Source organism: Patella vulgata, chromosome 3 (assembly GCF_932274485.2).
Source record: "Patella vulgata chromosome 3, xgPatVulg1.2, whole genome shotgun sequence".
NCBI classification, from domain to species: Eukaryota; Metazoa; Mollusca; class Gastropoda; family Patellidae; genus Patella; species Patella vulgata.
Window position 1 is genome coordinate 89,737,100 of NC_065881.2, and position 142,624 is coordinate 89,879,723.

General features: G+C 38.5%; 6 protein-coding genes and 3 long non-coding RNA genes across 10 annotated transcripts; 4 read left to right on the plus strand and 5 right to left on the minus strand.

Annotated features, from left to right (window-relative positions):
- Positions 1-7,066: 7,066 nt before the first annotated feature.
- Positions 7,067-8,612, plus strand: LOC126815446 (NADH dehydrogenase [ubiquinone] 1 alpha subcomplex subunit 10, mitochondrial). The gene has a single exon (XM_050541092.2). It carries the CDS (start codon positions 7,194-7,196, stop codon positions 8,397-8,399), a length of 1,206 nt encoding a protein of 401 aa, XP_050397049.1. The 5' UTR covers positions 7,067-7,193; the 3' UTR covers positions 8,400-8,612.
- Positions 8,613-15,858: 7,246 nt separating this feature from the next.
- On the minus strand, positions 15,859-19,118 carry LOC126815454 (uncharacterized). Its single transcript, XR_007677918.2, has 3 exons — positions 18,684-19,118; positions 17,732-18,057; positions 15,859-16,417 (listed from the first exon to the last, which is right to left on the minus strand). It is a non-coding gene; the product is annotated as an uncharacterized LOC126815454 (long non-coding RNA).
- Positions 19,119-22,902: 3,784 nt separating this feature from the next.
- On the plus strand, positions 22,903-27,930 carry LOC126815448 (uncharacterized). Its single transcript, XM_050541094.2, has 4 exons — positions 22,903-22,993; positions 24,630-24,826; positions 25,633-25,943; positions 26,750-27,930. The coding sequence occupies exons 2-4, from the start codon at positions 24,642-24,644 to the stop codon at positions 27,289-27,291; spliced, it is 1,038 nt and encodes a 345-aa protein (XP_050397051.1). The 5' UTR covers positions 22,903-22,993; positions 24,630-24,641; the 3' UTR covers positions 27,292-27,930.
- Positions 27,931-32,371: 4,441 nt separating this feature from the next.
- Positions 32,372-41,345, minus strand: LOC126815440 (gigaxonin). Its single transcript, XM_050541081.1, has 5 exons — positions 40,953-41,345; positions 38,395-38,721; positions 36,402-36,758; positions 35,759-35,898; positions 32,372-35,170 (listed from the first exon to the last, which is right to left on the minus strand). The coding sequence occupies exons 1-5, from the start codon at positions 41,138-41,140 to the stop codon at positions 34,335-34,337; spliced, it is 1,848 nt and encodes a 615-aa protein (XP_050397038.1). The 5' UTR covers positions 41,141-41,345; the 3' UTR covers positions 32,372-34,334.
- A 94-nt stretch (positions 41,346-41,439) lies between these two features.
- On the plus strand, positions 41,440-63,618 carry LOC126815441 (probable aminopeptidase NPEPL1). Of its 2 annotated transcripts, none has more exons than XM_050541083.2 (12): positions 41,440-41,562; positions 42,707-42,873; positions 50,088-50,270; positions 51,087-51,341; positions 52,411-52,492; positions 53,118-53,260; positions 54,275-54,453; positions 54,995-55,049; positions 55,727-55,808; positions 57,885-58,048; positions 59,296-59,406; positions 60,145-63,618. In XM_050541083.2, exons 2-12 carry the CDS (start codon positions 42,727-42,729, stop codon positions 60,298-60,300), a joined length of 1,557 nt encoding a protein of 518 aa, XP_050397040.1. In that variant the 5' UTR covers positions 41,440-41,562; positions 42,707-42,726; the 3' UTR covers positions 60,301-63,618. The 2 variants fall into 2 exon arrangements, with proteins under 2 accessions (XP_050397040.1, XP_050397039.1); XM_050541082.2 differs by having other exon boundaries at positions 41,446-41,609.
- Positions 63,619-64,598: 980 nt separating this feature from the next.
- Positions 64,599-81,861, minus strand: LOC126815452 (coactosin-like protein). Its single transcript, XM_050541099.1, has 4 exons — positions 81,440-81,861; positions 79,597-79,679; positions 70,015-70,172; positions 64,599-67,610 (listed from the first exon to the last, which is right to left on the minus strand). Exons 1-4 carry the CDS (start codon positions 81,511-81,513, stop codon positions 67,503-67,505), a joined length of 423 nt encoding a protein of 140 aa, XP_050397056.1. The 5' UTR covers positions 81,514-81,861; the 3' UTR covers positions 64,599-67,502.
- A 5,097-nt stretch (positions 81,862-86,958) lies between these two features.
- Positions 86,959-92,545, plus strand: LOC126815436 (pre-mRNA-splicing factor ATP-dependent RNA helicase PRP16). Its single transcript, XM_050541070.2, has one exon. The coding sequence runs from the start codon at positions 87,017-87,019 to the stop codon at positions 90,722-90,724; it is 3,708 nt and encodes a 1,235-aa protein (XP_050397027.1). The 5' UTR covers positions 86,959-87,016; the 3' UTR covers positions 90,725-92,545.
- Positions 92,546-100,403: 7,858 nt separating this feature from the next.
- LOC130012276 (uncharacterized) lies at positions 100,404-102,338 on the minus strand. The gene is made up of 4 exons (XR_008787672.1): positions 102,161-102,338; positions 101,792-101,910; positions 101,261-101,363; positions 100,404-100,614 (listed from the first exon to the last, which is right to left on the minus strand). It is a non-coding gene; the product is annotated as an uncharacterized LOC130012276 (long non-coding RNA).
- A 3,176-nt stretch (positions 102,339-105,514) lies between these two features.
- LOC126815453 (uncharacterized) lies at positions 105,515-112,984 on the minus strand. Its single transcript, XR_007677913.1, has 5 exons — positions 112,827-112,984; positions 107,851-108,004; positions 107,482-107,600; positions 106,951-107,053; positions 105,515-106,304 (listed from the first exon to the last, which is right to left on the minus strand). It is a non-coding gene; the product is annotated as an uncharacterized LOC126815453 (long non-coding RNA).
- Positions 112,985-142,624: the final 29,640 nt, after the last annotated feature.

The window sequence follows — 142,624 nt, forward strand, 5'->3', positions numbered from 1 at the left end:
GAGAGAGAGAGAGAGAGAGAGAGAGAGAGTCTACACAAATAATTTCACAAAGGGCGAGGGGGAGTGTGGGGGCGTGAATTCAATTTAAACCAGAAGATTGTTATCAACATCACGCGCCCCTGTTCATCAAAAACTAAGACAAATATGTTTCCATGGATACACACAATTGTTATATAATAGACGCGTGTACAAAGTTCCATAAAGACATTTTGACCGGGCGGTACCTATTAATACCCCTCTATAGCTTCGTTCAACACCGGATAAATACACAAACTGGAATAAAAAAAATCCATAGTTGTTATTTGAATTTTTTGGACAACGCCTTGAATGTCTGTTATTTTGGGGGTTTTTTTACGGCTTTATCTATATTGGGGATCACATGGCTAAGTGGGGAAGACGCTGGCTCGCTAGCCTGGAGGTCGGGTGTTCGATCCCTGCAATTGGCCGAGAAAGTTCATTCCGTTTTTCCGGTGTGGTTTCCCCTTGTCATTGATGCAGGACGGAGGGCCAATCTGAACGACAGACTCACCCTTCCTGCAGAGAAGTGACTCTGACACAGTGAATAGCCATGATATCCATATGACGTTATCTAAACGTCACAGGTCATGGGGTCACACCAACAAACAAATGTAAACACCATCATTATGATCATTATCAACATTACAAGACACAATGTTACATTGTAAACAATAGCCTTCTTGCAGCCTTAATAGGACTGTATAATCCGTACAGAACGTCTTATCGCTTCTTCCAATGATTTTCACAAAAATAACATCATCTACAACTCTAGATTTGACGTCGGCATATTGGCACTATTTTGTGCTTCGGTGTGTCTATTTCAGATATACACAATCAATTCTGTTAATGTTTTTAGCGTGGGGATTGACTAAAAGTTAATTTATTTCAGTTCTAAACGAAAATTTAAAACTTTAACGCAATTTTAAAAAAATAGCCAAATTCTGGCTGGGATTACTGAGCAAAATGGTCATTCACTGTATACGTGCGAAAAAAAAAGCCAGCAACCATTTAATTTTCGTACGTTAGTTACGTACGGACGGAGGGCCTGACAAGGACAGCTGTCTAGTCGTTCGGATGGGACGAAAAACCGAGGTCCCGTGTACACATTGGCGTGCACGTAAAAGATCCCCTGGCAGATGGAATTCGACACAAGAGTAGGCCGTAGCGCCGCTGCCCGGGCAAAATTTCCCTCATAGCACACTGTATGGCGTATGCCCGTCTGCATTAGCCCAGGTTAGGAGAGAACAGTAGGACGTTAAACCCCATTTCATTTCATTTCATGGCTTTATCTATTACGTAATATCTCAATCTGCCTATTGCAGTATCTTCTAAGGAGTGTTATATATGACTATATTTATAAACTAATTGCTTGATATAACTATGTATAATAAACCGGTGTATATTAGATATACCATACATACATTACATGAACACTGATATACGATATCTTATTCTGCATTGGGTCACCACCTCCGACTTTATGCTATAAACAGATTATAACAGGAAAACTTTTACACGATCTTTTATTTATATTGGGTTATCTATATTAACCCCTCTAAATAAAGCACACAAATTACTATCTTCCATATGACAGGCGAAATCGGGTCTAGAGTCCAACTGTTCTGCTCCGACTGGGCTATAATGAAGGCGGGCATACGCCAGTGTGCTTTGGGATCTTTTAGGTGAACGCCAATGTCTACCCGGGACCTCGGTTTTTCGTCCCATCCAAACGACTATACGTTGTCCATTACGGATTCCTCCCACTGCTAAAGACCCCTACACGCAAGTGAATCATTAAAATAAAAATTGAACCGTGTGTTAGTCCCGAAATTACATAGTTTGTGTCAAGTGGACTTTAAACTCTCTCTCACTCTCTTTCTTTCTATTTGTCTCGGGCCTCGGACAAACCCGGATTCGAACACGGAACCTCCACGTTAGCGAGCCACTGCGGATCCTGACAGGTGAGAGGTTTCCGTGTTGAATCTATTTCCTACCAGGTTAATAAAAAGACGCAGAAAATCTAATTGCAGGCAGCGACTTTTCCAAATGTCCAATCTGTACGTGCAGGCCTCAAGCGAGTATATATGTTTGTTCTATCTGAAGGTCACCATATGACCGGGAGTCACAGTGACTCAGCGAACAAGGGCTCGCTAACACAGGGGTCTGGGGTTCTATATTGGTTTTTCCTAAGAAAGTTGCCCGCTTGGTTTCCACAAGAAAATGGGTTGGTGCAGGACGGAGCGTTGCTAAGGAACAACGTCTGGTCACGTGTACAATTTGCGCGGCACATCAAAGAACCCATGACAGTTGGCCGTAGTGACATTCTTCTGGCAAAATGTCCTTCCTAGCACATTTGGTATTGAATGCCCGTTTTCATTATCCCGCGGGGTTGATGCAAAGAAGTAGGACCAGGGTCGTATTTAGCGGGGGTGCAGAAACTGCGCCCCCACCCCATCTAAAAAAAAAAAAAAAAAAAATTATTTGACAATCTTTCAATTATAAAATAATACACTTGATCATGATCACACAGTAATGCTCTTAAGGCACTGATCAATCGATCGGTTTTAAGGGCGCCCACACGGGTTCGTTTGCCCTGATCGAAACTTTCTTATATCACATACGTGGAGGCTATGGCGCCCCACCACTCTTCTACACCCCCACTTTTAAAATCCTACATACGGCCCTGCGCAGGACGTTAACTTCAAAATAGTACGCGGTGTTGCTGTTGTGGGTATCCCGATACAATCTATACAGCCTATATTCGCTGAATTATTTAGTGACAAATATAAACTGATTGCTGGATAAAAACTATTAGAAACAGTGCGTCAGGAGGCAGAATTCTGCGTCAAATCGGTTTTCTATAATGATTTATAAATGTCGAGGGAACAGGGTATAGTTTAGAACGTCAAAGACGTCAAGTTAGATTCCCCACGAGCCCAAGGATAACACTTTCTATGTGCCGTATTATAGTTGACACGATATTAAACCAACGCCTGAATCAATCTGTTTCACAGGAGTATTGCGAAAACGTCTAATACCTCTGTATAATATAGTAGGGTGAATTTGGACTCAATAGTAAATGTTTAATACGTCATGCTAATCCGCACAGTATTACATAATTCAGTCAATTATATTTGAATGGATCTTAATCCACCTTAATTACCACCCATTTATATCTACTTCATATTGTCTTATATATTTCATTAATCACCTGTCTCCAGTATTCTTTGTTTTAAACTTTAAATTGAGCTTATAAATTATAATTAACGTCTACGGGCTATAGCGTTTAGTTACCTGGGTATATTGTTTGTAGATTTATAGGATTAATACCCTGGGCGATGCATGGGGAATATAGACCCAAAATGACAGAATTTGGGAGAGCTGGCTACACACGTGTCTTGGGAGATCAACTTAGATCACATACCTAAGGACAGACCTTATTTACCTGTATTTGGAGACATAAGTTTATGTCAATTCCCATATCCACATTGGAGCTTATTTACTATTAAGCATTGGACCAATAATTGTTATATTAATTGTCTGTTGTGATATTTGTTGATTACTGTTTACCAAAGAATATAGAGAACTATTAACCACCATCAACAGTCTTGTCTTATTTTAATCAACAACAGAGATTCCAGAAAATACACGAAAAGTGCACTTGTACAATAAGATGATTGACCTTCAAATGCATACACGTGACATCATTTCATGCGGCGTCAATTATTGGCTTGAGGGCAAGTGCATTGTTTACATAACGTCAAGTGGTCCGGGTAAAATGATGTTTTTATTCATTTTATTTACACTAAATAGGACATTTTTTTTTAGCCAGAAATTCATGTAATTCAAACACCTTTATTTATTTTTCTAATATTTTTTTATAGAATATAATTTGCAGGTGGAAAACAGTTAATATTGCGAGCTAATTAACAAGCATCGATGTCATCGCTCTCAGTGCTTGTAGTGCGGCCTAGCCAATATTCACTGCTGACCAGTGTGCGCCTATAAAACAATGGTTAGATCTATTTGATGAGGCCAACTTCAAGTTTGGTCAAAGGTCGCGAGATGGCTAGCGCTAATCCCTAACCCTAATGCTTACCCTAACCCTAACCTACAATCTCGCCAACAATCACGTGCTCTAACCTTATTTACATCTCAGCGACCTTGACGTAAATTGAGTTGGCCTTAACAAATAGATTTAGCCCTAAATAATGTTATCAGAGTTCGAGGAAATCTTTCACTGTTATTAATGTTGTTCGTCAATTATCATTTGATTTGTAGTGGCGCGGAAACTATACTGTGAGTGAGTTGGGAGAATTTAAATTCTATATAGCGGGAGCGGTATTTGCGGTATCCTACGTGTAGAGTCATGTACCAGTATATATGCGGGAATATATACTGAGCGCCATGGAAAACGCATCACTTAGTTTTTCGTATAGCAAAATGATCCTGTAAACATATCTTACTTATTTTGCTTCTTATTGTGAACAATATTCAAATGGGAACACATCAATAACAACACATTTGTACACTTATGGATGTTTAATCTGTAATCAACGGTACAAAGTCAGAGGGGTCAAAACCAAAAGTACGACACAGATGTCAGTAGCGCGTGTGTCCTCCACGGGCTCTTACGCACGCAGGGAATTAACCAAAGTTTGAAAGAAGGCCTGGGGCATTAATTGTTCCATTCTTGGACAAGAGCAGCTTCTAAAGCAGCAATCGTGTGCATCTGTGGTCTCCGATACAGACGGCGTCCAATCTCATCCCAGACATGTTCTATCGGTGCCATGTCCGGATAAAGATGAAAGCGACTCTCATCACTGAAGAGCACACTTTGCCAGTCTACTCTTCTCCATGTCTGGTGTCCTTGAGCCCATATCAAACGCCGCTGACGGTGATGATCCCTGAGGATAGCTCCAACATAAGGTCGTCGTGCACGGAGTCCTACTTCTCTTAAACGACGTCTTACGGTGTTGGCACTTACTGGTCCTTGTCTTCCGACGACTGCTGCACCTGTTCGAGTCGCTGGGCGGAATCTGTCACGCAGATGAGTGACCCGGATGTAGCGGTCTTGAGCCTGGGTTGTAACGCGTTGTGGACCAGGACGTTGACGGTCACGTGTTGATCCAGTAACTCGAACACGTTCCACCAACCTTACAATAGTGAACTGATGACAATTGAAGTGTCTGGCAATAGCACGTGTAGACATGCCAGTCCTGGACATTCCCATGGCTTCATTCCGTTGATTTTCAGTAAGTCTCGGCATCTCTAGCTCGATTCCTTCACACGTCCAACAACAAATTACGACATATTGACGTTTCACAGTTCATGTACTGCACATTAAGTTGAAAACATGCTTTTAAAGGGCTCACACACAATGCTGCACGTTAATATTGGGGTTTTCATGTGCATCTCGTGCAATTTTTTTTGTGCACACGGGCCGATATTTTTTGCGTTTGGGAGCATTGTGTGAAACAATAGTTCATAGTATTGCATAATATTATACATACAAAACCACCTAGTAATAAAATATTTGGGAAAAAAAGTGATGAGTTTTCCATGGCGCTCAGCAGATCTACTGGATACCTGGTTAGATCTATTTGATAAGGCCAACTTCTAGTTTGGTCAAAGGTCACGAGATGGCTAGCGCTAATCCCAACCCTAACCCTAACCGGACCTAACCTACAATCTCGCCAACAATCACGTGCCCTAACCTTATTTACATCTCAGCGACCTTGACGAAAGTTTAGTTGACCTTAACAAATAGATTTAGCCCTGGATACCTAATCCTGTAAAGAAAGAGAAATGGGGTTTAGAGCCCACTCGACACAAGCTAGGTCATTTCGGGACTAACATATGGTTCAATTTTATTTCAATAATTCTTTAGCAGTGCGGGTAACCGGAGAAAACCCACGAGGTTGGACAAACGACCCTACTCCTTGTAACGTACAACCGGGGAATCGAAACCACGCCAGCTGACTCAATGGCAAACGTTATGATACAACGCGCACGCGCTAGCCATTGGGCCATCTAACCCCCACCTACTCCTATAAATGGCTGCAGGCCTACATGTTATAAGACTTGTCTGCGATATCACCTTTGGTGGAAGCGGACGTTAAACACTAAGAACAACAATGTTATATGGGTTCATTGTTCGAGACTACTCATATAGCTCTATTTTAAAGAATGCAAAATTACCTATCAACAAAAACTCAGAAAATGGAATTCATTTATAATACAGTACATTGTTTAAATTTGTTATCATTATCATCAGTTATCGTGATAAGTAATTTCCGCCGTTGGCAAACTTTCAAATGTGAGGTGGTGAATTTATAACCATGAGTGATTCGAAAATAAAATGAAATGGGGTTTAAGGTCCTACTGTTCTGCCCCGAACTGGGCTAATAAAGTGGGGCATATCATACAGTGTGCTATGAGGGAAATTTTGTCCAGACAGCGGTCTACTCTTATATCGAATTCCAACTGTTAAGCGATCTTTTACGTGCACGCCAATGTGTACACGGGTCCTCGTTTTCCGGGCCATTCGGACGACTAGGCAGCTGTCCTTGTCAGGCCCTCCGCTGCATCACTGACAAGGGGGGACAACGCTGGAAATCTTACCCACTTAGACACCGTGATCCTCTGGGTGATTCGAATGGGATATGTCAAAAAGATCGCTAGAAAAATGTGGGTTGGCAAAATATACCATTTTGCCGATCATCTGTAAAAACTGGCGGGAGAACGCCAACCCGGCCGACCGGGTTTCCGCGCTACTTTTGATGTCATAAACGTTTTATGTTTGTTTACGATGTCCGTGTATATTTGGTGTCTTGTCTAGCTGATGGGTTTTGTATCTGTTCAGGAGGACCCCGCCACAAAAAATTACACAAGTTTATTATTTATTTATTTTATTTTATGAAAATTTACAACTTAGTCAGAGTAATTTCGTTTCATAAAATATATTTACTTTTTATTTTTAGTGCAACCAGAACACTTCCTTTGCAGAAGTCTCCTTTAGCCAGTCCTTTACAACAAACAACATTTTATCACTGGTTAACCGAGTCTTCGAACTCAACTCCAGCAATGGTGGATTACTGACGTCTTTCCACTTGTTTCTTGTAATGTAGACAGAATTTTATCTTTAGGAACCCTAAAGAAGCTTGTGTGTCACCATGGCGCATATATTCCAAGGCCCCCTGAAGCGTTCAGCTGCCAAGTTCCTTCATCCTGCCCGATTTCAAGCCGTTGTGGGCATAACGCTCCCACAACAATCGGCGAACTTGACCTCCGTCAAAGGCATGCAGAGTGAAACATTGAAAAGTCGAGGGAAACCATGGAACTACGAAAAACATCCGTATAATCACTTTTATTTTTTTATCGATAATACACTAAAGAGATTTAACGATAATAGCAAGGTGATTGTCATTGATGGAAATATTGGTGTGGGCAAGACTGAATTCGGAAAAAAATTGGCTGAAGAATTTGACATGTACTTCTTCCCGGATATTGATTCCAATGATATTTTTAAAATAAAGAACCGTGACTTTGATGTTCGTATGGTTAATGATGTATTACCCGTTGACGTAAGATTCTGCGACATGCCAACATTTTATGAACAGAAGGTACCAAGACCACAGCTGTTGCGGTTCGGTTACACGCAATTGCAGATGTATAAAGCTCGCTACTTCAATTATCTAAAGGCTTTGGTGCATATTCTGAATACTGGACAGGGCGTCGTGGTTGAGAGGAGTGTTTTCTCTGACATGGTGTTTGTTGATGCTATGAGAAAATTCAAACATCTCACTCCCCCTGGTCATCGTCATCTCCACTATGCTAGAACAAATACGATCTGTGAGCTGTGGCGACCCCACCTGGTGGTATATTTAGATGCCCCTGTGTCACACGTAAGGGAGCAGATACAGAAACGAAACGTACCCTGGGAAGTCAAAAGCCCTGCTTTGACGGACGATTTCATTGCAGAAATAAGTAGTGTGTATAAAAACAAGTACCTCGAAGAAATGAAAACCAAGAGTGAAATTATCCAGTACAACGTCACTGACATGCCCGACTGGGAAATTATAGTCGAGGATTTTGAGGATGTCGATCTGGAGCCCCACCTGGATGCAGACCCCTTTAAGTTTGTCGATTGGATGTTAAGTGAGATTGCTGAAGAAGACTATTGTTCTTATAGATTCCACGTGTCTCAGACCGAAGAACACAACAGTCTTTTTTACTTTCACATACCTTTTGATGCCCCAGAAATGTTCTGGAATGGAGAGGATGCCCATCTGCTAAACAATTACATTGATCATGATCCTGCAGTAGAAACAGATCCAAACTACAGAGGATGGGGAGCTCTTTTCAAGTCACCATTTTAAGATTTAAGTTAGGATTATAAACTCTTCCCATAGTTTTAAATCACCATATTTGTGGGTATGGAAAATGGAAATGTTGACGACTATAATCTACTCCGATTGATCTTTGACTTTGTTCTAGTGCTTAATAACAGATTCTGTTGAAAGAAATACTATCTAATTTTGTTCAATGATAACTTAAGAAACTTTAAATTAATAAATGTGTGTGACATTAAAGCTATATTTTATATCAGGAGCTAAGTTGAGAAGACATACCTAGGTTGTATCATAGGTTTAATGCTTCCTGCACACAGAGAACTATAGGGAATAGATCTCTGCCCTTAATGCTTGCCGGTGGAGGGGGGATGGCCGAATGGTTAGCGTGTGCTCGTTGTATCATAACGTCAACTGACATGGTTACGATTCCCCGGTGGTAGGGTTGCCTGTCCAACCTCGTGGGTTTTCTCCGGTTTCCTCCCACTGCTAAAGAACCTATGCATAAGCAAATTATTAAAATAAAATTGAACCATATGTTAGTCCCAAAATGACCTAGTTTGTGTAAAGTGGATGTTAAACCCCATTTCTCTCTCTCTCTGTGTCTTTTAATGCACACCATATCCAAAATTTAGTATACTATTTGATAATGCGGTTTTACACCGTTTCACATCTGTTATACACACAAACATTAAATAAACCCTTTCCATTTTATTAAATGGAAGCGAATTAAATGCTTCTCAAAATTCAGGAAGTAAATGTATACTTATAGTATTGGTCAACAAGCTTATTTAGCGTCCATTCTCAAGCTGTTCTAATTGTAGACAGCATAGATTTAAAGTTAAAGTTTCTGAACCCCCTCTCAAATGAAAAAAAAAGTCTTGTGATTCTATGCGTTTTTCAGTCCTCTAATCATGTTGCTTAACAGTAGCTAGAAATCGACTTGAGGGTGTTCCACATAGTCAAACATTTCTACATCCCTCCCAACTCCCACACAACTGGACTCCTCTAATGATATCAATATATTTCCCACCCCCACTGCTGGACCATCTAACGATATAAATATTAGGATTTTGTGCTCAACAATCAGGAGGTACATGTACAGGGTTCGATCCTGGCTTGGGTTGGATTTGTTTCTGCACTGTCATAGTCGTTCGGATGGAATTAAGAACCAGGGCCCTGTTTCACGGAATTTTAGTACTTCAGTTTTGATTGGCTAAGCACTAAAATCAATCTAATATTATCCAATCAAATTACTAAAATTTGGATTGTATCTTCTTAGTTAAAATTTCGTGATACAGGGCCCAGTTTTACTGAAGATTTATAGGTGGTGCTTGTTTTGATTATATCCCGTTTGAATCGCCTGAAGGGGATGTCGTATATGCCCATCTTTGTTAGCCCAGTTGATACAGTAAAATGGGTGTAAACCCCAGTTCATGTCTGTAGTTTGCTGATATTTCTGGACTACCTGATAGATGTTAAAGGGAGACAACCACGCTTATTTGGATTCAGACTAGTAATTATCTTCCCAATTGCTTTAATACTAAATCTACATAATTTCTTGGCTTGTAACATTCTCTTAATTTAACCTTTATAACCACAAAGAACCAAACATGTGACAATCATCTGATGGGGATTGACCATCTCAATCGCCCGGTCAAATGAATATATACAGTGACAGTTCATGAGACTTCAGGACCCGAGTGACAAGATGACACTCTAAGAGGGGGGGTCCGGCCCTGAGAAAATTTTCGAGAGAGAGAGAGAGAAATGGGGTTTAACGTCCACTCGACACAAACTAGGTCATTTCGGGACTAACACATGGTTTAATTTTACTTCAATAATTCGCTTGCGCGTAGGGGTCTTTAGCAGTGGGAGGAAACCGGAGGACCCGGAGAAAACCGACGAGGTTGGACAGGCGACCCTATTCCTTGTCATGTACAACCGGGGATTCGAAACCACGCCAGTCGACTCAATGACAGACTTTATGATACAGCGCGCGCACGCTAACCATTCAGCCATCCAACCCCCCCGAATTTTCGACGTGAAATGGTGTTCTGTGAAGTATATCCCGGGCGGGAAGTACCCTACATCTAACCGCGGCTGTACGACAGTAAGTGTTACGTAGCTATACCCATACAATTGTAATTCGGCTACCAGTTTACTTATTAGAAAAACTTGCCGCTTTTAGAAAGAAGTTATCAAAATGGCGTTGTTCGAAGAGTCTGTAGAGGTTTCATTTCAAAGTTGTCCTTTGTTTAAAGTTACAATTTCATATTTTCTAAGAAAGTCAAAACATAATTATTTCTATGTCTTTTGCTCAATAGGTTGTCAACTCACTATTATACGATCATATGTTATCTTTCTCACACTTAAAAATCTTCACACCGGAAATAATAACACAATTACCTTGCAATTACCTCCCTTGTTTTCCTATCCCCCACCATGGAATAGCTATCTTCAACGTTTGAATTTGAAGTTGAAAATGATATTTTTGCCAATTTCTCAACTGGCAATAGTGAATTATAGAATAATAGGATTATTCTTTAACAAAGTAGGACTGTTTATAGATACCATCTATTTTAGGGCTTTATTTTAATACATTTTAAAAACAGTCTCAGACAATGAAAGCTTTGTATACAGTTCCTTGAGATAAAACACTCTGCTCAGGCGTCTTCATGATCGCCGCCATTTTTAATCTGGGAATTTGAAAGTGGTTCCAATGGCGGAATTCGTCATACAGCCGAGGCTAGATATAGAGTACTGGGATCCCCCAAGGTGTGCCGAATGATATAGTCGGTGACGGCGATTCCAGACTAATATTCCTCAAAATAATCATTGACTCAATGATAGAACTTTGATACAACGCACACGCGCTAACCATTCGCCCCCACCCCTCGTTCCCAATCTGTTCAGAAGAGTATGACGACATTAAATCTCATTTCATTTCGTTTAAGTAAATTGAATTTTTACGAGGTCTTTATCATTTCTCGGTAACGGACACAACATGATGGTGTTGACCAGACGTTAAATTACATTCGTCTCCTTTCTCGTGGAGGTGGCGACCCAGTTGAGGGAGTGGGGGATGGAGGGGGGGGGCGGAGGCTGTTGAGCATTAGATCTGTCATTGCCACGATTTCGATTCCAAGCTTGTGACCGACAAGGATACAGTGTGGCCTGTCAAACCTCGTGGGTTTTCTCCCGTTCCTAATAAAAACTACGCATTATCGAATTATTATATTAAAATTGTACCATATCTTACAATTACTTAGTATGCGTTGAGTGGGCGCTACCCCCACCCCCTCTCTCTTTGCTTCCAGACTAATATTCCTCAAAATAATCATGAATATTCAACAAGTCAACAAAAAGAGAGAATGGCTATAAATAGACGGGATACGATAGAAGATGAAGTAATAATATCTTAGTATTATGCCAGTCAGTAATACAGTTTGGGGCGTCACAAATAAAATATTTAGAGACCTTTATAGCTAACAAGGGGTATATATCTTTACCGCACTACTTTTCTTCACCAAACAGAATACGGCATACAGTGAGCTATGTGGGAAATTTTGAAGAAAGGCTAGACGCTTGTGCCTTGTCAGGCCCTCAGTCTTGCACAGTTGATAGGGGTAAAGCACACTTGATAATACCCGTGAACCTTCTCGGCTAACACCGGGATCGAACCCAAACCTTCTGGTTAGCGAGCCAACACCTTACTCAGTACTCACTGAACTGAGTCACCGCGGATCCCTATATAGCTGGTGTCCCTACGTCGTCTAAAGGAATATGCGAACTAATACGATTTCATCTGTACAGAATCTGTCTAAATAAAATCAAAGATGTCCGTGTCTACGTTCGTCCATCACGCTTCGTGGCTGTTACCTTACCTACCCCCCCCCCCCCCACACGTGATATCAACCAGTATGATCCCGTCAATGTTTTAGGTCATCGAATTTGGGCCCCGGGCGAATAACGCTTCGCCGGAGCTTTCTAACCCCACATTGAGGAAAGTTACCTGCCTTACATCGTGGATCGTCATCTGGGGGAATCGACCACTTCTTGTTTTTACCTGAAGTGGCTAGACAATGATTTGTTTTTAAATTTGATTTTTCCTTTATTGAACACTGTATATACTTCGGTTTTTTTTTTTAAAAAATATAAAGTTTCAACCGTTGTTTTATTGTGGGTTTTAGTCAGGGAGGAAACGACCACTGACTAGACAATTGTTGTTAAATTTGAAGATTTAAATGTGATTCTGATCGATACGGTATATTATGACATTGAAAAGTAAAACATATTTTGTGAACAATCGCTGATGAGAAAAATATAGTCTACTTGATTTTGAAAGGCCCGTTGTCCAAGTGCGTGTTTATGCGGCGTTTATGCGGCGTTTTCGCCGTAGAAATAGTCGATCTAACGCTAATGGAATGGGACTGTTTCCGTATAACCGGCACAAACGCGTACATAGAAAAGGGGCCTAATGGTTATTTCGGCCATCTAAAATTTCTGAACGGGATGTCACATTGAAAAGAGAGAAAAAAAAAGTTTAGAAATTTTGAAATTCGGCAAATATTTCCCTGAACCAGCCACAGTTCTCTGCTGTTTGATCGTATGTTTCTATAATGGTGGAGTCCGGCAGGAAACGCCCCTCCTTATCCTGGTAATTCAACATATTCTCAGCTATTTTCTCCGCCATTTCCTTGTAGGCTTTCTCTTTTGTTACGGCGGCAAATAACGCAGCGCCATACATGACCTGAAATAAAATATAAAGGGGTTTAACGACCTAATATTCTTTACCAGTCAGACTTGGGGGTGGGGCGAATGGTTAACGCGTGCGTGTTGTATCCGACGGTCTGTCATTAAGTCAAGTGGCGTGGTTTCGATTCTCCGCTAGTTTTGTGTCGAGTGGACGTTACCCCCCTCTCTCTCTCTCCCTCTCTCTCTCTCTCTCCAATCAGGCTTATGAAAATGGGCACACTTTATGCAATTTTGCCAGGGCAGCGGCTTTTCCGTTTACTCATAATCGAATTCCGATTGTCAAGGGATCTTTTACGTGCACGCCTACTTGTAAACGAGTTCTGGGATTTCCCTGCCCTTTATGAAGGGATTCTACGCTGGGGAATAATGAGAAACTTTCTCGGCCAACGACAGGGTTTAACCCCGGACCTCCAGATAGAATCAGCCCAGAGTGTGGCGGAGGAGGAGGAGGAGGAGGAGGGGGGGGGGACTAACAAATATAAATACAGATAAACCCCGACAGGGTTGAACCCCGGACCTCCAGATAGAATCAGCCCAGAGTGTGGCGGAGGAGGAGGAGGGGGGAGGGGAACTAACAAATATAAATACAGATAAACCCCGACAGGGTTGAACCCCGGACCTCCAGATAGAATCAGCTCAGAGTGTGGCGGAGGAGGGGAACTAACAAATATAAATACCAATAACATATCAATTCCGTAGACAGCTCCACCTCGTGCTCCCCGTCCAATAGGAATGTATAGGGACTTATCCTTCGTCAGTCACACATGTGAAATGAAATGGCGTTTAACACCCTATTGTTCTGTCCCGACTGGGCTAATGAAGACGGGGTCAAACAGGTGCTACACCTTAATAAGAGATGGTCGGGCATTCAACATCCCCAAGAAATTTTCACTGCTCATGCATGAATACAATCTGATAAGGCTAATAACAGATGTTTTTTTCAATTCGTATTTCGTTTTCTAACGTTTAATATTCCGTATTTTGTGTTTTACCAGACTCCATTTTACTTATAAAACTCTGACAAGTTCTATCATTGTGTTATGTTCTTGGTTGTGAACTATGAACAACCAATGAAAACGTTTTACTATCACCGATCTAATTATAGAGCATGGGTAGGCTAATACACAATCTGTTTGTCTACCACTCACATTCTCAATGACGTCACCCCCTTAGTAACCGCCCTTAAAATGTATAAACTACCTTGTGACTTTTATTATATGTGTAGACAGGAGCCCCACAAGAAACTGTGAATTCCAGGATAGTTCTAGCTGTAACCATATACTTCTCATCCCGTGTCGCGAGATACAACTTGACCAGAAACATAACTGGGTAACCAAGGTGATAGTACCGCTGATTCGGCGCATCTCTTTTACAAGTGAAGAAATCTCTCTTGTCATCCGGGATACCATCTATGAACAAATCTCCAGTGTCTCCGCGAATTTTTAAGAAAAACTCGTCGTCCATTCTCGGTTGAAGATCAACAACTTTCTTGATAAAGTTTCCACATTCTACAGCAGTTGATATGTCTGTCGATTAAATAAGTTAAATTACAAATGTTCAGGACATTTTAACAATAAAAAGTAGAATTTATTACAACTGCCGTTCAGGTGGGAAGACAAACCAACCCAAAGGCTATGAAATGGCTGTTGAGCATTAGATCTGTCATTGCCACGATTTCGATTCCAAGCTTGTGACCGACAAGGATACAGTGTGGCCTGTCAAACCTCGTGGGTTTTCTCCCGTTCCTAATAAAAACTACGCATTATCGAATTATTATATTAAAATTGTACCATATCTTACAATTACTTAGTATGCGTTGAGTGGGCGCTACCCCCACCCCCTCTCTCTTTGCTTCCAGACTAATATTCCTCAAAATAATCATGAATATTCAACAAGTCAACAAAAAGAGAGAATGGCTATAAATAGACGGGATACGATAGAAGATGAAGTAATAATATCTTAGTATTATGCCAGTCAGTAATACAGTTTGGGGCGTCACAAATAATATATTTAGAGACCTTTATAGCTAACAAGGGGTATATATCTTTACCGCACTACTTTTCTTCACCAAACAGAATACGGCATACAGTGAGCTATGTGGGAAATTTTGAAGAAAGGCTAGACGCTTGTGCCTTGTCAGGCCCTCAGTCTTGCACAGTTGATAGGGGTAAAGCACACTTGATAATACCCGTGAACCTTCTCGGCTAACACCGGGATCGAACCCAAACCTTCTGGTTAGCGAGCCAACACCTTACTCAGTACTCACTGAACTGAGTCACCGCGGATCCCTATATAACTGGTGTCCCTACGTCGTCTAAAGGAATATGCGAACTAATACGATTTCATCTGTACAGAATCTGTCTAAATAAAATCAAAGATGTCCGTGTTTACGTTCGTCCATCACGCTTCGTGGCTGTTACCTTACCTACCCCCCCCCCCCCCCACACACACGTGATATCAAATTAACCAGTATGATCCCGTCAATGTTTTAGGTCATCGAATTTGGGCCCCGGGCGAATAACGCTTCGCCGGAGCTTTCTAACCCCACATTGAGGAAAGTTACCTGCCTAACATCGTGGATCGTCATCTGGGGGAATCGACCACTTCTTGTTTTTACCTGAAGTGGCTAGACAATGATTTGTTTTTAAATTTGATTTTTCCTTTATTTAACACTGTACATACTTCGGTTTTTTTTTAAAAAAATATAAAGTTTCAACCGTTGTTTTATTGTGGGTTTTAGTCAGGGAGGAAACGACCACTGACTAGACAATTGTTGTTAAATTTGAAGATTTAAAGGGTGATTCTGATCGATACGGTATATTATGACATTGAAAAGTAAAACATATTTTGTGAACAATCGCTGATGAGAAAAATATAGTCTACTTGATTTTGAAAGGCCCGTTGTCCAAGTGCGTGTTTATGCGGCGTATTCGCCGTAGAAATAGTCGATCTAACGCTAATGTAATGGGACTGTTTCCGTATAACCGGCACAAACGCGTACATAGAAAAGGGGCCTAATGGTTATTTCGGCCATCTAAAATTTCTGAACGGGATGTCACATTGAAAAGAGAGAAAAAAAAAGTTTAGAAATTTTGAAATTCGGCAAATATTTCCCTGAACCAGCCACAGTTCTCTGCTGTTTGATCGTATGTTTCTATAATGGTGGAGTCCGGCAGGAAACGCCCCTCCTTATCCTGGTAATTCAACATATTCTCAGCTATTTTCTCCGCCATTTCCTTGTAGGCTTTCTCTTTTGTTACGGCGGCAAATAACGCAGCGCCATACATGACCTGAAATAAAATATAAAGGGGTTTAACGACCTAATATTCTTTACCAGTCAGACTTGGGGGTGGGGCGAATGGTTAACGCGTGCGTGTTGTATCCGACGGTCTGTCATTAAGTCAAGTGGCGTGGTTTCGATTCTCCGCTAGTTTTGTGTCGAGTGGACGTTACCCCCTCTCTCTCTCTCCCTCTCTCTCTCTCTCTCTCTCTCTCTCCAATCAGGCTTATGAAAATGGGCACACTTTATGCAATTTTGCCAGGGCAGCGGCTTTTCCGTTTACTCATAATCGAATTCCGATTGTCAAGGGATCTTTTACGTGCACGCCTACTTGTAAACGAGTTCTGGGATTCTCCGCTAGTTTTGTGTCGAGTGGACGTTACCCCCTCTCTCTCTCTCCCTCTCTCTCTCTCTCTCTCTCTCCAATCAGGCTTATGAAAATGGGCACACTTTATGCAATTTTGCCAGGGCAGCGGCTTTTCCGTTTACTCATAATCGAATTCCGATTGTCAAGGGATCTTTTACGTGCACGCCTACGTGTAAACGAGTTCTGGGATTTCCCTGCCCTTTATGAAGGGATTCTACGCTGGGGAATAATGAGAAACTTTCTCGGCCAACGACAGGGTTTAACCCCGGACCTCCAGATAGAATCAGCTCAGTCGAGTGTGGCGGAGGAGGGGGAGGGGAGGGGGGAACTAACAAATATAAATACAGATAAACCCCGACAGGGTTGAACCCCGGACCTCCAGATAGAATCAGCTCAGAGTGTGGCGGAGGAGGGGAACTAACAAATATAAATACCAATAACATATCAATTCCGTAGACAGCTCCACCTCGTGCTCCCCGTCCAATAGGAATGGATAGGGACTTATCCTTCGTCAGTCACACATGTGAAATGAAATGGCGTTTAACACCCTATTGTTCTGTCCCGACTGGGCTAATGAAGACGGGGTCAAACAGGTGCTACACCTTAATAAGAGATGGTCGCGCATTCAACATCCCCAAGAAATTTTCACTGCTCATGCATGAATACAATCTGATTAGGCTAATAACAGATGTTTTTTTCAATTCGTATTTCGTTTTCTAACGTTTAATATTCCGTATTTTGTGTTTTACCAGACTCCATTTTACTTATAAAACTCTGACAAGTTCTATCATTGTGTTATGTTCTTGGTTGTGTACTTTGAACAACCAATGAAAACGTTTTACTATCACCGATCTAATTATAGAGCATGGGTAGGCTAATACACAATCTGTTTGTCTACCACTCACATTCTCAATGACGTCACCCCCTTAGTAACCGCCCTTAAAATGTATAAACTACCTTGTGACTTTTATTATATGTGTAGACAGGAGCCCCACAAGAAACTGTGAATTCCAGGATAGTTCTAGCTGTAACCATATACTTCTCATCCCGTGTCGCGAGATACAACTTGACCAGAAACATAACTGGGTAACCAAGGTGATAGTACCGCTGATTCGGCGCATCTCTTTTACAAGTGAAGAAATCTCTCTTGTCACCCGGGATACCATCTATGAACAAATCTCCAGTGTCTCCGCGAATTTTTAAGAAAAACTCGTCGTCCATTCTCGGTTGAAGATCAACAACTTTCTTGATAAAGTTTCCACATTCTACAGCAGTTGATATGTCTGTCGATTAAATAAGTTAAATTACAAATGTTCAGGACATTTTAACAATAAAAAGTAGAATTTATTACAACTGCCGTTCAGGTGGGAAGACAAACCAACCCAAAGGCTATGAAATGGCCGACTACTCTGCTTAAATTATCGTGCTGTGTACGTAGTCAATAAAGTAGCCATTACACAATTGCAAGCAAATTTGACCGTGGATGGGTTTGTTCTAAATGATAAGGCCAGCTGAATTTTTCGTCATAGGTCACGAGATGTAAACAGGGCTAATGCTAACCCCAATGCTTACCTTAACCCTAATCTACAGTCTCGCCAACAATCACGTGTCCTAACCTTATTAACATCTCAGCGACCTTGACAAAAAATGAGTTGGCCTTAGCAAATAGATTTAACACCGTGGATGCCGGTTTGGACACTTTACCCCAAAACGCACGAATACGCCTTTAACCAAGAAAATGGAGACGATAACATTTTGTACTGACTCCTCCATTTCGCAATATGCCGGATTACTGGCTTTTCCTACAAGACGCTTGTCTCCGATATTACTCCGTGGAAGCGGACGAAAAGCCCCAGAAGACGAATAAGAAGAAGGATATGGCTGAAGAATTATAAATAAATTTGCTCACCACCAAAAAATAACATGATGAATCCAACATGGGCGGCGTAGAAAGAACAAAGAGTCTGTTCCAGGCCCTTTCCACCACCATCACTTCTATAAGGTTCATACCAGGTGAAGGCCTTCTGGACGGGATTGTAGAATGTTCTCATGTAATTTATGGCGGGAATGGCTATGTCATATCTTCCCGCTCTTTGTGCCGCCATGGCAATCCACCCATTAGTATAGCCCCATAAGTAAGATATGTGCCAATCGTCGGTTTTCCCTTTCCAGCCCTTAATTTCTGGATGAGACAAAAAGTCGCCATTGGGTTGTAGGAATCGTTCCTTAATAAAATCCAACATTCTCTTAGCTTCCCCGGCATAACCTTCAAACAGCAGCTGAGTGGGAACTTTATAAATGGCGCCCAAGTCATCCTTTATCCTGGGGTCTCGGAACTGACCGTTCGGTTGTATTTCCCCAGCCAGAAACTTGACAGCCCGTTTACTGGCTTCTCGGTACCGATCCAATGCCATGGTAACGCTCTAACACTGAAACAAACAAATGAAATGAAATAGGTTTTAACATCCTACTGTTCTGCTCCGATTGGGCTAATGAAGACGGACATACGTCATACAGTGTGCTACTCCTACATCGAATTCCAACTGTCAAGGGATCTTTTACGTGCACGCCAATATGTACACGGAACCTCGGTTTTTCGTCCCATTCGAATGACACGCGACCTCCAGATAACAAATGAAATGAAATGGTGTTTGATGTCCTACGTTTCTTCACAATCTGGAATCGTGAAGACGGCCATACGTCATGTATTACAACGAGGAATTTTGCCCGGGAGGCGCCGTTCAGCAGTCAATGGTTCTTTTAATGCCTACCGACCTGTATAGGCTACTGGTGTACCTCGCTGTTTTCTTCCCCTCCGAATAACTAGACATTGTTCCTTGTCCGTGTTTCACTCATTGATTTTATTCATTAGATTAATTATTTTTCTTTAAGACTCTCGGCCCTGAATATGAAACCTGAACCAACAAATAAATGAGAAATGGTACAACACAGTGTTTATTATAGAGATAATGAGCATACCCTAACCAGTGCACAACACCAACTACAACAAATATATGATTGATTCACATAACTAATGTCGGTTGTACCTGTTCTAGTTACGCCATATTTAGACATCTTACCTGGAAATTGTTGACAATAAAACTGACTTTATCTCAGATAAATGGAAAATATCTACCTGATTCAGGTTGTCACGTGATCATAAGAGGCGGATATAGTGAAGGAAACGGGGGAGCCGTCTCAGGGGAATCAAGGCAAAAATAAAATGGGATGTAAAGTCCTGCTGTTCTGCTCAAACTGGGCAAATGATGACGGGCATACGCCTTACAGTGTGCTATGAGGGAAATTTTGCCCGGGCAGCGGCTCTACGGCCTACTCTTATATCGAATTCCAACTGCCAAGGGATCTTAAACGTGCACGTAAATATGCACACGGGGCCTCTGTTTTCCGTCCCATCCAAACAACTATACGTTGTCCATTGTCAGACCCTCTGTCCTACACCAGTGACAAGTGGAAACCATGCGGGAAAATCGGAGATGGGGGAGAATCTAGCAGGGTGAAAAAGAAATGGGGTTTAACGAAGTTGGACATACACCATGTTGTGTGCTACTAGGAATATTTTTCCCGGACGGCGGCGTTTCGTCCCATCCAAACGACTAGACGCTGTTGACATAGTATCGGGTTATGGAATGACGAGGACAATTCGACAACTAGGTCATTTCGGGACTAACATATGGTTCAATTTTATTTCAATAATTCGCTTGCGCGTACAGATTGGGTCGGAGTGGGAGTAAACCGGATGACCCGGAGAAAACCCACGAGATTGACCAGGCGACCCTACTCATCGAAACCACGCCAATTGTCTCAATAACAGACCTCATGATCCAACCATTCGGTCAACCAGCCTCCCTCAAAAGAGCAGCGATGGCTTTCAGAGACCTGGATAGTGATGCTAGTTGTAAGATTCTGTGATGCGGTTGCTTGAAGGATCCGTTATAAGCGGCGTCTTGCCGAATTTTCTCGTGTCTCGTATGACACGGCCGAACTTAGTATACACCTTAGTCGAGGCCCCCACTAGATCTTGAGGCCCTGGGCAGGTAAATCGGACACTCGACGAAGTATACAGAATCTTAACAGGTTTCTATTTTTTATGCATACCACGTGAAGATGTTTGCTTATGTTTATAAGATCCGACCGATCATTCCTCGTAGCAAGAAACAAAATATAAATCTCAGTTTCATTTTATAGCTTTTGTTCTTCCTTTATAGTACAATTTAACACGGTAAAGTCAAAAAATAAGAGCCAACTGCAGGTTTCGTCAAGATCAGGGCCAGGACACGTGATTGTTGACGAGATCGTGGGTTTGGGTAAGGACTAGGGTTAGAGTTAGCCCTGTTTACATCTCGTGACATCTGAATAAATCTGCAGTTGGCCTTTTTAGACCCAATCCATAAGATACGTAGAATTTATGCTAACCCGTGTGGGGCGCCAAGTGTTATTAGCTCTGACACCACTGGGTGCAGACAACTCTTAACACTCAACTGAGAATAAAGTCGAGTAAACGTTGACCCCAATCTCATCTTTATTTCATAAAATAATATATCTTAAAGTCATTTATGATAAGATAAAGTACAAATATAAAAAAAAATGTTGAATCGACAGGTTTGATTTTGTGATAAATAATATTGATAACGGTTTGATAATCGTTGTATAATCACTTCATCACGTCTGTTATTCTCAGTGGTGTAGATAGGGGGTCGGACAAGGACAACTGTCTAGTTGTTCGGATGGGACAACAAACCGAGGTCCCATGTACACACATTGACTTGCACGTAAAAGAACCCTTGACATTTGGAATTGGAAATAAGAGTAGGCGGTAGCAAAATGTCCCTCAAAGCAGAATTCACGACGTACTTCATTAGCCCAATCGGTTCCGAGAGGGAGAGAGACAAATTGGGTTTAACGTCCACTTGACACAAACTAGGTCATTTTGGGACAAACATATGGTTTAATTTTTATTTCAATAATTCGCTTGCGCGTATGGTTCTTTAGCAGTGGGAGGAAACCGGAGGACCCGGAGAAAACCCACGAGGTTGGACAGGCGACCCTACTCCTTGCCACGTACAACCGGGGATTCGAAACCACGCCAGTCGACTCAATGACAGACTTTATGATACAGCGCGCGCACGCTAACCATTCAGCCATCCACCCCCCCCACCCGTGCTCCGATAGGAGTAATGAAGACGGGTTTATGTCATTCATTATGATATAAAGAACATTTTGCACTGGCAGCGGCGCTACGACCTACTCTTATATCGAATTACAACTGCTAAGGGATCTTTTACATGCACGCCAATGTGTACACGTTTTTTCGTCCCATCCGAACGACTAGACAGCTGTTCTTGTCAGGCCCTGCGTTTTGCACCACTAACAGGGAGGAAACCATGCCGGGAAATTCGCTTGTGCGTAGGGGTATTTAGGGGTCTTTAGCTGTAGGGGTCTTTAGCTGTAGGAAGAAACCGGAAGACTCGGAGAAAAGACAGGGTTGTACAGACGACCCTACTCCTTGTCACGTACAACCGGGCAATCGAAACTACGTCAGTTGACTCAATGATAGACCTTATGATACAACGCACACGCGCTAACCATTCGCCCCCCACCCCTCGTCCCCAATCGGTTCAGAAGAGTATGACGACGAGGTCTTTATCATTTCTAGGTAACGACACAGCATGATGGTGTTGACGAGACGTTAAATTGAGGGAGTGGGGGATGGAAGGGGGGGGGGCAAGATGAGGGGCGGAGGCTGTTGAGCATTAGATTTGTCATTGCCACGAGTTTGATCCCAAGCTTTGTGACCGACAAGGATGTCTAACCTCGTGGGTTTTCTCCAGGACCTCCGGTTTCCTCCAGCTCCTAAGAAAAACTACGCATTATCGAATTATTATATTAAAATTGTACCATATGTTAGTCTCGAAACTACTTAGTATGCGTTAAGTGGGCGTTACCCCCACCCCCTCTCTCTTTGCTTCACAGTATTCACACTCCTACCAGGAGGATTTGTAGCGTGAGAAACACGGGGCTAACGCGACCACTGCACAGTGTATAGGCCTATCCCCAGATCACATCTGGTGATTGAGGGCCTAGATATAAAATAAAGATCAGCTGACGATATGATAACAGATATACAAGGTCGATTGTTGATTAACTTTTTATCTTTTATACACAGGTAACCTCTACAGGTAGACATAGTCTTTTTAACAGGTATGACCATTTTTGTTCCTCTTTAGAAAATAAGATCGTGAACCGAGATCCACTCTTTTAACTGATTTGAGCAAAGTAATCGTCGGTTTCAGTTCTGTATCTAGGAAGGAGCCATAAGTCTTGTTTTCGGCCATGTAGGTTTTTGAGAACGTTCTGACAGGTATTGTCATTGGTGGGCACCCTCTTTTACATGTATCTTACAAGATGGTTCAAACGCACTGACAAATAGAGGCTAAATACATGCGAGGTGACACTCAGTATCTATATGCGATACTGAGCTGTACATAGCCAGGTAATTAATCTAGGTCACCTTCAAGGTAAATAGGGCCGGCCAGGAGTCTGATTTGTCATTAATTAAACATACATTATGCAAGATTTAAATGTACCTATTGCAGGTCTTTCTTTAGGCCTGAAATCTTATCTAAATTATTACTTATAGTTACAATTTCATATTTTCTAAGAAAGTCAAAACATAATTATTTTTATGTCTTTTGCTCAGTAGGCTGTTATACGATCATGGGATATCTATCTTACACTTAAAAATCTTCACACCGGGAATAATAACACAATTACCTCCCTTGTTTTCCTATTCCCCACCATGGAATAACTATCTTCAAACGTTTGAATTTAAGTTGAAAATGATATTTTTGCCAATTTCTCAACTGGCAATAGTGACTTATAGGATTAATAGGATTATACTTTAACAAGGTAGAACTGTTTATAGATACCATATATTTTAGGGCTTTATTTTAATACATTTTAAAAATATAACTTAAAAATATGAAATTGTAACTTTAACATGACAAGACCATAATCAACTCTCGATGTCATCTGATGGGTCCCAATTTCCATTGACGATTAACTGCAGAAATGGATAATCGAGATTTTGTTTATTACCGTAACAATGGTAACAATGACAATCGAGGCTACAGTGTTATTAAAATGAGTATTTCTCGGCTCATAGTAAATAATATGACTGACGAATACTCTCAATAATAAAAAGTCAGCGTATTCTGTAGGGCATAATATTATCGGAATTTCAATAATTGGCTTGCACGCGCAGGGGTCTTGAGTAGTGGGAGAAAACTGGAGGACCCGGGGAAAAACCCACGAGGTTGGACAGGCGACTCTACTCCTTTGTCACGTACAACCTGCGAATCGAAACCACGCCAGTTGACTCAATGTAGACCTTATGATACAACGCGCACGCGCTAACCATTCGGCCATCTAACGCCCCTACGGTTGCTCAGTAAAAAAAACGTTTGCTCCGTAATCGAGCCCTGCGTTGGCCGACAAGGTCATCGGATTTTCCGCCGTGGTTGCACCTTGTCAGAGGTGCAGGACAGAGGGTCTGTCAAGGGACTACATATAGTCTTTCGGATGGGACGAAAAAACGAGGTCCAGTATACACAATGGCTTGCACGTAACATTTCCCTTGGCAGTTGGAATTCGATATAAGAGTAGGCTGTAGTCGAGATGGGATGTAGTTGAAATGGGAGGGTACCAGCAGAACAGTAGGACGTTAAATTCCATAATACTAAGAATTGGGGGTCGTTATTTTAGTAGGTATAGAGAATGGGGTACCGAGGTTCTAGTGAACTCCATAATTCTAAGAATTGGGATCGTTATTTTATAGTAGGTAGAGAAAATGGAGTACCGGGATTCTAGTGAACGAGCTGTCAAGTTCTTGGCTGAGAGACTAAACGAGAAGGGGCAACAACCGGAAGAGGATATGAGGAAGGAAGTATCGTCTATTTATAAACTACCCAATCAGTTATTGTTATCTGGTAGAGAAGCCTTGTGTATGAAGGTTTTAGATGATATTAAAAAAAGGTAAACTCCTCAATAATCAGTCGTTAATATGAATTGGAATCTTCTGGGATGCTGCTCGGGATGTTCGGGTTTCGATCCCGGCGTGGCTTCGACTTGTTTGCAGAAGAGGGTTGTGGTTCTCGTTGATATTAAAGAAAGGTATAGCTGTCCGTTGAAATTAATTAGGATCTTTCTACCGTGACTCAGTGAGTGAGACGATGGCTCGCTCTAGTTCTGTATTACTTCTGAAAGCCGCCGTGACTCAGTGAGTGAGACGATGGCTCGCTCTATTTCTGTATTACTTCTGGAAGCCCCCGTGACTCAGTGAGTGAGGTTGTAGTTGATTAACCGAGTGGTTCCGATATTGGCAGTGAAAGTTCCTCGGGGTTTTCCGGCAGAAACAGTGCCTAGTCGTTCGGAGGGAGCTGGCCTTAACAATTAGATTTAGCCCTGGATACCCACTCCTGTAAAGAGAGAGGGATGGGGTTCAACTTCCCCTCGCTACAAACTAGGTCATTTCCGGACTAACGTATGGTTCTATTTTATTTCAATAATTCGCTTGCGCGTAGGGGTCTTTAGCAGTGGGTGGAAACCGGAGGACCCGGAGAAAACCCACGAGGTTGGACAGGCGACCTACTCACGTACAACCGGGAAATCGAAAACAGTCCTTATGATACAAAGCGCACGTGCTAACCCTAACCATCTACCCCCCCTCCCCCCGCGAATCTAAAAATTTCAACCAAACATTATTGTGAGGTAGTGTGAAATTATAAAAATATCACACTGAATACATTATAATATAAAATGGAATTTATAAATAATTTCAGATTTTTGGCCCCAGATGGCGACTTCCTTTCATTCCCAGAGAAAACCGGCTGGCAGAGAAAGACATCGTTATGGCTTCTGGCTTATAACTGGCCATACGTGAACGGCTGGTTGACGGTGACTGCTCAACGTGCTGCTAGATATGACATATCCAGACCGGCATATAATTATATCTTAAATTTTTATAATCCCGTCCGAAATGGTTTCTTATGGCGGGAAGCCTACGACAGCTCAAAGGGTGGAAAGGGTATTGACCAATCCATATGTGCGTTTATGTGCGGTCACCTTGGTTACACCAGTTTGTTTATGGGAGGTAAGGTCGGTTTGTTTGTATTAGAAGTTGTACCTTGAATTAAAAGCATAGACTGGATAACCTGCTCTAATACGTCAGACTCGCTCCTATGTCAGAATAGCTCAGTGACGCAGGAACCAGCCTGACGTCATTTAGAGCAGGTTCTCCAATCTATTAAAAGCATCGCCATGTCAATTTGTGCCAGAAGGTATCTGACCACGTGCTTTACGGGGGCGATACTTTGGATTTGTAGGCCTATTTCGGAAGCCGAAGTTACTGGACACTTAGGAAGAGGATGGTATTAGTTTCAACAACTAATGTATAATGTAGTGAAACCAATAGTTGTAGCTTCACTTTCATTGACTATGGCAACTGCTAATATCATCTTCCTATCCAACGTGACTACGTTTCCGAAATCCAAATATAAAATAGCACTCCTTTTAAAGTTGCCATGGTAACACCAGTCATCACTGCCGGTTAGGTCTAGGGTTTTTAATACAGTTGATGAGACAACTTAGTACAACGTTAATATCAAATCAACGAACCGCGTTATTAATGACTAATATTGACCGTGGTCATTCTAATTTGTATCATAGGATTTGATTGGATAACACCAGGCCCGTATCTAGAGAGCCCCCCCCCCCCCCCCGTAAAGAAACGGTCGACCATTTAAAAAAATAGATATACATTGTCCGTAGATTTTACAGCACCACTGAGAACACTTCCCGCCCCCCCCCCCCGGCCCTGGATAACACATAATAAACTCGCCAGATAATCACCGTTTAAACCAAAGACAAAGATAACTTTGATCTCAATTTGATTTTCAGATTTTGATAGAGCAAGAGCAACTGCCGAAGTCTTATGTCGCTTTGTATCCAAGCAACCGAATCTCGATAAAGAGTTCCTAATAAAGATGGACGCCAGTACTGGCGAACTGATGTCGAGTGGCTGGAAAGACGAGGACAAAACCTTTTTCACGATTGATAGAAAGGAGGCTGATAATCGCTACTACCAGCTCGGTTTCCCAGTCATATTCTTACAAAAGATGTACTTAGCAACCGGTGAAAAGCATTTCCTAAACGCCGCATGCGCCATCTTGGATTTTGCAGACACGTGCCATCCGAATGTATATAAGTATTACAAGACGCATAAAGTTGGTTACGGTGCCGCTCTGGTTGCTAGGGCCACCGGAAATGAAAAGTACCGAACGATGGCCAAGAAGATTGCTGATAATATCCTGACATTCCAGGAACCAAGCGGCCTGTTTTTACCCGACTGTCCAATGCTAGAACGACTCGATCAATCAGCCGAATATTCGGGATGGTTACGAGAAATATATGTAGAATTGGACGGTTTTGTTGCCAAATAATTCTTTAAAGTAACGGTGCTCCATTGGCATTTTTCGCTAAATTATCAAATTTCTCACGGCGTAATCCACGCTAATATGTACTCAGATTGATTATTTATTATACAAAATACCACAGCTAGATAATATACCGGCTTGGATTCAATTAGGCCTATCATTAAATGATGGCGGGTTATTGCATAGCGAGCAGCATAGATTGACATATCTCTGTAACTACTGAACGGAATTGAACCATTATTGATTCACCTTTTACAATATTATAGTTTGTAAGTGATTCCTTTTGCTTAAAATGGCGCATCGGGACTTTAAAACGTCCAGAATTATAAGCCTGTAAATATATATTTTATAAAACCTGAAATCGTACTTGCCATCGAAAGCTCTAGCCTGATATTAGGCAGTTGGAAGAGAATAACGTCTGACTATAACATTCAGAACAGCGTCTAACTATAGGCCTAACATTCAGAACAACTCCCCTGACAACATTCAGAACAACTCCTGACTACAACATTCAGAACAACTCCTGACTATAACATTCAGAACAACGTCTAATTATAACATTCAGAACAAGCGTAATATTTTTACATTTATACAATCGAATGACTTGGTTTCCTTGACAACAAAATGTATTTATAAAGAAAGGTTAAACTATTTTAAAACTGTGTTCACTTGTTTGTAGACGCATGGTCCGTCTAGGCCATTTCGGGACTAACGCATGCATCAATTTTATATCAATAATTCGCTTGCGATTAGGGGCCTTTAGCTGTGTAAGGAAACCGGATGACTCGGAGAAAACCCACGGGGTTGAAGGAAAAACGGGAAACCTGGGGAAGGGCAAGTTTAGACATTTTCGATTCCCAAATGAAATATTTCAACAAAAATCTGAAGACTTATTTGAACAGATGATTGACTGTACACATGAACCTATAGTAAGTAAATGGGGCCCACAGCGGCTTAGTGTGTGTGGAAGTCCTGGGTTCGATCCCGAGACTGGCTGAGAAGGGATCTTTAAGAGATGGTCCACAAGGCTTCCCCCACTTGTGCAGGGCAGCAGGCATGGCAGGGAATAGTGTCTTGTCGGTTGGATGGGACGAAAAACAGATAACCGTTGACAGTTGGAAATCGAGAGAGAGAGATAGAGAGAGATGGGGTTTGTGTAGAAAGCAAGGTCCTCAACGAGCGAGAGAGAGAGAGAGAGAGAGAGAGAGAAAGGGGGGGGGTGTAGAAAACAAGGCCGTTAAAGAGAAGTGTTATCCGGTTGTTCTGCGAAATTAGATTAGATATGAGAGAGTTCCCTCGGACTGAGAGGTCAAGGTTAATTGTGACGACAAAAACTACTTCACTGATATAGTTTAGCTAAGGAATGAGAGATTAATCATAGATCAACAACAATAACCAAGATAACCTAATTAAATATAGATATATTTTAGTCAAATAAAAGGGCCAATACTATCTAAGGGAACAAGGCACTAGCTCACTAATCAGGAGTAGCCTACCTGAGGTTCGATCCCGGTGTCAGTACGAGGTCTAACGCATGCACTTTCGATCAAAGTATGTCGTTAGGTCAAGTGGCATGGTTTCAATCAACGATTGGTTTCCTTGACAACAATTTTAGACCCCTACTACAAGCGAATTATGTTGTGTTGAGGTGACATTAAGTGGCAATTTATTCGCAAATAAAAAATCTTTCAGCTTCCATAAGTAAGGGTTTGAAATCATCTAGTTGGCAAAATAAAGAAAGTGTCCGAAATCTAATAAAACACAAATTGTGAGGTTTTTAGCAGTGGGAGAAAATTTATAAAGTGTCGTCTATTTATAAACTACCCAATCAGTTATTGTTATCTGGTAGAGAAGCCTTGTGTATGAAGGTTTTAGATGATATTAAAGGACAATATTGGTGTCAGTCATTATCACATATGTGATAGAACTAATTAAACACGTTCCAAATATAATTTTAACAAGCTATATTGAGACATGGGCTCTGATATGGCACCATGATGAGAGAACAAGTCATAAAGAAATAGTTAGAAAGTGTGCGGATTAACCGATATGCCAGCAGACATTGCTCTTATAAATAGCTTCTTCTCTGGGCCCACACAAGGACACCAAACTCGGACATCCTAGACAATAAACGCAGTTGGTGATACATTTAATTTTATTATAGCACAGGGAGGTTTATAATTACCGGTATTTCAGCACAAGTATTATTTCTATAATCAATAAAAAAAATCATAATAAATCATTTACCTGGCCACATTATCAATAAATCATTTACCTGGCCACATAATCAATCATTTACCTGAACCAATACTTTACCGGGACCAATAATCAATAAATAATTTACCTGGCCATATAATCAATCATTTACCCGGACCAATATTTTACCTGGACCATTAATCGATAAACAAATCATTTACCTGGATAAATAATCAATAAATCAACCATAGGATGGGGTTAATAAATATTGAGCAACTGTCTGTGGTTTTAACATATTTTTCACATTTATTTTACAAGCTCTTGTACGACCATATTTAAAGAAAGATTAGAAGCTCTGATTGGACCGTATACACAAAATTGAGTCAGGCATCCCCTACTCATACGCGTGGGATAAAAACCCATGTCTTAGATTAGCAATGGCTTCTTATAATTGGCAATATACCTAATATCCTAACAGGTATATTTTCATTAAACATGCATTATTCAAGAGCTAAATCTGCCTACTGCTGGTCTTTCTTTAGGTATGAAATGTTATCTTAATTATTAATTAGACATTAATTAACTTTTCCAGACCATAATCAACTCTTGATGCCATCGGATGGCTGGGATATAAGTAGATTTAAATATGGTATGTGGTGGATGCAGTTACCGTAAACTAGATAATCGAGACTTTGTTTATTATCGTAACAACGGTAGTAATAAAAATCGAACCTAAGCCATAATTGTATTGCCAATATCTAGGCTCAGAGTGAAGTAATTTGACTGAGATTTTCAGCATATTCTCTTTTCATTATCTTTATTTTAACTATTATAGCGAGAAATGTCAGCTCTTTATCTAAATCTTCTTCCTTACATTGGATTCATTAGCAGAATGTTTATTTCATTCATATGTACCAAGAGTATTTGCTGTATGAAATATTTAATCTCTACCAATCGGCTAGATTAAACATCAATTGGCTAAAGCCGACAAAAAAACAGCAATAAGAACACTGTATTTAATCTCTACGTGGACTAGTAATATTTATGGCAAGACTAAGTCTGAATTCTCGGACTATATTATAACAGACTGTGTATTCTGATGCTAGATCTGAGCTTCTAAAATAGTGGGAATTTCAGATCTTATTTTAGCCAAAGACATGGGTGAGGGTGGGGTTGTTCAGGGGAGGTAATCCAAACTGGTAAAAGGATAGTGTACTATACTGTGTATAGTATAAATAAATTCATAGATCCATTGAGAACTTATTTCTTTTAATTGATTTCAATAAATAAATTAGTTTCTTAAATTACTAGATGGGGGAGGAGTCAGTGAAATATTTGATCACAAGTGGGAGGAATGTGACCTGGATCTCTGAGTGAGTTGGATACATGGGTCGAGTCATGGTTCTAGAACGTCCTGAAATGACAGAATTGCAATCGAGTAACGTGGAATTCAGTTCTGTCACAGTTCTGTCAGTCCCGACAACGGAGGTGGTGTGAGTAGGATCGTGACGTAATTAAAAGGTTTCGGCAGCATGGTTGGTTGAGATATTTACTTATTCAGTCCTAGCATGCGTTGTAGTCCGAAATCCACCTTTTCACTCGATTCTCACTATATTTGGGATTGAGAGAATTCAATTCCAGAACGTTCAATCGAGTACCGCCCATGTACTCCTCTCAGTGTTTTAATACAGTCTCCCAAGTAATGTTAACATTTAATTTATTAACAACCATTAATTCTTATTTCAATCATTCCAACAATTTATTTAGTGGTTTACTTTACTTCATTTTGGTTTAAAGACATTTCTTAATGAGGCATGTTCAGTTATACCTAGGTTGTGATTGGTCATCTCCACATGAACCTACCAATCAAAATCATGCCTCTTCATTCTTTTGACACATTTGATTGGCTGTTTGTCAAAAGAAGGTCAAATGTGTCATCACAGACCCACAGTCTGAGTTATAGTTAGATTGTAATTTGACTCTGGGTTATAATTAAATTGTAATTTGACTGTGAGTTATAATAAGACCGATATTTGACTCTTAAGTTATAATTAGATTGTAATTTGACTCCGATTGAGTTATAATTATAGCAAATTATACCATAATTTGACCCTGGGTTATAATTAGATAGTAATTTGACTGTGAATTATAATTAGACCGATATTTGACTCTTGTTTAGTTATAAATAGGATGTGTAATGTGACAATGATCTAGTTATAATTAGATTGTAATTTGACTACGATTTATACATACACAGATAGCTAGCACTAACAATAAAATATACATAAATACATAAAATATACATAAATACATAAAATATACAAAAATATTGCCCTTTAACCCTTTAGAACTTGGTATATGTAAAGATTGTCTACCCTAGTTAACCCTTTAGTCTTTAGAACTTGGTACATGTACAATGTACATGTATAAACTGACTGCCCTGGTTAACCCTTTAGAACTTGGTACATGTAAAGATTGAGGACCCTACACTGTAAGCCAGGTATCGTTTAATCTTGTGTATCTAGTACTAATTTCTTTCACATTTGTTTAATATCCAATCTTTGTTTAAAAATGCGTAAAAACTGTTTAAAATCACCATAAATTATCCAATTTGTACTTCTGTCCAGTTTAAAGCTGACCATTCAATTTTGATAATGAGTGACCAATTTACAAGTGTTTAATTTCTCAATCATTGTTAAAAAATAAACAACCCAATTGATTACTGATGTATAATGATTAATTTTTGAACAGTGATCAGGAAATTAAATACTTGTAAATTGGACACTCATTATCAAAATTAATCAGTCAGCTTTAAATTGGACACAGGTACAAATCAGATGATTTTTGGTGATTTTAAATGATTTTTACGAATTTTTAAACAAAGATTTGATATTAAACGAATGTGAAAAGAAATTAGTGCTAGATACACAAAATTAAACGATACCTGGGTTACAGTGCTAGTTAACCCTTTAAAGCTTGGTAAAGTTTGAGGACCCTAGTTAACCCTTAAGAACTTGGTACACTAGTTCTTGACAGTGCCACTGCTACTGATATTACTCAGGTAGTTAGGGGACAGACAGACGTTCTAACGAGCCTCAGCCCCTAGTTTCCACCGGTACTAAAGGGTTATAACAAAAAAAAATTTCAACTTGTGTAAAAGATAATTTACATGTACATGAGTATTGACATTGCTTTGATTATACGATGGACAGATAACTCCATGTACATGTATGTATGATATGTACCGACAGAAAATAACAACCAGCGTACAACATGTTTATACACTTATTCCTTTCGTACATACATACAGACATATTTAAGCTTTATCGATCAATCCAATTAACATACAGATCTATATTTTTGTTCGTTTTTTATACCTTCGATGGCCTGAAGATCTGACCAGTTGTATTGGGAGGTCGCGTCAAGTGTCATACGAATGGCTTTTGACCCTATGATATCCGACATTGATTAATCAATCAGTGTTGTCGTCACTAGGGGTTTACCCACAGCTCCGCCGTAACAGACCGTTTCATTGGCTAATTCCTTACATCAATTAGAACGCCTGTTATATAACAACTCTTCCAGATACTAGTGTTGTGAATAAAAGTAAAACAAAATTTTGAACGATAAAAATCGAAGAGAGAGAGAGAAATGGGGTTTAACGTCCACTCGACACAAACTAGGTCATTTCGGGACTAACATATGGTTTAATTTTATTTCAACAACTCGCTTGCGCGTAGGGATCTTTTAGCAGTGGGAGGAAACCAGAGGACCCGGAGAAAACCCAGGAGGTTGGACAGGCGACCCTACTCCTTGTCACGTACAACCGGGGATTCGAAACCACGCCAGTCGACTCAATGACAGACTGTATGATACAGCGCGCGCACGCTAACCATTCAGCCATCCAACCCCCCTATAAAAAACGAAACAAATTAGGATCTGTGTTTTAATCAGATTGGTTTATGGATCAAATGTGAAAGACTAGCTAGAAATTTCAGTGTTCATTTTACTGACTGTGGTTATATTGAGATGTGGAGATAATCAACTTTTAAAGATGGGTTCCCGCGTACAAACTGGGTGATTTAATGGTATATATGGACTAAAAACATATTCAAACTAATTAATTTGTCATAATTTTGCTTCAAATCCTTCTCAAACATTCTTATTGCGAAGGAATGTCCTGCTATAAAAATTTGATCAAACCAGGTCATGTTTACGTCACGTGACTTACGTCTCTTGGAAGTCAGAGGAGAATTCATTGCATACATAAGACGATGTTGTCTTTAATCGCTTACTATTTATTACAAATATCGAATCCTAATTAAATTCTCGGATTATCCACTACCCGCGTCTTTTTCCGTCATTTTTATCTCAGAAAGTGTTGTACGTCTAACTCTTCATAAAGTTTATCAACTTGTACATCAAGCACTCGATGTTCGCAGGTGACCTTTGACATTACGCTTGCAGAAATTCCTAATCGTCGGGCTGTTGATTAGGGGAACCCTTACATTTTTGTCCTGTATACGCTCCATGAGTGTTTTTCGGGGAATCCAGTATTTTTCTAGTAAGATTGGATATCTCTACTTTCCATATATACCAAAATTACCATACTTTTATTGGAAATAACCACCCGATAAATACTTTTCTGGGAACCTATCTTTAATAAAGAGGTTAAATTGTCTATGTGATATTCACCATATTTGGTGCCCTATTTCTTCAACCAGACAAGGGGAGTTAACTCTTCTTCCTACCCACATGTCATGAAATAAATTCACTGTATCCTTTCACCATCTGGGTATATAAATGTCTGTCCAGTCATTCATGTGACTGGCACGTTAAGTTTATAAACATGTTCACGTCTGCTGAGTTTCTTGTTGTACAGCAGAGACTCTATAAAACATGGAGTTTGGTATCGTAATAAGAGAGCATTGATAACAGCGTTGATTTGGTGGTTGGTTTTGAACCACAGTCCTCCACTCGTTAACGTGGCGATTATACCCTCGGATACAATCAGAACCAGTACCAATATCTAAATCACCAATTGCTAGAATCTCTTCTCCGTCATAAACAGCGCCCTCTACGTGTGATTTATCGTGCATTATACACATGCCTGGTTCCACACCACGCTTCGGTATCGGAACCCAATAATCATTCTTTGTTGAATAAACTTCTGTTCCACAAAACTTTAAACTATGACCAGAATGCATTGCACTTGGACATTCAATTCGACGAAAACCGCCCATCACATAAATATCATCTTCAACCGTCACTGCACGTGCATCGCATCTTCTTTCACGCATCGGTGACACCGACGTCCAGGTCTGAGTACGTGTGTCGTAACATTCAACAGCTTCGTAGAATTTACCTATCACACCTCCAGCAATAACGTAAATCTTTTTATCAACAGACGCATACGCGGACCAAACTTTCTTCATAGTGAGATCGGGTAATGTTTGCCATTCATTTGAAAACGTATTAAACACTTCCATTGAGGTCATAGGATCGGTCATGTCATTACTGCCACCTATCGCATAAATATTGTGATCTATAGCCACTAATCCGAATCCAACGCGAGCGTGATTCATAGGCGGTATAACAGACCAGGTATTGGTTTTAGGATTATATTTTTCACCTGTATTTAGCAGACGACAGGTATTATCTCTTCCACCAATAGCATATAAATACCCACCTGTAATTAAAGAGTTAGAATATAGAAACAGGTAATAATCCCATTAGTTTATTTTAAAAAATAAATTCCTTTAGGAGAGAGGAAGAAATAGGATTTAACATCCACTCTGGACACAGTATGTTATTTTGGGACTAACATATGGTACAATTATAGTTTAATAATTGTCTTGTAACCATGCCACTTGACTCAATGACAGACACCTTAGCAATCTGATTACAATACACATCTATATTTCGTTTTTTTTTTATACCTTCGATGGCCTCTTCCTCGTGAAAATCTGACCAATTGTAGTGAAAGGTTGCGTCAGGGGTCCTACAACTGGCTTTTGACCCTATGTTAATAGTGGGTTACCTTCAATTCCGGGCACCTCACGACAAAAACTCGTTGTAACAGACCATTTCATTAGCTAATCCTTCACATCATCCAGAACGCGGGTTATATAACAACTCTTCCAGATCCTAGTGTTGTGAAGACAAGTAAAATGAAATTTTGAACTATAAAAAAACGAAACGAAATAGGATCTGTGTTTTATTCAGACTGACATCTTAGATCATTATGATCTACAGTGTGGACGAGTATAATACCTACCAACTTCTACGAGTCCATGACCTGATCTCGGCGTTAACATGGGAGATAACTCTATCCATTTACCAACTTTAACACTGGTATGTTTATACGGCTGTACACATCTAAAACTTGGCTTCACTTCAACCTCTACATCTTCATTTCTACAAAACAAACAAAAACCTTAAAAACCTACTCTACAAACATCTGCCACCTGTGAAAAGAGAGAGTGAGGGAGAAAATGAAATGAAATGGGGTTTAACGTCCTACTGTTCTGCTCCTATACTGGGCTAATGAAGATGGGCATACGCCATACAGTGTGCTATGAGGGAAATTTTGCCCGGGCAGCCGAACTATCGCCTACTCTTATATCGAATTTCAACTGCCAGGGGAACTTTTACGTGCATTCTAATATATGCACGGGACCTCGTTTTTTCGTCTCATCTGAAGGACTAGACAGCTGTCCTTGTCAGGCCCTCCATTCTGCACCACTGACAAGTGGAAACCACGTTGGAAAATCCCGATGAACTTTCTCGGCCAATGCAGGGATCGAACACCCGACCTCCAGGCTAGCGAGCCAGAGTCTTAACCACCTAGCCACCATGGCTCCCGTGAGGGAGAAAGTGATTTCGAGTCAAACATATGGTAAAACAAGCCGTATACTAACCGTGTAACAAAACCTTCTCCACCACAAACAACCACAACAGACGTCGTTCCTCTCGGTTCACTCAGCGATCTTTCTACTTTCACGTTTCTTAAAAAATCAGCAACATTAATCTCCTCACAGTCCACGGACTTCAGATTCTCCAAACTTTCTTCTGTTAAATTATCGGTTCGTACGCATGATGCGAGCAGCGATTTTACGTGCGTAGCGCGAGTTGTTTTATCGTAACGATACCATTTTAATATACTCTCTACGATCACAACCTCATTTTCAGGTTTAACATTCAGTTCATCTCTCGTCAAAATCTCTTTAACACTTTCACTACTCAGTCCTAAAAATTCTTCTCCAAAACAAATATCTCTGAAATAAATTTTAAAACGTATTAATTAATTACAGGGGAAAAGTTTTGTCATTGATCCTGTAAGGTAGAATGGTTTTTAATCCAATGGTGTTCTGTTGGCAGTAGAATGGGGTTAGTCAAGATTAGTAGCAAGTAGCGTTGGAAATTGCCATTGCTGTCACGATACGATACATATTGTGATTCAGGTTCTATGATTCGATTCATATCGCGATTCATAACCAGGTCAATATTTACCAAGAAAAAACAGGATAAATGAATAATTGATATTTTTAGTCCTGCCAATGTGGAAGAAATAAAACTGTTTCATATGACAATATCGATGTTTGTGTACCTATCGATAATGTGTGTCGTGGATAAATAAGAGTGACAGGTTACTAACTGAAGCAACAAAAAAAATAAATAAAAAAGAATTGTGATACATCCATTCAGCGTCTTGTGATTCAAGTCCGGAGTCCGGGAAACCTAGGTACAGTAATGGGAGGAGTCTGAGACACATAGGATCAGTAATGGGGAGGAGTCAGGGAAATCTAGGATCAGTAATGGGAGGAGTCAGGGAAATCTAGGATCAGTAATGGGAGGAGTCAGGGAAATCTAGGATCAGTTATGAGAGGAGTCAGAGAAGCCAAGGATCAGTAATGGCCAGGGCTGTCGGTAATTTTTCACAGTAATCAAAAAGTCCAATTTCGCCAAATTTGATTAGCAAATTTAAAAATTGATTAGCAGTTTTTCAGTTTCAATGTAAAACACCTAAATAACAAGATATTACTTTAATTCATAACAAATATGATTAGATTCCATTCTGACTATTCTTAGATTTTTTAGCACTGCCACAAGTACTTGTGACAGTTTGTGAATGTGATGTAGAAATTTAGTTAGGTCTTATGTCTGAAGCCAATTCTTGACAGTGACTTCCGAAGCCCCACTCATTTTAATTGTTATTTTTTTGTTACGTTAGAAATCTTCGTTAGAAAACAATTTCGTCTGCTTTTTATCTTGTATTACTATTTTTCTTCAATCGGACACACCTCGATTAACTAGACACACACGATATAAACAATAATGTTTTACGGGAATTTTTACTTTGATTTATCATTTTACAATACGTTAACATGTATTTATTTTTTTATATTTTATTTACAATACGTGGGGGATACATTGGATTTATTTCTTTCAAAATGAATATGATATAATTACTTGATGTCTCGCAACGTGAGTGGTACTACTTGATTCCCTATTTCCGGTTTAATAGTCCCTATTCATAGAGTTATGTGTTATATAGTATTGTGTCTGGTAGTTCGAGAAGAAAATGTCACACGGAGAATTCAGTTTTGTTTATAAAATTTTATTCAACATTTTATACACGTTGAAAGTGTTGAGTAAGCCTTCTAGTCTTCAAAATGTGGATTATTCTTGTGTCAATATCCAAAATGACAGGCATATTGATGATTCGCAGTAACTGCGAATCAAAAACGTTAGATTTTAATTTTTGGTTAGCAACGGACAAAATATGTATCGCAAATTGCGCTGCGATACTGGTTGTCGGCAGCCCTGGTAATGGGAGGGGTCCGGGAAATGGGAGGAATGTGACCTGGACCTATGAGAACCATGTCAATATTCAAAACTTTAAATAAATACCTGAAATGTTTGTCGAGATATTGTGTAGCTTTATAATGAACCCAGGGTGACGAGAATCTTGCTGTAAATTCACGGATACCAACACAATTCTGTGGCGAGATACAATGCTCTAAGTATTCACAGCACAGATTCTTCAAGTCTGACATGAGCAGTAGATCAGAAGCCTGGAACAAGTCTTGTATGTTGTCGACGCTGAGAGTGATCTCGGAGGTATAGATGTAGTCGAGAATATCTTGAAATGTTTCTACGCTTATTTCTAAAGGTGTCAAGTCCACCATAGTTTTGTTACCTGTGCCATCAGGATGTGCTTCATAACTAAAATAAGCTCTAGAATAAAAGGAATTTGACATAAAATTATTTACACAAAACATTCATTTGGTTGGTTATAATATCATTGGATATAATTCTTATATAGAAGTTGGCTGGTTGACAGAGAGTATTATATAGAAATAGACTGGTTGACAGAGAGTATTATATAGAAATGGAATATGATTGGACTTGATGTCCAACTTTTCTGGACCAACAGGGGCCAGGGCTAAAGAAGACATACACTTTTAAGCAAACTTTGTGGATTGTAGTATTTCTAGCTTGTTATCAATGGACATTTATTATGATGATGATGATGATGATGATGCATACTATGAGGATAATTTTGCTGATTCTTAAAAGTGCATGAATATGTGTACATGGGACCTCATTTTTGTCTGTGCCATCTAATTGTTTAGAGGCTTCTCTAATCTCACACTACTGACACGAGGAACCTACGCTGAGAAACTTTTTCAGCCAACATCGAACACTGGAACTCCTGGTTAATGAGTTAGTGCCTTACCCACTGAGCCACTGCAGCACCATACAAATCAATGGTTATAAAAATCAACCTTGACAGTTGTAAATAATAATCACATCTCTTGTATATACTGACTGAGTGGCAGGTACTATAAAGGCTATTGCACGAATTTATCACTGAATTTAAGGGGTACAAGTAGGCCTGGCTACAGGGAGTCAAGTATCATAACAAGAGTTTTTCCGTCGATCGGGTACGATTCTAAATAATAATAATAGTAATCTGTAACCAATAATAACCCCTTTCGGCTTTACTTAAAGATACATGTACATTATGGGAGATAAGATAAAGAGATGGCAGTTCTCATCATAAATTCATAATAGTTAAAAACTAGATAGTGTAAAGGTAATTTGCTGAAAAATTCAGTCAAATTGATCCACTATGAGCCGAGAAAGAAGCAGGTGAAATTTTTGCATAGTCTCGGTCATCATTACTAAAATCATTAATATAAACAGCATAGTCTCGATTATCCACTTTTTCTGATTTAATTATCTAATCTAATCCAGCCAACATCGAAGGCTAGCCTTGACATCGAGAGTTTATTATGGTCTGGATAAGTTAATTAATGTCTAATTGATAATTTAGATAACATTTCAGGCCTAAAGAAAGACTTATAATAAGCAGATTTTGTAGTGCTGGGTATTACCACTGCAGTCACGATACGATACGTATTGCGATGCAGGTTCTACGATACGATTCGATTCATATCACGATTCACAACCAGGTGAATATTTACCAAGAAAACGACAGGATAAATGAATAATTGATATTTTTAGTCCTGCGGATGTCGAAGAAATAAAACTGTTTTATATCACCAAAATAAGGACCCCCAAAAAAATTAAATGAGCCAAAAAGAATTCCCAACGACAAGGTACGTAGGAAGCATAAAATTGAGACTAACATAGCTGAAAGAACAATTGAGGCGTCAACAATTACGACTACAAGCAAGGGCGTGATTTGTCATAACTTTTGGGGGGGGGGGGCAGACGTACCCTGGAACCTGGAACATTTCATTACCAAACGAAATAAATAATTACCAACAGTTTACTGTACCAGTGTTATTTCGATGAAAGCTGTAACTAGGGGTAATATGATGACAATTGTGTTATGGAAAAATTGACTACCTACATCAAAGCTGCATAAATATTAATTGTTCATGAAGTTAAGTGAATCGTTCTCTTTAAATATCTTGGCGACATGAAGGGGGGCATTATGCACCACACACGCTGCCATCATGTGGTTCAGTCAGTTTTGCGTCACGGAGTTGCGCAGCTAAGTTTTGATACGGCGCAGAGTGCTGAAGGATCACTCGGCTGAGCAGGAACTAGCAGGGTTCAGCAGTGTGAGATGAGAAGAGCTTCGACAGAAGGGAACATCTGCCTCAGTTCAGGTGACATAATCAATGAGGAACGCTTTGTGCACAAGTGAAATAGATTTGGCCGAAAACTGGCGCTTGAGGCGCTTGAAGAATGTCAATTCTTGTTCCAAGTCCCGATTCAGTTCCAGATACGCAGAAACAAGCTTAACATCATGTGGATATAAACCTGGCGAACAAAATCATGGGGGGACAGAGACCTATTCGTCTCGCCCCCCCCCCCCCCGTTCTGCTGCCGAAGAATCTAGGCGTCAATCAAGATTCTGATTCATCACTCTTTGATTTCCTTATTAGTCTAATAATTTTTTATTTATAACAAAACAACATAAATTTAGTCACCTGAAGTACTGACTAGCAGCCGATAACACGCTTTTCTGAGCAGCAACTTCCGTCTTGCCAATCTGGACAGTTGTATCACATAATGAAGGCAATTTGCGACTTTGATTCAAAGCCTTCAAGAGGTTTTTCGCGTGATGTTGACAAGAAAAGGTCTTGGGATTCTTTTCAGAATTTCCATTAGACGCCATCTTGTCTGATTATAATCTCCAGAAAAATGGCGTTGTGCTTTTTAACGAATTTCACATAAATTGCAACTTTACTAATCTTGACATCAAACCAAATACATATAGATGTTGTTTAGAATATTGTGTGTTTCATTTATACACATATTCTAGATTACTACAATGCATTATTAAAAAAATACATGCTAGATATCCTTCGAACTATTACGGATTTTGTTATCCAGACGTTCGTGATCGGTTATTAAACATTAGTTTGGTTGAGCACGACTACTAGGTCATTTTTTTTTATATTATCACGTGATGACGTACGTTTCCGGGTTTCGAGGAATGTAAAGTCAGCCTGTTGGTTGTTCGACAAGCTTTCACATGATTATATATGAAACTGAAAAAATAATTCTGTAATTGTAGAAATAATTAAGAGTGCTTTTGTAAGTCCCGAGATCTGGAAAAGAACCGTGTTTTAGGCTTTAAACAGGTCATTTTATATGTAGTGTATATTATTTAGTGACAATTTTCAAAATTTTGTTTTTATGTATGGAAGCGGAAGGCCAAGTGGCAACACGACTAGGCCAACACATGATAATTAAATAATAGCTACGCTAGCTACTGTAGTAGATCTATTATAATTAATAATGCCATCCCTAAAAATGGTTAAGACTGCCACTGTAGTTTTAGAAAGATCTTTTTGTGTTGGGGTGGGGGCATTATTCTGTAGTTTTCTACAGATTTCAGGGCCCTGTAGGAATAACTGGCCCCCCAAAAGTCTACTCTAGTTTGAGTAGTTTCTATTTTATTATGTTGTACAATCGCTCAAAACTCTTAACCATACCTACACTTTTAAAAAAAAATGCAAATTACCTTATTTTTGTTGTGATTTCGTAACTTGACAGGTTTCTAACGTTCAGGGTAGGTTTGGCTTTCCCAAACTCTACCGCATTGATGGGTTGCCTAAACTCGACTACCTATATGGATCGCCCAAACTCTTGTATAATCTTGGGGTGGACTTGCTGTTGGCCTATATAAGAAGGTTGATTAGCTGAAATGGGGTGTGTTTTATTGCAGATTAGAAATGGTCGCCTGTCTGGCAGACCAGTTGATCTTATTAGTATCACAATCACGGTCACTTGTTTAGCATGGGGGATCACGTGGCTAAGTGGGTAAGACGCTGGCTCGCTAGCCTGGAGGTCAGGTGTTTGATTCCTGCATTGGCCGAGAAAGTTCATCCAGATTTTCCGGCAGGGTTCCCAATTGTCAGTGATGCAGGACGAAGGGCCTGACAAGGACAGCTGTCTAGTCCTTCGGATGGGACGAAAAAACCAAGGTCCTGTGTATACATTGGAATTCACGTAAAAGATCCCTTGGCAGTTGGAATTCGATATAAGAGTAGGTGATAGCGCCGCTATATCCCTCATAGCACACAGTATGGCGTATGCCCGTCTTCATTAGCCCAGTTCGGAGCAGAACAGTAGGACGTTAAACCTCGTTTCATTTCATTTCATTTCATTTTTTTACCAAAATTAAAGAGGTCTGGCAGTTTATTTCAATTTGATTTTTCAATTTTTGTTGTTTCAGGTTGAATTTGATTAGAAGAAATGGCTGTAACATTAAAGTTTTCGGCCACATTGAGTGAATCAGATCCGCAGAATAATCCCGTACTGATAGTTGGGCAGATCAAAAATCTCAACAAAGTCACGTACGAGAAAGTGAAACTAAAACTTGAACCCAGAGTAGACGCTGAGGTATGTATAGCTATATAGCTGCTGAGGGGGTTGTATGGCCAAATAGTCTGGTCGAGGTAGAAAATTTGTGGGAAGAAATTCCTACCCAAATGATTTCTTCATTTTCTGAAACAACTATGTCCCTAGTGTTCCAGAAAAATTTTCCCCGCCGACCGGAGTTGAGCAAATTTTTTTACAGCATTTTGAAATTTTGACCCCCTGGGTCAACATAATGAAACTGAAAACCATTTATAACTTCAAAAATATCAATTTTACAGCCTAGAAATGTATTATCAACATATAGGAAAGTGATACCAAGGATTCCAGAAATGATGTAAAAAGTAACATACGACGTCACCGTGACGTCAGAATACAAAATGGCGGAACTATGACGTCACTGTGATGTCAAAATTCAAAATGGCGGAGACGTGTTTTGAATAAAGCAACAACAGCAAGCAAAAAGACAAGAGGAACATTCTGGTGCTGATGGAAGAACAGTCGCGATGGAAACGTGTCTATTCTCTATCACTTGCCAACCTCAATTCACAGGATCGACGCCATTGTCTAGTTCATCCCAAATTCTAACCTGAACATGAACGTGGTGAGCATGCTGCTCGGCTACGGCAGCTGTTGAAGGAAGTCTATTGATTTGACAATTCATCTTCGCCACTTGGACAAAAAGCGCAACAACTATGACATAAAATCAGTCTGCAGCGCAATGGATAAAACTGTATTTGACAATTTATTGTTCATTCGCGCCTGGTCTGGGTGTGATACCACTTCTGGTTGTTTCAGAGTCGGTAAATTGGGACTTCTTAAACATACGAACAGTGACATCTTTCGGGAAGCTAGCAAGACAATAGCTTCACCTGGAGGTTCCCAGTCTGAAGTACCTGCAGCTGGAGAAAGGTTATTCTGTCTAATGTATGGTAACAAAAATGAGATACCTCTGACTAAAGTCCGGTACCTAAGGTACAAAGCTATGATCGCTGAAAAAAATTCCATTCAAATCAATAGACTTCCTCCAACAGCTGCCGCGGCCGAGCAGCATGCTCACCGCGTTCATTTTCTGGTAGAATTTGGGATGAACTAGACGATGGCGTCAATCCTGTGAATTGGGGTTGGCAAGTGATAGAGAATAGACACGTTCCCATCGCGACTGTTCTTCCATCAGCACCAGACAACGTTCTGAATTTCATCCGGTGTAAATGTAAATCGTTGAAAAACCAATGCTCGTCATGTTCTTGTACATAGAATGGTTTGAAATGTGTTGAAGCATGTGGACGATGCCACGGGGAGGGTTGTCTGAACAGCGAACAAATCAGCATTGATTTAGAAGATGAATTTGGTACGGGGTAGAACAAATCAGAACTGAAGAATATTTTTATGATTTTATTGATGATGATCCGAATGAATATTTTATGGTGTCCAGAATGTTCCTCTTGTCTATTTGCTTGCTGTTGTTGCTTTATTCACAACACGTCTCCGCCATTTTGAATTTTGACATCACAGTGACGTCACAGTTCCGCCATTTTGTATTCTGACGTCACGGTGACGTCGTACATTACTTTTTACATCATTTCTGGAATCCTTGGTATCACTTTCCTATATGTTGATAATACATTTCTAGGCTGTAAAATTGATATTTTTGAAGTTATAAATGGTTTTCAGTTTCATTATGTTGACCCAGGGGGTCAAAATTTCAAAATGCTGTAAAAAAAATTTGCTCAACTCCGATCGACGGGGAAAATTTTTCTGGAACACTAGGGACATAGTTGTTTCAGAAAATGAAGAAATCATTTGGGTAGTAATTTCTTCCCACAAAGCTGGATTTGTCACCTTCTCCAACCAGCCTATATGTAAAACCCCTCTCCCTTAGTTATCACGTATAACCATGGCCAAACGTTGCGGATCTAGAAAGACACATTTATATACGAGACGATGGCAAATTATATGGCGTATGTCCGTTTTCATTAGCCCAGTCGGAGCGGAGCAGTACGTTAAATAAACCCAATTTCATTTCTCACCCCCCACCCTCCCCCTTAAGCAATGTATATCACGTATGTGTTCAGTTCAAGGAATTCCTCTATCAAGTAAAAGAGAGTAAACTAACCCAAGTCAAACTAGGGAAAAAGCAACATTTTCAGGATAACCAACCCTCATGAGTTATTGCAATATAAGAGTGTTTGAACATTGATACCTTGTATATACGGGAGAATTCGCAACAACGCTTGCTTGAACAAATCAATGTCCGAGTACCCACCAAGTACAGTCCCGGCAAATTACAACAAAGAATTCTATCAATGAGGTCCACAAATCTAGAGCATTGTCGTAAATTCTAATAAAGTGAGAATTCAATTACTTGAAAAAGTTTAAACCGTAGGTTCCAATTAGGACCTACACTGTAGACTTTCAACTAACAGTACGTTTTGGGTATTTGTCTCTATAATAACGTATACTTTCGTATAGAGGACAACAAAATAATAATAAGGAAAACAGATATTTTGTTGGGTAGACTTTCAACTAACAGTACGTTTTGGGTATTTGTCTCTATAATAACGTATACTTTCGTATAGAGGACAACAAAATAATAATAAGGAAAACAGATATTTTGTTGGGTATAACGAAGTGAGATTTTTGTTTTTGTTTTTGCCTATTCTCTGTGATTAATAAGGGGTGGTTGGTGTGTGTGTGTGTGTGTGGGGGGGGGGGGGGGGGTAGTGCGGCGTGATAATTACTGTTTAGTGTGTGTCCTTTTAGTGTGTAATACTGCTTATATTGTAGTTACGTATATATAAATGTACAGTGTATTTCAATAAATAAATAAAGAATTCAGTTTCTTAAAATTAAAGATGATTGTATCCAAAGTAGGGCCACGGGCCTAAAATAATACCGTGTATTCCAGCACAAAGCAATATACTTACCCAAAAACTTGACTTGAAGATATAATAAAGGTAACACTTGCAATATTTCCAACCACTTTGAATAAAAAGCCTGGCGGTACGGAGAAAGCTTGACACGCCTAGCTTCCATGAAATATGAAATACATAAGTGTTTAGATAACCGATGGTATATTAATAAGTCACGCGTTACAATTACGTATCGCGTTTCCCCAGTAAATATTAAAGATGCATTACGTAAGACCTAATTCTCCCCATTATAGGTTTTCATTTTGGCTTTAAATGTTATATAATTACTATTCAGACATTTATTTACATGAAAAGCCTATAATCAACTCTCTAGCTCACCGGGTGGCGCAGATGAACAAATGGATTAAAATACGATTGCCATTTAATGATATAATTCAAAAATGGGGTAGCAAGACTGGGTCTCGATTAACAAGTAACGTTGCTAGGATAATGAAGACTTAAATGTTGAAAAATAAGAATATGTTAGATATATATATATATATAAAATGAAATGAAATGAAATGGGGTTTAACGTCTTACTGTTCTGCTCCTAACCTGGGTTAATGAAGACGGGCATACGCCATACAGTGTGCTATGAGGGAAATTTTGCCCGGACAGCGGCACTACGGCCTACTCTTATATCGAATTCCAACTGCCAAGGGATCTTTTACGTGCACGCCAATGTGTACACGGGACCTCGGTTTTTCATCCCATCCGAACGACTAGACAGCTTTCCTTGTCATATATATATATATATAAACAGGATTACAATTTTAAATGGCACTTTTACTATAGATGCATTAATATATGCACATTTATTAGATAAAGTGCTGTTAGTTCTTACTATAATAGTTAAGAACTAGATAATGTAAAGGAAATTTGCTGAAATTTCAGTCAACTTGAATAAATCAGAAGCAGCAGACCGGGTTCTAATCCAGTATATATCGCAGGCTAGCGATGACATCGAGCGTTGATTATGGTCAAGCCAAGTGATCTAAATACCGACTTTATCGTCTTGATAACTTTAAACATCATTTACTCAAATTATATTGGAACCAAGATTTCTATCAATTAGTGTAGTACGAAGTGATTCAGGTTGTCGAAATGGATTATTATTATCTTTATATATGTTTGGTTGGTTGGGTGCAAGATGGAGGGCCATAGATTGTGAATGATCCAAGTATACATGGATTAATAATTCAGAAAGTCATAATAGAATTTCGCTTTTGAAAATATTTAGATCAGTAAATGTTACTTTAAATATTAAAGGGACTTTTCCGATTTTAACAGATCGTCTCAAAAATAAAAGTCTGAGTACGATTGAAATTTAAGCTCCAAAATATAGAGGAATTGTGTGTTTACCTTGTCTCAAACATTCAGCTCACAATATTTAGTCGTTTGGACGTGAACTTCACAAATGCTTATCCGGACACGTAACCCTTTTAAGATTTCTGGTAATTTTTTCGTTGGGTGACCTGATAATCGATTCCCATTCCTTTAGAGGTCTATACAATGAATGACCCATGTGCTGTACTTGATAACCGAAGAGGTAAATTTCACCTACACAGTATTTTTATAAAGTAAAGGTCTGGTTTATCCATAAGCCACATAATAGAGTTTGGGACACCGGTCTCCATTTCCAGATGAAGACTGACAGGTTAAATTGTCTGAAAACGTATCACAAATATTGAGTTAGTTGCTCGGCCCTTTGGTGGAGGATTTTAAGGGATTTTAACACAAAATTAAGCAGTTTTATTCTCCTACATATTATTGGGATTGGCCCTTTAACATATTTCGAGGAATAGACACATAGGGGATTAACTTAATTTACTTGAAATTTGGACTTTTAAGCCCTCCAGATAATATACTTGGTGTTCTGTTTCATTGTGTAATATTTTATGTCAGGACAGGTTTGATATGTATAGGAGAGATTCACGTAACTGTTATTTCAATTTGAATTATATTATATTTCACTAAAGTAAATATATCTAGTTAAACAGGCTTGCAATTTCCGAGAAATGTCCCTCTTGTGTAAAAGTTCGTGTCCGGGTATCTTGAACGAAACTATTATTTATTTAAACTAAATTATATTATATTTCACTATTGTTAATTCTTTTATATATTGTATTGTCCTTCTTGATCAACGAATCCGTATTTTATTATTTTATCAAAACTATCCATTATTGGTTATATATCATAACAAGATTATATATTGAAATATTGTTTTAACTTATGTTATATAATTTAATTTTATTTTATTTAAATTTCAACATTCAGAAACAAACATAATACGAATCAATATGCCTATATACAGGCACAGATTAAGATTAAAACAAACAAAAAAACTAGTCGGGGGGCAGGGGGGACCCTATCGAAATTCAAACGCCATACAGTGTTCTATGAAGAAAAAATTATCCCGGACAGCCGCCCACAGGCCTACTCTTATATTTAATTCAAACTGTCAGGGTTCTTAAACGTGCGCGCAAATGTGTCCACTAGGCAAAACCTAGTAACTCACTTTTTTTTTTATATCAAAATTGAGTTAGGACCAAATTTGTAGTTACTAATGTGTGTGCTTCCTGTTGTTGTACTAGATATTCCAATCTGTTCATTTTGTAAGCAGTTACACCCATGGCACAACCTAGCAACTTCCTTCATTTCCCTAGTATGCCACAGTAAAACCTAGTAACTCAATTGTCCAATCAGATTGCTTGAAACAAAGATGGCAGCCCCCGTTGTTTCAATTTATTATTAGAATATGTTTAGTTTTCTTTGAATATACATAAATTACATTATGTTTTCGACAAATCGGGGGAGGAAGTTAGTACAACTGGCCTTGGAAAATGCAAAATAAGTATTTTTTAAGACCCTATTTATTTATAGTGAGAATCAATAGACTGCTTGGGTCCTGGCTTAGGCCTAGAAAAGTAGAACGTGGTCTATGCATGGCTGATAAATAATTGAATGCAGTGCCCAATACATGACAATGTGCATGCAGAAGGTGACAGGTCTGTGCTATGACACATAACCAGCCGGTTTATGTATGGTGTAGGCCCTGCATGTTTGTTTGTTATGGGAAAGGCCTCAATATAGGCCTAAAGCCTTTTGTTTATCTACTAAGTTATCTTGGTTGGTGTATAAACTGCCTATCTTCTCTAGCGTATATTCAGTCTTGGTACTATATAAAGAGAATACCCTTTGACATATAATAATGTTTTTGATCCCCACCTTTCTTTTCACCCGCCAGTCTGTCCGATCAAATGTACGGTGGAAAGTTTGGGACACAATAACTCTTTATTCACAACACGTCTCCGCCATTTTGAATTTTGACATCACAGTGACGTCACAGTTCCGCCATTTTGTATTCTGACGTCACGGTGACGTCGTACATTACTTTTTACATCATTTCTGGAATCCTTGGTATCACTTTCCTATATGTTGATAATACATTTCTAGGCTGTAAAATTGATATTTTTGAAGTTATAAATGGTTTTCAGTTTCATTATGTTGACCCAGGGGGTCAAAATTTCAAAATGCTGTAAAAAAATTTGCTCAACTCCGGTCGGCGGGGAAAATTTTTCTGGAACACTAGGGACATAGTTGTTTCAGAAAATGAAGAAATCATTTGGGTAGGAATTTCTTCCCACAAAGCTGGATTTGTCACCTTCTCCAACCAGCCTAAAATGGTTTAGTGGGTCATTGAGTCAACTGGCATGGTTTTGATTCCCTGCTTGTATGTGACAAAGAATAGAGTCGCTTGTTCTCCGGTTTCCTCTAACTGCTAAGGACCCCTACGTGATAAAGAGTAGAGTCGCCTGTCCAACCTTGTGGATGTCCTCCGGTTTCCTTCCACTGCTAAGGACCCCTACGTGATAAAGAGTAGAGTCGCCTGTCCAACCTTGTGGATGTCCTTCGGTTTCCTTCAACTGCCAAAGACCTCCACGTGCAAGCAAATTATTTATATTAAATTGAACCATGTTTGTCCCGAAATGACCTGGTTTGTGTCGAGCGGACGTTAAACCCCATTTCTCTCGTTCTTATCGTGATTTGCTTATTCAGACAAAATGTTGACATCGAAGTCTCAGATGGATTTATTGAGTGTAATTGTTCATTGCCATCTATTCCCTTAAAGGCGCTGATGGCTTGAAGCTTTCGGAAAATATCTCATATTTCATGGTTTAATTCTTTACATCGATATTTTTTCATATTTAAAACATAAATTGTTTTTCAGACTGTGGATTGATTAGTTTCTATTCACGGCTTTATTCTTTATAAAATTGATAATTTTTCCTGTTTTGTTATTAATTAACGTAAATTATGTTTCAGACGTACAATAATGCTGTTAATGGTCTTCATCCATCACCGACTGACTCCTGTCCGTTATGGTTAAATAATGCCACCGTAGCAGCCCTTCCTATAAAATGTAGCCGTCATAATACGCCATCACGATGTCATTCATTGAGTAAAATCGTTAAAAGTTGTTTAGTTGGTGGATCAGAGTTTGTTGTGGTGAGTTTAGGACTAGTGTTGGCACGATTGCGATCCACCTTCTCATGATACGTGTATTGTATCGTTAGACGCTGAATCGATGTATCACGATTCTTTTCTATGTTCTTTTGTTGCTTTAGAAAGTAACTTGTCACTTCCAATTATCCATAGGTATACAAACACTCTAAAATTGTTTTTATCCTTATTTTGACCCACATCAATATTGTGATATAAAAATATCAATTATTTATTTATCCTGTTGTTGTCTTGGTAAATATTCACCTGGTTATGAATCGTGATATGAATCGCATTGTAGAACCTAAATTGTGATATGAATCGTATCGTAGAACCTGAAATGCAATACGTATCGTATCGTGACTACAGTCGCAATACCCAGCACTAATTTAGGACTGAATATTCTATACTCCTATCAGTTTAAAATCTGAAGTTAGTCAGGTTTCAAGGGTTTGGAAAGGAAAAGCAACTAGTCTTTTGGCTTTGACAAAAAAGCAGAGGTCCCGTATAACCCACTGAAAGTTGTAAATGGAAGTAATAGTAGTGCCGCTGTTTGGCTGTGAAAATGTCTCATATTGGCGCGGTTTCCCCTTGTCAGTGGATGCAGAATGGATGGCCTAATGGATGGGGGACAGTAAATCGAGGCCCAGTGTACTCGTGGGCATGCATTTAAAAGAACCTGTCACAGTTGGAATTCAATATACCTCATAGCACACTGTATGGCATATATTCGTTTTTATTATCCCAGTCGGAGAACAACAGTAGGAAGTTAAACCGTTTCATTTCTATTTTATTTTATTTCTATTTGATTTATTTTTTCAGTTAGTTTGTGAGAGAGAGGATGTTTATGCATCAGCTTGTGCAATCGCCCGATCCTTGCCGTTATATTCAGCCAAATCCACCTCCTCACCATCCAAGAGAACAGTAACGGTAGAAGTACTACTGGTGGGCGACGACAAGGGTGTTTTATCGGAAGCTGATTTAGCATGTATGACATCTGCTGCTGAGTCTGTTCGTCTGAGTGCCAAGATCGTTGATATGCCTTGTGCTGAGATGAATACAGATGATTTCTTGGAGGTAAGCAAAACTTGATATGACAATCTTATCAGGCAGTAATATTTCTTTTTTTTTGTGTTTTTTGTTATAATATTATGTTAAGGACAACTGCTTGCACGACAACTGCCGATGGAACAATTGCCAGATAGGATAACTGCCAACCATTTTGTTATTATTTATTTTTTTATTATAGTATATAACTGTTGATTTTATTGCCAGCGATTTTATTTGTTCTTTTTAGTATAGTTTATTAAATGATAAATGAGCCTATCATGTATCTATCTATGTCCATAAGTTCACAACAGCTGCTAAATATGGCTCATAATACTCACCTGTGATAACGTTGTGTCAGTGACAGAGTGAGTGTTATTATAGACAACATGTGAAATAAACTAAACCATAATAATTAGTACTGCATGATAATAATACAGAATATTGAAGGGAAAGAGAGAGAGAGGGAGAAATGGGGTTTAATGGCCACTCGACATAAAATAGACCATTTCTGGACTAACATACGGTTCAATTTTATTTCACTTATTCGCTTGCGTGTAAGGGTCTTTAGCTGTGGGAGTAAATCTGGAGGACCCAAAGAAAACCCACGATGTTGGACAGGCAACCATATTCCTTGTCATGTACAAGTGTAAGGGGACACTGGGCTGTCTAGGATATATTTATCTTATCCCACCCACACTAGTTCTGGGTATTGCATCTATAGTCACGTTACGATACATATCGTGATTCAGGTGCTACGATATGATACGTATCACGATTCATAACCAGATGAATATATACAAAGACAACAACAGGATAAATAAATAATTGATATTTTAATGGAGTCAATTAGTGTCCAGGGCTTAAAATGTTCATTTGTGGCTGACAGAGCAGAATAAGGACAAAAACAATTTAAGAGTGTTTGTGAAGACAGAAACATAAAAAAGAATAATAAAAAAATCAATTCAGTGGCTTGCGATTCAGTACGCAAATCGTGAGTAGGTGAATAATATATTTAATGCCAGCACTAGTGTATACATGATGTATGTCCATCATATTGTTGCAGGAATGATACGATTTCAAAATTTATATATCGCAGGAAATAAAGAAAGTAGGAGCAGATTTGAATATTGTTCCTGAAATTATTCGAGGTGAAGAATTGAAGGAGAGGGGATTTGGAGGTAAAGTTTAACTTTTATTTGATTATTTTGATTTGAAATGTTCAGACAAGCTAAATGGACTATATCATCAATTTCTGTCATTTTATTTACATACATCAATCTACTTTTGTTTATGATGTCTTATGAAATCTACGATTGTACAGATCTCATCTCAGAATTTATTAATTATTTCTATTTCTATAAACTTGTTGTAAAGTAATTTGACTTTAGTCGAGATTGTGACACCATATACCTTAAACCTACTTTTATTTATGGGAGTCACGCTGGCTAAGTGTGTAAGAGGCTGGCTCTCTAGCCCTGCACTCGATTTTCCGACGTGGTTTCCCCTTGTCAGTGGTGCAGAATGGAGGGCCAGTCGGACAAGGACAACTGTCTGGTCGTTCGGTTGGAACGAAAAACCGAGGACCTGTGTATACTTTGACGTGCACGTAAAAGATCCCTTGACAGTTGGATTTTGATATAAGAGTAGGCCATAGTGCCGTTGCCCGAACAAAATTTTTCCTCATAGCACAATGTATGGGAGTAGAACAGTAGGACATTAAACACCATTTCATTTCACTTATATTTATGATGTACTGTGAAATCTGGGACTAACACATCAGTTATTATTTATCTCTGTTTACAGGTATCTATGGTGTTGGCATGGCAGCAGAACATCCACCAGCTCTAGCGGTATTAAGTCATAAACCAAGTGGAGCTAGTAAAACCATAGCCTGGGTGGGTAAAGGTATCGTCTATGATACTGGTGGACTCTGTATCAAGTCTAAGGTATGTTATTGTCATGATGAGACAGGTAGGGGCCAAATTGAACCCTTTATTCATGGTGGCTCAGCGATTAAGACGTTGGTTCGCTAGCCTAAAGGTCAGTTGTTCGATACCTGCGTTGGCTGAAAAAGCTCATCAGAATTTTGCGGCATTGTTCCCCCTTGTCAGTGGTGCAGGACGGAGGACCTGACAAGGACAGCTGTCTAGTCATTTGGATGGGACGAAAAACTGAGTTCCCGTGTGCACAATTACAAGCACATAAAATATCCCTTGACAGTTGGAATTCGATATAACAGCAGGCCATAGCGCCGCTGTCTGGGCAATATTTTCCTCATAGCACACGGTGTGGTGTATGGCATATGTCTGTCTTCATTAGCCCAGTGGGAGCAGAACAGTTGGATGTTAAACCACATATCATCTCCTTTCTTAGGTGTAGGACGCTGGTCTGATAGGGTAAATTGTCTAGTTGTTAGGATGGTATGGAAATCTGTGGTCCACCTGTGTAATCATGCACATTAAAGAGCCCTTAACCGTTATTGAATAGTATTTTAGTCTGTGCCAACAAGTAGGATGTTTAAAACCTAGAACATAGGAGAGTATTTTTCGCCTGATCGTTCGAAAAAATCACCTATGGACCGTTCACATGATCTCAAAATTGATTGTTGTAATTTAATCGCAGATTGTCGTACGCTCTCGAGAGGATTGCTTTGTATGCCTCTTCGTGAACGTCCATAAATAAATAGCTGGCGAATTTCAGTTGGCGCAATTAGGAGAAAAAAATATGCTCGTCTGCCCTTAGGATTGCCCGATTTCATTTCAATTGTCTACATATATTTGCCCCACACATTTGTTACCGTAATTGCTTGAAAATGTGCTGGAATATTTTTTGTAACATCACCCAAATTAATTAGTAATATTTTTTCTATAACTATGTGTACCTTTTCACAGAAGAAATTTTGAAACTATTTTTGTATTATTGCTCCATTTGACCTTGTCTTATATTTGTATCTCTACTAGACTAGTATGTGTGGTATGAAACGAGATTGTGGCGGTGCAGCCGGTATTCTAGGAGCCTTCTGGACGGCAGTTAAACTTGGATTTAAAGAGAACTTACATGCTGTATTTTGTTTAGCGGAGAATGCTGTTGGTTCTAAAGCCTTTAGACCCGATGATATCCTGTACATGTACTCTGGACGGTAAGTTGATTTCTATAACACTGTTTGTTACAGATTTAGTCGTGGGGTATTAAATGAAAAGGGGGTTTAATGTCCGACTGGGCTAATAAATAAGGGCATACACCATACAGTGGGCTATGAAGGAAATTTTGCTCGAACAGCAGTGTTGCAGCCTATTCTTATTTTGAATTCCAACTGTCAAGGGATCTTTTACATGCACACCAATGTTTACACGGAACCTCGACTAGACACTGAAAGGGGAAATTGTGCCGAAAAAATTCAAGAAACTTTGTTGATCGGGGCCAAACCTAAGACCTCCTAGTTAGCAAACCATTGTCTTACTATCTGAGCCATTGCGGCTCCTTGGGCAGTAAGTGCACTGGACTCTGGATGGAATTTCAGGAATTCTTCACAACTGGTCCCAGTTGTCTGGGCTGGAACCCATGTGGCTGACAAGTCAACCGAGTTTGACACTACAAGGGCAAGGGTTAAGTTGAGATGATAATGACCAGGATGTTATACTGAACAACATGAGTTATTATAATTTATTTTATTTTTATAGAACAGTTGAAATCAATAATACAGATGCCGAGGGTCGATTAGTTTTAGGAGATGGGGTAAGTAGAACGATCATGCTGCTCCTTATAGTACCGGTAGAGGGTAGGGTAGGGTATAGTACCAGTTCGGTCAAAGTTTAACCTTCCTGTAACGTTAAAAATATTTGAATCAGTTTCAAACACCGGACTATGGGTTGTTTACTACGTAGTGCAACTGGATAAATATTAAAAACCCACCACAATTTATATTAAAAACAATCACTGGTTTATACACATATAGCACAATGTTTCGACAAGTATTATCTTATTGTTATCAAGTTCAAATGATAATTAGTAAAGTAAAAGGTAATGATAACGATAAGAGAATACTTGTCGTAACGTCATGCTATATGTGTATAAGCCAGTGATTGTTTTCAATATAAATTGTGCTCAATCACTAAATGACACTCAAGGATTAGCTAAAGATTGCTGTTGCTTATTGAAAGACAAAGGTGATTAAAAATCTAGTAGTAATCGTAGTAACCCTTGATTTTCAAATACACAGAATTTATGTGGCTACACATTTCCGGTCTATTTATCTTATACGGTCTATCTATTAGTCCAGTAAAACTGGGCTAGGTAATGATGTAACAGATTTTTTTCAGCTATCTTATAGAAAAATATAGTAACTTTTTCTGCTGTTTCCCAGCCATAAATTTAATTAAATCTGCATTCTAAATGGCCATTTAATATTCTAGGTGGCGTATGCTAATAAAGATTTGAAGGCAGACATTATCGTTGACATGGCAACACTAACAGGTGCACAAGGTATTGCTACAGGTATGTCATGAAGTTTATTAATGATCATTTTGTCAGACAGTCTGTCAGTTTGAGAACCAATCACTCAGGACTGTTCCATATAATATTGAATCCACAATTAGGTCAGTTAGAATTAGTTCAATCAAAGATTAAATCACCTGGGTCCCCTTACATGACTAATTCAGTATTTCAGGGATAAAAAGTTATTGTGAAATTTCATAAAACACAATGACATCAAATCAAAGTAACATGACCGTATTGCTGTAAATTTTTATAGTTGTTAACATGGTAATATTGTAACTAATGATATATATTGTAGGTCGTTACCATGGTAATATTATAACTATTGACATATATATCTATTATAGGTCATTACCATGGTAATATTATAACTATTGACATATATATCCATTGTAGGTCGTTACCATGGTAATATTATAACTATTGACATATATATCTATTATATACTATTCAAAAAAAGTAGGGGATATTTGATTTTGGGGGCATAATACTAAAATATGCAAATGACTACGAAAAAAGTCACTATAGAACCTAACAGAAGAAACATTTCCAGTTACATGTGACGCCCAAATGCACCAATAGCTACCGCATGGAATGCAGGTGATGCTTGGGATCATCATGGGGGTCCAACCCAAGATTTGCACGACTCTGACTTTGAATGTTACAGTCATTGTGGCATTGAATTCCAGGGTGGAAACATCAGTTTAATTGTTTTAGTGACCAGAAAACAAATTTTGATATGCGTCGGCTTACCCAAAATGAAAGGTTACGTGCCCTTGGCATGCTACAGATCGGCACAACACAGGCGGTTGTGGCGCGGACGATGAATGTTTCTCAGTCTGTCATAAGCAGGCTATGGTCCAGATACCGTGATACACAATCTGTACAGGACAGACCACGCTCAGGTCGACCAAGGGCGACAACTCAAGCCCTGGATCGATTTATCCGTACCTTTGCCTTGAGAAATCGTGTCATCACAGCAAATCAGATCAGCGCTCGTCTTCAAACAGACACTGGTGTGAGAGTGAGTGGCCAGACGATTCGGAATTGACTGCAAAGGGGTCACCTTCGCGCCCGACGTCCTCGCGTGATCCCTTGTTTGAGAGATCATCACATTCAGGCAAGACGTCGTTGGTGTAGGGATCGTCAACACTGGGATAATCGACGCTGGAGCAATGTGATGTTTTCAGATGAGTCAAGGTTCACTGTTGATTTTTTGGACTGACGTAGGAGGGTGTGGCGTCGTGGAAACGAGCGCTTCCAAGACGTTAACGTCATCAGACATGATCGATTTGGGGGTGGTTCTGTTATGCTGTGGGGAGGCATCACTGTTGCTGGAAGAACGGCTTTACATGTTGTTGCAGGGCGTGTTACAGGCCAGTACTACCGGGACAACATCTTGGCAGTCCATGTTATGCCGTTCGCACGACGTCATGGCCGCCGTTTCATATTCCAGGATGACAACGCAAGATGTCACAGGGCCAGGATCGTTATAGGTTACCTCCAACAACAGAACATCACCACATTACCTTGGCCAGCATTGAGTCCCGACCTCTCCCCCATCGAGCATGTCTGGGACATGTTTGGACAGAGGTTACGTCAACGTCAACAACGTCCTGCCAATGTCCAAGAACTTGCTGCTGCGTTGCAACAGGAATGGGACAATCTGGACCAAAATGACCTTAGACGTCTCATTAGGAGTATGCCACGTCGGATCAATGCTTGTTTGGCAAACAGAGGAGGATTTACCCGTTACTGACTTGGTTGTGATGCTGTGGTAACTTTGCTGTTTGACCCCGGGTATCATTTTACCCTTATAATGGTTAGTCTGTGCCTTACTTATTCTAACGATCATTTGGAATAAATCGATGAATGTGAACTTCATTTCATTTTGTCATTTGTTTCTTCGTCAGTTTCATTAGGTGACTTTAATAACACTTAAAAATCAAATATCCCCTACTTTTTTTGAATAGTATAGGTCGTTACCATGGTAATATTATAACTATTGTCATATATATCTATTGTAGGTCATTAGCATGGTAATATTATAACTATTGACATATATATCTATTGTAGGTCGTTACCATGGTAGTATTGTAACTAATAATGAGTATTTGGAGTTATCGTGTATTAAAGCAGGTCAGAATTGCGGTGATCTTGTTCATGCTATGCCATATTGCCCCGAGTTACACTTTAATGAATTTTCTAGTGCCATAGCGGACATGAAGAACTCGGTCTCTGTAAGTACAGATCCTTTATTTAGAACACCTGATTCCACTTATATAAGATAAACCCATTACCTGTCAAATCTACGATTTCTGTTGTTTATGGTTACTCTTCTAGAACATCTAATAACACTTCTCATTCTCCAGTTAACAAAGTTACTAGCCATGTATTCAGCAGTGTGTATGCTTTGCATTGTTTCGGTCCTACACTAGTCAAGCAATATGGGCATTGGACTCCACGAGAATGTCCCAGGTTAAAATTCTGAAGATTTTTCACACCTGATTCCCACTTATTGTGGCTGACTAGTGATTAAAAATCGAGGTTAACTCCTGTACACGTTAGAACTGGAATTCGTTGACGAGAGTTCTTTTACGTGCATGTCGTACTAGAGAGAAGAGACACTGGAATTCGGTGACGAGAGTTATTTTACGTGCATGTCATACTAGAAAGAATAGACACTGTTCCTTGTCAGTCCTGCACCACAAACAAGGGGAAACCACTCTGGGAAATGCTGGTACTTTCTCGGCCAATACCGAGATCGAAACTTGGACCGTCTCGTTAGTGAACCAACGCCTTTACCCACTGTGTCACCATAGAAAGTGTTTATTAGATTCTGTTTGTTAGGAAAAATTGAGGGGGGAGGGGGTGGCAACACTCCCTTAAAAGAGTAGCCGTTAGATCTGTGTAGATGCTCAATCAAACGGTGATGCTAGTGGAGACGGCAGACATAATAGATAATTAAAAATCCCCACACAACAGCAGTACAAAAACAGACTGAGGTAGAAATGAGGTGGTTTATTCATCTTCATAGTGTTTTTGGTTAAAACAGCCTTTATCAAATTATTATAATACCGTCAGTTAATTAAGTAGCTAAATCTTTAACTCAATATCATCAAAAGTCTTCCACATTGGAAACACAAATTATTGGGACTTGCAGAACAAGGCTAGACATATCCCATAAGCCATGTCAAACGGTGTCGTCATATTCTTATCTGGAGAACATGTGCAATAATTACTACCGGTGTAGACTGGAATAACAGACGCTAGAGATTGCCATACGATTGAGACTTCTCTCGTATTTCCTCGAACATAACTGATTTGGAGTTAGAGGAAAACGTACGTCTCAAATACTATCAATTATATTAGAAATGAGGTGGTTTATTCATCTTTATTACGTTTTGAGTTAAAAGACCTTTTATCAAATTCTTATAATAGCGATTTAGCTGCGTTAATGTACATGTAAACACTGATTATATTCCAGGATCGTAGTAATGCTCAAGTATCATGTGCGGCTCTGTTTATTGGATCACATATAGGATTTGATTTCTCTGGACTGTGGTTACATATTGATATGGCTGCACCAGTCTATGTGGTGAGTACTGGCTGCTATTTCATCTTCTTCCAATAACAAAAACAGTAAAAGCTGCATTATGTTCGAGATAAATTTGCTAGTCAATCTTGTAGGTACCCTCCCTGACAGCTGGGACCCAAACTTGTCTTTTTCGTAGGTACCGTCCCTGACAGCTGGGACCTAAACTTGTCAGTCTCGTAGGTACCCTCCCTGACAGCTGGGACGGGTGTATAATATCTGTGATAAGATCCTGTATATGTTTCTACCCAATTAATATGGACTAAATCATTATATTTGAGTTCTTACAAGCATTTTTTTATTCCATGTATATTGAAACCCTGTGAACGATGCCATAAGTAGCATAGGCCATGACCATGACATATATATAGCCTATGGCAGTGGTTCTTAACCTTTTTATGCCAATGACACACCTTGGAACACATGAAAAATTGGCTGAATATATATGAAAAATATTTGAATTTTGCAAAATTAAAACATGGCAAGTCATAGACGACATACAACTGTAGACAGAGACTAGTCATAGGCACATAAAATGACTCAAACTACATCAAGAAAGACACAGCTATGAACTTACTTTATTGAAGTGTTTCGAATTTCATGAGTTAAATAACTGGCATCTTTAGTGTCGAAATTATCTTAGTGTGCCATTCAAAATTTCGCGGCACACCTAGGAAGGTCTCGCGGCACACTGGTTCAGAATCACTGGCCTATGGTAAAACACTGCCTTATTTATTTCAGGGTGAACGAGCGACAGGCTATGGTGTAGCTTTCTTAACAACCGTTTTCGGCACGCTGTCTGAGAATTCTTTGTTACAATCAATTGCACCTCCTGTGATTAACGAAGATATGGAAACCAAGGAAAGTAACTCTCCTAAAAAAATACGACTATTGTGATGATAAATTCCCTCCCCTTCTGTTACACTAAGTATTGAACGGATAGATCTAATTCATAAGGCCAACTTCAAGTTGGGTCAAAGGTCACGACATCTAAACAGGGCTAGTGCTAATCCCAACCCTAAGCCTGGACCTAGCCCTAATGCTTACTCTAACCCTAACCTACAATCTCCCAACAATCACGTGGTGTCCTAACCTTATTTTCATCTACGTGACCTTGACAAAAATTGAGTTGGCCTTAACAAATAGATCTAGCCTATTTAACCCTCAAATATTTATTTTGATTATTTTACCGATTAATGTATGCTATGTAATCTTGTTAAAATACAGATCTATATTTTGTTTTGTTTTTATACATTTAATGACCTCAACTACATGCGGATCTGATCAGTTGTAGAGGGAGGTCACGTCAGGGATCATACGAACGAAATAGGATCTGACCAGTTGTAGAGGGAGGTCACGTCAGGGATCATACGAACGAAATAGGATCTGATCAGTTGTAGAGGGAGGTCACGTCAGGGATCATACGAGCGAAATAGGATCTGATCAGTTGTAGAGGGAGGTCACGTCAGGGATCATACGAGCGAAATAGGATCTGACCAGTTGTAGAGGGAGGTCACGTCAAGAGTCATACAAGCGAAATAGGATCTGTGTTTTAATCAGATTGAATTCCATGTTTAGTCAAGTTTTATTATACTAGTCTGAATAATTTTACACCAAACGGGAATGCTTGATTGGCCGCCCGGAATTGCAAACACGGGTCGGGGGAATTCAGGTCTGCCAGTCCCGACAACTGAGGGTCTGAGTAGAATCGTTACGTAATTTAACGCAACAAATATATTTCAGCTGTCATGGTTGGTTGAGATACTTTCTTATGCAGTCGGCAGCGTTCACGTTGTGATTCATTCGAAATCCCTCTTTTCATTCAATTATGACTATTTTGTGAATTGAGAGAATTCTGGAACATTGAATCAAGTATCTGTAGAGTGTTTGATCGTTATTTGAGCCATGTTGTTAATCCCTTGTAAACTACCATGTTTGTAATATTTTAATCTCTGTAGTCGAGTGTTTCACTTCTGTCAACCTCCTCTACAAATTATGTAAAATAAATATGATGAACTGAAGATATGTCCACTATAGATAATATAAACAAATGAACAATTTTCAAAACAAAGTTATTTTTGGGTTAAAATACATATTTTTTTTTGTTTTTATATCGCACTTCACCCAGTAGTAATAAAGCCATACAAGATATTCTGGTTCCTGGACAATCATTCCTAAACATCGCATTTCAAGACATTTATTGCATGTTGAATATATGATTATCCAGTATCATTTATCGCATCATAATGTTGAATATTTGATCATCCAGTATCATTTAGGATTGTCAAATTTATTTGTCAAGCCTACGGTACATTATCAGATTCCTGTAAATGGGGGGAAATATTTGTGTGGTCATTAATAAACTGTTTTTAATTTTTGAATGATGTGGGGCTATCTGAGGAACCAGAATTTAATTTTTATATGGCCTAAGCTTGAGATATTTACACTTCACCCATATTGTCGAAGCATTGGTTATGAGTAATACAATAAGCTTGAGAAATATCCACATCACGTAGTTTAGAATATTTTTACTGTTGTTGTATGTGTCAGTGTTAAACATGGTGATTAAGATACAAAATGTCGGCAGGTTTTGTCCAAGCTGTAAATGTCTGTAAATTTCATCTAACAGGAAAGAAATCCTGAGGATAAATTGTTAAAGCGACATTGAGAATAACACGTACAGGACACAATTATATGGAATACAAGTTACGTAGAAGTTATTTCTGGTTACCAGTGGGGAGGTGTTCGATGGCCGAATGGTTAGTGTGTGAGCGTTGTATCATAAGGTCTGTCATTAAGTCAACTGGCGCGGTTTTGATTCCCCGGTTGTACGTGACAACTGACAAGGAGTAGAGTTGCCTGTCCAACCTCATGGGTTTTCTCCAGGTCCTCTGGTTTCCTCCCCTTACGCACAAGCGAATTATTGAAATAAAAATGAACCATGTGTTAGTCCCGAAATGACCTACTTTGTGTTGAGTGGAGGTTGAATCCCATTTCTATCTTTCTCTCATTTTTGGTGACCTTTTGACAAGGGTTCTTTTGACAAGGGTTGTTTTGGTGACCTTTTGACAAGGGTTGTTTTGTCTTTATTTAGTAAAGATAAATTAAATTGTATTCCATATAATCGTGTTCCGTGTTATTTAAAATTAGCGATACTTTATAAAATTAATATTCCACTTCATATTACATATTATGGTGGTGCTTGGTTGTTGATCCAGCCAGAACGTTCTAAATTGATGAAAATCGCAGTTGTGTCCTTTCATAGTTCTGCCAGTCCGGAACTGACTGATGTGTATAGATGATTATTTTCACATGTTTATCGTTGATTATGTATTCATACATTGTTGTTGTTGTGTTGCTAGGCAGCGTCGAGTGTCTGTTATTTATCATTATGCGATGATTTTATTGTGATATGCTTCAATATGTTATCAAATATGGCAACCAATCGTGGAATAATAGAACCATCTTCAATTAACCAAGGTCCATAAAATATCATTATTGTCTTTGGTTCAACATGGTTTAATTTAATTATATATGTGGGGTTGGATGGTCGATTTGTGTAACGTGTAACCAATGCACTTTATATCATAAGATCTGTCTGTCATTGAGTCGAGTGGCGTGGTTTCTATTCCACGCTTGTTCGTGACAAGAGTAAGGTCGTCTGCTCAACCACATGGTTTTTTCTCCACTTGATATAAAGTGAGTAAGACACTAGCTCACTAGCCTGGAGGGCGCGGGTTCGATCCTGGTGCAGGTTGGAGGGCCTGTAAAGGACAGCTATCTAGTCTTTCGGATGGGACGAAAAACTGAGGTCCTGTGTTCACGTTGGCGGGCTTGTCAAAGATCCCTTAGCAGTTGGAATTCAATATAAGAGTAGGCTGTAACAACGCTGTCCGAGCAAAATTGACCTCATATCACACTGTATGGCGTATGCCCGTCTTCATTAGCCCAGTCAGAGCAGAATAGTAGGACGTTAAACCCCATTTCATTTCTTTTTGAGCTATTTTGAACCAATGGTATGTTAGAGACCAAGGTTTTGAGCTATTTTGAACCAATGGTATATTATAGATCAAGATTTTGAGAAGAAATATTAAAATCTGAATTGTTTAATTCTACTTTAAGAATATCTGTTGATTAATGGCTGCTGCTGCTGTCTGATAGATATATATATATACTAATAAATATTTCTAGCAATAAAACAATAAATAACATAAATACTGTCGTTATTCTTTATCAGAAAGGGGCTTAGTGAAGTTGATGCAATAGTCCTCATGGCTTTAGAGTTTATGTCTCCCCTTGTGTTTTTGCACCCCTTCTGGAGATTTTGACAAGAACATTTTGATGTTCATTACTTACCCCTGGGATTTTCCAGCGTGTTAGCGGTGCAGGACGGAGGGACTGGCAAGGAAAAGAGTGTCTAGTCCTTTGGATGGGCTGGAAAAAAAAAGTTCCTGTGTCCACGTTGACGTGAACGTAAAGAAGCCATGAAATCAATAGTTGGCTGTAGTGCCACTGTCCTGGCAAAATTTCCCCCATATGGCCTGTCTTAATGAGACCCAGTCGGAGAAGAACAGTAGGGTGTTAAACCCCATTTCATTTCTAATATGTGAATTCAAACCATTAATTCCCCCGCATTTGTTACCAACAGATGGAATTACTTCTGTTTATGGTCAATATAATTAAAACAGATCCTATTTCGTTTCGTTTTTTATAGTTCAAAATTTCGTTTTACTTGTCTTTACTACACTAGGATCTGGAAGAGTTGTTATCATTGACATGTTCTGGATTATGTGATGGATTAGGCAATGAAACGGTTTGTTATACGGCGAGCTTTTAGCATGAGGTGCACGGAACCGTACTAGAAATATCAATGCTGATCAAATCCTGCATCACTGACAAGGGGAGGCCAGTCAACACTGGGATTGCCAGGCCCTCCATCCTGCGTCACTGACAAGGGGAGACCAGTTAACACTGGGATTGCCAGGCCCTCCATCCTACGTCACTGACAAGGAGAAACCAGCTGGGATCCAGGCTCTCCATCCTGCATCACTGACAAGGGGAAACCTGATTGGATCGAATCCAGGACGTTCTGGTGAGTGCGCCAGGCTCTTGCTCGTTATCATTATGGGTGTAATGTTATGATTTCGTGAAATGATGTCTACTACCCCAATTTGAAATAATGAAAACAATGTATAAACATTAAACATAGAGTTTATTACTGTAAGTGGAACATATCATTCCTATATAACATGATTTTAATTCTGGTCTTAGTTAATTGTTTAAAAGAACCAGAAGGCAATAGTCAGTTATTCTTGTATCTTAAAGCTGCTGTTCATTATTGGTATTTTAAAAACAATATTTAATATTTCATTGCTTAATCCACGCTGAAATGGACTGAAATCGATAATTTAATTAACAGAATCAAAAAATATCAACAGCAGATAATTCCTCGGTTTAACTTCAATCGAATTAAAAATAGGCCCATTAATAGATTTTAAGGTTAAATTTTTATGAGAAGTTCATGATGTCATCCTCAGAATCTCGACTAGAAAAAGTTTGTTTTCCCGAGTTGTATGTCGGCTATATATTTGAAGCAGATGCCTATAATTGGGAAATTTATAATTTATCAAATTTTGGTAAATATTGAATTGAATCAAACCATTAATGAACTAATATTCCTATTAGTGATTCACCGTTCATAATCTTGTAGTATACAAGGTTTTTAAAATACATCAAACAAAATTCAGCAACTTTAAGATGATTTTCTTTCTATCCAACAATTATAAATTAAAACCGGTGTAAGAAAACCTGTCTATTGTCCCCTGGCACTTTTAACTATAAATTCGTTGTTTTATATGAACACACATTATAATTTAAGTGCGCACAAGATGCCCAGGTGTGCGTATGTATTTTGTGTGTCGATAAGCCATGACCGCTTTTCCGTATTTTATAATATAGTTATTTGTTTGATTGATAATGTCACCGACAGCAGATGTTTAAATTGATCAACATGATTGCGTAGATAACCAGGTAGTGGATAACAACATGATGTAAGTAACCAATAAAATAGTACATTCTATCTTACAGTAGATCAAAATAAATACCACAAAATTCAAACTATAACAGGACAAAACTATATTACTGGATGTTAGAGACTCCAAGACTATAAAATTACTGGATGTTAGAGACTCTAACAGAGTATTTCATAACATTTAATATATAAAGTCTGATTTTTCGACTAGTAGAAAGTCACTTCCAGATAATATTTAAAGATGCATTATGTAAGATTTAGATACGATTTAGATACATTGCTGACCATTCTTTCTAGATTACTTTAAACATAGACAATAAAAATTGAATATATTGAAAAATTCATTCCTATTACTTCATCTGATCGTAGGAATGGTACTTGAAATTCCAGCCCATGTCTCGATTATCAATTTGAACTTTAAATTCTTGTGGGTATTCTAATCCACTAGCCTAGAGAGTTGATTTTAGGCTTGTCATATGAATAAATGTATAAATAATAGTTAGTGATAAGCCAAAATGAAAATGTGTAAAAGGGCAGATTTAGCTGTTACATAATGCATCTTTAACTAATATAGGTTGTGGGTACTAACATGTTTCACAAGTTTTTATCTCAAGGATATAAAGTACAATAATAAATAATATCAAATTGAGCTGATTGAATCAACCAGTCTCATCATAGTATTCATCATACAACTGATCACTCGGCAAACCTCAGCAGATTCCAGTACCCTACATCTGAAGCTGTTTTTCTCTCAAGTTTATCCGATTTTCTTTAGACACTAGTGCCGCATCGCAATTGTATAGGCGTAGGTACATATCACTTACCCTCAAACAGGCGAGGCTAAATGTAAGGTACCGGAATTGAAGAGGTTTGCCGAGTGACAACTGATTTCAATATGTCATCATTTAGTCTTATTCACTAACAACATAAAAATTAAAGAATAATTTTTTTTTACATAATATTAGGAATATACAATTTGATTTTTTTTAAGTAATACAGAATTTGATATTTTTCATTAATGTACAATTTGATATTTTTAAGTAATATACAATTTGATATTTTAGCCCTTTTAATACCTGACTGAAGACTTTATCATATAGGGGTTTGTTGGGACATTTAGGTTGCCCTACATGAATTTGGACCGATATCTTTAGTTTAAAATCACTTAAAATTTACCATAGAAATTGAACACCCAAAAAAATTGATGTGAACAAAACTTCTGTCAAATCTGCTGTTAAAAAAAACTCACAAAAATTGTTCTGTAATCCGAGTCTTGTGCAAAACACCTTGAGGATGTTTCACGTTTACATCGGATCAGCCCCTTTGATAAAGTCTTAATACAATCTTTGGCAAAATTTAATTCTTAAATAATATTATGTTCTATACAATATATATATTTATGGAATGAACTTTCATTAATAAGATAAAGATATTTATGGCAGACATTGTTTTCGTTTATTTAGCTGGCGAGAGGAAAAATCAGACTCGTGCAAAAAGGCTCTCCAAGTTTGAACAAGGCGAGGTGTTTGATAAAGAATAAGAGGGACTCCTTTCATTCATAAGACAGGGGTATTTTGAGTAAAACATTTAGTCTATATTATATAGCCTGAATCTTAGCATATTTGGACAATTGCATAGTAACTTTAGACACTATTTTCATGGAAATTATGGAGAGCAATTTTCAGCTATATAAGGCACTCCACGAAAAAATCTTCTTGATCAAGATTCAGGTGCTTGATGCCATAATAAAACAATGATTGTTATGGAATGATTTTAAGATATAAAATAGAAGGTCAATGTCCATCAGACGTGATAACAATATAAGGATTTCGCTATAATGCAGTAATCCTTCAGCAGATTATAGCGGAACCCTTGTGTATGTGGTTGGATATTTACACCAGTCCCTTCATCATTCATTTATTTCCACCAATGAAAGAACAATACAGAGGTCATGTGATTAGCCATGACCAATCAAATATGGGGCAAGATATTTTTTTTTTTCTACGAAAGTGGAGAAAGTGAACTACCAGTGGATGAATATATTTAAAGTATAAAAAATAAAAACTATCTAATTTCCCGTTCCATAATTCGCTCCTCCTGCATTCTTCACCAATGTTCTTATACTATCTTCGTCTATATCTTCGGGTTCCGATGCTAACAATTCTACTGCAAAACTCTGAAAAATAAAACTTAGAAATGTAACAAGGGATGCTCGATTCACAGTCCAGAACATCCTGAATTGACAGAAATGCAATCGAGTAACGCGGAATTCAGTTCTGTCAGTCAAGACTACGGAGGTGGTGTGAGTAGGATCGTGATCGATGTAATTAAACATTTACTTATTCAGTCGACGCATGCGTTGTCGCCCAAAATACCTCTTTTCACTCGATTGTCACTATTTTTGGGATTGAGAGAATTCAATTCCGGAACGTTCAATCGAGTACCCCCAAAGTCTCTCCAAAACTTCATAACGCAGACATTTGTCAAAATCACTTTCTTGAATCTACATTCTAATAAACTTTTGAGGGTTTGGACGGCTGGTTGGTCGAATGGTCTAATGCATTTGGTTTGGATCATAAGGTCTGTCCGTCATTGATTCAAGTGACGTAGTTTTGATTCCCCCACTTGTGAATGACAAGGACTAGGGTCACCTGTCCAACCTAGTGGGTTTCCCCCACATGCCCTCCGGTTTCCTTCCATGGCTAAAAGTAGTAAAAGAACCCTATGTGCAAGGGAATTATTGAAATAAAATTAAACCATGTTAGACCCAAAATAACCTAGACTATGTTGAGTGGACGTTAACCTTCATTTCTCTCTCTCTTTAACACAAATTTGCTCAAAAACATGTAAACCAAAGCTTTAAGATTTTGTATAAGAAAGAAAGCTAGTAGGTTTATGGGAGAAATCAGTGTTGGCTACCTGCCACAATATGGATTTCCAATATTATATAAACTAAATATATATAAATAATGATTTAAAACAATCTAGACATTTATAACAGGATAGAGTAATAAAATATAAGACATACTTGTAGAAAACAGTTACTAATATACTTATAACTGGACAGAGTAATAAAATATAACACATACTTGTAGAAAACAGTTACTAATATACTTATAACTGGACAGAGTAATAAAATATAACACATACTTGTAGAAAACAGTTACTAATATACTTATAACTGGACAGAGTAATAAAATATAACACATACTTGTAGAAAACAGTTACTAATATACTTATAACTGGACAGAGTAATAAAATATAACACATACTTGTAGAAAACAGTTACTAATATACTTATAACTGGACAGAGTAATAAAATATAACACATACTTGTAGAAAGCAGTTAATAATATATTTAGGCCTCAATTCGAAGAGCATTTCCTCAATGTTATGGCTGATTAATGGCCGGCGAGTTTGACCAGGGTAAAGATATCTCTGGGATTGAGATTGTAGGTTTGTATGATTCAATAACCATAATATAGTATAAAGACTGGACCTGGTCGGTATTTATAGATTAATAACAATATTTTAACAAAGGTTGGTTTTAATATAAACAAACAATAAAAATGACTTGACGTGGTTGGTTTTTATAAATTGTTTTTCTTTTAATTCTTAAATGGGGTTTCCGAACAGGTACTTTTGTGACTAACAATACGTAATATGGTGCAATTTTATTTCAATAATTCACTTGTGCATAGGTGTATTCAACATGGTTAGGCATTATAAACTGATATTATTTCACCTTCGATATGTGACAGGTAGTTATTTTATGCTGGTGTTTTATGTGACATGTTGATGATTTAAGGTTGGTTCCCACCCTCTCCCATTAATCAATACATCAATATAGCTTTAAACTCAGTATAATACAGTAGTCAAATAAAACCTACTCAACAACTACCTACACTAGGCTATGTTAACAATACTTGTCTCTTATATGAATTTAAATTTAAAAATTAGAATTTAAATTCAAATGAAATCTAACAGTTAAACATTCCAATTTCTAGGTTTTGGAATATTTTAAAGAAGAGCGAGCTAGCTATGTTAACAAACTTGTCTTTTATAAATTTAAATCAAATACAATAAAAATTCAAATGAAATCTAACAGAATCTTTAAAATGTAAAATAAGGGTTTAACATTAATCTGTTCTACTTTGACATAGAACTTTTAACCGAGGAATTTTTTTATAACTCTTGGTTATTTTGAGACTAACATTTAAAGAAGAATACACATTCATGACATCTTTAACTTTATCACAGAGAGAGAGAGAGAGAGACACTCACAAAAACTAGGTCATTTCGGGACTAACATATGGTTCAATTTTATTTCAATAGTTTTTTTGCGCAGTGGGAGGACCTGGAGTAAACACAATCGGGGATCGAAACAACTCCACTTGATTCGGACATTTTATTTAAAACGCACACCCGTAGGACCATCTGGTCACCCAACCCCCATTACATGTTAGAAACCACGTCACTTGACTTATGGTTATATTGAGACTAACATATGGTTATATTGAGACTAACATGTGGTTATATAGGGATTAACATATTGTTATTTTAGGGAGAACTTTACTTACATTTATGACATCTTTAACGGCTGATTTATCTACACTCATTCTGGCTTTCTTCAAGGGGCTGACATCCTTACCACACCATGTAATAAACACAAACTTGGCTCGTTTACTTAATTCATCACCACTCATCATTCTAACAAAACCATATTTACGATCTTCATCTACAATAGAAAAAAAAAAAAAATAATTAACTTTTTTAATAGCAAATAAACTAACAAATAAAAACTCATTCTAACAAAACCATATTATAATCTATGTTCTTTGTCCAAAAAAAAAACTCTATTTTTTTACTAGCACAATTTAAAAAAAAATACAAAACACCCTAAAAACTCATTATTCTAATAAATCCATATTTACAAACATTTTATAAAACAGAAAAAAAAAAAACTTAAAGATACATTATGGGAGATTAGATAAAGAATTGGTTGTTCTCACTATAATAGTTAACAAGAGCATCGCTAATGCTGCAATATACGTCCACATTATTGCTTTGATTGATATGGTACTCTTTAAAATGAAGAGAATGAAATAGCTGTAATATGACAAAAGGCAAAGAAGGCTAGGCGTTGGGTTTGTCTGCCAAATTTGCAGACAAAATATTAACAAAAAAATAGTTGGAGTCTACACATGTCAAATGCATTTGCATTTCTCAAAATACTGTAAACTGTGGTAATTTGATCTAGTCTAAACTTTTCAATTTCTACTGTCCGTTGGGGTTTGCTATTTTTATTATTAATCAATTATTAATAATAAATTTGGGACTAAATTTTAATGACGAATGACACCCAAACAAATAACCGGTATAAATGCTTGTAACACTTTTATTAATTTTCTCTGGTTACAAAGCGTTCTGAAACGTCAACAAATAACCGGCATAAATGCTTCTAACACTTATTAATTTTCTCTGGTTACAAAGCGTTCTGAAAAATAAGTTTAACAAAGGCTATCAGAAAACACTCACAAAAACCCGAATTTTACATGGGAGACAACTCTTTAAAGCATATCACGCCGAATTTTACATGGGAGACAACTCTTTAAAGCATATCACGCCAGTTTGACATTGTTAGACGGAGTTATCTCCTCCGAACCAAGTGAAACCGAAGTCTGAAATTAAATCCCAATCTGACAAAAGTACTTAATATTCTTAAAAGACAAATTATTAATAATAAATTTGGTACTAAATTATAATAACGAATGACACCCAAACATAAGACTTTTTAAAAATGTACATCCTGAAAACGCACATGTACTTGCAGTTACATGAATTTATAATTTATTTAGTGTGAGAGAGAGAGAGAGAGAGAGAGAGACATTGTCATTGCAGTACCAAAAGGTCTTTAGCAGTGGGAGGAAAGGGGGAGAAAACGGTGGTTTGAAACGTCAACAAATAACCGGTATAAATACTTCTAACACTTACAAAGCGTTCTGAAAAATAAGTTGAACAAAGGCTCTCAGAAACCACTCACAAAAACCCGAATGTTACATGGGTGACAACTATTTAAAGCATATCACGTCAGTTTGACATTGTTAAATGGAGTTTGACATTGTTAAATGGAGTTATCTCCCCAAAATCGGGCATGCACCCAAAAGAAAAGGGACCAACCTCAGGGTATAAGGAATATGTATTTTAAGTTTCAAGATGATCGATTTAGAAGTGTGGCCTGTAGTCGACACACAAAAAGAAAATTGGCATGGCTCTGCCCCTGGGGGTTGGGCATGTAGGGCCTACTCCAAATGATAAGGATGTTCCAAATGATAGGAATGTTCCTTAGGGTACAAAGAATAAGTATATAAAGTGTGGCTCTGCCCCTGGGGGTTGGGCATGTACCCCAAACGATAGGGATGTTCCTTAGGGTACAAAGAATGTGTATGCAAGATTATAAGTTAAGAAATGTGGCCTGTAGACGACAAACAAACAAATACTAGAAATGGGCGTGGCTCTGCCCCTGGGGGTCGGGCATGCACCAAAAACAATAGGGATCTTCCTTGGGGTATAAGGAATAAGTATACCAAGTTTGAAGAAAATCCAGTAAGAATTGCGCCCTGTAGGCGACACAAAGACACACGAAAAGAAAATGGGAAATGGGCGTGGCTCTGCCCCTGGGGGTTGGGCATGTACCCCAAACGATAGGGATGTTCCTTAGGGTACAAAGAATGTGTATGCAAGATTATAAGTTAAGAAATGTGGCCTGTAGACGACAAACAAACAAATACTAGAAATGGGCGTGGCTCTGCCCCTGGGGGTCGGGCATGCACCAAAAACAATAGGGATCTTCCTTGGGGTATAAGGAATAAGTATACCAAGTTTGAAGAAAATCCAGTAAGAATTGCGCCCTGTAGGCGACACAAAGACACACGAAAAGAAAATGGGCGTGGCTCTGCCCCTGGGGGTTGGGCATGCACCCCAAACGATAGGGATGTTCCTTAGGGTACAAAGAATGTGTATGCAAAGTTTCAAGATTATTAGTTAAGAAATGTGGCCTGTAGACGACAAACAAACAAATACTAGAAATGGGCGTGGCTCTGCCCCGGGGGGTCGGGCATGCACCAAAAACAATAGGGATCTTCCTTGGGGTATAAGGAATAAGTATACCAAGTTTGAAGAAAATCCATGAAGAATTGCGCCCTGTAGGCGAACCACAGACACACACACACACACACACACACACACACAGACAGGGGCGACGGCATAATACGTTCACATTATGAATGTGGACGTATAAAAACTAGATATTGTAAAGCGAAACGGCTGAAAATTTCAGTCAAGTTGAGCCACTCTGAACCGAGTATTTAGCGATTGAATTTTGGGCCTAGCCTCGATCATCATTACTAAAGTCGGTACGATAAAAAACATAGTCTTGATTATCCATTTTTTATTTAATCACAAGCAGTAGACCGGGTTCTAATCCAGTAAATATTGCAGGTTAGCAATGCCATCGAGTTGATTATGGTCTGGATAAGTTCATTAATGTCTAATTAATAATTTAGATAAAATTTCAGGCCTAAAGAAAGACCTGCAATTGGCAGATTTAGCTCTTGCATAATGTATGTTTAATAGCGCATAAAATAATAATTTAAAAAATCATATTTAATAATAATTAAATAATCTTAATGAAATAAAACACTGATAATTTGTAACAAGTGACCAAGATTCGAAATATGGCACCTGTACCAAACATTGTCCTAAAGGTAAAAATTAAATCTTTGTCAGGTTTAATCACTGTACAAGAATTAAATAAAGTCTTGTTGGCAATTAATACATTGGACAGTTTTATAAGTAGTCAGTATTTGTGACGCTTGAGCAAGAAATGTCTTGTCTCGACTTAACTTGAGTCAAAACAATGGTGTGATGCCTTCCTTGTTCCTGCTGTATAGCAGCATTGTTGTGGTGTGTGTGTGAGAGAGAGAGAGAGAGAGAGAGAGGACAGGCTACCCTACTCCTCGTCACATACAAGCAGGGAATTGAAACCACGTCACTTAACTCAATGACAGACCTTGTGATTTCACTGCACATATGACAACACTAGACAATCCAATCACAGTTGAAGCAACTGTGTACATAACTTACGACAAATCAATGCCATGTTTCAATATTTTGGTTTACACAAATTGATTAAAAGCGATCATTAATTTGCTCATCTGAACAAAGTAAAGGTGGAGCAAATAAACCAGTTTAAAACCCCGAGATCTGTACCTGTCCTTGACGAGGCTTTTCTTGACCATGCAACATTTAACCTACAAGCTCAAAATGGTTTTGCTTATTTGGGTTAGAGTTAGGGCCGCAACGATTCTTCGATGAACCATGATGTTTTAAAAATCCACGATGCACGATATAATCAATGTCCATATCACAATTCGTTATCCAAATAATAATTTCACAAAATAAACTGATATTCCTTTAAATGTGTAAATAAGTCCATGATCAAAATAACTTGTTTTACTTACAGCGAGTCTTAAGGCGTTTTCGACATATGAAGTGGCTTATTATAGTTATTTCGTCAAGATTAAAATATCAGTCTGGTTAAGCAAGTCGTGCTGGAAATTAAGTTGTGTTCAAATTACACACCTGAGTTGAATAATATGCAGAAAAAAGCATACAGCATATTAATATATATAATATGTCAGTAATATGCGATTTGTGATAATATTACTGTATAAGAATGGCGATTTGTACGTATACTATATATATATATATATATATATCTATACATATACATTGATCATCACATATTTTCAATGTATATTAATATTTGGTATTAAAATCTTCGTAACGTTATTTCCTTTGCTGTTCTGTAATCTATGACTGACCTGACAACGAGGAAGCTTTTCATTAGTTGAAATTGTTGTAGCAATACGAGCCAGCCAGCTGAAATGTTTTCATAATGAATTCACCAAATTCAAGTTGCACGATCGACAAAAGCAATATTGAGATCGAACTCCCCCATACCAAGTATATAAGTCACAAGTAAAAAAGTATGGAAGTTTTTAGGATTCCCCGTTAAGCATGACAGCAATGAAATCCGTTCAGTTGACTTTCAAAATTTAACAGCATTTCTTAAATTCATTTCCTATATCGCGATATTAATCGTATCGTAGGCTATGAATCGTGATGCGCATTGTATCGTGGCCTGGCATTTCGTTGCAGCCCTAGTTAGAGTACGCAACACTATCCTGTCTTAAAATCACCAGCAGTTCTGAACTAGTTTAAAGGAAATAAACCTTCCTCAATATTTCCCATAATTTTCAACTAGTTTAAAGGAGTTAACCCTCTAACTCAATATTTCCCATAACACGACTTAGATTGGTCCATTTCAATCAATATTGATTGATGTTGTTATCCTTTCGTGAAAATATTTTAAGATTCCAAAGAATAGAGCCATACGCCCTTTAAATACAAGTGTCTGAACAGGCTACTTGATACATTAATGTATTTTAAAAACTATAGGAAGTAAAACCCAGTTTCTTCATACATGAAAAGGGTTAGAGTTTCCACATGAATTTGGTTTGAAAACCCTAACAAGAAATAGAATGGATGTGGCAAGATATAAACATGTTGAATGAGTTCTAGGTAATGTTATTTATATTATGCATACAACCCTAACCCTAACCCTAACCCTAGGATACTTCTTCCTTACCTTTACACTAGACAAACCCACGTACTGTGTACACAAGAACCCTTGGTAGTTGGAATTCCATATTAAGAGTAGGCTGTAGCGCCGCTGTTTGGGTAAAATTTCCGTCATACTGCTCATAGCACACTGTATGACATACGGTATATCTATTTTCATGATCCCAGTTGGAGCAGAACAGTAGGGTGTTTATAGGCCTAATTGACACACTAGTCCTTTGATTAAAGGGACAATAACACTCTTGCTGGCTTGACAGCTCCAGAAAATAAAAAAAATAGCCTTATTCTAAGTACTAGATGTGTTAGTGTCCTACCTGTTGTGTAAATTATCCATTAAATCCTTTTTTACTAGTCCAGAGGGTTCAAAAATATTTTTAAATCCAAGTCACATTTGAAAAGCTTTACGTCAGGCTTTTCAAATCATTTAGTTGAACTTTTCCAATTTTTTAAATTAAGTGTGTTAAGATGAAATTTGTATCATCAATTAATTGGAATATTGTAAAATAGTACAATTTGTTGACCAGAATAAAGATTGGGACATATTATTCAGTTACAACAAGAGTGGTATTGAGCCTTTAACAGTCATACTTTCAGTAAGACATAGAAATGTCAATAATACCTGCTTGTTCAAATCTTTGGCAATTCACTCAGTAAGTCAGGTGAATGCTAGAAGTAACAACTTTTATAATAGGTACTTATGTAAAAGGACTGACATGGTGCTCCACCCAGTCACTCCGATTGGACAGAAAGCTATATGAACTGGCTGTACCTAATTTGCGGTTGAAACAGGAAGAAGAGTAGATGAAACTAAGTTTTACAAAAAAATAACGTAAAGTGTCAATGAGATATTTTATCAACTACCATTCCTTTCCAGAAGCTATGATGATTCTTTAATTGGGTAGAACAAAAACATATTTGACGTATTTTCATAATTCGCTTAAATCTTTGGAGGTTTTTTGAAGTGGCAGGAATGGATGCATCTGAGGAAACCCACTGGGTTAGGCAGGTGATTAAACCCATGATCCAAATTCTATATATATAGTATTACCTTTAATTATGATGAAATGAAATATAGGCCCAATAGTTTAATTATGATGAAATGAAATATAGGCCCAATAGTTTAAACTTTTATCTCCAACATTTCTGAACTAACCTGGCTGATGAATGAAGAAAGACGTACAGACTTTGAAATGAATTACTGAATACTGTATCCTAGTCGTATATCTCTAGTCATTATCTGTATAATATTATTAACCCCTCCGGCTTTCTTTTATTGCTTTACAACATCAATCATGTCACCTCCAATATTTCATTGACACTATTCTATCACCTCTCCTTATACAAGTTATAGTTATACACCACAATTAATATTTTACTCTTTATTAGTTCTACTTAATACTAGAGACAGAGAGAGAGACAGAGAGGGGGGGGAGAAATGGGGTTTAATCTTTAATGTCCACTCGACACAAACTAGGTCATTTCAGGATAAACATATAACTCAATTTTATTTCTATAATTTGCTTGCGTGTAGGGGTCTAATTTAGCAGTGGGGAGGTGGGGTGGGGGAACCACAGGACCTGGGGAAAACCTATGAGGACGGACAGCCGACTCTACTCCTTGTCATGACCCGACAGACTGTGTGACCATACGGCCTCACCCCCCGGAAATAAAACTGTGCCATGTTAGTCCCAAAATGGCCTGGTTTGTGTTGATTGGATGTTTAACACCATTTTTCCTTCTCTCATCCCCTAGGCTCACTCACTCTCCTTGTTAGCCTCATATGGGACAGGCCAACCCTGATAAGTGGAAACTACGTTTGAAAAACTTTCGTCTTCGGCCCCACAGGAGCTACATGTACCCGTGAAGGAACCATACTTAAAATATTCCCAAGGCTCTGCTAACCCTTAACAGTTTAACAGCCGTGAATAACAATGGATACATACATCTATCTGTGGGTATTAAGTCAAGTATATGTTGTCAACTGTGATTGAAACGGATAAAGCAATTCATTATACAGTTTGTGTCATTGTTAAAGACTTGTATAAATCGTTGAGTAGGACCAACAGAAGTGGATATGACTAATGATTCAAACATTTCAATCTGTTTAATTTACTGTGTAACAACTACAAGGAGTGGAGATCTGTTAATTAAACCACAGCTTGTGATACAGTATCCATAGTAGGTCTAATATGTGTGGGATATATAATATATGAAAACTATGTAAATATATAACAAAAGAGTAGCCTATTATTATGAGATATAAAAAGTATTATAGTTAAGTACATAAATTAATTTGTCTCCAGAATTTTTGGGCATTTACCTAGTTTATATGAACTTTTATCATTAGATGTATTATAATAAATGAAATGTGATTCAACATGCTACACTGAGACCAGACATGTACGAGAGTTATACACCACCGGTTTATTTCTGTTTACTCTTCATTGTATTGTCATGGTATACACAGGACCAGGGCTTTTTATCCCTGTTGAATAACTTGACTTATACAGCAGTATTTCTGTACAACTACAACTGACAATTAAAGCAGGATATAAAAATCCTGGGAAACTTTCTTGACCCATACCAGGATTAAACATGGGTCCCGTGGTTGTAGAAATAATTAACAGTTGGTGGGGGGGGGGGGGGTGTAGAAATAATTAACAGTTGGGGGATGTAGAAATAATTAACAGTTGGGGAGGATGTAGGAATAATTAACAGTTGGGGGATGTAGGAATAATTAACAGTTGGGGGATGTAGGAATAATTAACAGTTGGGGGATGTAGGAATAATTAACAGTTGGGGGATGTAGAAATAATTAACAGTTGGGGGATGTAGGAATAATTAACAGTTGGGGGATGTAGGAATAATTAACAGTTGGGGGATGTAGGAATAATTAACAGTTGGGGGATGTAGGAATAATTAACAGTTGGGGGATGTAGGAATAATTAACAGTTGGGGGATGTAGGAATAATTAACAGTTGGGGGGATGTAGAAATAATTAACAGTTGGTGGGGGGGGGATGTAGAAATAATTAACAGTTGGGGAGGATGTAGGAATAATTAACAGTTGGGGGATGTAGGAATAATTAACAGTTGGGGGATGTAGGAATAATTAACAGTTGGGGGATGTAGAAATAATTAACAGTTGGTGGGGGGGGGGGGGATGTAGAAATAATTAACAGTTGGGGAGGATGTAGGAATAATTAACAGTTGGGGGATGTAGGAATAATTAACTGTTGGGGGGATGTAGAAATAATTAACAGTTGGTGGGGGGGGGGGTAGAAATAATCAACAGTTGGGGGGGGGGGTGAATTATAGAAATAATTAACAGTTGGGGGGTTGTAGAAATAATCAACAGTTGGGGGGGTTGTAGAAATAATCAACAGTTGGGGGGGTTGTAAAAATAATCAACAGTTGGGGGGGGGGGGGTAGTAATAATTAACGGTTGGGGGAGGGGGGTAGTAATAATCAACAGTTGGGGGGGGGGGGTAATAATTAATGGTTGGGGGGTTGTAGAAATAATTAACAGTTGGGGGGGGGGGGGGGTGTAGAAGTAATTAACAGCTTGAGGGGGTGTAGTAGTAATTAACAGTTTGGGGGGGGGGGGGAGTAATTAACAGTTTGGGGGGGGATAAATAATTAACAGTGGTTGGTGGGGGGTGTAAGAAATAAGATAGATCAATTCTATAAACAAGACTACATGAAAACAAGGAACAAGCAGGGTAATATGTCAGATATGGCACTGGTACATGTTGTGTTGATAACAATAATGACTCGGTGAGACATTTAACATCCACTTGACACAAACCAGGTCATTTTGGGACTAAAATATGGTACAATTTTATTTCATTATAGTCAAATAATGTTTCAAGGTTTTTCATGTTGTTTTATTTAGTATGCCATTCAATGATAATAAAAGTAATGAATTTGATCAGGACATTTAATTATGAACATCTACACCAAGTTTGAACATTCTACCTCATGTATTGTGTCTTGATTGATCAGATTGCTTATCACTATTTAGCCATCATCGAACTCAATATAAACATTCACCTAATGAACAACTACACCAAGCTTGAACATTCTACCTCAGTTAGAAACAGATGTAACCTATTATGTTCCAAAAGGTGGGAAAATGGATTGATGCTTAGCCTAAGCAGAAAATGTTCTTTATCGAACACAGTAAAAGCATTCACCTAAGGAACAACTACACAACATTTGAACCTTCTAGTTCAATTGGAAGCAAAGTTATTGTGCCCCAAAAAGTGTGACGGACATTGAACCCAGGCCCTGCATTCTTCAAAAGTTTGGACAATAAACAGATCATGGAAATCCCAACTTTTAGAAATCTGGAAATGATCTAATAAAACTTGATCACAAACACAGTAAACTTAGATTTGAATATCTAAATTTTCTACCTTGTAATTTCATTATTTAAGAATGAAGTATGTTGCTTACCATTAAAACTTGCTTTAAATTGTTCATAATCACTGCCTGTACCTTCTAATACAATGGATGTTCCATCATATTTTAATATAGCCCTGGAAGTAAAATTATATAATACACAACATAAACATCATACTTCAATATAGCCCTGGAGGAAGTATAAATTAGATAAAATCAAACGGGGTTAAAGGTCTCCGACTGGCTAATGAAAGTTTCTCTAGATTTTCCAGTCAGTTTCTCCCTGTATTTCTTGTCAGTGATGCAGGATGGAGGGCAAGATAGCATCTAGTAGTAGTCTCCCTCATCATAAACACACACACTGCTTGCATGCCTGTCTTCATTAGCCCAGAGAGGGGTTGCCGGGTTGGGTGGTCTAGTATAATTATAGTGGTTTAATGCGTGCATATGAAATCGTAATGTCTGTCATTGAGTCAAGTGGCACAATTTCGATTTTCCATGACAAGGATTAAGGCTGCCTATCCAGACTCGCGTACGTGTTTTCTCCGGGTCCCCTGTTTTCCTCCCACTGCTAAAGACCAGAATATGTTAATCCCCAAATGACCTAGTTTGTGTCGAGTGGATGTTAAACCCCATCTCTCTCTCTCTTTAGCCAAGATGGTGTAGAACAGTATGACGTTAAACTCCATTTTATTTCATTTCTTTATGTGACTTCTTCCCACAAAACAAAGTGAATGAAAAAAGAATACCCCCCCCCCCCAAAAAAAAAACTGTTAAGATTTTGGCTAGACTATAGAATCTGTCCACCACTTAGATAAGCTGCAGCTTAACAAGATTTACATTCGGCGTAGGAGAGGTGGGGCTACCATTGTCTATTGGTACATATGAACCAGCTACTAGCTAGGCTACAAAAAGAAGCCCACAATAAATGACCCAAAAATATGTACCAGTAATAAAATAAGAGATAATAAGATGTTTATTGCATCAAAATGTCCATATAGGCCTACACTTAGACATATACATTTAATAATACATATTAGTATTATTACAACACAATACATTCATACAAACAGTATACTACATGTATATCTAAGGGGTTTCAGTCTTTAGTTACATACATGTAGTTGCCACCAAATTTGATTTAGCTCTCTTATCAAAAGCCAAAAGCACGACAGTATGTATTTAAGAATAATAATTTATTACTATTTATTAAGTACCGCGGTTATAATCATTTTAGTATTGAAGATGTTATAATGATATATACCCAACTTGAATCACTTCCTAGATATAATAATATGGTATTTTAATTTAGTAGGGTATTGCACTTGCAGTCAGGGATGGGTCTACATGTATGTATCTAGGCCTAGCTACAATCTGCATGACAAATATTGAAATAATACATCTTGGTCTGCCAAGAAAGACTACACTAATATTTTATTTCTTTTAATTTAAAATGAAATTAAAAACAATTTTGTGATTAGAAAATTTTACTTTACTATTTAGAGTTTAGGACAGGTTTTGTTTCACTTCGAAAAATATTATTAGGCTATTTTAGTATTATATAGTAGGCTATTTAGACTGAAAGTTAAGATTTATTTTACCATTTCGTTTATAACTAAAAAGTAAAATATTGTTTTTATTTTGAATTAAATTCTCGGGACACAGTGAAACCTCTTGTAAAATGTTTGAAATAAACTGGGAGTGATTCAAATCTTAGCAGACTACGTTAATTTTGTACTATGAGTTCAACCCGGTCGCAAATCCATAAAAAAGGGGCGTTGTCTTGTTAAGACCTTGCTTGTGAAGTTCAAACAAATTGAAAATCGAAGTCGAATTTGATCTGCGTAACACTGTGTATAAAACCAAAATATTATTATTAAAGAGTTTGTTAACTTACCAACTTGTCTCTGAGGAATCGTCCCGTACCTCATTGTAGGCTTCTGTAATTGATTCTTTTTCAACTTTAGCCATTTTTATTGAAACAAATTCCGACGACCGCGTAGTTTAGGTGATTGACTGCTTGTCTGAAACCTCGCGATACAACGTCAGTCAACTGGTACGTCTCGCGCACTGTGCTCAACAACAGGTCAAATGGCAGGAGTGAATTCCCCTTGTTGATTGATTTCTATTAAACGCCGGTTCAAACTGTTTCATAAACAACGTTAAGAAATGATATTTCTGTTCCCTCGGGAAACGGTGGCAAATTTTAATTACGAATGCTACTGTATACGTCCTATGTTCATATAATATTCAATAAAAAAAACCCCGATGATGTCACTTTACACCGGAAAAATAACAACAAAACAACGGGACTGTCGATATCCCGTGTCACACGCCTTCAATATAAACCTAGCAGACGACAAAAGATGACCAATCAAATCATCGGAGACGAGACAATCTGCCCATATTTGGAAATATCTCGTGAAGCTCGATCTATCATAGCCGCGATAATCCAGATACAATGATAAATTGCATGTTAGTCACGAGAATAGCGATTAAGACGCGAATACCAAGTCACTAACCCGTGGCCTTGTCATCAAATCTCAGGAAAGGCTGTTATGTGACCCGCATCATTGCGGAAAAAGATTGAAGATATTTTAATGGCACGGGGTTCATGACCTACAGATGATAGCGATATATATCAAATATTTTCTGGGTTACAGTAGATAAGTGGGCGGATGTAATATTCAGGCCTACATGATATGGGACTGGCGTGGATGGAGTTTATTAAAATTAAAGTCTGACAACACAATAGCCTACCAAAAGATGATTATTAGACTAACATATGTACATTTCAATTCTATCTTTAGGCCTACGATACGTACGTGTGAATTACGATAGTGGAATGTTGCCGATACCAGCTAGGGCGTGACCCGTGGTGTTCGGGACTGGCACATAAAAGTAGCTGGGTATGGGGGCGGGGGCGGGGGTATGGACCGCGTACTCTCCCCACCGGAATGTCTTATCGCTTTTCTCTACCAGGGGATCACGTGGCTAAGTGGGTAAGATACTGGCTCGCTAGCCTGGAGGTCCGGTGTTCGATCCCTGCATTGGCCGAGAAAGTTCATCCAGATTTTCCGGCGTGGTTCCCCCTTGTCAGTGATGCAGGACGGAGGGCCTGGCAAGGACAGCTGTCTAGTCCTTCTGATGAGACGAAAAACCGAGGTCCCGTGTATACATTGGAATGCACGTAAAAGATCCCATGGCAGTAGTTGGAATTCGAGTAGGCGATAGTGCCGCTGCTCGGGCAAAATTTCCCTCACACACTGTATGGCGTATGCCCGTCTTCATTAGCCCAGCATAGGAGCAGAACAGTAGGACGTTAAACACCATTTCATTTCATTTTTTCTTCACCAAGCTGTCCACCCTGCACCCATAACATGTGGAACGTCAACTCGACACAAATTAGGTCATTTCAATATTTCGATTGCGCGTAGGGAGGAAATCGGGGGACCCGGAGAAAACCCAATAAATATTGAGGAAAAAGGATAGGCTACAAAGTGAGGAAGAAAAGGTATATGACATGGAAAAAAAGATTTCGCATTAACTCTTTAAAAAAAAAAATGGCTTCTTCATTCGAGTATCGTCAAGACAATTCGGGGTGAGACGGTGTCGGTTGTGAGGAAGCACATTTTCATAAATTTATATAAAAATATTTCATCTATACATGAGGAACGGTATTTTTCTACTTTGGAATGAGGAGGTAAATTTTCTGAATTAATTGTGAGGTGAGGAAGAAAAGAAGGCATTTTGAGGGGGAAAAGGGTACATTGTGGTCTAATATACACCCCTGAAAATGTGGTTTAAACGCCCTCCTCAATATACTGGAGTAGGTCAATAATTAAATTATGTAATGGCAGAACCAGAAATAACGAAATACGGTTTAATAATTTATTCTCCCGTCATCACCCCTAACGACACCCCATTACTCACGGGGTTAGTATTCCCCAAAGATAAACAGTAACAAGATGTACCGGGAAAAATGGGACGGAAGAACGAACTGAACCCATATTTCATTATCAATTCTTTAACTTTTTTTGGGTGCGGGAAAAGAAAAGAAAAGACAGGTAATGACATGGGGTTTAACGTCCTATACTTTTATTTACCAATTGGGTCATGTAATGAAGAGGGGCATACGCAGAGGCGGATCAAGGCAGCTCGGCCAGCTGGGCCCGTTGCGGAACTGGTTTGCCGTAGTAAAACTAACACCGCTGTAAGAGAAATTTCCGAGGATATATATACTGATGGAATAATGTCAAGCACTACAACTTAGTCAAACATTACCATGTCAGTCGGCCATTTTGCCTGTACCGTTTTTTTTTAGGAATTCGAATTTTGTCTAATGGTTTGGATTGTTCGTACTTGGTTTTATTTTATTTTAAATCAATTGATGCCCAGAGGAGCACAGAAACAGCCAATTATTGCTGGATAAAATGAAAACAAACTTAATTTCCAAGATGTCATCATCACTTTCAGAAATCACTCCCTCCCTGGTCGGTCGGCGACTTATTATTCTCGACGATATCATTCGTGTTTTCATCGACTGAGCAGTGACCCTGTCAGGGCTCTATAAAAGTTGAGTGTGCCTGCGCACACACTTGAAAATGTGCCTGCAGGGTCATACTGAAACACAGGGATGTAGCCATGATTTGGTGAGTGGTGTATAAATATATCTGGCGAGCGGAGCGAGACCAAAAAATTTCTGGGAGGGGGGCGTGGTCTTTTATGAAAATTAAACCCTTGTTGGTGTATTTTCAGAGCATCTGCTGCCTTTTGTATTTGGTTCAGTGCAAATCAAATTTCCATTTATATATTCAAATTTTACCAAATTCACTTAATTTTCATCAATGATACAGGGATCTAAAAACTTTTTGACACCACCCGACCGAGCATAAAATTGTCCCGCCCAACTCTGTTTCTCTGGATAGTTGAGGACCTTTAGGTATTTGTTGTTTTGTTGATTTTTTTTGTTGTCAAATATTACTTTATTACTTTGAGATTAAAACGATTCTTAAAACGGTGTTTGTGTTTTATTTGAGTACAACGAATTATGACAACAGGTAGATATTGATAATTAAAACACGTTGTATTATTTGACTTGTTTGTAAAGTTGTTGTACGTGTCTCACGAATATTATTATTATTACGGTGGAATGAGAATCAGGTCAGGCAGAAACTGAGAAAGCTCTCATCGTCCTCCTAGTCCTACTCTCGGGCCGTAGCAAATCCACGGTCAACACAGGTAAGAAATAAAATAAGAAACATCATGAAAATTTGCAGGCACGTGTTGGACAATTACGACATTCAAACCTGTAACATTGGAGTGCCGTAAATTGGTCTGGGTGACCTATTTACGGCAAATAAACAAATATTATAAAGACCGTAGAATAATTGAAAATGAATATACCTAGGCCTACACATCTTCTAAGTATAAATAAACAAAATACCAATACATCTTTCTTTAAACTAATTTGGGATGATAGGGTCTACTACGGCAAACAAACAAAAAATTATGCCGTGACAGACATGGTTTGCGTACGTCGGCTTTTACTTTTACCATGGCTTTGCCGTTTAATTGCCGTGGTTAATTTCGAGCGCCGAGTTTGTGTACAGAGAAGGACGAAGGGGTTTAAATACGACTGGGCGGCTTTCTTCGATTTTTCCTTTGTGCTGGGCGGCAAAAAATAGTGCCGGGCGCAGGCGCCGCCCGGCGTGGCTACATCTTTAAAAATGTGCCTGCAAAATTTTTTTTTAAAGCAAATGTGCGTGCGTGCGCATGTGCGCGGAAATATCGATGCCTGGACCCTGTTTCTGGCGGCCGAAAAACATTCGTGATTTTGGGTGTTGATTTGGCCGCGTTTTTCAGCATTTCAGCTTTATGGGGTTTTTTTCTGTTCTCTCTTCCCCCGTCCACATCTTTGTTCTTGGGTCATATCAACGGGGAACCGGCCTACGTTGAAATGACTCGGCCTTCATGTAATGAAGGAAATGCAAATTTCAAGAGAAAAACTTTTTTAAAATGATAGCGAAACCGGATACCAGGCTAATGCAAGGCGAGCGAGTGACCAGTCTCCCAGCTGGAGTGATCGATCACACTAAAGCTCATCTCGAGCGCTATGGTGTCAAAGACCGTGTGAGCCTTCTTCCCTCATGGTGAATTAAATAATGTAAAACATCAAATTTAAAAAGGTCAAAAATTTTATGGGGCATATTTTTTCTTGGGCCCTAGCTAGCTGCCTACACTGCCTATGGGGTAATCCGCCTCTGGGCACACGACAATGTATACACGGAACCTCGATATTTCTTGCCAGCCGAACCACCAGGCCCTCCATCCTGCATCATTGACATAGGGAAACCACGCTGATATATCGCGGGATTTTCTGACAAGGTGACCGTAGGTCTGTGGGGTAATGAAGTAAATAAAGAGCCAGGGAGTGTCATATTCCTGAAGCAATGGCCCGAAAAATCACTCTCTGGCCATTGCTGGATAATCGAACTATTGACCAGTCATAATTTGGAACAGAAATTTGCTTTGATTACGGCAGGGTTGAGTGGGATTAGGTCTAATCAAAGGAAACACTGCGAGGAGTATGGGGAGTGTAGAATCTGCGGGACACATTTAACAAGGGAATAAAAAAGAGGAAAAAAGGGAAGATAAATAAAACTTAGTTTTGAAAGTCATTGAGCAAAATGATAAATCAATTTTAGTCCATCAAAGTAAGTAATATGTCTAGTTTATCTCTCCAACGCGAACGGATTTTGTTGTCTACAACTACTGTTTAGTGACGCCGTCGCATTATAAAATCATATTTATTTTTTACTTGCAACAATACAAATTGAAAACAAATTGCAGATTTTCTTCACCCTATAGTTTTGATGCTTTTATTATTTATTTATCGATTCCTAACTGATTAGTATTTCTTTTTGTGACGTAAACAATGTAAGAATTACTTTATATTTGTTACGGGGTACAAGGCGGCTTTTTACCACGGGGTCCGCTGGCGCTTCACGGCCCTACACGTGAACGCATTTTTTTGTAGACGCTTTTACTTGTCAGGGCTTCAGCCCTGCACCCCATTTCTCTCCCACTCTATTTTCAGTGTACTTTTTCGTTTCGTTATATTATCCCTGCATTTCATATTTTGTATTTACCAGATGGAAAGATGATCACTTGCTTTATGTTTCACTGATGAAATCTGCACGTCACCGTGTAGAGACTGGACACAATATGTCTGGCTACAAAACAGCGTGTAAGAAAATAAATAGTTAATATGTTTAATTCATTATGTTTTTATTCCTACATTCATTTATAAAAATGCATTAAGATACAAAAAATCTTTTAGTTTGAGTTAGCGTTGAAGATTAATGGTCACGAAGGGGAGTAAGTGTTATGCACTAATCAAGTGCGGATGCTAGCACGGTTTCCGGTATATCATTTTGTTTACGTTCAAATCGTATAATAACAAGTAAAAATCATGGATAAATTTGATACAAATGATGAAGAATCTGTACACATGCTTGAGGGAACTTCTGGCAAAGAAATAGGGGGCTTAGTTGTTATGAAAAAAGGCCCTTCGAACAACAAGGAATCATTTAAATTTACAAAACCATCCGTTTCGTTACTAGGATTGGATAGGTTAGCAGCCGAGAAACGATTAAGTCAGCAAAATGAAAATCGTTCGAGTAAAAAATCCAAGATTATGTCTTTTAGAGATGAAAATGATGAAGATAGTAGTGATGATGATGATGACGAAAATGAAAATGCCACAAGCAGACATGGGAATCGCAAAGATCGCCACTATCGACGGAATAAAGAAGAGACTCCGTCCCATCCAGGAGGTGTCAGTCGAGCTGCTAAAGAGAGACATGATCGTCACCATAGGGATAGGGATAGAGGTGTTTATGCGTCCTCTAAAAAAGACAAATATAAAAACTCACGTAAAGATGACCGACGTCGAAGCAGAGACAGAGGTGACCGGAGTGACCGTAGTTCTAGATCTAGATACGATGATGACAGATCAGAGAGATCTGATCGACCTAGACACAGGGGTCGGAGTTACAAAGACTGGGAGGAAACACCAAGTCACAGTTATGATGATGATTTAGCGACTCCAAATATAAAAGTTAAAGACACTCCATCTCGATCTAATTGGGAGGACGACGATTTTACTCCTCCTATGAAATCAAGTTGGGACCTCCTGACCCCCGGTTCCGATTCCAAACATGATTCTGACAGAGACATTCGGAGTCATCGTTCCCATAAATCAGATTCTTATAGGTCATCAAAGTCAGTGAAAATGTCCGGACATAGAAAGTACATGGATGATACTCCAAAAGCTACTCCGTCATATAAGTATAACTCTTGGATGAAAAACTCTAAAAAGATTGTTTACACACCTCGAGAGGATAAAAAAGGTCCGAAGTTTGAAGGGGAAGAAGATGGCTTAGAGTGGGAGGACGAACAAAAACGATTAGATCGCGAATGGTACGGAATGGATGAAGGTTACGATGACAATCATAATCCCTTCTCCGGGACATCGGAGGAGTACACACGGAAGAAAGAGGCTGACATGGAAGCAAAGAAGAAAAAGCGAATGTCCGCACGACAGAGACAGATTAATAAAGATATTGACATGTGGGAAACCAATCGAATGCTGAGAAGTGGCGTCGTTACGAAAACTGATTATGATGAAGATTTCGAAGAGGACAATGAGGCCCGAGTTCACTTGTTAGTTCATAATATTGTACCCCCGTTTCTCGATGGACGAATTGTGTTCACTAAACAGCCTGAACCTGTCGTTCCGGTTAAAGATCCCACTTCGGACATGGCTATCGTTTCTAGAAAGGGTAGTCTAGTGGTTCGGACTTTCCGTGAGCAAAAAGAACGTAAAAAATCTCAGTTGAAACAGTGGGAATTGGCAGGAACTCGAATGGGGGATGTTTTAGGTATTGAAAAAAAGGAAGAAGAACCTGGAAAATCTGATGAACAAATGGATTTCAAAGCTGATCACAAATTTGCAGATTTGATGCAAGATAAGACAGAAGCTGTAAGTGAATTCGCTAAAAGAAAATCCATTAAATCACAAAGAAAATATCTTCCTATATTTGCGGTGAGGAATGAGCTGTTAAACATTATTCGTGACAACAGTATCGTGATTATTGTTGGTGAAACGGGCTCGGGAAAAACGACACAGCTTACTCAATATTTGCATGAAGACGGTTACACCAAATATGGACTTGTCGGTTGTACCCAACCGCGTCGTGTGGCTGCCATGTCAGTAGCTAAAAGAGTGTCTGAAGAAATGGAAGTTAGTTTGGGTGAAGAAGTAGGGTACGCTATTCGATTTGAAGATTGTACGAATGAGAACACGATGATCAAATATATGACAGATGGTATTTTGTTACGTGAATCTCTGCGTGAATCAGACTTGGATCACTATAGTGCTGTTATCATGGACGAAGCTCACGAAAGATCTTTAAATACTGACGTTTTGTTTGGGTTACTTCGTGATGTTGTTTCTCGGAGGCAGGACTTGAAATTAATTGTAACATCTGCCACTATGGACGCTACAAAATTCTCAAACTTCTTTGGTAATGTTCCCATCTATACCATCCCCGGAAGAACGTTTCCTGTTGATGTCATGTTCAGTAAAAACCCTGTGGAGGACTATGTTGATGCGTCAGTTAAGCAGACGTTACAGGTGCATCTTCAGGGTCTAGAAGGAGATATTCTCATCTTCATGCCAGGTCAGGAAGATATTGAAGTCACATGTGAATTGTTGGGTGAAAGACTGGATGAACTAGATGATGCTCCACCATTAGCAATCTTACCAATTTACTCTCAATTACCCAGTGACCTCCAAGCTAAGATTTTCCAAAAAGCTCCTGACGGTGTTCGAAAATGTATCGTAGCTACGAATATTGCTGAAACGTCTTTGACAGTAGACGGTATAATGTTTGTTATCGACGCAGGATATTGCAAACTGAAAGTCTATAATCCTAAAATTGGTATGGACGCTTTACAGATTTATCCTATTTCCCAAGCTAACGCCAATCAGAGGTCTGGTCGAGCTGGTCGAACAGGACCGGGTCAGTGTTATCGATTGTACACCCATAGACAATACAAAGATGAACTACTGGCTTGTACTGTCCCGGAGATACAGAGGACCAATCTAGCGAACGTTGTGCTGCTTCTCAAATCTTTAGGTGTCCAGGATCTGTTGCAGTTTCATTTTATGGACCCACCGCCCCAGGATAACATACTTAACTCCATGTATCAGTTGTGGATTCTCGGAGCTCTGGACAACACTGGTTCTCTAACACCCATGGGAAGACAGATGGTCGAATTCCCTCTCGATCCAGCTCTGTCTAAAATGATGATTGTGTCTTTAGACATGGAGTGCAGTGCGGAAATGTTAACCATCGTGTCAATGTTGTCCGTCCCTACAATATTTTACAGACCTAAGGGTCGGGAGGAGGACTCTGATGGTGCTCGTGAAAAGTTCCAAGTTCCCGAAAGCGATCATTTAACGTATCTCAATGTTTATCAGCAGTGGAAGCGTAACAGTTATTCATCAAGTTGGTGTGGTGAACATTTTATACACATCAAAGCCATGAGGAAAGTTCGCGAAGTTCGTCAACAACTGAAGGAAATCATGGACCAGCAGAAAATGGACATGATATCTTGCGGCAACGAGTGGGACATTATTCGTAAAGCCATCTGCTCGGCGTATTTCCACCAAGCTGCGCGATTGAAGGGTTTAGGTGAATATGTGAATTGTCGAACTGGCATGCCGTGTCATCTGCATCCAACGAGCGCTCTATTCGGCATGGGATACACCCCAGATTATATAGTTTACCACGAACTTGTGATGACATCCAAGGAATACATGCAATGTGTAACAGCTGTCGATGGTCAATGGCTGGCCGAGTTAGGACCAATGTTTTACAGTATTAAGGACGCGAGTAAATCTCGAGTAGAAAGAAAGAGACAAGAGGTGGATGAAATGGTTGAGATGGAGGAAGAGATGAGAAGAGCTGATGAACTTATAAAAGCTAGGAAAGAACAACAAGAGAAGGCTGTTCTATCTAGTACACGCAGTCAGATTGCCACCCCCGGACGCCGGGAACCTGGCACACCTGGTTCCACTCCTAGAAGAACTCCGGCTAAATTTGGATTATGATTCAACGTTTATATCAAATCGCGGAATTGTTTTGAGACGGTGGCCTCAACATAGAACACTATACATTACGTACCACCGGGATTGGGCCTACAAAATCAGTACATGTAGATATTGCATGGACACGTGGGTATCTGTTATTTTGGAATTCAATTTATAGAATGTGTACAATTTATGGTTTCACGTTTTGAATTGATGTGGATAAGAATGGAAGAGTGGATATTTCAATTCATCAGTAAACCCAGAATTAAAACCTTCGTATTACTGGACGGGGGAGAATACTGGCGTTTATTTATAATGTCTGCAGTGAATTCGACCCAGACACGTGTGGTATGCGGGGTATTTTGCCCCGACAAAGCGTTTCCATTTCCTCTACGTCGAGTTCCAACTCACGTGGATGTTAACGTCTACACTGATCCCTCGGTCCTTCGTACGTTCTCCATGCGAGCCCCGCGCACCCCCCCCCCACCACCACGTCTGATGGGAAATCTGCCCGGAATATACATGTCTATATATGTAGACTACTAACTTGGTTTTATGTGTAATCGTTTGTGATTTTAAAATTACATTTTTATATATGTACGATTGTGTAAATATTAAACCATGTCACATGATTCTTCACAACTCCCCAAAAATATATTCTATAGATTCTATATGACATTTCTTCGCACCTGGTGCGTGTTGGGTTTGGGGGAGGGTGATTGAAATTTTAGAGATGAAATGAAGTGTGATGTAACGTCAACCGGGATAATGAAGATGGGCATCCGCCACGCAGTTTGCTATGAAGAAAACATTTCCCTAGCGGGTTTATATTCGTCTTATTTCCATTTTCAAATGTCACGTGATCTTTACCATGCTGCTGAATGACACGTGGTGATCATTAGCATGCTGCCAAATAACACGAGATCTTTACCATGCTGCAAGATGACACGTGATCTTTACCATGCCGCAGAATGACTCTTGTCATTGATTCAACTAGCGTGGTTTCAAATCCCCGGTTGTACGTGACAAGGAGTAGTGTAGCCTGTCCAACCTCGTGGGTTTTCTCCGGGTCGTCCGGTTTCCTCCCACTGCTAAAGACATCTACGCGCAAGTCAGAACAGTAGGACGTTAAACCCCATTTCATTTCATTTCTACGCGCAAGCGAATTATAGAAATAGAATTGAACCATGTGTTAGTCCCGAAATGACCTAGTATGTGTCGAGTGGACGTTAAACCCCATTCTCTCTCTCTCTCTCTCTCTCTCTCTCTCTCTCTCTCTCTCACTTGATCTTTACCATGCAAAATGACACGTGATCTTTACCATGCTGCTAAAGGAAACGTGATCTTTACCATGTTGAAAAATGACACGTGATCTTTACCATGCTGCAAAATGACACGTGATCATTACCATGGTGCCAAATGACACGTGATCATGGCTGTGGAATAGTCTTATACACGTGACTTAGGGTTTTCGTTCTAACAACTAATCGCTTTTCTATACTAACGCAGACACGGGGTATCGTAAATGATTGTCGTATTTGTCCTAGGATAGCGTGACTCTGTGTTCAAAATGGGAGCCACAGTGGCCCGGTGAGTAACACGAAAAGAAAAAAAACTCCAGGAAATAAACCCACGCTGGCTCACTAACCCAGAGTTCCCCAGGCCGATCGCGGTGTTGGCCGAGAAAGTTCATTGGGATTTATCGGCGTGGTTCCCCCTTGCCATTGATGCAGATGGTGCTGTGAACACAATAAAAACCAATATTAATAAAAATGGCCAGAATTTATGATATGGATAATTGTTGAGCCAAATTTTTCTGTAATAAAAATATTTTACGTATTATTTAAACTGTATTTAAACTTCTGTTCTGGGATGTTGGAACTTGAATGGAGCTGTGTTATTATGTGTATTATTTTTATTCTATACAGAGACTCAATTGGACTGGATATGCTGTCGAAAATGAAATAAAATGGGGATTAAAGTCCTACTGTTCTGTTCCCTCTGGGCTAATGAAGACGCCCATCTGCAATAGAAGGCTTGATCTCGCTTTTCCGTGAGTTTTTAAACTAAACGTGTATCACGTGTCTGTTATAAAGGGAGATAACTACCAAAGGTTTGGGCATTTCAGACAAATCTAGCAACGGCTATATGTTGTAAAACTCACGGTGGTTGCTTCAGGAACATGAAAGTCGCCATTCTGTGTGCTGTGAGGAAAATTTTGCCAGGATAGCGACGCTACGGTCTACGCTTATGTCGAATTTCAACTGCTAAGGTATATTTTTCGTTCATGCCCATGTGTATAATGGATCTTTGTGTTTTCGTCACGTCCGAACGACTATACCTTGTCCCTTGCCAGACTCCTGTACTACACCACTGAGTGTTCGGGGGGGGGGGGGGCATGTCGGAAAATCACAATGATCGAACACGGGACGCCCATGTCTTACTTGCTGAGCAACCCTCGGAGGCCAGAAAGGGGTAAACATCAAAATCCAGTAACGTATGTGTCCGCCGGTCGTCAGCGAGCGCCGAAATCCCAGATCGTACCGTGTAGGGGTCTCTCAAACAAAGTTTGGTAAACATGACGGTAGCAAATTGCAACGTGGACTAATATGACCTGAATTCCAAGCAAACAATAAAAGATCCCAACGCACAAGCGAATTAATGAAATAAAATTTAACCATATGTTAGTCCCGAAATGATCTAGTAAACCCCATCGCTCTCTCTCTCTCTCTCTCTCTCTCTCACTCTCTCAATTTTATTTCAAAAGTTCGCCTGTGCAATAGGGGTCTTTAGCTGTGGGAGGACTGGAAGAAAACCCACGAGTTCGGGCAGGCTACTCTACTACTTGCCACTTACAAGCTAGGAATCGAACCCATACCGTTTGGCGGACCTTATGATCTAAAGTCCACTCGACTACCAAATGCCACGATGTAAAATAAGAAAGTCTATTTATAGAAATAAACATGACTGGGTGAAGGGTCCTGTGATTTTTAAAAAATGGCCACAAGTAGCACGGCCTAAATCTCAGATTTTCCCCAACTAATAGTAAGTGCAGGGGGACTGCACCACACAAAATTTACACAAAAACAAATACACGGACAAGACATCATACTCAGAAAAACACAGACTGACAATTCAAAAAAAAAAAGTGAATGGATCCGGGGGCTAGCCATAAGCGTCCACTGCGCTGTACAGTCCCGGGTCTGTAGTGACACAGACTTCACTCAAATTTGAAAACAATAAGGAATGCAACCCAAAGAAACCATTATGTAATGCCAGCATGAGTCATGATCTGCTATATGCCACAAGAAATACGAATGCAAGCATATGTAGTAAAATTCAATTATACAAGTAACCACATCGGTGAAATGTAAAAAATAGGCCAAACATAAATCAGTCAAGAAACGTTTCATATTCAATGGAATCGAGGTATATTGAATACATAACGTGTAGGACTGCCGGCTCCAGAAATAATAGATGATATTCATTTCTAGGAGAACCCACCCGAATCGAGTTATATCCCTTACAATAGGTTTACCATATTTAAACATGACCGATGACCACGAATAACAACCGTTTCTTTAATTTGAATACAAGTCAGATATAGGCTGACAATTGTTATTGACCCGTGTGTCATTCTGGTTTTATCTTCTAAATGACACACGCTCAATGAACTTTCTCGGCCAATGCAGGGATCGAACACGCGACATCCCAACTAACGTGTAGGACTGCCGCCCCCAGACTGATAGATAATATTCATTTCTAGGAGAAATGAAATGAAATGAAATGGAGTTTAACGTCCTACTGTTCTGCTCCTAACCTGGGCTAATGAAGACGGGCATACGCCATACAGTGTGCAATGAGGGAATTTTGCCCGGACAGCGGCACTACGGCCTACTCTTATATCGAATTCCAACTGCCAAGGGATCTTTTACGTGCACGCCAATGTGTACACGGGACCTCGGTTTTTCGTCCCATCCGAACGACTAGACAGCTTTCCTTGTCAGAGAGGAGGACTCTGATGGTGCTCGTGAAAAGTTCCAAGTTCCCGAAAGCGATCATTTAACGTATCTCAATGTTTATCAGCAGTGGAAGCGTAACAGTTATTCATCAAGTTGGTGTGGTGAACATTTGATACACATCAAAGCCATGAGGAAAGTTCGCGAAGTTCGTCAACAACTGAAGGAAATCATGGACCAGCAGAAAATGGACATGATATCTTGCGGCAACGAGTGGGACATTATTCGTAAAGCCATCTGCTCGGCGTATTTCCACCAAGCTGCGCGATTGAAGGGTTTAGGTGAATATGTGAATTGTCGAACTGGCATGCCGTGTCATCTGCATCCAACGAGCGCTCTATTCGGCATGGGATACACCCCAGATTATATAGTTTACCACGAACTTGTGATGACATCCAAGGAATACATGCAATGTGTAACAGCTGTCGATGGTCAATGGCTGGCCGAGTTAGGACCAATGTTTTACAGTATTAAGGACGCGAGTAAATCTCGAGTAGAAAGAAAGAGACAAGAGGTGGATGAAATGGTTGAGATGGAGGAAGAGATGAGAAGAGCTGATGAACTTATAAAAGCTAGGAAAGAACAACAAGAGAAGGCTGTTCTATCTAGTACACGCAGTCAGATTGCCACCCCCGGACGCCGGGAACCTGGCACACCTGGTTCCACTCCTAGAAGAACTCCGGCTAAATTTGGATTATGATTCAACGTTTATATCAAATCGCGGAATTGTTTTGAGACGGTGGCCTCAACATAGAACACTATACATTACGTACCACCGGGATTGGGCCTACAAAATCAGTACATGTAGATATTGCATGGACACGTGGGTATCTGTTATTTTGGAATTCAATTTATAGAATGTGTACAATTTATGGTTTCACGTTTTGAATTGATGTGGATAAGAATGGAAGAGTGGATATTTCAATTCATCAGTAAACCCAGAATTAAAACCTTCGTATTACTGGACGGGGGAGAATACTGGCGTTTATTTATAATGTCTGCAGTGAATTCGACCCAGACACGTGTGGTATGCGGGGTATTTTGCCCCGACAAAGCGTTTCCATTTCCTCTACGTCGAGTTCCAACTCACGTGGATGTTAACGTCTACACTGATCCCTCGGTCCTTCGTACGTTCTCCATGCGAGCCCCGCGCACCCCCCCCCCCACCACCACGTCTGATGGGAAATCTGCCCGGAATATACATGTCTATATATGTAGACTACTAACTTGGTTTTATGTGTAATCGTTTGTGATTTTAAAATTACATTTTTATATATGTACGATTGTGTAAATATTAAACCATGTCACATGATTCTTCACAACTCCCCAAAAATATATTCTATAGATTCTATATGACATTTCTTCGCACCTGGTGCGTGTTGGGTTGGGGGGAGGGTGATTGAAATTTTAGAGATGAATTGAAGTGTGATGTAACGTCAACCGGGATAATGAAGATGGGCATCCGCCACGCAGTTTGCTATGAAGAAAACATTTCCCTAGCGGGTTTATATTCGTCTTATTTCCATTTTCAAATGTCACGTGATCTTTACCATGCTGCTGAATGACACGTGGTGATCATTAGCATGCTGCCAAATAACACGAGATCTTTACCATGCTGCGAGATGACACGTGATCTTTACCATGCCGCAGAATGACTCTTGTCATTGATTCAACTAGCGTGGTTTCAAATCCCCGGTTGTACGTGACAAGGAGTAGTGTAGCCTGTCCAACCTCGTGGGTTTTCTCCGGGTCGTCCTGTTTCCTCCCACTGCTAAAGACCTCTACGCGCAAGTCAGAACAGTAGGACGTTAAACCCCATTTCATTTGATTTCTACGCGCAAGCGAATTATAGAAATAGAATTGAACCATGTGTTAGTCCCGAAATGACCTAGTATGTGTCGAGTGGACGTTAAACCCCATTCTCTCTCTCTCTCTCTCTCTCTCTCTCTCTCTCTCTCACTTGATCTTTACCATGCAAAATGACACGTGATCTTTACCATGCTGCTAAAGGAAACGTGATCTTTACCATGTTGAAAAATGACACGTGATCTTTACCATGCTGCAAAATGACACGTGATCATTACCATGGTGCTAAATGACACGTGATCATGGCTTTGGAATAGTCTTATACACGTGACTTAGGGTTTTCGTTCTAACAACTAATCGCTTTTCTATACTAACGCAGACACGGGGTATCGTAAATGATTGTCGTATTTGTCCTAGGATAGCGTGACTCTGTGTTCAAAATGGGAGCCACAGTGGCCCGGTGAGTAACACGGAAAGAAAAAAAACTCCAGGAAATAAACCCACGCTGGCTCACTAACCCAGAGTTCCCCAGGCCGATCGCGGTGTTGGCCGAGAAAGTTCATTGGGATTTATCGGCGTGGTTCCCCCTTGCCATTGATGCAGATGGTGCTGTGAACACAATAAAAACCAATATTAATAAAAATGGCCAGAATTTATGATATGGATAATTGTTGAGCCAAATTTTTCTGTAATAAAAATATTTTACGTATTATTTTAACTGTATTTAAACTTCTGTTCTGGGATGTTGGAACTTGAATGGAGCTGTGTTATTATGTGTATTATTTTTATTCTATACAGAGACTCAATTGGACTGGATATGCTGTCGAAAATGAAATAAAATGGGGATTAAAGTCCTACTGTTCTGTTCCCTCTGGGCTAATGAAGACGCCCATCTGCAATAGAAGGCTTGATCTCGCTTTTCCGTGAGTTTTTAAACTAAACGTGTATCACGTGTCTGTTATAAAGGGAGATAACTACCAAAGGTTTGGGCATTTCAGACAAATCTAGCAACGGCTATATGTTGTAAAACTCACGGTGGTTGCTTCAGGAACATGAAAGTCGCCATTCTGTGTGCTGTGAGGAAAATTTTGCCAGGATAGCGACGCTACGGTCTACGCTTATGTCGAATTTCAACTGCTAAGGTATATTTTTCGTTCATGCCCATGTGTATAATGGATCTTTGTGTTTTCGTCACGTCCGAACGACTATACCTTGTCCCTTGCCAGACTCCTGTACTACACCACTGAGTGTTCGGGGGGGGGGGCATGTCGGAAAATCACAATGATCGAACACGGGACGCCCATGTCTTACTTGCTGAGCAACCCTCGGAGGCCAGAAAGGGGTAAACATCAAAATCCAGTAACGTATGTGTCCGCCGGTCGTCAGCGAGCGCCGAAATCCCAGATCGTACCGTGTAGGGGTCTCTCAAACAAAGTTTGGTAAACATGACGGTAGCAAATTGCAACGTGGACTAATATGACCTGAATTCCAAGCAAACAATAAAAGATCCCAACGCACAAGCGAATTAATGAAATAAAATTTAACCATATGTTAGTCCCGAAATGATCTAGTAAACCCCATCGCTCTCTCTCTCTCTCTCTCTCTCTCTCTCTCACTCTCTCAATTTTATTTCAAAAGTTCGCCTGTGCAATAGGGGTCTTTAGCTGTGGGAGGACTGGAAGAAAACCCACGAGTTCGGGCAGGCTACTCTACTACTTGCCACTTACAAGCTAGGAATCGAACCCATACCGTTTGGCGGACCTTATGATCTAAAGTCCACTCGACTACCAAATGCCACGATGTAAAATAAGAAAGTCTATTTATAGAAATAAACATGACTGGGTGAAGGGTCCTGTGATTTTTAAAAAATGGCCACAAGTAGCACGGCCTAAATCTCAGATTTTTCCCAACTAATAGTAAGTGCAGGGGGACTGCACCACACAAAATTTACACAAAAACAAATACACGGACAAGACATCATACTCAGAAAAACACAGACTGACAATTCAAAAAAAAAAAAGTGAATGGATCCGGGGGCTAGCCATAAGCGTCCACTGCGCTGTACAGTCCCGGGTCTGTAGTGACACAGACTTCACTCAATTTTTAAAACAATAAGGAATGCAACCCAAAGAAACCATTATGTAATGCCAGCATGAGTCATGATCTGCTATATGCCACAAGAAATACGAATGCAAGCATATGTAGTAGAATTCAATTATACAAGTAACCACATCGGTGAAATGTAAAAAATAGGCCAAATATAAATCAGTCAAGAAACGTTTCATATTCAATGGAATCGAAGTATATTGAATACATAACGTGTAGGACTGCCGGGTCCAGAAATAATAGATGATATTCATTTCTAGGAGAACCCACCCGAATAGAGTTATATCCCTTACAATAGGTTCACCATATTTAAACATGACCGATGACCACGAATAACAACCGTTTCTTTAATTTGAATACAAGTCAGATATAGGCTGACAATTGTTATTGACCCGTGTGTCATTCTGGTTTTATCTTCTAAATGACACACGCTCAATGAACCTTCTCGCCCAATGCAGGGATCGAACACCCGACATCCCAACTAACGTGTAGGACTGCCGCCCCCAGACTGATAGATAATATTCATTTCTAGGAGAACCCACCCGAATAGAGTTATATCCCTTAGATCATAGATTCACAGGTTTACCATATTTAAACATGACCGATGACCAACAATAACATCCCTTTCTTTATTTGAATACAAGGAATTAACATAGCTAACCCACTATGGTCCTGCTATTGTAATTCTAGATTTTTTTAATATAATACCAAATATAATTCACTTTTGGGCACAAAATGTTTCAGTATTTTGAGAAAACAAATAATTTATCAACGTTTTCCTATTATCTCTTTTATATTTATCTAATCTGCTACATATCATGATATGTGATGTAATGAGTACGGTGGAAGCGGACGTAAAATACAACTAACTCATCATCGTAATGAGTAGTTGTATTTTTGTGACTTGTAGAAAGAGACTATGCCAACAAGTCGACATCTCGACGTTACGACAAAAATAACCTATAATGGCTGCGTCTGCATATCATGCCTAAATCGGCAATGGATAAACGGCCCAGGGGGTGTTTGATTTGTCAGTACACGAGTACATTAAAAAAAGAAGAAACAAAAAAAAAAAAAGAAAAGATATTTGTTATCTCGGAGATGAACTGTGTCTGTTATAAAAATGACGAACCAGGGATGAGATTTTCTGCATTTTCACAATGACAATAACCTAGATAAAAATATTACCATCCTATGAACAATATTTTATTCATTTAAATTCTGCATCTTAACAAACTAATTCTAAAGTTATATAATAAGTTTTAAAAGCAATCAACAACGTCATCTATTCAGCCTCCAAATCCAACAATGTGTTCAGTTTTATTTATCACGTCACTATTGTATGTCGTTTTTTATTACGTCATTATTGTATGTTGGTATTCATTACGTCATTATTGTATGTCGGTATCCATTACGTCATTATTATATGTCGGAATTTGTTACGTCATTATTGTATGTTGGTATTTATCCAATATTTAGCTATAATATGCTAATTGTTTTTAGTTAATAATGATAATTTAATACTTTTGTAAACCACCCTGACTTAATCAGCCAGTGCAGTTGCTCAGTGGCGCTGGTTTTACAATGATATTAATGTAAGTAAAATATAACAATTAATACGCCTGTCCCACATCATCAAACATGAATTTACATAATTATTATCATAAACATGTTTTTGCGCTTTTTTTTTAAATACTGCATAGTTGATTTTAATTTAGTTCGCTATCCTTCTGTTTGAGCAAGAGTAAAATGTACACAACACTAAAATCGACATTAAAGACCCTTTAATGGTTCTAGAGTTCGCCATTTTATTAGTTTTTGATTTTTGATTATCCAGCCGGGTGAAGTTAACAAACATTTCCAATGAAGTGAGTAGCGATTTTATCCAGTAGATAATCCAGGAAGATATCAGCCAATATACTGCAGTCTTCAATAGCCTCGATCTTTTGGGACAGACAACTCTTCAACTGACTCATGTCACTGTAAAAAAAAAATAAAACCAATATTGAATAAAGCAAGTGGTCATGTGAAGAGGATGCAATGCACGTGCGCTTTAGAGTTTTTGCACCTCTTCTTGGTCAAACAACGCTTCAACTGTAAAACTAGAAAATACCATTTTGCGACCCCTCCCTAATGGAATAAAAGCACGGGGTAATAATTCCGACTTTCAAGATATTCTTTTTTTTCTAGACAGTCTCAGTACGAGATGGGGACAAGTAAAAACTTTATATTTTCTCTCACACCCCCTAAATTACCACAGAGAAACCGCCGGACACGCCATAACGATATAAATTTGATTCAGACGGTCTTAACAACATAACAAACTCTAATCCAGATGGGCTTGGGGACATAACAATAGAAGTCTTTAACTAGGACTGGTTTAGTGGTACAGTCCTTTACTTTTGCGATAGTAGACCTTACGATCTATCATTGAGTCATGTGGTGTGGTTTATATGACAACCAGTAGAGTCGCCTCCGATTTCCTCCCACTGTTAAAGACTCCTACGAAGTATTGAAATAAAACTGAACCATATGTAAGTCCCGAAATGATCAAGTTTATGTCGAGTGGATGTTAAACTCCCTGGAAATGATCTGGCTGATTGTTATTTTAATAACAGTAACTTACGTGCACACTTCATTCTGAGATCTAAGTTTAAATTCTGTTGTACATTGTTTCAAGCCTTTCTTATAATCTGAATTCTTCCAACAACGTTTCTCCATTTTAACAACTATAAAACATAAATAAACAAATAATTAAATCAACGTGTGTGAGAGAGAGTGTGTATAACTTGTTACTAGTGTATAACTTGTTACTAGTGTATAACTTGTTACTGTTACTAGTGTATAATTTGTTACTAATATATAACTTGTTACTGTTACTAGTGTATAACTTGTTACTGTTACTGGTGTATAACTTGTTACTGTTACTAGTATATAACTTGTTACCAATATATAACTTGTTACTGTTACTAGTGTATAATTTGTAATTTGGATTAATTTCCAAACCTTTTGAGTGGAAACTTGCAGACAAGTTAAATCCACTATTTCGTTACGTTTGGGTACTTACTTTGCATATTTTAAACAACTGTTTTTTCGGGGTCGTAACGAAAATTGGGATTTGCCGTTGAATGTTGTTTGTATATTTTATATAACTTACTTGCTCTTTCACTACAGATAAACTTGTATAATTCTGTAGACGATTCAATATATCTTTGAGAGGTGGGACTCACTTCACATTTATAGGCGTTCTGACATTGTATCGCTAAAGGTAGTTGTCTGAAATAAAAAAACCCCAATAAAATACACCTCAAAACACAATTAAACTTTAAACCATACATTTTGTTAAATATCGAACTTCCATCCAACATCCGATTTCCTCCCACAGCTAAAGACCCCTACGCGCAAGCGAATTATTGAAATAAAATTAAACCATATGTTAGACACGAAATGACCTGGTTTGTGTCGAGTGGACGTTAAAACCCCATCGGGAAGAGATCCTGCTGTAAACATGTTTATATATATTTACCTACAGATGTCCATGAGTAGTCTCCCTTTAGACAGAGGTTCCAGATTGAAACTCTGTATAGCATTATAGATGGGATTGAGTTCTTTATAACAATCATAAACCTGCCAGATACATTTATCTGATTCATCAACTTCATTTAAAAACTGACCTTCACCTGAAATATATATATAATATTTACTTGGGGTTAAAGTCCGCTTATCCATGGGGAAGCTAGATTGTTAGATAAGTGAAATGAAATGGGCTTTAACGTCCTACTGTATGAAAACGGGCATACACCATACAGTGTGCTATGAGAAATATGTTGTCTGTTCCCGAAATGAAATGAAATGGGGTATAACGTCCCACTGTTGTGCTCCGACTGGGCTAATGAAGATAGGTATACGCCATACAGTGTGCAAGGAGGAAATTTTGCTCGGACAGCGGCACTACGGCCTACTCTTATATCGAATTCAAACTGCCCAGGGATCTTTTACGTGCACTTCAATGTGTACAAGGGACCTCGATTTTTCGTTGATCCGAACGACTATACGCTGTCCCTGTCAGGCCCTCTGGTAAAATGATTGTCAGATAAAGAGCCACAATCATCTGGGTTTCTGGACAAGAGAGGGTACTATACAATTTTACCTGGCAAAGTACAACGCTATTTAGGTAGTACCTTATTAAGCAAAACGACGATTGATTATTATTATTTATTACACATTTCTGCCACATCCAACTACAATTAAGCATATAATTCTACCTGACACGGGTACAAACCATCTTTTTTAAATCGAGGCGATAATAGGTAGGTTTGCCCGACATCTTATGACTAATGCATAATAATGTCCATATCAATTTTGATAAAACAAAAAACAGCGCTTGATTAACTTTACTGACAATATTAGCAGATAAACGAAAGTTGTTTCACTAGATTGGGCTGGGTATGTTTCATTAGTCCTATTAGCATACAATTAACTTATTTTTAAGATGTTACATATATTAGTAAAACACGAAATTAAGTTTGCCAGGTGAAATAAAAGGCTCCCAATCGTAGCTAAAAAAACCCCACATCACAGTATATCTGAACGCCGTGAGCCTGGAACGGTTCGTACTGAGAGAACTACAACTGAGTGGAGTGAAACAAGCCCGATCAGTTTTGTCAGTCCCGGCAACTGAGGTGGTGTGAGTAATTAAACACAACGAATATGTTTCAGCTGTCATCGTTTGTTCAGATATTAGTTGGTGCCCATTTCACCCAGAATTGAAATTCGGGAACGTTGAACCGAGTATCACCATGATAAACCACTCTGGTCAGTAGAAAATATTCACTTGCCCGCTACCATATCACTGAGAGGGATAACATCCTACGACTTAATTAGCTTTTAATATAAGCGGTGGGGGGAGAGAGAGAGAGAGAGAGACAGACAGAGAAAGAGAGAGTTTGCTTTGAGTAGAGGTTAAACTCGCTCTCCTCTCACACCTTGTAATGAGAGAGAGAGAGGGGAGAGAGAGAGAGAGAGAGAGAGAGAGAGAGAGTTTAACCTCCACTCAAAGCAAACTAGGTAATTTTGGAACTAACACATGGTTCAATTTTATTTCAATAATTCGCTAGCGCGTAGGGGTCTTTAGCAGTGGGGCAAACCAGAGAAAACGTAGAAAACCCACGAGGTTTGACACACGCGTTAAACTACCAGACTACCCTACCCCCCCCCCCCCTTAATGAAGATGGGGAGTGAACAGGGTGTGCGAAAAAGTAAACAGCTAAAACGCATCTAATGAAAGGAAGTTGAGTGTAACGTACCTGTACCGACTGGGCTAATGAAGACGGCCAAACAGACTACTATAAGGGAAATTTGTCCCGGCATCGGCACTACGGACTACTCTTATTTTAAAGGGTTCTTTTACGTGCACGTCAGCTTGTACACGGAACCTTGGTTTTTCGTTCCAGCCGAATGACTATAAGTTGGCCCTTGCCAGATTTTTCCCAACTAATAGTAAGTGCAGGGGGACTGCACCACACAAAATTTACACAAAAACAAATACACGGACAAGACATCATACTCAGAAAAACACAGACTGACAATTCAAAAAAAAAAAAGTGAATGGATCCGGGGGCTAGCCATAAGCGTCCACTGCGCTGTACAGTCCCGGGTCTGTAGTGACACAGACTTCACTCAATTTTTAAAACAATAAGGAATGCAACCCAAAGAAACCATTATGTAATGCCAGCATGAGTCATGATCTGCTATATGCCACAAGAAATACGAATGCAAGCATATGTAGTAGAATTCAATTATACAAGTAACCACATCGGTGAAATGTAAAAAATAGGCCAAATATAAATCAGTCAAGAAACGTTTCATATTCAATGGAATCGAGGTATATTGAATACATAACGTGTAGGACTGCCGGGTCCAGAAATAATAGATGATATTCATTTCTAGGAGAACCCACCCGAATAGAGTTATATCCCTTACAATAGGTTCACCATATTTAAACATGACCGATGACCACGAATAACAACCGTTTCTTTAATTTGAATACAAGTCAGATATAGGCTGACAATTGTTATTGACCCGTGTGTCATTCTGGTTTTATCTTCTAAATGACACACGCTCAATGAACCTTCTCGCCCAATGCAGGGATCGAACACCCGACATCCCAACTAACGTGTAGGACTGCCGCCCCCAGACTGATAGATAATATTCATTTCTAGGAGAACCCACCCGAATAGAGTTATATCCCTTAGATCATAGATTCACAGGTTTACCATATTTAAACATGACCGATGACCAACAATAACATCCCTTTCTTTATTTGAATACAAGGAATTAACATAGCTAACCCACTATGGTCCTGCTATTGTAATTCTAGATTTTTTTAATATAATACCAAATATAATTCACTTTTGGGCACAAAATGTTTCAGTATTTTGAGAAAACAAATAATTTATCAACGTTTTCCTATTATCTCTTTTATATTTATCTAATCTGCTACATATCATGATATGTGATGTAATGAGTACGGTGGAAGCGGACGTAAAATACAACTAACTCATCATCGTAATGAGTAGTTGTATTTTTGTGACTTGTAGAAAGAGACTATGCCAACAAGTCGACATCTCGACGTTACGACAAAAATAACCTATAATGGCTGCGTCTGCATATCATGCCTAAATCGGCAATGGATAAACGGCCCAGGGGGTGTTTGATTTGTCAGTACACGAGTACATTAAAAAAAGAAGAAACAAAAAAAAAAAAAAGAAAAGATATTTGTTATCTCGGAGATGAACTGTGTCTGTTATAAAAATGACGAACCAGGGATGAGATTTTCTGCATTTTCACAATGACAATAACCTAGATAAAAATATTACCATCCTATGAACAATATTTTATTCATTTAAATTCTGCATCTTAACAAACTAATTCTAAAGTTATATAATAAGTTTTAAAAGCAATCAACAACGTCATCAATTCAGCCTCCAAATCCAACAATGTGTTCAGTTTTATTTATCACGTCACTATTGTATGTCGTTTTTTATTACGTCATTATTGTATGTTGGTATTCATTACGTCATTATTGTATGTCGGTATCCATTACGTCATTATTATATGTCGGAATTTGTTACGTCATTATTGTATGTTGGTATTTATCCAATATTTAGCTATAATATGCTAATTGTTTTTAGTTAATAATGATAATTTAATACTTTTGTAAACCACCCTGACTTAATCAGCCAGTGCAGTTGCTCAGTGGCGCTGGTTTTACAATGATATTAATGTAAGTAAAATATAACAATTAATACGCCTGTCCCACATCATCAAACATGAATTTACATAATTATTATCATAAACATGTTTTTGCGCTTTTTTTTTAAATACTGCATAGTTGATTTTAATTTAGTTCGCCATCCTTCTGTTTGAGCAAGAGTAAAATGTACACAACACTAAAATCGACATTAAAGACCCTTTAATGGTTCTAGAGTTCGCCATTTTATTAGTTTTTGATTTTTGATTATCCAGCCGGGTGAAGTTAACAAACATTTCCAATGAAGTGAGTAGCGATTTTATCCAGTAGATAATCCAGGAAGATATCAGCCAATATACTGCAGTCTTCAATAGCCTCGATCTTTTGGGACAGACAACTCTTCAACTGACTCATGTCACTGTAAAAAAAAAATAAAACCAATATTGAATAAAGCAAGTGGTCATGTGAAGAGGACGCAATGCACGTGCGCTTTAGAGTTTTTGCACCTCTTCTTGGTCAAACAACGCTTCAACTGTAAAACTAGAAAATACCATTTTGCGACCCCTCCCTAATGGAATAAAAGCACGGGGTAATAATTCCGACTTTCAAGATATTCTTTTTTTTCTAGACAGTCTCAGTACGAGATGGGGACAAGTAAAAACTTTATATTTTCTCTCACACCCCCTAAATTACCACAGAGAAACCGCCGGACACGCCATAACGATATAAATTTGATTCAGACGGTCTTAACAACATAACAAACTCTAATCCAGGTGGGCTTGGGGACATAACAATAGAAGTCTTTAACTAAGACTGGTTTAGTGGTACAGTCCTTTACTTTTGCGATAGTAGACCTTACGATCTATCATTGAGTCATGTGGTGTGGTTTATATGACAACCAGTAGGGTCGCCTCCGATTTCCGCCCACTGTTAAAGACTCCTACGAAGTATTGAAATAAAACTGAACCATATGTAAGTCCCGAAATGATCAAGTTTATGTCGAGTGGATGTTAAACTCCCTGGAAATGATCTGGCTGATTGTTATTTTAATAACAGTAACTTACGTGCACACTTCATTCTGAGATCTAAGTTTAAATTCTGTTGTACATTGTTTCAAGCCTTTCTTATAATCTGAATTCTTCCAACAACGTTTCTCCATTTTAACAACTATAATACATAAATAAACAAATAATTAAATCAACGTGTGTGAGAGAGAGTGTGTATAACTTGTTACTAGTGTATAACTTGTTACTAGTGTATAACCTGTTACTGTTACTAGTGTATAATTTGTTACTAATATATAACTTGTTACTGTTACTAGTGTATAACTTGTTACTGTTACTGGTGTATAACTTGTTACTGTTACTAGTATATAACTTGTTACCAATATATAACTTGTTACTGTTACTAGTGTATAATTTGTAATTTGGATTAATTTCCAAACCTTTTGAGTGGAAACTTGCAGACAAGTTAAATCCGCTATTTCGTTACGTTTGGGTACTTACTTTGCATATTTTAAACAACTGTTTTTTCGGGGTCGTAACGAAAATTGGGATTTGCCGTTGAATGTTGTTTGTATATTTTATATAACTTACTTGCTCTTTCACTACAGATAAACTTGTATAATTCTGTAGACGATTCAATATATCTTTGAGAGGTGGGACTCACTTCACATTTATAGGCGTTCTGACATTGTATCGCTAAAGGTAGTTGTCTGAAATAAAAAAAACCCAATAAAATACACCTCAAAACACAATTAAACTTTAAACCATACATTTTGTTAAATATCGAACTTCCATCCAACATCCGATTTCCTCCCACAGCTAAAGACCCCTACGCGCAAGCGAATTATTGAAATAAAATTAAACCATATGTTAGTCACGAAATGACCTGGTTTGTGTCGAGTGGACGTTAAAACCCCATCGGGAAGAGATCCTGCTGTAAACATGTTTATATATATTTACCTACAGATGTCCATGAGTAGTCTCCCTTTAGACAGAGGTTCCAGATTGAAACTCTGTATAGCATTATAGATGGGATTGAGTTCTTTATAACAATCATAAACCTGCCAGATACATTTATCTGATTCATCAACTTCATTTAAAAACTGACCTTCACCTGAAATATATATATAATATTTACTTGGGGTTAAAGTCCGCTTATCCATGGGGAAGCTAGATTGTTAGATAAGTGAAATGAAATGGGCTTTAACGTCCTACTGTATGAAAACGGGCATACACCATACAGTGTGCTATGAGAAATATGTTGTCTGTTCCCGAAATGAAATGAAATGGGGTATAACGTCCCACTGTTGTGCTCCGACTGGGCTAATGAAGATAGGTATACGCCATACAGTGTGCAAGGAGGAAATTTTGCTCGGACAGCGGCACTACGGCCTACTCTTATATCGAATTCAAACTGCCCAGGGATCTTTTACGTGCACTTCAATGTGTACAAGGGACCTCGATTTTTCGTTGATCCGAACGACTATACGCTGTCCCTGTCAGGCCCTCTGGTAAAATGATTGTCAGATAAAGAGCCACAATCATCTGGGTTTCTGAACAAGAGAGGGTACTATACAATTTTACCTGGCAAAGTACAACGCTATTTAGGTAGTACCTTATTAAGCAAAACAACGATTGATTATTATTATTTATTACACATTTCTGCCACATCCAACTACAATTAAGCATATAATTCTACCTGACACGGGTACAAACCATCTTTTTTAAATCGAGGCGATAATAGGTAGGTTTGCCCGACATCTTATGACTAATGCATAATAATGTCCATATCAATTTTGATAAAACAAAAAACAGCGCTTGATTAACTTTACTGACAATATTAGCAGATAAACGAAAGTTGTTTCACTAGATTGGGCTGGGTATGTTTCATTAGTCCTATTAGCATACAATTAACTTATTTTTAAGATGTTACATATATTAGTAAAACACGAAATTAAGTTTGCCAGGTGAAATAAAAGGCTCCCAATCGTAGCTAAAAAAACCCACATCACAGTATATCTGAACGCCGTGAGCCTGGAACGGTTCGTACTGAGAGAACTACAACTGAGTGGAGTGAAACAAGCCCGGTCAGTTTTGTCAGTCCCGACAACTGAGGTGGTGTGAGTAATTAAACACAACGAATATGTTTCAGCTGTCATCGTTTGTTCAGATATTAGTTGGTGCCCATTTCACCCAGAATTGAAATTCGGGAACGTTGAACCGAGTATCACCATGATAAACCACTCTGGTCAGTAGAAAATATTCACTTGCCCGCTACCATATCACTGAGAGGGATAACATCGTACGACTTAATTAGCTTTCAATATAAGCGGTGGAGAGAGAGAGAGAGAGACAGACAGACAGAGAAAGAGAGAGTTTGCTTTGAGTGGAGGTTAAACTCTCTCTCTCTCATTACAAGGTGTGAGGGAGAGAGAGAGAGAGAGAGAGTTTAACCTCCACTCAAAGCAAACTAGGTAATTTTGGAACAAACACATGGTTCAATTTTATTTCAATAATTCGCTAGCGCGTAGGGGTCTTTAGCAGTGGGGCAAACCAGAGAAAACGTAGAAAACCCACGAGGTTTGACACACGCGTTAAACTACCAGACTACCCCCCCCCCCCCCCTTAATGAAGATGGGGAGTGAACAGGGTGTGCGAAAAAGTAAACAGCTAAAACGCATCTAATGAAAATGAAAGGAAGTAGAGTTTAACGTACCGACTGGGCTAATGAAGACGGCCAAACAGACTACTATAAGGGAAATTTGTCCCGGCATCGGCACTACGGACTACTCTTATTTTAAAGGGTTCTTTTACGTGCACGTCAGCTTGTACACGGAACCTTGGTTTTTCGTTCCAGCCGAATGACTATAAGTTGGCCCTTGCCATGCAGCTCGTTCTACACAACTGTCAAGGGAGAACCACGTCGGAAAAAGAGGGAGGAGAGCTCGAGCGGTGATTGGGTTTTTTACCCACGTATTGCTAACGATGTTTCTGATTGTTTTGGATAATTATGACTTCGGTGGAGGCTGCGATTGACATTTGATTAACCAATCAGTGTTGATGTTTCTAATGGATTACCCACAGCTCCCTGCAAATTACGCCTTAAGCTCGCCGTAACAGACCGTTTCATTGACTAATACCTAAAACCATCCAGAACACGTCAATGATAACGACAATTCCAGATCCTAGTGTTGTGAAGACAAGTAAAACGAAATTCTGCACTATAAAAAACGAAACGAAATAGGATCTGTGTTGTAATCAGATTGGGTTGGCAATTACCCATCCTCCTCACAATACTTCTTTTAATAAATATAAAATTACCGAGTAGAAGACGAACAACCGGCAACTTGGTAATTATCATGGAAAATAGGCTTCACGAAGCGCCATTTTTTTTCTATAATTGTTCTCTTAAGATAGAATCAATAATTACTTGTAGGTAAAAAAATTCTCAAGGATACAAATTAAGAAACTCGTAACTCTATCCTCACCTGTAGGCTATAGTGAATGGTATCGATGTTTTTAAGGTGAATAACATTTATAGTTTTGACATTAGTTTGTCTGTTCCCGAAATAATATGTAATGGGGTTTAACGTCCTACTGTTCTGCTCCGACTGGGCTAATGAAGACGGGAATAAGCCATACAGTGTGCTATGGGGGAAATTTTGCCCGGACAGCGGCACTACGGACTACTCTTATATCGAATTCCAACTGCCAAAGGATCTTTTATGTGAACGCCAATGTGTACACGGGACCTCGGGTTTTAGTCCCACCTTCCGTCCTGCACCAATGATAAGGGAGACCACGCCCGACCTCCAGGTCAGCGAGCCACCGTCTTATTCACCGAGTCACCGTATGGTTCAATTTTATTTCAATAATTCGCTTGCGCGTAGGGGTCTTTAGCAGTGTGAGGAAACCGGAGGACCCGGAGAAAACCCACGAGGATGGACAAGGACAAGCTACCCTACTCCTTGTCACGTACAAGCGGGGAATCGAAACCACGCCAGTTGACAGACTTCATGATACAGCACACACGCGCTAACCATTTGGCCATCCAGCCCCACCCCCAACAGTAAAACTATCGAACCTATCAACCCAGTTAACCCTGTTGAAGATAATGATCTGATAATTCAATTACTTTCCATCGCGGTGCTGAGTGTCCCGATGTTTTAACATGTGCATTCTAGAGCATGCGATCTGTCATTGATTCAAGTGCGTGGTTTCAATTCCCCGCTTGTACGTGACAAGGCTTAGTGTCGTCTATCCAACCTCGTGGGTTATCTCCGTGCCCCCCCGCCTCGGTTTCCTCCCATAGCTAAAAACAACCCATACGCCCCAGTAAATTTTTTAAAATAAAATTGAACCATATGTTAGTCCCAAAATGACCTAGTTTGTGCCAAGTGGACGGTAAACTCCATTGTTCCCTCTATCTCTCGCTGAATCGGTCGACAATAAAAACATGGAACCGATGTGGTTAAAACAGTATTAGCCTTAATCTTACTTCTAAAATAGATACAGTACGATATTTATATAAGGATCAACAATCGATGCGTAATTGTCCACACGATCGGCATGTAATAATTTATTTAAAAAAAACAATAACTGAGACTGTTTTTATTGTCGTAACAATGGTAGCAATTTAAATTAAAACTAGGATATTCTTCAAACCATAATAAACTCGCTCAGAATGACGTAATTTTACTGAAATGTTAAATATAATCCCTTTTTTATTTTCTATTTGGGAACTATTATAACAGGAACGACCAATTCTTTATCTAAATCTTACATAAAGCATGTTTAAACTATTATAGCAAGAACGACCAGGGCTTTATTTCACAAAAACTTAAACTAAAATTTCATCCAAACTTTACAAAAGATAGGTGAGTTTCATAAAAGGTTTTAAGCATTTTAGCTAAAAGCCATTAAAATAATATTTTTTTTTTCTATCTTAACTTAAAATAGTGGTGCTTCACAAAACCATTTTAGGGACAATTTTAACTAAAAAATAATTTTAAGTCAGGACAGCCGTCTCCCTCTCCTAAATTAAAATCGTAACATAATTAAACATTGATAAGTGCTTACTTGTTAGGTTGGTTTATTCCCACGAAGGCGCAGTTATTGACCGTAACGGATTAAAGGAGGTCGTTTTCGACGCCATCGTGGGAATCCAGCGTTCAGGGATTAAAATGGATTAAAAATGTAACAATGGAGTTAAGATAAGAATTTACTCTTTCACAATCCCCAATGTGACTAATTAACTACTTTTTAATTCCTGGAGCTGGCTTTGGATTTGGGCATATTTATGTGGCTTGGTGATTAAGATTCATATTGAATACTTGGATGATATGATGATTTTCATCATTAGCTGCCAATTGGTTAATAAAATTCAGAGTGAACATAAATTCATAAAATCTTTAACACCGTTAATTGGGTCCTAATAACAACATGTCTCTCTTCAAACGAAAGCCGACACGGCGATATCTGCGCCTTCGTGGGAAGGAACGGCGCCGTCGTGGGAATACACCTGTTAGATTTATTGCGACAGATTAGATGTAACTGAAATAATGGTAAGTAAATACACCCTGGCTAATGATTCCGGTATAAATAGTACTATTTCTAAATACTTAACACATGGTCAATTTCTAGGCATTAGAAGTTCCAAAGGCGTACAATACAAGGCATGTCATAATAGGCAAAGTATTCACTCTTGTGTGTTTTTGGTTAAGATTATTTGTAAAAAAATAAATCAATAAGCTCAAATCTGTTTTTTGAAAATGTTATTAGCCTAGGCCTATTTGAAATTCAATTTTAATATGTTTAATTATTTATTTCTAAAAATGAAAGCTTTCGTTATTTAATCAGTGAAACAATGTTGAAGTCATGGTATCTAAATCTAACATAATGGACCTTTAATGGAAGATACGAATCGTGATACTTACCTTGTGTGGCCAACAAAACGACAAATAAAACTGGGAACATCTTGCGATAATACTATAACAACAAAAACCCTGACTTGAACACACTTGAAGAAGATATGGAGAGCGACTGATATCTGATGTTTTATACCCCAATCATATTGTAATATAAGCAGTTAGAATACATTTGATCTGTAACAATGCATACACAATGACCATTATGGTGATTGCCAAGATGAGATTCAATATCCATGACATTTATATAACACTAGAAATAATAATATTATCTCATGTACACAAATACCATGTTTATATCAACTTCTACTGTCACACTAAAAATTACAATTTCTAGGTTTTGGAATAGTTTAAAGAAGAGCGAGCTAGCTATGTTAACAAACTTGTCTCTTTTATAAATTTAAATCAAATACAATAAAAATTCAAATGAAATCTAACAGAATCTTTAAAATTTATTTAAATGTATTTTGACCAAGGATTTTTTTTTATAACTCTTGGTTATTTTGAGACTAACACTTAAAGAAGTATACACATTCATGACATCTTTAACTTTATCACAGAGAGAGAGAGAGAGAGAGAGTTTAACGTCCACTCAACACAAACTATGTCATTTCGGGACAAACTTATGGTTCAATTTTTTATTTCAATAATTCGATTGTGCGTCGGGTTCTTTAGCAGTAGAAGGAAACCGAGGGACCCGGAGAAACATGGTCGCCGTTTAATAGTTTAGATAATCGAGACTATGTTTATTATCACAACAATAGTAACAATGAAAATCGAGACTACGCTATTCTTCAAACAGTCAGATTCGCTCAGAATAAAGTAATTTGACTGAAATTTTCAATACATTTCCTATTCAGTATCTATTTTCGAACTATTATAGCAAGAATGGTCGACACTTTATTTAAATATTACATAATGCACATTTAAAGGAAAAACGAAAACCAATGTGCAAATACAATGTCACCATTAAAATACAAGTTGCTCGTTTCATTCAATTTTTGGAATAGTTTAATTAAAATAAAATTGATTTGATTTGAACTGAATAGTTTCATTGGGTTTAATGTTGACGTAAACAACTTTACGCGATTAAATCTTCATATCATGAGGTTAAGCGAAGGTCTATCTGTTTTGTTCTGGATTAAATTTGTCGATAGTTGAACACAGTGGCTATCGAATTTAAAATTTGAAAGACAATCAGATGGGCACAGAGAGTAATATCGGGACGATGATACACCGTTCCCTAACCGGACGGGATTACAAGGTCAAACCATCCGGAACAATTCGGTGGAATTTTTTTCAGTCAACAGCGGATAGAACCCGTGATCCAATGCTTAACCTACTATCCAATCAAAAACAACCACAAGACAATTGGAAGGACGGATTTTGCTCTTTAAAGTAACGGACAATTGGAATGGTGGTGGCCACCCTTTAAACTAACAGACAGTTGGAAGGATTGACAATTGGAAGGGTGGAGACCACCCTTTAAACTAACAGACAATTAGAAGGATGGATGTCGCCCTTTAAACTATGTAATAGACTAGAGGAAGGACGGATGTACTTTTTAAACTAACAGACAATTGGACGGACGGGTGTCATATTTTAAAAGAACAGACAATTGGAAGGATAGCTGTTAGCCTTTAAAATACTAGCCTGCTGTATGTTATGTACCGAATTAATGTCGTCCTTGGTTGAATATCGTGTGTTGTTTTATCTGCAATCTCGATCATACATGTCATTATTGTAATACTGTATCAATAAGACCATTCAAAGTACTTATTATTCAAGACTACCGAGATTTACAGAACTCATTGGCATTAAATCAGACAAAACAAAATGCCACACTTTACGTGCGGGGGCGTCCGAATGGTTGGAGGGGATGCAACGAAGCATCCGATGGGCTGTAGGGAAATACCGGTGGTGTTCGAATGGTTGTAGGAAAAATCACCGGGGTGTCCAAATAATTGTAGAAGAAGCACCGGGGGTGTCCGAATAGTTGTAGAGAATGCACTTGGGTTGTTCGAATGATTGTAGGAAATATACCGAGGTTTGTCGAATGGTTGTAGGAAATGTACCTGGATGTCCGAATAGTTGTTGGAGATAAACCGGGGGTATCCGAATGGTTGGAGCGGATGCATCCCGGTGTGGGCCGCGAAGAACCTGTCACAAATGGAGGGATGAACAGGAAAGTGTGATTTACGGCCCTAATGTTAGAAGGCTAACCAGATTTGTAACAAAATAGAAAATAAGTTAGATGTCAATTCTGTAGAAGAATTACGAGAACAATTCGGTATTAAAAATTATATAGTTTTATACGTTACACAGGTGAATGCTGAATGGTTAGCACGTGCGCGCTGTACCATAAAGTCTGTCATTGAGTCAACTGGCGTGGTTTCGATTCCCCGGTTGTACGTGACGAGGAGTAGGGTCGCCTGTCCAACCTCGTGGTTTTTTTCCGGGTCCTCCGGTTTCCTCCCACTGCTAAAGACCCCTACTCGCAAGCGAATTATGGAAATAAAATTGAACCATATGTTAGTCCCGAAATGACCTAGTTTCTGTCGAGTGGACGTTAAACCCCATTTCTCTCTCTCTCTCTCTCTCTCTCTCTTTCTCTTTCTTTCTCTCGTACTGAGCGAATTTATGACTGTTTGAAGAATAGTGTAATCTCGATTTTCATTGCTACCATTGTTTTAATAAAAATCATAGTATCGATTATCTAAACTATTAAACGGCGATCATGTTTCTTCAGGTCCTCCGGTTTCCTCCCACTGCTAAAGACGCGCAGGTGAATTATTGAAATAAAATAGAACCGTACGTTAGTCCCGAAATCACATAGTTTGTGTCTAGTGGACGTTACCCTCATTCCTCCCTCGCTCTCTCTTACGTACACATCAACGAGTTAAAGATACATTATGTAAGATTTAGATAAAGAGTTGGCAACTCTGGCTATAATAGTTTAAAAATAGATAATGTAAAATAAATAAACTGTAAAATTGAAAGCTTTAGATCCGGGCTTTTTTACTGCTAATATCCATCAATCCGAATTCAACAACATATCATGCTTACCTGATGTTGACACCAAAGCTGAATGCTATTTCAATATCTTAAGACCTGTATTGGATGAATTAGCACCAGAACAGTCAAAGAATTTCAAGAGAGAGAGAGAGAGAGAGAGAGAGAAATGGGGTTTAACGTCCACTCGACACAAACTAGGTCATTTCGGGACTAACATATGGTTTAATTTTATTTACATAATTCGCTTGCGCGTAGGGAGGGGTCTTTAGCAGTGGGAGGAAACCGGAGGACCCGGAGAAAACCCACGAGGTTGGACAGGCGACCCTACTCCTTGCCACGTACAACCGGGGATTCGAAACCACGCCAGTCGACTCAATGACAGACTGTATGATACAGCGCGCGCTAACCATTCAGCCATCCAACCCCCCAAAGAATTTCAACATGAGAATAAACTCTGCTTGGTTCAATAATGAAATCCTTGATGCAAAGTGACAACGTAATCAGGCTGGACGTGTTTGGCGCAAGTCTCAGCTCACAGTTCACAAACAGATATATAAATCGCTTAAATCAAAAATGAACAATCTTATCGGCGAAGCTAAGAGAGCTTACTACTCAAATAAGATTGACTCTAGTAACAACAAGCAAAAGGAATTGTTTAGGGTCACCAACACACTGTTAAACCCTAATTATGGCAAGACCATACTTCCTGAAAGTGAATCCCAAGAGTTAGGCCCACTCTCCGATCGATTTGCATCCAACTTTACAGATAAAATTGTGAAAATTCGCCGAGGTCTTGCTAATCCTGGATATGATAATATACCCGCATCAACTTCACCTTCAACAGAATGTGGGGGGTTGGATGGCTGAATGGTTAGCGTGCGCGCGCTGTATCATAAAGTCTGTCATTGAGTCGACTGGCGTGGTTTCGAATCCCCGGTTGTACGTGGCAAGGAGTAGGGTCGCCTGTCCAACCTCGTGGGTTTTCTCCGGGTCCTCCGGTTTCCTCCCACTGCTAAAGACCCCTACGCGCAAGCGAATTATGTAAATAAAATTAAACCATATGTTAGTCCCGAAATGACCTAGTTTGTGTCGAGTGGACGTTAAACCCCATTTCTCTCTCTCTCTCTCAACAGAATGCGTTTTATCTCACTTTAAACTAGTTAATGAGACTGAAATGGCAAAAATCATAAAACAGTCTGCAACTAAATCTTGCGCTCTCGACCCTATACCAACAGCTCTTTTAAAGGAGTGTCTTGCTACAACCCTACCCATCATAACTGACATCATCAACTCTTCTATTTTAGAGAATACAGTGCCTGATGTGTTCAAGAGTGCCATTGTTTTCCAATTGATCAAAACACCAGGCTTAGATCCGAACTTGGACAAAAATTACCGCCCGGTATCTAAACTTAGTATTCTATCCAAAACTATGGAGAAGGTGATAGCCAATCAAATTACGACCCATATATCTGAACATAATCTTATGGAAGAATACCAGAGTGCATATAGAAAATTCCATAGTACGGAAACCGCTCTACTCCGTGTCCACAACGACATTACCATGTGTCTGGATAAACGTGAATGAATTCTGTTGATCCTGCTGGATTTATTCACAGCATTCGACACCGTTGATCACGATATCCTCATGTCAAGATTAGAATGTGACTTTGGAATCCAAACTAATGCCCTGAAACTCATAGAATCCTATATTAAAGGTCGTAATCAAACTATTATAGTTAATGGCGTATCATCATCTAAAATGTCTTTAAATTGTGGTGTCCCACAGCGTGTTAGGACCGATTTTATTCAGTCTATACACTTCTCCCCTTGGTGTAATCGTTAGGAAATATGGCATTTCATTTCATTTATATGCTGACGATTCACAACTTGACATTTCCTTTAACCTCAGCAGGATGACCACTTCCATATTTCAAAATCAATTTTGGAACAGTGCATATTAGAAATAAAGTGCTGGGTGAGTAAAAACTTTCTCAAACTCAATGACGAAAAAACAGAATATTTGCTTATTGGATCGAACAAAATTTTAGAGAAACTGGATAACAACCTAATTATTAAAGTGGGCGAACTTTATACACCTGGCCGAACATTACGTACATCAGATAAACTACTTTTAAAGCCCAAAACTGTTCAACTAGCCTCCTATGGTCAGCGCTCTTTTAGTTATCAAGCACCTGTTTTATGGAATAATCTACCATTTAGTTTAAGATGTTGTACATCTCTGTATTCTTTTAAAAAACAACTTAAAACACATTTATTTAATCAGGCTTTTAACTGACTCTGTATACAATCGTTAACATGCCCATAATCTTGTTGTTTATGTGTGATTTACATTGTCACTTTGTAAAGTGCCCCTGAACATGTTATATGAAAGGGTGCACTATAAATATGCTGTAATAATAATAATAATAATAATAAGTCGGCTCGGAACATTGGGATAATTTTTGATTCTCACCTGTCAATGGAGAGTCATATAAATAATGTGTGTAAATTAGGATATTTTAATTTGCGAAATATTGGAAAACTGAAACCGAATGTGTATTCAGATTGTGTGAAAACTCTTGTTAATGCATTAGTGACTTCTCGCATTGATAACATGAACCCTTTATTATATGGCATCCCTGCTAAATATATCGATAAACTACAAAAAATTACAAAATTCGGCAGCTAGGCTTATTACTTGCGCTTCTTATAGAGAACATATAACCCCAATCCTTTACATTTTACACTGGCTCCCGGTTCAATTTAGAATAACCTATAAAATTGTATTGTTAACTTTTAAATGTCTAAATGGTCTTGCCACATCTTACTTATCCAATCTTTTGACTTTATATTCACCATCCCGAACTTTACTTTCTTTTTCTATTTGTGCACCAAAATTATGGAATAAAACTCCCACACAGTATACGCAGTTGTAATTCACTTTCTGTTTTTAAAACGAAACTCAAAACCCACCTATTTACTCTTGCTTTTACATAATTCTTTTTACATTTCTACACCATTAAATATTACTGTTTTTATTTATATGTGGATTTCTATATTTCTATTTTTACACGAACTACATATTTGTAAAACCCCATCTATATTCTATAAATTGATATTGTGATTTTATCCATTGTGTTATGTTATTTTTATTGTAAAGCGCATCTGAACATGTTCATCATGAATGGAACGCTCTATAAATACATGTAATAATAATAATAATAATAATAATATTGAAAATTCATTCAAATTACGTGATCACTGTTTGAAGTGTTGACAAGATGTGACATAGATTGTTTATTATCGTCACAACTGTTAGATTGTTACTTGTTAATCGATTCACCATTTATATACTCTTCAAAAAAAATAGGGGATACTCAGAAACAATACAAAACTGCGGAAATGCACTGCTGTTTTTATTAGAGGTCACCAGTGTATGTTAATAACAGGCCAATTGCCTACACACGAACATAAACAGTTCATATGGGCGGCTTATCTGACGGCCCCATTTCACTCGCTAAGAGATGTACCGTCAAAAGTGAAAATGGACGTTTTTGATTTTTGTCTTAATAATGAGTAATTGCTCCACCAATCCTCAGATATTCCTCAATTCGTCGTGGCATGCTCCTAATCAACCGTCCAATCACGATTTGGGGCAATCTGATCCACTCCTCTTGCAGTGCCAAGGTGCCAAGGTCAATTCTTGCAGTGTTGTCCGTTGGCGTCGACGAACACGTCTCCCGATCAAAATAAAAGTAACACACTAAAGCAAAGATACGCTAAACAGTAAATCTTATGCAAGAACCGATAGGAATGCTAACATGGATAGATAAACCAGCACGCGGCAGTTTTCATCAACCCTTCCTTGAAGTGTCAAATTTGACAATGAATCCCTCACACGTGCATGGCGCTATTGTGTGTCGCATGTGCAGCTCAGTGGTTCTGTTGGAGCGATAAGTTCTTCACCTGTGAACATACTCTCAAAGTGTCCATGACTATTTATCATATCAGAACCTGCATAGGTATTTGCATTTCAATATCCCCTACTTTTTTTTGAAGAGTATTATATTACATCATTCAATCCGTTTAAATCTCTGTCATCCAATAATCTAGGTTTGTCATGTTAATAAATGTTTATCTCCTAATTGTAACATGCTTAAGGGTGAATCTTGCGTTTTGATTGGTCGATTAGACACTGTCTATTGGACAACAACACCCCTCTAAATTAGAAAAATCACTGCGTATTAATATCATGCGTACTACTTTAATGGCGATAACCACAATGGAGACAACCCGTCATGTCCGCCCCTATACACCACTGACACGGGGAGACCACAGGGTAAATTCCCTTCCACCATCCGGATTGAATTCGGAACCCCTCAATATATATATAGAGGCAGTGGGCCATGGATTTTAATCACGATAAAAGGACTTTAAATTTAGAAATAATTGGATTAAGAAGGAAGGAGGAAGATTAACATAACCTAGAACAAATTATAAATTTTTATGATCTTTCAATACCGAGTGGGCCACACATTCCAATAAAGATAAGTGGAGTTTAAATCTAACAATAATTTGATTTAAAAGGAAACAAGATGGCTTGAAACAGAAATGGATAAACGGTAGTAGGAGTATCCAGGTCATGATATTTTTAAAATCTTCCAACAATACCCAAATCCATCCTAATTAATTACAAATAGTAGGACGTAGGATTCTATGTTTTGGTCAATTATCTCCAGGTAGTCTTTCGCTGATAACAAATTAATCAATCTCATTTTTTAAAACCTTTTGTTCCTGAGAATAAATCTTACACAGAAGATGCGGATTGCTTCCTTAATAAACTTCGTTAATAAAATAAAGGAGGGAAATGGAGGATATATTTTATAAATAAGAAAAATGCAGTCTGTATTTAATCTCATAATCAGCGCCCTGAGGCGGTTAATTGATGGATTGGCAGATTCCGCAACTTCCAAAAGCTCTTCAAATTATTGCTTTTAATAAACCCTTTGAATGTGGGAAGTTTTTTTTTGTTTTTTTTGAAACAATATTTTATTCAGAAAATTTTGGATTGGGGAACAGGCTTAGCCTATGGACCCCCTCTCCATAGTATACAAATACAAACATTAAAGCGAGAATTTCATATTTTCTAAGAAAGTCAAAACATAATTATTTCTATGTCTTTTGCGCAATAGGTTATCAACTCACTATTATACGACCATGGGCATTATTTTCCACCCTTAAAAATCATTGACACAGGAAATAATAACACAATTACCTCCCTTGTTTTCCTATTGCCTCCATGCATTAGCTACCTTCAAACGTTGGAATTTGAAGTTGAAAATGATATTTTTGCCAATTTCTCAGCTGGCAATAGTGAATTATAGGATTAATAGGATTATTCTTTAACAAGATAGGACGGTTTATTGATACCATCTATTTTAAGGCTTTATTTTAATAAATTTTAAAAATATAACTTAAAAATATGAAATTGTAGCTTTAAAATACAAAATAATAGTAATAAATATACAAGATAACTGAAATTTGATGACTATTTACATGATATACAAACTACACAGCCACAACAATGTTTAAATTCAAAATTCATAACTTTAAAACCTCTTGGAGATGTCGAGAAAATCATGGACTGCATTAAATATCTGTGTTGCCTTATAGCTATCTTTTACGCCAAATAATAGGGAGTTAATATTGTGATGTTCTGTTTCTAATTGAAATATAGTTTGAGAACGGGCATCTGAATGAGGGATGTTTCTGCAAATTAAAGAATTGACCATGGGTTCAATTAGCAGTCCATAAATTGCAAATATTATAACTATGAGATAAAAATATATACAAAAACTATAAACTGGTTTTATGTTAAAGGGAAATGAAATGAAATGTTGTTTTATGGCATGTCAGCTCCAACCGGGCTATTTTGCGCCAAACATATGGTGAAATATACGCAATTTATGTTAAAAGAGCTACACCCGTAACTCCGTAGTTTCCATAATATTCGAAATTAAAAACACGGATTGGAATTCAATACTGGTCCATTTCAATCAATATTTATCTTGCCGTGAAAATATAGAATCCTAATATCCAATATTCAAGACACGATGGACATTTTAAAATCAGTACACGAGTCATGTACTCTATGGTTCCGGGTGCTTTTTGTAACGAACAAAGTAAAACATACTCTACAAGGCAATACGAAAGTAATAAGTAATCGGTGATTCAAAAACGACAAAATAATAATTTAAAACAAAGGTGTAGCATGGACGTAGCAGATGGAAAATCCCGATGACCTTTCTCGGCCAAAAACACGGGAACTCCAGGTTAGCGATCCAACATCTTAGTCATTAAGCCATCAGCGTAGTCAAGTTGTTACCGAAGGTCATACCCCTAGAGCATCCTCGGTATCATCAGTGATCTCATTCCGTTCTACTCCACTATACCCTGGGTTCATCCATAGGGTATTCACGATTTCAAATTATCTACCTTGGTCTTGATTGTAGCTAAAGTCTACGAACCAATAAAAACCACCCCAAGGATTAACCCAGTGGTTAGTGGATTGTGTAACGGAATGAGACCGCCGGGGATACCGAGGATGCCCTCTTCCCCCCCCCCCCCAAAGGATTCACCCAGTGGTTAGTGGATTGTATGACTGAATAAGACCGCCGGGGATACCGAGGATGCCCCTAAAGACATTTAAATATGCATTATGTAAGATTTAGATAAAGAGCTGAATCACGTCAGAGCTAATTCTGCCTATTACAGGTTTTTCTTCTGGTTTCAAATACCATATAAAGTATTATTTTAAAATTCATTCACTTGACACACTCATAATCAACTTGCCATCGGATGACATATACTGAATGGGTTAGAACACCTTAAATAATTTAACGATAACATGGATAATCGAGACTTGGTTTAGTATCGTAACAGTGGTACTTGACAGTCGAAACTATTACGTCAAAACTTCAAACTCTCATAACGTCGTTCAGAAATAATGTGACTGAAGTTTTCAATATTTTCATTTCTCATTATCGTTTATTACAATATTATAATGCATCTTTAACATGTTCAACTGGCGTGGTTTCGAATCCCCGGTTGTACATGACATGGAGTATGGTCGCCTGTCCAACCTCGTGGGTTTTCTCCGGGTCCTCCGGTTTCCTTCCACTGCTAAAGACCCCTACGCGCAAGCGAATTATTGAAATAAAATTAAACCATCTGTTGGTCCCGAAATGATCTAGTTTGTGTCGAGTAGACGCTAAACCCCATTTCTCTATCTCTCTCTTTAACATGTTCATAGAAACGTAGCCCTTTTAGCTTGTCAATCGGGAGCCACGGTGCATGGCTAAGTGGGTAAGACGCCGGCTCTCTTTTCACACGTTCTATACGTCAAGGATGCCCTATGTTTGCTATGTTATATGTATTATTTGCAGAACCTTTAAACCTCTTAATTAAACATTCACCCATTAAAGGCCTACCAATAAAATCCAGTAATCTTACTTCTATCATCTATCAGCATGCAGATGACACCAATCTAACTCTTGCTAATACAGAATCCGTTGATAAAATTTTTGATATACTAAATATTTACTGCAAGGCCTCGGGGGCTAAAATTAACATTAACAAAACTGAATTGTTACCTATAGGTAGATATAAATTTTCTAATTTTATTAACCCTATTATAATTAAACTGGATAGTATACAGATCCTAGGTTTTCATTTAGGTCCTAATAATGTTGTATGCCATCAATTAAACTGGGATGATAAAATTATTATGATTAAACGCATTTTAAAATATGTGGCTTAAACGTAAGATTACAATACATGGCTAGATTGTTGTCATAAGGTCTTACTGTTATCTAAACTTTGGTACACGGCGAGCATTATCCCTACCCCTTGCTCCGTTACACGTGAAGTAACTAAGCACGTGTCAAGCTATATCTGGAACAATAAGCCACCTCGAATACAATACAATAGCCGATCAGTAGCTATGAAATCAGATGCTTTTTGTATCAAGTCTTAGTAGTTAATAAAATACTTTGATCCTACACATAACGCCGTTTGGAAACATACAATGACATATTTTGTTAGAAAATATTCAAATCTAGGTTTAAGTCACGATCTTTTAAAAATACACTATGATGATATATTTTTAAAAGAGTTACCCGTTTTCTATAGAACATTACTTTCAGCATGGATTAAAAATAAATGTGAAGCTATAAAGAAAAGAATTTACGAATTGTAGTTCGTCTATTTATAGCAATTCTCTTTATCTCTCTTTTCTCCCCTTTTGCAAGCCCATTTTTGTTGATTTTTTGGTCTAGAATGGACGACGAGGGTTTGAATTAACATTTTCTATCAGGTTTTGGTAACTATTCATGATTTTGAGGCGGAAGGATAACAGGATTATCAGGATGGTTACGGCGATATGTACGGCAACTAGTTACATGTTTTTAGTATGCTTCTTCAAGTTTGTGTATCTCAAAATTTTGGTGGTCAATCTCATACAAATTTTAGTGCAAAGACATGACCATTTGTTCCTCTGTCCGTAGTGAAAAGCATTCAGCTCAACGAAAATTTGGGGAAAAGTTGGAGGTGGGCAAAGAGGCCAGAATTAACATTGAAGTCAATGGGGAAATTAATGGTGGTCTGCCTCCTCGTACTTTTCGGAATACCTATTTATCGCGAAACTTTCAAGCCTTTCGCCCTTCGAGAACAGGTTTCCTCCGAACGCTCATAATGTACATAAAACTTAAACACTGCTTTTAACTTACCTTAATTATTGTACCATTCATAGCCTAGAATATGTATATAAATCCAATGTATTATATTTCATGAATAAACAGGATTAACAGTTCATCAGGATTTTCCGGCGTGGTTACTCCTTGTCAGTGGTGCAAGACAGAGGGCCCGACAAGGACAGTTGTGTAGTCGTTGGGGTGGGACGAAAACCCGAGGTCCCGTATATTTATTGGCGTGCACGTAAAAGATCACTTGACAGTTGGGATTCGAGATAGGAGTAGGCCATAGCAAAGCCAAGCTTAACCGGAGCGGGGCCCTAGGCCTGACTAGAATCACGGGTCCCCTAACGCGACGAAAAGATTAATGGCACGCATGCGTAACACACAATTAAATGGTCTGTAATACAAGAATAATTACATAATACCTGATCACATTCGAAATCTATTCAGTTCCGAATGGCATACAATGCGCAGAAAGGACACATAATGGCGGGGAACTGTTATAACTAGTTGTTACAGAGTTCAGAAAAATTTGCGTCTTTGTTTCATCTGAAATTTGAATTTTTTCTCTTTTTGCCATGAACCACGGGGCGCCCTAAACCGCGGGGCCCTGGGCCTGGGACCCTCATAGCACACTAGTGGGCCATAGCACACTACATGTATGGCGTATGCCCGTCTTGATAATCCCGATAGGAGCAGTCATACGTCATACATACGTCATTCATAATCCCGATAGGAGCAAACATTAAGATGTTAAACCCCATTTCATTTCATTTCCGCTTGTCAATCATGATGGAAAATTTTTCTTTTGCTCCAATACGTAAACAGACTTAAACCGACCAAGAAAAACTAAAAAAAAAACACACAAAGAAAAAAACAAACAAAAAACAAAACCCATAAGAAATGGAGTTGAATGTCCGATGAAGACAATAATTTTATTATACAAGAGAAACTTGAAACTTAATTATACGTTATAAAAGAAGTTAAACATCAGTTAAATTAAACCAGTTAATAATAGATGAAAAATAAAACTAAAGTACAACCATCTTTCAATTCCATTTCTGATTGTTGTCGTATCGGATTTATAAATTGTAGAGTAAAAATCAACACAATAAAAACTGATACAGCCTGGAAGGAAAGATTTCATCTGTTTTTTTATGGATAATTATTAGTCACATGTAGACCGTTAGCCGCCGTGACTCGAGGTACCGTGTTCGATCCCTGTGTTGACCAGGAAAGTTCAGAGGAATTTTCCATTGTGGTGTAGATAGATAGAGGGAGAGAGAGAGAGAGAGAGAGGGAGAGAAAGAGAGACTAACCCGGTTATTTCGGGACTAACATATTGTTCACATTTATTTCAGTAATTCGCTTGCGCGTAGGTGTCTTTCAAACCCACCAGGTCGGACATGCGACCCTAATCCTTGTTGTGTGGAAGTGGGAATCGAAACAGACAGAACTTGTGATATAAGCCGCACGCGTTAAATCATTCGACCCCCCCCCCCCCCTAACCCCGTAACACCTGGCTGATATACATTAATATAATGACGACTTGTAAAACAACAATATACAGGATATACTCCATTATTTAATATATTTATATTAACCCAGATAGATTTCAATAATTCACACATTTATCATAGCTAAATGTAACACGTGATGACATAAAGAACAGGCCTGGTCGGGTGACATAATCTATATTATTAGAGAGAGAGATAGAGAGAGAGAGAGACAGATAGAGAGAGAGATAGAGAGAGAGAGAGAGAGAGATAAATGGGGTTTAACGCCCACTCGAAACAAACCAGATCATTTCGGGACTAACATGGTCACGAGATATAAACAGGACTAGAACACGTGATTGTTGTTGTGGGCTATTAGAGACTTTGGGGGAGAATTTAAGTCTCCAAAAAAGCACTGACCTAGGATGGTGAAAATTTAGTTCGTGATATTTCCTAGTTTTATTAAAAATACATACAATACATTAGATTTATATGCAAAGTTGGTTTCGAAGTTTTTTGGGGTTGGTGGCGCTAATGTCCTTCCGTCGGTGTCGCGCGTGGTATACTGGTATTTTGGTTTCTGAAGAAAAAAGATTAAATTTAAGGCTCTCGGGTGGGAGCCATATTAGTGTGTTTCCTACCAAAGATTTGATTTTCTAAAGATGAGTTTTTTTCCCACTGTCCCGGGGTTACCACTACGGTGGACAAAGACGTTAAATGAGGCCATTTTGTCACCAAGTCTGTAAGTTGAAAGGCATTATTCAAAAAAAGATATGAAGCTTTTCCGGTGACCTTTAAATCTTCAACACTTGCAATATAAGACCATTTCAATCAATGTTGTTGTTGATATCTTACCGTGAAAATATGGGATTCTAATATCCAATAATTAAAATACAATCAACATTTTCAAAACAGTAGTCGACGTCGTGTACTATAAGGTTTCGAGCGCAATTTGTAATGCACAAAAAAACCCAGACCCCACAAGACGATGCGGAATGGCCGATTCAAAGCCTCCCCTGTCCGTTCGGGTGGGGTGGAAAACCTAAGTCTCACGTACACATTAGCGTGAACGTAAAAGAACCCTTGACACTTGAAATTGGATATAAGACTAGGCTGTAGAAAGCACAAAGTATGGCGCATTGCCGCCTTTATTAGCCAGTCGGCCAGAAAAGTTGGACTTTAAACCCTATTTCATTTCATTTTAACAGCCTACAAGCCAAATTTAAGCATTGTTCTTGTAGGCCTAGATTTGGCTTGAATGTTATTGGTGACCAGATCTAAAAACTTTGTTGAAATAAGGGAGTAAAAATACATTTAGTAAGGTCATTTCACCACAGAAAAACAAAGCAAGTCAAAGATCTTTTGACGTCATCGGTGACGTAGACAGGAAATACTGCCATGGTTACAGTATAAATCTAGTAACGCACATGATTTTTTGTCTAGAAAGATTTTTCACGTTGTTACGTTCGATTACCAAACGACGGGAAATTATTTAATCACATGCGACCAATTTATACCTCATCATAGTCATTAAAACCACTTTATCGTCAAACAAAAGTCTATTACAGTCTTTACATCAGGATGGCTTTAAGGAAATGTTGAAAGTCAGTCATTTAAGCTGGCTACCTGTTTTTCTTAGCATGATCAAATCTGTTCTTGATACAAGCCGACAAAAATGGCATTCAAAGCAGAAAAGACGTGACGCGTGTAATTTACTCTGACTTGCATATCCAGATAGCAGATAGGACGTTAAACCCCATTTCGTTTCATTAAATATCCACGGGAAATTATTTATCTTGAAACATGCCAGGAATCAGTAAATGTCAAAAAAACTGACGCGTAAACATGAATGTAGAGTTTTTAATCTTAATAAAACTAAAATTACCCACAAAGAGAAAGAGAGAAGAGAAAACTGTATATCGCGCGAGATACAAATGTTTAACTTTTCGATTGAATCAACTCTCCATTTAGTTCTGTTAGATGAACAAATTGATGACCCTGCCAGCTAAAAAACATTTAATATCTCAACAAGACCAGATTTTCTAACCAATATTTACTAATGGACGATCAAACTGCGATAGTTGGATCATACGAGGTTGTTTTTTTTGTAATAGGCTACTGTTATAATTAAATCGGAGAAGCCGCGAGTCTAAAGTTAACCTTGGGTTGATAATGGCGGAGAGTTAATATTGTTACGTGTTGGGAGAAGGATCAAACAAGCTTCTCAAATCAGACATGCAACTGACAATTCAATTAGGCAGAACCGGGAGCCATTTGTTTGCACGTGGATGTCAGTATCCGAAGTGACATAAAACATTTAACGGGTTAAAAAGTTTCTGATTAATATTTTATTAAATATCAATGTAGCCTACTGGTATAAAGAAACGGTTTGTCAGTTTATTTCACCAATCGTCTATCTATCATGGCGGATGATTCTAGTTACCATTCGGCAAACCTCGGCAGAAATGACATGAAATGAAATGGGGCTTAACGTCCTACTGTTCTGCTCCGAACTGGGCTAATGAAGACGGGCATACACCATACGGCGCTTCAGCCTACTCTTATTTCAGATTCCAACTGTCAAGGGATCTTTTACGTGCACGCCAATGTATACACGGGACCTCGGTTTTTCGTCCCACCCGAAAGACTAGACAGCTGTCCTTGTCAGGCCCTCCGTTCTGCAAAACCTCGGAAGAGTCCCGCACCTTGCATCAAACCTCGGTTGTATAACGGTAAGTGATAAGTATAGCTACACCCATACAATTATTACGCGACTTCCACCGCTGTCGGTTTACTATTAGGAAGACTTTCCGCTTCTAGAAAGAAGATCTCAAAATGGCGTCGTTCGAAATCATTCGGCAAGGCTAAATCTATTTGTTAGGGCTAGCTCAATTTTCATCAAGGTCGCTAAGATGTATATAAGGTTAGGAAACGTGGTTGTTGGCGAGAATTCGTCATAGAGCCGAGGTTAGATATAGCGAACTGGTTTCATTCGAGGTGTGCCGAATGACTAGCTCCTCGGTTCAATTTACATATATACCTATCTACCATTATATAACAACTTAACACGTGATACCCTTCCACGTTTCTTCTTCTATTAATAAGCTCGCGATATAAACTTCTTTCCTACTGCAAATTAAATTCTAGAACGCCTTTTTGAAGTATTAGAAAAATAAATAAAGGGGTTTGGAAAACAAATATTTCCTATTTAGTGGAAATGAGTTCATAAAATGAGTAAAAGGCGCCATTCTGTCCGGATCAGTTCACGTTGTGTAAACATTGCACGAAAATTAGTCTGGATGCTTTGTCAACATTTATTGGCTAAGGGAGGTAACTAGTCCTAAAACAAGATGCACTCGGCAAATCTCGACATATTCCGTTACCCTACATCTAATCTCGGCTGTATGACAGTAAGTGATATGTACCTACGCCCATACATTTGCGATGCGGCTGCCGGTTTACTTTAAACAGGAAAACGTGTCGCTTTTACAAAAAAGTCCCAAATTGCGTCTTTTGTAGAGTGTATATACCTAAATGAGCAGAGATATTGTCTCAAGGCTGCTGGTTTGATCAAATTCCCTGGTAATTCCCCATAGTTCAAATATGTCGGAAATGGTCATACAGCCGAGATTAGATGCGTAGAATCTGTCGAGGTTTGCCGAATGAAACAAGATGTTGACGCCCATGAAATTATTTTAAAAAGGCCATTTCAGAAAATCCATTTGATTGCGTTACCAGTTCAATATCCAACACTCCTCATTCTCTTTTGTTGTAAAATTTCTCTCTTCATATGCCATATCTTTGTTTTTTATTAAAAATTAATCCTAATTCGTCGTCACGATTCATGTTTGTTTATATTAATGCAAGAATTATGGGATTTATTGCGAGAAGGGGCGCAACTCTTACTTGACTTGGCAGATAATGCTGGATAATCAACCACATTAAAAACCAAACTCCCGGTTACGCATGGGCAATGGGACTTTTCCTCAAATATTGACAACGGTCCCAGACCCTCGTTGAAATGACATGGGGTTTAACGTCCTACTGTTCTGCTCCTAACCTGGGCTAATGAAGGGAAATTTTGCCCAGGCAGCGGCGCTACGGCCTACTCTTATATCGAATTCCAACTGCCAAGGGATCTTTTACGTGCACGCCAATGTGTACACGGGACCTCGGTTTTTCGTCTCACCCTAAGGACTAGACAGCTGTCCTTGTCAGGCCCTCCATCCTGCATCACTGACAAGGGGGGAACCACGCCGGAAAATCTGAATGAACTTTCTCTGCCAATGCAGAGATCGAACACCCGACCTCCATTCTAGCGAACCAGCGTCTTACCCACGTAGCCACGTGATCCCACGTTGAAGACTAGGACGTTCTGGGTGTGCGAGACTATGCACGAGCTATAGACGCCATGTGATGTGAACTTTATAAAGATCAGTCATCTAACACAGGGTTGTAAGAAGAAGACCTTGGTTCGCAATACCTCTGTGACACAGATTGCCACATACGCACACACCAGGGATCGAAACCACACGCGCAAGTCCGAGTTGACCGGTCAGGTAGAGCGTCTAGATCACTAGGTCATCATCCCAACCCACTTCCCAACCCTTTATTCATAATCCAATATGGCGTGTATATTGTGTGTCAGCCAGACAAATGTGACTGAGTAATAACACGGTTGGTTAAATATAGGCCTATTAAAGTTGATCTATTGAAGCCAGATGAGATGACGATTATATTCGCCACGTTATCAGAAAAACTAAAATAAACTTAAATCATGACAGTGATGACGGGATAGATGTTCAAGCTTTAACTCGTGGTTAGAAAACAAAAAGAAATCTAGACCCCCCCCCCCCCCCTCCCGCCAATCCTCGAGGACCACAAAATACATGTACACAATATACACATTACAAGTATATATAACATTACATTATATTTATAACATTACATTATATTTATAACATTACACAATATATATAACATTACACAGTATATATAACATTACATTATATTTATAACATTACATTATATTTATAACATTATATTTATAACATTACATTATATTTATAACATTACATTATATTTATAACATTACACAATATATATAATATTACACAATACATGTATATATAACATTACACAGTATATATAACATTACATAACATATATTATTACTCAATATATATAACATTACACAATATGGTTAAGAACCCCTAACCCACAGACCGTTTTTTTGTTGTTTTGTTTTAAAGAAAAGAAAGGGAAACCACCCCTTCATCGTTTTAAATTTTGTTGTACATCTATCACAGGCCTACATAAACTGGTGTGTGTGTGGGTATGTGTGTGTGTGGGGGGGGGATAACTTTGTTAGAGTTTGTGACGTGCATCGAACAGAGTGATGCGAATATATTTGAACTACTACTTGTAGTTTATATTGCCCTCGAGATCATTTGCCCTTCTTATTTCCAGCAGTACAGTGAATGTATTTTTTATTTAAAAATATCTTATCGCACTATTCAGTAATTACAAAATGGCCGTCAATTGTTCACGTATCAGAAGTTGTAAATAAACCTCATAACGTCCATTACCAGTTATAGTAAACTGGACAGTAGGGAATACAATACAAAATTTAAGTTACATTAACCGGTCTCCGGAGTCGTGCATGGAATGAGTCGTCGACCCGGGCATGCATTTCAGCAGGAGCGTCTTCAGGGATTTCATTAGAGAGGGTCCGGGGTTTAAGCAACTTCATGTGTGGCGTGAGGTCTGCAGATTAATAGGGAATTTTTATAAAATAAGAAGCTCAATTAGGGGCAGACTTGTGTAGGGGCAGAGTGAAACGAGGTCAAAATGGCGGCATTGCTTCCCACCTTTGTTTGACGTTATGTCGATTAATCTAGAATGGAAAACATCCCTACGAACCCGCCCCACCCACATTCGCTAGCAGCGAATACCTAAGGTGCAGTAGCCCAACATCTCAATAAGAATGGTCGTCACAAAATAAATTGGGAAGATACTTAAACAACACAATAAAAAGACAAGGAAACTCTTAGACGCCACCAACATCAAAAGACACCATCAGCAACAGTCTCATCCAGTAATAAATATGTCATTCAATGTATTCTCCCATTATATTACTAAGCTCCACCTCTGCCTGTACGCCTACCCGCCCTCTCGACTATTCCACGTCGTTCAATCTAGGCCCTATAGTCCAGTTTTAGGGGCAGACAATCAAAGACTTGCGCTCGGACATTATTCAACCCCAGCAAGCCACCGACGGTTGCTCATGGCAACGGTTTATATATCACCAGGAACATGTAAACAAGCCTGATATGGAACTTGAATGAAATATATGTCTGAAAGTGAAGCATTTCTCGCATCAATCAAACGGTAGCCATATTTTAAATTATTTGAATTGCCTTGTGACGTGAGATATAAAGCTCGTTGCGGTAGCCATATTTTAAATCATTTTAAATCTCTGGTGACTAGACATATAAAGACTGTAGCGCCACCAGTTTTAATCAGAGTTATCCTTTCTATATTTGTCATTTTCCATTCAGTCTACAACAACGAAAGATTAACTGATCCTAACAAAATAATCAGCTGTCTCCAGTCTGTTGTAACCATTCGATCGCCTAAAAATATCGATGAAAATAAATCTTCCAATTGCTGGCTATTTATTATGGTGTATTCGGTACCCGGTTGCATGGATGTACGGCTTAAAGGACAATATTGGTGTCAGTCATTATCACATATGTGATAGAACTGTGGTTTAACACGTTCCAATATAATTTTAACACAAAGATCATTGCTACGATAGATGCGTAATCACGGTTTCAACAAACGGAAGTGACGAACGCAAAAGGAAAACACCAGTTAACCTATGGGAACCGCCCTAAAGGTTACGATGTGGATCAGAGGTCCATCATCTACGCCCTAGCTATGGAACCCTCTCTAAAGGTTACGATTTGGATCAGAAGTCTGTCATCCACGCGATAGCTATGGGAGCCACCCTAAAGGTTACGATTTAGATCAGAAACCTGTCATCTACGCACAAGCTTTGGGAACCACCCTAAAGATTACGATGTGGATCATCTACGCCCTAAAGGTTACGATGTGGATCATCTACGCCCTAGCTATGGGAACCGCCCTAAAGGTTACGATGTGGATCATCTATCCATCTACACGGAAACCGCCCGGTTAAAAATATATCATAGTTTGTTCATTCGTCGACTTCCCGTAAGGGTTGTATCGCAGACAAATAATGTCATGTTAAAACTTCAATATTTATAATCCCCTATGACATACTGTTATATAGACGAGACTGTCAATGTTTAATGGCGGACAATCGAGTTATAGGGTTAAATTGATGTGAAAGATGGCGACATTATGGTGGACGTGTGAAGTTGTAAATTATATCAATTATGAAGACTGTATTATTATATTATATTGTGGTCTGAACACCAGACATATTGATTCACAGTCATTATTCATTTTCTTAACTATAATAAACTCATGGGGGTTGCGTCACACTCATAGGTTCTGTCATTGAGTCAAGTGGTGTGGTTTCCATTCCCCGATTGTACGTGACAAAAAGGACGATCCTCTGTTCAACATCGTGTCGTGGGGTTGCTCCCGGTTTCATCTCAATTCTCCTCGGAACCTGACGTCTAGTCCTTCGGATGGGACGAAAAACCGATGTTCCGTGTACACATTTGCGTGCACGTAAAATAACCCTTGACAGGTGTCGCTTAGAGTTCGACCTTTGGGAGATGTGATAGACTACTACGACTTTTATATCAAATTGTACAAGTCGGGACTGCGCAGGTGATAATTGCGCTACAATTTAATACGCAAGTGAGAATTTACATTCCAATTTCTATCAGTAAACTTCTTCCAAGAAGCGGAGGGATTTTTTTTGACAATTTTATGATGGCGTCATCATTTAACGTGATCACGTCATGGAGTCATGTTTCTATCTGGACATGTACATTGAAACAAAGAAAGTTTTATTAAGGGCTATGTTTTAGTTAAAATAAGGCGAACAATTTTGAGTAAATTCTTAACTTAAGTCTGAGAATGCCTTGTGAACTCAGGGCCTGTAATAAATTTATAAGGTGAAATACCAATAGTAAAGGAGTTATGGGGCGCCAAAGGTAAATTTGGCAGCTAATTTTAAATTTATGCAAAAAAGGCCCTTTCCCCGACCCGAAAATCGGTTGATGACCACACGAACACAACTGTACCAAGAAACCTTCTGTTGCAATTTGCCCCAGGTCAAGTTTTACTTTGACTGGATTGAGAGTATGGTCCTCATTCTAATACTGTTCGGTAGCCTACATTACTCTAAAGCTTGTCAACAACCAACTGTTGAATTATGTAGACTATATTGTAAGTGTAAGTAAGAAAGACGTTGTTTTAATTCAAAGAGAGTTTGATGGACTGTGAAGAAAGGGGAAATAGGTGGTCTAGACAAGCTATAGATTTCTTTGACCGGATCTAGAAAAAGATCGCAGCGGTCAATATTCTTCAATATTTCTATCAGATGACTGACTAGCTGCAATATTGTACCGTCGACGTGGTCTTAGCTACAATTGGTACATTCAATGATGCTTTGCGCATGTAAAAATAGTCCCAAACGAACGATTCCCAACACATATCGCCATAATTTGTAATGTAATAAATGTTTTTAATCACAAAATCAAATAGAAACCATTAAAATAATCACCGAACACATAGGCGTACGGATTCGATGACAGTTAGGGGGCCAGAACCCGAAATGATTAATTTCGGGTTAAAAGCAGAGGCGCGGTATTCTGAAAGCCCCCCCCCCCCAGAAAATTTTGGAAAATTTGATGGCCGCAAACGCATTTCCTGCTATTCTAGCCCGTGAATACAGCAACTTCAAAGTGGTCTAATATAGCCAATTCCAGTTGGAATTCCAATCAACCAATCAATCAATTTAAGGATATAACCAATCAATCGTTTATAGTCCACGGAGACGGTACTGTCGGGAGACAATTTTGAAAATTTAAATGCCGCAAACGTGTTTTCTGCTATTCCAGCAACTTCGGTGTGGTCCAATATAGCCTACCTTATAGGAGGCTGACCTGAATCCCAAATAACCAATCAATCGACGTAGGGCACAGGGGCCTTGCCCTCCCGGAGAAACTGTGTATTTCTGCTCTTCTAGCCAGTGGGTTAAGCAACTCCAAAGTTGTGCAATGGTTTTGTAACCGAAATCTCACTCTATGCCGACCTGAATTCCAACCATCCAATCAGGTTGTTGCAGATGCATTCATAATTAATAATCGATGCCCGAAAAATGTCACACAGAGTGACTCCAGACAAAATGTTTTATTCCATAGTCAATTCGGTGCGTTTGCGTGATATTCAATTAAAAGAAAAGTAAAATTAGTGTTTTATTAGATTTCGGGCACTTTATTTTGACATCTAGATTAAACAATAATTTTTTTTCACTTTACCCGTCTGCCCGAAAAGTTACATTGCCCAAAGGTTAGTATGTGTGTGTGTGGGGGGGGGAAGCAACCCCCTGACCCCTGGCTCGTTCGCCATTTTCGAAAAGACACGTTCTATGTACATACGTGGACATGGCGTTACGCAGGTGAAATGTCGAGCAATCATCGGCTATAGTAAGTGTAACTGGAGTCAAAGGCAGGCCCTAAAACTATCTGCTGCAGTAACTGTAACGGGAGTCAGAGGAGGGCCATGGAACCATCGACTACAGTCAGTGTAACTGGAGTCAGAGGAAAGCCCTAGAACTATCGGCTACAGTAACTATAACTGGAGTAAGAGGGAGGCCCTAGAACTATTGGCTACAGTCAGTGTAACTGGAGTCAGAAGAAGGCCCTATAACTATTGACTACAGTAACTGTTCTGAAGTCAGAGGAAAGCCCTAGAACTATCAACTACAGTAACTGTAACGAAGTCAGAGGAAGGCCCTAGAACCATCAACTACAGTGACTGTAACTGAAGTCAGAGGAAAGCCCTAGAACTATTGGCTACAGTAACTGAAGTCAGAATTATCAGCTACAGTAAGTGTAACTTAGGTGAGCGACGGGAAATGTCAGTAGTGAAACCATTTGTTGATTGTGAAATGTGAAATGTTGTCACTATAACCATTAAGATGATGACGTAATAGATTTAACCTTGACTTAAACTAGATCGTCTCCTATATTCTAAGAAAGTCAAAAGTCAAAACATTATTATTTCTATATGTTGCTTAAAGGTACCTTCCGGCGTACAAACTGTGTGATCAGCTGATATATTTCAACTAAATACATTCTTGAATTTTTTTCTGCCAACTTCTTTTTCCGCCATTTAATTGCAGAGTCTGGTATACGTTTACATCCCTCAATGGTCCCAAAACTGTCTAACCATTCTGTCAATAAATAACAACAGCTCACTAGGTCAAGCTGTCAGATAAGCCGTCGGGTTGACAGTAAGTGATACCCTGACATTTTTGCCCAGTGCTTGCCCCATGGGTGTTTTTCGGATAATCCTGTATGTTTCTAGTCAGATTGGCTGTCTATGCTTTCCATATATAAATCATTATCAAAATTGGTAGGAATTGCAAATCACAAATGAACAGATTTCAAATATGGTTAATTGTTTATTTTTTATATTTATTTGCTGGAGTATAGTCCAAAGTGTCAGAACTGAATAAATTTAGAACAATTTTACAGAATTTACATTATTGTCAGCTTTTATCGGTCACCAGATTGAAATATGAAATATCTTGTAACGACTAATAATTGTGTTGAATATGTGAATATTACATTAAACCATTTTTTTTAAAAAGCATATTATTTCTAATAATTGATCTTTCAAGCATACTAAAGCATGTGTCCCTCAAATTGGCTTTTTTTAAAAAAAAAATGAAGGTACGTTTAGTTACCTAGTTTATGAATTATTATGTATTATTTTCTAAGTTAAGTCTGTATGTGGTATACTCAGACAATAATTTCGTAATGCTCTGTAGAGAGGCATCAATGAATCCATGAAGATAAGTAGAAAAACTGAAAATTTTTACTGACTCTTTATTCGCAGTGTTACAGACAGGAATACCATGAAGACACAATTGATGGAGTGTTTTTGGCCTATGGTGTTTATTACCACATGAGTTCCAATTAATATTTGACTTAGAAAACAAAATTCCAACATTTCTTCTACGTCTATATCTTGTGGTGAACAATTCCACACAAAGACCCCCAAACCTGGCCATAAATGATTGAAGTGGGTTTATAATTCCGAGAAAATTTTCGTATTCATACAAACAAACGTCTTTCATTTTCTTACGCCAATAAAAACAGTTATTGATTTTCTTTCCAACTTCGTGTACACATTCGATTTGTAGTTCTTTCTTTCCAACTTCGTGTACACATTCGATTTGTAGTTCTTAATTATGGCTATAAATAACAGCTCTCACATTCCCAAGCTGAGCTGTAAAATACTCGACTAATGTACCAATTGTTAATTTGTAACACGTTTAACATCATATCTTTCTACGCGAATTAACAATAAATTGTTCATTGGATAAAACGGAAACATTTGTTTTATATAACTGTAAAATTTGACCTAACATTTTATATGGCGTATTTTTAATGCGGGGTTTTGAAATACGTTTTCACAACCTATCTTTTCCCTTCCCTGTTCAGGGATGAACTGGAAGGGAGTATGCTAGTTTCAGGGCTCCCTAAACTAGTTAATATTCTTGCGTAGTCATAAATTTATGTCGTTTTTGATGAATTGTTAAAATATATGTATAAGCCACAGACACCAGGATATACTCTAGAAAGCAATCAGTTTTTTTCAAAAGAAATTTCGAGTCCGGTTGGAGAGAACCCCATCATTGCCCTCACGGACCAAAGATTAGCCCGTCCCTGGGTATTATATATACATTTTCTAGTGTACATTGCTGGCGAAAAACAGTATTACCGTGGCAATTGCAAGAACTTGTCATGAAATGAATAACAGACAGAAATGAACCCGTATTTACTATCGGTCTATAATTTAGATGATACCAGAGACGGATCGGGGACCGATAGGCTCCTGAACCTGATCTCGCGAGAGGTCCTACTCTATGGGGATCCGATTTGGTTTTCTCCTCCTTGGGGCGAAATTTCTTTTAAAAAACTGACTGTGAATTTATATTTTATATAGTATGTCCTGATGTTTCTAGCTTATGCACAAATTTGATGCGTGAGAATCTTATCGGAAATTGATTTTTGAACCCAATACAGTACCCTGAAAACATTATTTTACAAGCAATATTCACAACAACAAAAATCGCAATTTTGGATTCTATTTTGATTGTCGTTTTAAATTTACACCATCTTGACTAGGTTTTTGGGTAGAACCTCAAAACTGGAGGGCCTGACAAGAACAGCTGTCTAGTCGTTCGGATGGGACGAAAAACCGAGGCCCCGTGTACACATTGGTGTGCACGTAAAAGATCCCTTGGCAGTTGGAATTCGATATAAGAGTAGAAGGTAGCGCCGCTGCCCGGGCAAAATTTCCCTCATAGCACACTGTATGGCGTATGCCCGTCTTCATCAGCCCAGGTTATGAGCAGAACAGTAGGACGTTAAACCCCTTTTCATTTCATTTCATTTCAGAACCTCAAAACCTTTATATAAGACGGGGATCACGTGGCTAAGTGGGTAAGACGCTGGCTCGCTAGCCTGGATGTCGGTTGTTCGATCCCTGCATTGGCCGAGAAAGTTCATCCAGATTTTCCGGCGTGGTTCCCTCTTGTCAGTGATGCAGGACGGAGGGCCTGACAAGGACAGCTGTCTAGTCGTTCGGATGGGACGAAAAACCGAGGTCCCTTGACAGTTGGAATTCGATATAAGAGTAGGCCGTAGTGCCGCTGTCCGGGCAAAATTTCCTCATAGCACACTGTATGGCGTATGTCCGTCTTCATTAGCCAAGTTCGGAACAGACATATTACAAGCCATGTCCAATGGAAACAAATGACGATTAAATAAAATTTCATTTTGAATGTCTGGCGCCATGGATTCTCGAAATCGATTTTTGGGATCAGAATCGAACCCAGCGACATCGTGTAATTGTTGCTGTAGGATATTCAACATAGTATGATTTTTTACTGTATTAATTATCAACTATCTCAATCATTAAGGAAAGCCAGTTTAAGAATGTAATTATCAAATGGCAATAGTGTAACAAAATGTGTCCATCCAGTAACAAAATTAACCGTTACAGAAGGGACTGTAAAAGGACTGACATTACAGACACTAAATTCTTGATTAAATACTGAATTCTCCCACTATGTGGTTAATTTCTTTCATCTAGGCAAGATCACCGAAATTTATATTTGTTGAGAACAATAAAACTTATACCCTGAATATATAAAGTTGTCAAAAGGTTTTTACTGGAAAGATGCTTTTAAAAAATACTCATTTAGTTACCAAGTGCTGCTGTTTTTATCTGGAAAATATTTGATCTAGGCAGATCAACTGTTTGTTGTCATTTAACCCAGAAGGCGGGAAACTAAGACAGGAAATTACATCATTCGTCAACAAAAGGGTCCTTTATTATTTTATGATTTAATACTCTATTACAAGATGGACATATTTCTAGGGACAGAAACTCTTTTAAAAACAGAGTGGGATAAAACTTATTTGTAACCATTACAAAAATACGTAATTGTTTTTAAAACAAGAGTTTACTTTTATATTAATTCATTCAAGTTGTTTTTGGTAAAATAATTCATGAATAATATTAGAAATATACAAAATACAAATCGTAAATTTTCCAAAAGTGCAAAGGGACCTTAAATTTTGTCATTTTTTGAACACGAAATCAAATATTTTGAGAATATTGATTATGTTTCTATTTTTTTTTTTGCTGTTTTATTATAAACAAATACATTAAAATATATTTAGTGAATACTTAAATCTGTATGTTTTTCAAATAATCCAGAAAGACAAAAATTTCTACCAATTTTGATAATGACCCGTATACCAAATTCGCCCTAGATTATTGGAAATAACCACCTGATAAATACTTTCGTAAGAATATATCTTGAATAAGTTATCAAATCACTATTATACAATCATAGGAATCATATGCAGTTTGTACAGTGAACAGTGAAATAATATTTGCAACGTTATCATTCCCTTATATGTGATTGGCAACGTTATCATTCCATAATATCTGACTAGACTATTGGCAACGTTATCATTCCATAATATCTGACTAGACGTTTGGCAACGTCGTTCGTAGGCATAGTTAAATTAGAAAAAGTAGGTTTTAACACGTGCGTACTTTAATACTTCATACGGTAGTTTGTCGTTTCCACATGATTTTCCATTTTTAGCTTTTATTATAACAATATCTAGTTCATTTGCAGTGATATCTCCGTTACGATGATCATTAGAATGAAATGAGGCGTTTTAATTCACATTTTATTCTATTTTATAATGTATGTTTAACAAGATTGGGCTGCGTATAGATGCCATACGTTAACATATTTCAAACAAATTACAATTTAAAAGATGTAAATGTCGCTTTAATGCGGAGGTCATTACTAGTTTTATCCGGTTTTAGGTTTAAACAAGTTTATGGGCTGGCTGTAACAGATTTCCCATTTTATGTTCGAGAGAAAACTGTCATTGTAGAACAATAATAAAGATTAACTTCTCAGTAGTTAATGTTTTATAAATCGACACCCAGGGAGATATGATCACAGTTGACAGTTTTTGTCTTACACTAAACGGTCTATCCCCATTTTTCAAATTTGCAAAAAAATAAAGATCAAATTTCGGAATATTGTAGCTTAAAAGGAAACGACATTAAAAATAATGAAAATAAACGAATATGGAGGCAGGATACGAAACTCATTTATTATATTATTTTTAGTTTTAGTTTTAGTCGTTCGTATCACAACAAAATCATTTATTTAATCTCGAAATAATACAGTAATCTTTTATTTACAAAAATATACTGATTTACTTTTGAATTAAAGCCATTCATCGTTATGGGACGAAATTAAAAGGCTGAGGCAGTTTTAGCCGCTTGCAAAACTAACAACAACCTTGTTAAAGTTGTGAGAGAGAGATAGAGAGAGAGAGAGAGAGAGAGAGATGTGGTTTAACGTCCACTCGACACAAACTAGGTAATTTCGGGACTATCATATGGTTTTAAATTTATTTCAATAATAGGGGTCTTTAGCAGTCGGAGGAAACCAGAGGACCCGGAGAAAACCAACAAGGTTGGACAGGCGATCCTACTCCTTGTCACGTACAACCGGGGATTTAAAACCACGCCAGTTGATTCAATGACAGGCCTTATGATACAGCGCGCACGTGGTAACCAGTCGCCCACCCCCCCTTTATAAAGAATACCAGTCCTAAAATATGGTTCAATTTCATTCCTTAATAACAAAGAAAAAGTAACATTTCTCAAGCAACGAATTTGACAAGACTGTATTTTAGAAGTTTTTGACGAAGGAGATACAACAGTGTCAACAGATTTAACGTTTGTCAAATGTTTACACATACTACACGATATGAAAATAGTCGCTCAAATGAAGACCGAGTTCAGGACTCCGCTTTACGATATTCAAACCAGAACCAAAAACAATCAACTTTAGATGATTATATATATTCAAAGTAAATTGTTATGTACATGTATTGTTATGTTCTTGTGCCTTGTTATACAATTGTTTAATGTAATCTAGGTCTGAGGGTGCATTATAATAATACTTCCGTTTTTCGAAGTTACAATAATACTTCCGGTATAATACTTCCAGTATTGAGGCAATTGAGTATTCCGACATGCCGTGTAATTTAGCGCAGATTGGGTCGTGAAAAATAAAATATTGTTCAAAAACTGCATTACCGGTGGTCAAAGAACACCTTGATACCCATTTTGTGCCAGTACTGAGAGATGCATTCAATGTGAATTGGGCATAGTCGACCAATGGTGACCTTTGACATACCCAGAACTGTTATATGATTTCATGGATGTACTCGAGATGTGTTATAAAGCCAAATTACACATTTTTTTTTTATGGAATACCACTTACTATTCTTCTATAAGTGACATTTATTAATTGAACAGTAACACACCAAACACTATTTATGGAGTAACATTTACTGGTTTATTAACATGCAACGTTTCCACGATGATATTATCGTCTTTATCTAGCAAATAAGAACATAAAATCATATGTTCGTTCGTTCGTTTCTAGAGTTTTATTTCCGTTCGTTCGTTCGTTTCTAGAGTTTTACGTCCGTTCGTTCGTTCGTTTCTAGAGTTTTACGCCCGTTCGTTCGTTTCTAGAGTTTTACGCCCGTTCGTTCGTTTCTAGAGTTTTACGTCCACTGCCACCTAAGGTGATATCGTAGACAAGGATGTTTCCTAAGAAACTTACTGGAGGAATCCGTATGGATTAGGCTTGGTCCAGTTTAATTTGAGACATATTGTCTTAGCAGGGAATGCCCAAGTTAAAAATCTCATCGAAAGGAGAGGATAAAGTTTTTGGGTAGAAAAGGAA

What these genes read in the sequence shown, in the direction of transcription:
- LOC126815446 (XM_050541092.2), top strand. Translation starts at nt 7,194, where the DNA reads ATGGCGCATATATTCCAAGGCCCCCTGAAGCGTTCAGCTGCCAAGTTC.
- LOC126815448 (XM_050541094.2), top strand. Translation starts at nt 24,642, where the DNA reads ATGGAGTACCGGGATTCTAGTGAACGAGCTGTCAAGTTCTTGGCTGAG. An exon ending in TTAGATGATATTAAAAAAAG is followed by an intron (nt 24,827 to 25,632) that starts GTAAACTCCTCA and finishes AAATAATTTCAG; the next exon opens with ATTTTTGGCCCCAGATGGCG. An exon ending in CACCAGTTTGTTTATGGGAG is followed by an intron (nt 25,944 to 26,749) that starts GTAAGGTCGGTT and finishes TTTGATTTTCAG; the next exon opens with ATTTTGATAGAGCAAGAGCA.
- LOC126815440 (XM_050541081.1), bottom strand. Translation starts at nt 41,140, where the DNA reads ATGGCGTCTAATGGAAATTCTGAAAAGAATCCCAAGACCTTTTCTTGT. An exon ending in GGAGAAGGTTTTGTTACACG is followed by an intron (nt 35,899 to 36,401) that starts GTTAGTATACGG and finishes TTTGTTTTGTAG; the next exon opens with AAATGAAGATGTAGAGGTTG. An exon ending in TCATGGACTCGTAGAAGTTG is followed by an intron (nt 35,171 to 35,758) that starts GTAGGTATTATA and finishes CTTTAATTACAG; the next exon opens with GTGGGTATTTATATGCTATT.
- LOC126815441 (XM_050541083.2), top strand. Translation starts at nt 42,727, where the DNA reads ATGGCTGTAACATTAAAGTTTTCGGCCACATTGAGTGAATCAGATCCG. An exon ending in GACTCTGTATCAAGTCTAAG is followed by an intron (nt 53,261 to 54,274) that starts GTATGTTATTGT and finishes TATCTCTACTAG; the next exon opens with ACTAGTATGTGTGGTATGAA. An exon ending in CTGTACATGTACTCTGGACG is followed by an intron (nt 54,454 to 54,994) that starts GTAAGTTGATTT and finishes TTATTTTTATAG; the next exon opens with AACAGTTGAAATCAATAATA.
- LOC126815452 (XM_050541099.1), bottom strand. Translation starts at nt 81,513, where the DNA reads ATGGCTAAAGTTGAAAAAGAATCAATTACAGAAGCCTACAATGAGGTA. An exon ending in GATTCCTCAGAGACAAGTTG is followed by an intron (nt 79,680 to 81,439) that starts GTAAGTTAACAA and finishes TTTTACTTCCAG; the next exon opens with GGCTATATTAAAATATGATG. An exon ending in ATTTAAAGCAAGTTTTAATG is followed by an intron (nt 70,173 to 79,596) that starts GTAAGCAACATA and finishes TTTCTATTGTAG; the next exon opens with ATGAAGATCGTAAATATGGT.
- LOC126815436 (XM_050541070.2), top strand. Translation starts at nt 87,017, where the DNA reads ATGGATAAATTTGATACAAATGATGAAGAATCTGTACACATGCTTGAG.